We start from the raw sequence: 132,331 nt of genomic DNA, 5'->3' as shown, positions 1-132,331 counted from the left end.
AAATATTATTATTATTTTAATATATTTTATATTTATTTAAATAATTATTTATTATATATATAGAGAATAAGGGTATAAGAGTCTTTTGCCACTTAATGAAAAAAAAATATTTTTTAAAATGTCCTTTTAGTGGTGGTAAAGATGAATAATGGTACCATGAAAGTGGTAAACATGAAATTCCCCTAATAATGTAATCATCATATTATTACATAAATTATATGAAAACAAAGTTAAATAATAGTGATGTGGTATATTAAACATATGGTGTATATTTTATATCTTTAAAAAAAATTCAATTTATGTAAATAATAATAAATATTTCTGTAGTATATTAAAATTTTGTTTTTTCTTTGAAAAGAATTTAAATATTTTAAATTGATATGTTAGATAATATTAATGCTCAAAAATAGTTTATTACTTTTAATAATAAAACAATATATATATATATATAATATCAATTATTTTAAAATTTGTACAGCATTTTGGACCTTTTTATCCACTTTCACCATTCAACATATATTTTAGACCGCTAGATCTGCTTGATCCACTCTTGTTCCGCTCGACCCACTTGATGCACTCTTGTTCCACTCGATTCGCTTGATCTATTAGATCCACAACGCTTGATCCAATTTTTCCATTCAGAGCCCATGTAATAGGAATGTGGGAGGCACGAATGGCATAGTGATTTACTTTTAAAATACTAATATATACTCAATAAAGGCGTATATTTACCCGATAAAGTTTATTTTGGGTGATGTTATTGACTATATATTCTCCGGTGACAAATAACAAATTTTCTAAAATATCTCTTTTTGTATAAAATTCAAATCAAATTTTTTCTCTTCGTCTTTCTTTTTTTTATTTTCATTTTTCTTTCTCCTTTCGAATTTTTTTATTTTTAATAATCAATACTCCTAAAAAGTTACCGATGATGATATTCACTAAAGTAAATTGATTGACACAACATATTTAATGGTCAAGTATAACAATAAGTATTTACATTTTTTTGGTACAAATGTTAAAGTTTTATATCATTTTCAGTTTTTGAGAGAAGATACATTGAAGACAAGAAGCAGAAGAAAAAACACAACAATATGGAGAGAAAGAAGAAGCAACTCCTAAGATCTAAGGGACATTTAACATAATTTAACAATAGAGAAAACTAGCAGAACCAGAAGCAGGAGCTTGACCAAGTGTAGCATTGCCAAACGGGGCCGGTACCTTTGATGATACACGAGACCACGTCTTGGTAATTTTGGCTTTCCTGCAACGCTGCTTCAACTGATTAGTATCAACTCCGGACAGCTTTGCTATGTCAGTCGATGGAAATCCAAGCCTTCGGACCACCACTGGCAGAGGGAAACTTAGAGCTCCAAAAATCACCCACTTCTGCTCTAACTAGAACCTCCAGGAGCAAGCGCCATCAGGATAGTCCCACCATGAACTCAAGTGTCGCACTTATTCAGTTCGACTTCAGAGCGAATGCAAACCACCATAACATAAAAACAAGAAGTCGGGTTTGGCGAGAGAGGCTGCAATTACAATGATGAAGAGGGAGCCAGCACCACATATAAATAGACTAGCCCTGTCGAAGACAGCGACAGCCAACTACGACAAGAGTGAAATTCAAACGCAATACGGAAGGCAGGGACGAGATAGAACGATGCCTACCAATAGGAACAAACAAAACCCAAAGTCCCTGAACCAACAAGATTAAGGCCGGAGAGGGAGACAGAATGTACCATTACCGTGAGGAAGAAAAGTCAGGGAAGGAGAAGCTTTTCCAGCTAGTGACGCCTGAGCATAGACGTCTCCACGCGCTGAGCCCAGCCCTGAAGCTTCACGCGACACTGGTATTTCCGCCTGACACCGCCAAGGGGAATCGACCCAACACACATCCTAACAGCCAAGACTGAAAAATTCCTACCTGAGTTTGGTTGAAGGAATCGCTTCTGTCGAGATACCAAGACAAAGGGGGAGATTCCAACAACACCACTCCACACCGACGATGAACCCAGACGAGATCGAAGCCGGGAGAGACTACACAAACCCACACGCGCCTCTAAGCCGAGGAAGAAGTGAAACCCCAAAACAGATCTGAAAATCGGGTTTCCCTTACAATGCAACCCTAAAAATCCGACCCCCGAATCTTTCCCGTCAAGACAAGCCTCACCGCCACACAAGCTGCCGATAACTGGAAAGGCGACATCTCTGTGGCCACAGATCTGAACCCTAGAACCCGCCGTCACAGCCAGAGTATAAGCATATCGGCAAGCAGACAAGAGAGGATAAGGAGGCAAAGAGGAAAACGAAATGAAAGGGAGGAGGATCGCACGCCACCGCACACCGGAAGCAGCAATTCGACGACTTTACTTTTTTTCTAGAGAGGTGAGAGCGTTTTTAGAGAGAGAGTATGATCTTCACCATAAGTTTTTACATTTTCCTGGTAATGGATTGATTAATTTTCTTTTAAAATTTGATAGATTGATTAGTTACACGCTACTTGTATGTGCTTAATAAGACATGTACTTTAAAAAAAAAAAGTAATAAGACATGTCTTGAATTTAATTCGTTTGTCGATATAAACTTTCTGTACATATAATTTATTAAAATCATTATACTAGCATTTTTGATAAAAAAAGATTTAACTATGAACAATTCTTTAGAACTTTTTAGAAATTTAACAAAACTTTTTATTTTTAGAATCAACCAATTCTACATTATATGTAATGAGGAACGTATAAGGTGACGGAAAAAGCACAGTTCTAATAAAGGCATGCAAAGAGGTTCACGAGATAGGTTAACATGGGCACCAGCCGCACAACTCTATTTCCATTTTCTTTTTTTTTAGCCCTTCGTACCCCCTTTAGTTATTTATGAACCTTTTTTAACCAAATATTATTTATGTGTTATAAAAGTAATAAAAAATTATATCTTTATTCATAACATAGAAGTTTCTTATATAGGAGATTACACAGTCATAGATAAATAAAAAGATTACAAATCATAATCTCTTGGTTATGAGTCATCCACAATCTGGTTCATAACATTCCCTCTTGAATGCCATAATCATTTAGAGCTTGTAATGTGCTTTAATGTTGCCTCATTAAAACCTTACTAGGAAAATCCAATTGGGACAAAACTATGATGAAGGAAAAAGAGTACAACACACATTATTCCCCCTGATTTGGACATTAATGAAGGTCCTTTGGACCTCTCCAATTTTCTGCAATCCGTGGGTGATAAAGATCTTGGGCAGAATATGTTTCGCCCTCGAACATGATAGTTGGTTCTTCTTTACCATCGGTCATGCCACAATCTGATCGAACATATTGAGTCATCGACCTCAAATACACACACACGAAATCTTGGATGATGTTGCTGTGATATGTGTGTACCACCATGTGTAAAACATAACCTGTCTGAAAACAAATCAACAAAACCAAATAACCCCTCTTTGGGCTGGTTAGTATAAAATAAACCAAAATCAAAAGCTTCATCATCGTCCTTCTTATGGACCAATCAGATCAGTGTCTAAAACAAGACTTCTGCATCGTTCATCTCAGGACTAAATGGAATTCTTTACCATCTTCCTTTAGAGTGAATGGATCAGTGTCCAAAACAAATGATCTCACGCCCATGGACTAGATAATGTGTGAGACTGGTCCATATTAAATCTCTTGAGTACTTTTTCTGTATATACTATTTGATGCACAAGGATTTCATTGTTAATGTACTCAAGATGTAATCTCAAACAAAACTTTGTTTTCCAAGATCTTTCATCTCAAACTCTTTCTTGAGATATTCAACTGTTTGGAAAATTGTATCTAGAGGTTCCTAGGATATTCAGATCATATACTTTGATGATTATCAATATTGTTCTCGAGAACTTGTTGTACTTTCAGCTCAATACCCTCTAGTACTTTCATTATCCAGTGGACCATATAAATATGCAGTCTCTACATCAACTTGCTGTAATTCTAATTTTCTCTCTTATATAGCCAGACTTATGAGAAATCTAAAAGTAGTTGCATCCACCACATGGGAGTATGTCTCCTCATAATCTATTACGGGTCTTTGTGAGAATCCTTGTGCAACATCATCTTTATATCTCACGATTTCTATTCCTCACAAGACCCATTTATATCCACTGGTATTAACATCAAATGGCGTCTTAATCATATGGTCAAATACGCCTTTCTTCCTTAAAATATTTAACCCCACGTTTTCATTCAATCCAATATGTTCTATGAGTGTGCACTCTTATATTGACGTGGGTTCATGATTCTCGCTTATATTCAAAAAATTCAATTGCTACCTTGTATGCAAATAAATCATCTTATGTCGACAATCCTTATTGGTTCCATTATATTCCAGACATGAGATAATCGATTGAGATTCATTATTATCAGGACCTTTAATACTTTGCAGCTTGGCGTCCCAAGCTACATTGTTTGGTACCTGTACCTTAGAGCCGGCCGGCCTTATCTCCATGTCTGGGATGGTTTTCTTAGTAACCTCGGATTTGGATTTTGATTATCATTATCTGCACCTTTCTTTTGTTTCCGAGGATTCTTATCTTTTGGAACCTATTTGGTCTACCACGTTTCATACGTTGTCTAGACTCTGTAGCAACTTGACTGTGTCTCTTCTTGGACATCAAATTCGTTGGTGCTTTACAAGCTGGTTTATATATGACTTAGTCATTCTTTTTCGGGTCAGCAAATGTGTCTGGCATTTGATTAGCTAGCTTTGTAAATGTATAATCTTTGGACGTCTATTTCACATTCTTTAGTCCGAGGATCTTGCCAAGACATTGATGGTTGATTCCATTCTATTTCTTTTACCATTCTTTTACCAGCTTTATTATTTTTTCTCCTCCTGGTCTTAAAATAATTTGTACCTGGCCTCAAATATAATCACCCATAGTTGGCTCAAAGTACTTTATTATTGTGGGAGAATCATATCCAACATATATCCCCATCCTCCTTTTGAGGTCCCATCTTAGTTCTCTGTGGTGGAGCAATTAGTACATAGACAACACATCCAAATGTCTTATGATGGGGTATGTCTGGCTCTTGACCCGTTAATAATTGTGATAGGGGATATCTATGCTCACTAAATGGCCTGATGCGTATTAACTTAGGTGCATGTAAATTTCGTGTGGCCCAAGCTGTGAATGGGAGTTTTGACCTCATAAGTTATGGTCTATCAATCAGCTATTTGTGTTTTAAAAGATTTCGGCCAAGCCGTTCTTGGTATGGACATGTATCACAGAATTGTCCACACTTACCCCCCCATGGACATACCATAATCATTTAAACGCTTGGGACATGTATTCACCAGTATTATCTAGACATATAGTCTTTATTTATGAAAAAGGGGCTCGTAGCCGTTTTACTGGTGATGGCCTAATGAGTTTCCCTTGTGTACATGCTACACACGTGAGAATCTTTGGGATAACTCTTCTTATCTTTTAATGTGTGTCTTTTGAATATCAATTTTCGCATCATGTTTGGACCAAGATGGCCAATCCGGTCGTGCCATAAAGTGTATATTTTCGCAGGCTTTTAGCCTCTATCATACTGATCTATTCATAGTCTGGGTCAGTAGAGAATGCAGGTATAGTCTTTAGGACTTATTATGGCCTTGGGCGATTTTATACATATATCTGAAGGAACTCTTTCCTTCCTTCGCCCATTGTTTCAATATGGAAACCATTCATTCTTATATCTTTAAAACTCAATAGGCTGCTCTTGCTCTTAGAGCTAGGTGAATATAAGGCATCATTGATTTCTAGATGCATACCCTTAGGCAATAATATATTAGCCTAGCCATAGTCTTCTTTCAGACTGGCGATACCTGCTTTAGTACTTATATTGGTGTTTTTCAGTGTACTCATATAGAAAAATCATTCATTCATTTAATCTAAGCAGACAATGTAATAGAAATAAATTCAAGGAGATAAAAATCAGAGAAAGCATACAAGCAAAGCAATCACACAAGTTTGATGTCGAAATCAGATTATCAACTTGATTCTTTTAGGCAATCATAAGTCTCATATTCCATAAGATCATCTTGATCATGTTCGAAATTATTTTCACCATCTTTATAGACCAAGTGGGTTTCAGGATTCTTCCCTTTTAGACTCTCTTTGATAGAGGTCACAAAAATGTTTGGGAGTCCTTCATATCTTAGCCCAATGGTTCTCCATTCCACATCTATGGCACACTGATTTTGTCGAGCTTTGTGGATTAAAGGATATACCACGGCCACTGCTTTGACCATGGCTCAAATTGGGTTGATACCCACGGTCTCTGCCATAGTGATTCCCACGGCCAACCAAATGTGTTATAGTGGCCATGGCCATGTCCTTTCCACCCTCTACGGCCATGACCGTGTGGTCTATCATTCTGGACGTGGTTACCTTTTTTTTTTCTTCTGTGGCCTTATTGGTATCAGGTAATGGGGTTAATCCAGAAGGTCTCAATTCATTGTTTCTCATCAGTAATCCATTATTTTACCCAGCTAGCAATAGACTCATCCACAGACTTATAGTCCTGGATTATGGGATTCCTCCAATCAAATAGGGCATTTGATAATAACACCGTCCTTTGGTGATCATATCTCGATTTTTAATTCTATCCAAAGGTCTAGAGAATTTTCTATAGTCAGATACTGATTTTTGAGACTCTTAATAAGATGATGGCTAATAATTAATATTGCTATGTATCAATCTTTCTCATTGGCATTATTGTCTTTTATGATACATTCACCAAGTCTTTTTGACTTTAGGATAATCTTTGTATCCAATGCCCACCGTAAATAATTATCTCCAAGAGATTTAGGGCAGCAAAATCCAGGTTGATTTTCGACATCTCAAATCATATATCACTCAATATTTAGGTATATAATTTTCATGCGGCCTTACTCTTAAAAACAATCAATTCGGATTTCAATCTTATGAGGACAATGAGACTATCATTCTTAAAGGCATTTAATCAATCAATCAATTTCTAGCAAGTCTCAGCAATACTATTTCTATGTGCTCATAATATTATGGTTTATCAAGACTAGCAAAAACGGATTCAATTAATCATGCAATTAGGGTTTAACAATCAATGGATTTTAGCTAGACTAGTAAAAAGATCTATTAATCACTCAATCAGTTTTAAGACTGATTTTAGCAGTACTAGAATATAGATTTCAAGCATGAATTTCAATGAATCAGTTTCAAGGCTGATTTTAGCAATACTAGAATATAGATTTCAAGCATGAATTTCAATGAATCGGTTTCAAGGCTGATTGGTATTTAGCATAAACCATGTGTAAATAATTTATCTAGTATCTGAATTTATCAAACCTCAAAAACATATAATCAGATCAATCAATTTAATCGAACTTAGCATACAATCTTAAACCTCAAGACATTAGATTTTATCATGAATCTATCAACGTAGCATACGGATTCTCAATTCTCAAAGACTTCCAAATCAGATCAATATAACATATCATACGGATTATTTAGGGTTTCTATTTAAAGTAGATCAGATTACAAAACTATGAATCCTAGCAGATGATATTAAACCTCAAGAATCATGCAATCAGATCATTCGGATTTTAAACAAGTAAACCTCAATCAATCTATCAACCTATCGGATTATATAAGCAAAACAAGCTAGCAACCTATCGGATTCAATCACTGTTTTAACAGGCTGGTCGGTTTAAACAATTTTAAATCAGATGAATAATTAACCAAACAGGATGAGAAAATAAATCTATCAATTTAACGGTCAAACAATTCTAGCAACATAACATCAGATTCAATCAGATTTAAAACCTCAATGATCAAAACCGAAAACAGTTTTGATTTCAAAATATTCGATTAGGGTTTTAATATGTGATTTGATAATTATAGTATAATTGATTCTGATACTTATATTATTTAGGGTTTATAGATATAGGGTTAGGGTTTTAACTTGTAAAAACCGATTTTGGGTTTTAATCATGTAGGAACATGATTTAGAGTTTGGGGTATCGAACTTTTAGAGCTTCAATTTACTCAATTATGATTTTTGATCTATTACCCTATGGTTTTGATTCATGAAGATTAGGGTTTTAGGGTTTCATTCTTTATCAATCAATCCATGTTCGATTATGGGTTCTTAGGTTTTGAATTACCTTTTAACCTTAGATGATTGTTGAATCAGACCACCAAAGGAGTTGAGCCGCGAGCTGGACACGAACGGAACGCGAGCTGAAATGGATCGAGTCGCTTCTATCTGGTCGCGGACGTCCTTTGTTGCTTGATCGGGAACGCCTTGATCGTCGGACGCGAGCTGTCTGATGCTGTCGCGAACGAGGAAGAGGTCGTGTTGTGGAGCTGCTCTCGGGTCGCGAACGTCTGAGCTAGGATCAGGAACGCCTTGAGCTGAAGCTCATCGGGGACGCGAGCTGGAACGGATGCGGGAACAAGAGATGCGATCGGGGTTTAGGGTTCGTCGGATCGCCGGCTAGGGTCAGGGTTTTAGGTTTTTTCGATTTGGTTACTAACTTAGGGATTTAGAGTTTCGTGCTGATAACGTGTTATAAAAGTAATGGAAAATTCTATCTTTATTCATTACATAGAGGTTCCTTATATAGGAGATTACACCATCATAGATAAATAGAAAGATTACAAATCATAATCTGTTGGTTATGAGCCATCCACGATCTGGTTCATAACATTATGAACTTTATCATGTTTGTTAAACTGATCAATTAACATGAGAAAGCAAAGATGAAAACCGGTAGTTGTCGAGACACCAAACATCAATTGCATAGATGGTGAGTATAATGAAATTATATCCAACCCACCCATGAAACTTATCAATATTAATTACAAGCCTCTATTTATTAACGTTTGTAAGTATGCATATGTAGTGTACTAAAACCCATAGCTAAAAACCTAAATGAAGAAGACAACAACCGTAGAGTTAACCAAGCGCTTGTGGTCGAGTGGCGCGAGGCGAGTTTGTTGGTCCTAAGGACCGCGGGTTCGATTCTCCCCCTCAGATATGCCCAAGTGTTTGGCCAGGCAATTGGGTATCTAATTCCCATAGTAACAAATGGGCTGCCTCGCGCCGAGGGGTTAGTCCTCTGGGGGTTGAGATCCCTCCAGATTAATCAAAAAAAAAAAAAAAAAAAAACAACCGTAGAGTTTGTGGTCAGGGAAACATTTAAGTAAATAACATGCATGTGTTTGATTTATATATGTCCTAATAAATTATCTAGCTAGGGTTTTATAAATTCTATGGATGGAACAATAAGAACAATAACATAACAATGAAGAAAAGTAGTGGTCCTTTAATTGCACCCTCTGTGTGTTTTCAACTTTGATCCACACCCTTGGTTTCTAGCGTGGGGACTTGTTATCAGCCACCATCAGACTCGATACGATCCACCTTTGCCATATTTTTCCACACTGTATGGTCCAGCCCTTTCAGGTCAATCTTACCGGTTGGTTTAACTTTGTTTGCCAAATTGATTTCACTTGGTTTGGCTAGGTATTTTCTAATATTGACTAAAACCCATCACTATTAAGCCTTATGTACAACATGTACCCATCCTCGAGATACCTAAGCAACAAGATGCAAACAAACAGCCTTAAATTCTCTACAAATATATGGTATCTATACATTAAGCTACTTTGATCGTTTAAAAATAACGGTAGATGTATATAAATCAAGACATGTATTTTTTTTTTTTTTTTTTTTTTTGATGACCGTGGGGTTCCCAGGCGGTAAGCCCAGACTAATCCCCACGAGGCATTCCATCCGGGCACGCACGGTTATAGGCGGGAAGGTGGCCAAGGCGACTCGAATCCAGGACGGGCACTCCAGCCGGAGTTCCAATACCACTAGACCAAGAGCTCTTGGTTTAAATCAAGACATGTATCCTCCTAACATTTTATACAAGTGTCAAAAATATTGTGTCAGTAATTATGTTTAAATTGGGTATAACCATATAATGTATTTAGTTTATTTTTTCATTTAACAATGTTAATTTCAAATTATTTTATGAAAAAAAAGAAAATATCTTATTTATATTATAGTTTGAGAAATGTTCTACCTCACGTTAATTTTATAAATAAAAATTACATAGATACCTTATGAAAATTATTTAAACTAATTCCAATACTAATATATTTTTTTTCAATTCTGATGTTTATTCTAAATTTTTTAACAGCAAAACTTTTAGATACCTTATTTATCTTTCTCTACATAATGTGGTTAAAACAAATTTTCACCTCCATATATATGATATTTTAAAGTTATCATTTCTTATAAATAATTAAGTTTTTATAATTTTAAATTAATTAATAGTTATGCTTGTAGTCAACAAATTCAACTTACTTATTTGAAAATTTTAAATAACAAAATATTTATTGAAAGAAGAAAATTTAATATAGTTTACTATAAATGTATCTTTGATCAAATTAAAAAATTATGGCTAAGCAAATAAACCGAATCCGAAAATCCAAAACAAACCCGACTCGATATAAATGAATTCGGACCGATCTGAAACCGACATAAAACTGAATGGATCTTGTTTTATGGTATTTTGGACTATGAATTTTACCCAAACTAAACCCGAATCCAAAATAGATATCCGAAACCCCCCCTCTCCCCCCCCCCAAAAAAAAAAAAATTCAAAATCTCAAAAAAAAATAACTTATGCCAAACTTGATCTCATCCCTAATATGTATCCAAATCATACTAAGATATTATTGAATACCAAAATAGTTATCTGCTACATTGATAAATAACTCAAATACTTATTCTAATATATATTTATTTTATTTTTTTTGGTCAATATAATGTTATTATGTTGTGACAATTGCAATTGAAGTCCAATTATGAATAAGTTTTCTTTCGAAGTTTAAACAATGTTGTTGTTTCTTTTTAAGTTTTAACAGTGTTTTTAATGTGTATAGAGTTGCTAGTTGTTAACTTTAATTTGTTTACGTTTCATTATGTATGACCCTCATTCGTACAAGGTTTTGGTTTGTCACGAATCATGATTTATCTAATGTTGTCACGTATAGTTCAAGGACGAGTCTTATATTGTTAATAGACGAATTTCTCAAAGTTGTTTTGAAAGACAATAATATGGTTTGAGGAAGCCAAATACACAAATTTATTGAAAAGTTCATAAATATATTGAGTTTAATCTAGTATAAATTAATATTTTTATAACCGATAACCCGATTAATATCTGAAACCAAAACTATTTCGGGTTCAATTGGATTTTGGACATGTAACTAAACTAAAACCAAACCCAGACTAAATCTAAACCGAATCGAACTCAAACTTTTATAATATTTAAATGGGGCTGAAATTCATGAACCCGAAAATCCAAAACTCAAATGAACTGGAACCAAAGCCCGATTGGAACCCGATTGCCCAGCCCTAAAAAAAACTTTAAAACTAATCCTATAACCTCAAATTATGATTGTTTTAATTTGTTTCATATTATAACTAATTTATCATCAAATAAAAAATTAACAATATAGAACTAAAAAGTATGGTTGTCATTTTGACTGGACTAATCAAACATATTCATTTTTGGTTACCATTTCATTCGGATCCCTAACCAATCAATTAACTTTCAAAATGTTATTTGTCTGGTACGTTTAAAAAAGGGTTGATTTGCTTGATAACTATAATGGAAATAAAAATAAAGAATATAGCCATATATATTAGATAATGTACCAAGTAACCATTTTCTTACTGTTTAGTAAGAATATTGTCGAAAATAACCTTTTCTTTTATTAAACAGATTTTATATATATAATAGTGAGGATCTGTCGAAAATAGTATAGTGTTAAAAGATATCGCAGAAGATGATTATCCATTTACTTACCACCGCCTTTGACCAACCGACGTACCATTATTTTATGTATTTCTTGACAGTATAAATATGGTACTTCTCCTTCCTTTGTACGATGAGATAGACAATATAAGATCATAAGATATAAAGGCTTTATCACTCGTCTCTCTCTCATACACGATATATATATATATATATATATTCATAAAATATAACTTTGCTTTTTACTTATTACGCAACACGTTATCAGCACGAAGCTCTGAGCAACTGAAGTTTATCAATCCGAAAGTTCTTAAACCAACCGATGTAATGTTTAAATTTATGTATTTCAATATATTTAATTTATTTAAATTTTATTATTATTTTGGAGTGAGAGGCTGGACCTTTTCCGTTTATTTTTCGGGATGATAGGCGCTGCCTTCCCCGACTGATCGTTATGGTAGGATATGCCTTCACGATCAGAGAAACACGTGGTAGGCTTTGCCTCCGTGAATAAAAATAAAAGGTCAAAAATGGTAGACTAAGTCTCCTCGGACCTTGAAATAAGTAAAAGTCAAAATGGTAGACCATGTCTCCTCGGACTTTGAAAAATGATCAATATGGTAGTCTAAGACTTCTCGGATCATGTGGTAGGCTAAGCCTCCAATTTTATTTATGCTATTTAAATTTCTGCAATTTAAGTTATGCTTTTATTTTATGCCTTTAATTTCTGCATTTAAATTATGTATTTAATTTCCGTCTTTATATATTATTATTCTATGAATACGGTTATCATGTCAAATTTGACAAAGCTCAAAATAAATGCCCTTAATATTACGAGAAATAATTTTAAGACTTGGGCAGTGGGTGCAAAGATGCACCTGAGAGAAAATGAGCTTGGAGAAATCATCGATAAGTTGAAACTATATCGGATGAGAAAAAGATAAAGCCATGATAATTTACACCACTTTAATGATGGTTTATAAGATAAGGTGTATCATGAGAAAATCTAGAAGATTTTGAATAATCAAATCCTTGAAAGAAAGGATTCACAAAATTGTTGGAGTTGATGTAAATCCTCCGTGAGAATTGAAAAGAAAAGAAACTCATGATACTAAACCATCAAGTCGGTCCTTCTTGAAAAGGAAAAGGGTGTGGATGCGGTTGAAACCGCTATCGTGGTCGTGGAAGAGGACGAGGAAGAAGATTCCGTCCCTATGAAAATAATGGAAACTTCCACGAAAAATGAAAGTGGTAGGGTGATAAAAGACAAACAGAAAAGGTTTTCTATAGATACGGCCAGAAAGAAAATTGGGTACGTAGTTGTCGTACGCCAAATATTTAGCCGATCTATATCGAGAATCAAAAAGAAAAAGAGAAAGGAAGTATATTAAACTTCGTCTCTTATGAGCCCGAACCATTTTTCATAGCTTGAATACTCATCTTGATGATTCAGTTTTTCTGGTTGGTCCAGAAAATGAAAATAAAGTATCGATGGGATATGAGAATTATCTTCCTGAATAAGATTTTGAGATTCAGGATGAAGAAAAATATACCTGACAGGTATTGGGTCACCGTCATGACTACTAAAGGTAACAAATATCTTTCCTTTTTCAAATTAAATAAGTATAGTATCTAGTAATATAAACATATTATTGGCTCTAGAATAGCTTATGATAAAAAAGACATGCATAAGAAAAGGATGGCAAAATTATAAATGAGTGGTAAACCTGAAGTTTACTGATATATAGCCATCTCCAATAATGTTATCGACATTATAGTGAAATGTTGAAAAACCAGAAGTTTTTCACATATAGCATGTCAAGAAAATATAGGAAACCATCATGGATGTTGAATCATCAAACAAGTTCATAATATGTGATTTCTTTAAGCAGACCCCAAATTAAGATCTCACTCTAAAGGATTTGAAACATAATTCATCCCAAATGGGAAAACTGAATATGTTATTGGTTCTAGAGTGGGATTCAGTACGAGATTTTAGACATGGAGTGTCATCATCTCGAGGGGGAGAATTAAAGAATCCTAGTAAGTGGAACATTGAAAAAATTATGTTCGCACTCGAAAAAGAACTTGATAAAGTAAATTCAAGTAAGATGATCCCCATGATCGGGTGTAAACATGCAGTTGTGCATGTAATAAAGACATATACAATCCAGAGGGATAAAGTATATGGATAATTAGAAATATGCTCGCAAGTTTGCTAAAAGCATATGATAAGCTGATGGAATGAGATATGTGAAACGGATTACAATGAAAAGTAGGATAATCCATTTACAAAATGTCTGCCAGACATTTTGATGAAATAATGAAATCTCATATTCCAGCTGAAAATGCTCCAATAAGAAAATAGTGTCCTAAACAGACGATATATGAGTCTATGGCACGCTAGAGACGTGATAGACCACTTTGGTTCTAAAGAATCCTCGAAAAGGAGCAAAAATATGAATAGAGGATGAATCTCATGATGAGACCGTTGATATGGTTAATATTACAGTCAGGTACCTGGGTAAATCATCGATGATGATAAAGAGATCTCGATTAACCATATCAGTACGGGTAAAAAGATAGAACCAAAGAGAAAATAGATTGTCGACAATAATGAAAAAGCGCTATATTATATAAAAATAAAGATTATGAATCTACCTCTATGTATGAGGGTAGAGTGAATTGATTGGCCATCAATTCGATATAAAGCTCGTTAGAATAACGAGAGATTTTTGGAACAAAAGTCCAAGGTATATATTTCTCCAGAGAATGAAATGAAAGATGACCTTGAGGTATGAAAAACGGCTTGTTCCGAGGTCACTGGAGAAAATTTAAAATAGATGCAATATATTGAAATGTCTGGCAGGACAAAAACGACTTGAGTTGCATCTTGATATTTTAGAAGTCCCTGGAGAGTTAAAGATGCTCTCGGGAATGTATAAAACTCTGGAAGAGTTAGAACAAGCCGTATATAAGGTATCTTGAACCGGTAACTGGTGATATGTTTACGGCACGATTTGCCGATTGCCATTTTAATGAGGATGAATTTCTAGCGTTAGGAGGAGGAATTTGAGAAATTCCTAAAGAGATTACATGGTGTACATAGTCGTTGTTACACCTTGATCCCCCTACGAATCAAAGAGAGCTGGAAATTCAAGAAAATGTGCATTTGCATAATTTGGCAAACCAGTTACCAGATGTGTTCACAGATACGACATGATATACCCGCTGAAAATGTTCCATCAAGAGTTGATGTTCCTAAAGAACAAAGTGATGGTAACAAAATAAATGAACCTAGGGTTCAGTTAAAGAGGGGGAGACTAGCGGGTTCTAGAGATAAAAATCCCCGAAAGAAATTGGTTGAGAAAAGTTGCAAGGTTCCTGAAGAACCTGATACTGAAAAATGTCTGAAAGAAGACATAAGTGGAAAGGTTCAAAGAGAACCTGATACTGAAAGATGTCTGAAAGAAGGCATAAGTGGAAAGGTTGCAGAAGAACCAGATACTGAAAAATGTCTGAAAGAAGGCATAGATGAAAAGGGTCAAGATGAACCAAATAAAGATGATCCAGATGACGAAAAGGGAACAGAAAAGTATGAGATTTCCACCAACTACACCCTTGATGAAAAAGTTATAAGATAAAAGATGTTGATGGAATGTTCTCCTTTTCTGTCCAAAGAGATCGATCATAAAAGTGATGATCCCAATCCAAGGTCCATTTTGGAATGTTAAAAAGACATGATTGGGAGGAGTGGCAGAAGGCCATTCAAATTGAATTATTCTCCATGAATAAAAGAAATGTCTTTGGACCTATAGTCATAACGCCTGAGAATATAAATCTTGTTGGGTATAAGTGGGTATTCGTGAGAAAAGTAACACGATATAAAACCTGATTAGTTGCCCAAAGATTTTCTCAGAGACCGGGAATTGATTTTGAGAAAATGTATTCTCCGGTAATGGATGCAATTATGTTTAGATTTTTGATGAGCCTAATGGCATCTAAAAATCTTGAAATGCAACTTATAGATGTTTTGACTACATATTTGTATGGATCGTTGGATAACGATATATATATGAAACTCCCTGAGGGATTGAAAATGCCAGGGGCATTGAAAGAAAAATCCAGGGAGATTTGTTTGGTCAAGTTACAGCGATCACTTTACGGATTATAGCAATCCGGACGCATGTGGTACAATCGCTTAAGTGAATATCTTTTGATAAAGGACTCCAATGGTAAATAGATCTCTCGATGTTGAAAGAGATGTTTAAAAGATCCTGGGAAGATCTTATATAAATAAGTACTTTGAAGATGCTAATGGTAATAAAGCATATGTGAGCTTATATATCTTGCGAGTTGTATTTGATTAAATATACTTTTAGACACTAATGTCTTTGCAAGATCCTGCTCATTTCCTATTCATGGAAATTGGAACGGCGTCGAGAATATCCGTTCTCTCCAAGGTATGTTTTAAATTAGGGTTGATGTATTCTAGAAAACCCGAGTTTGGTATGGTTTTGCAGATACATGCTATTTATAAAGTCGAACACAAACTGGATATGGTTTTACAATTGGTAAAACCGCGATTACATAGCGTTCCGAGAAACGATCCTAGGTTTCGACTTCTTCAAAGCATGTCGAGAATATGTGTGGCATCGGTCAATAAGTCACCACATATAAGAATTAAGCGGAATAGTCAACGAGAAAGAGCCGACGAAAACATTTGAAGATAATTCGGCTTGTGTCGCTCAACTCAAATAAGGTTACATTAAGAGTGACAGAACGAAGCATATCCCTCCAAGATTCTTCTCGTACATAAGGAAGCTCAAGAAAAATAAAAAGGTGGACATCAAATATGTACGGTCATGCGACAATCCAGTTGACTTGTTTACAAAAGCTCTTTCGACTACAACATTCCGAAGACACGTATATGGCATCAGAATGCGGCATTTGCGTGATCTGTAAGGAAAAAGCTAAGTCCACTATTCTCAGGAGGAGATTACGGCAGTGTACTCTTTTTCCCTCTTCACGGTTTTTATCCCACAGAGTTTTTCCGTGATTAGATTTTTAACGAGGCACTACGTAATAGAAAATGGATAATCAACGAGGAGTGTTAAAAGATATCGCAGAAGATGATTATCCATTTACTTACCACCGCCTTTGACCAACCGACGTACCATTATTTTATGTATTTCTTCACAGTATAAATATGGTACTTCTCCTTCCTTTGTACGATGAGAAAGACAATATAAGATCATAAGATATAAAGGCTTTATCACTCGTCTCTCTCTCGTACACGATATATATATATATTTACTTCTTACTTATTACACAACATATAGGATATTCATAGAAAACATATAAATACGACTAAAGAATAATCAAGCAAAAAAAAAGATGGGGATGTGATATGAACATCATCTTATATAAACAAAAGATTATTTTCAGCTTTATATAAATATATATTTATTTAAAGCTACTCATCTATTTTAAGAGATATATGTATCTTGAAAAATTTGAGAGAAATATATAAATGTCTTAAAGGATTCAAAGTATGGCATATGCAGAATAGTATATATCTTCTTTTAATGATATAACTAGGCACTGATCCGTCCAAGCTTACGGATATTTTCTTATATTTTTAGAGTATAAAATTTAGAGTTTCTAATAGTCGATATACACATAGAAGAAGGTCAAACTAAACGGATATAATTTCTGAAATTGGATGAGATGGAAAACGGTGTCGATCAGTATACGTTTTTACCAAGGCTGTCATATGTGATTCATTAATTGTGAACCCAACCATTTTTGGGTATTCCGAGCAGAAAATTTGAGATTCTTCGTCGGGGTTCTCTTCGGAAGCGTTCGACATCGTCTTATGGTGATGTAAGAAAATCAAGTCACCACCATCAAAGTTCAAAAAAAATGAGAGGTGGTTCGTCAACAAGTGATGGTTTAATGGGATCCAAAAACTCATCCCACAATCATCTATGAGGACACTCAATTGGAACTGTCGAGGGATTGAGAACGACCTCACAGTTCGACGCCTTACAGAGATGTGTCAGAAGCATCGCCCAGGACTTGTGTTTCTTTCTGAGACGAAGAACAGAAGGATGATGTTGCAAAACATTCAAGCCGACTTAGGATTTGATCATTTGTTTACTGTTGAGCTACTTGGACTCATCGGAAGTTTATCTTTATTTTTTATGGATGAATTTCAAGTTAATGTTTTATTTTCGAATAACCGTACGATTGACATTAAGGCAGTCATAGATGGAATAAAAGTCTATATGACGTTTGTTTATGGGGACCTTTACTAGAACGACGATACTAAGTTTGGGAACGTCTTACGCGTTTCTCAACAACAAGAAATGGACCTTGGTTCATGATAGGAGATTTTAATGAAATCACAGGTCATAATGAGAAAGAAGGAGGGAGACAACGTCCTGATAGTTCATTCCTCCCCTGTAAGCAGATACTTAATGACTGTGGGATGCTAGAGTTTCCTTTCATGGGGGACATGCTCTCTTGTGTAGGGAAGAGAGCAGGAGGAACAAATGTTCGATGTCGCTTAGAAAGAGCAGTAGAAAATTCATATTGGCATGAGAAGTTTTCACACTCGACTGTGAAGTATATGAGGTTATGGGGATCGGACCATCGTCTGATTCTTGCAGACATACTCATAAAGCCAATTGAGAGATCAAAGATCAAAAAAATTCAATTTTGATAAAAGATGGCTGGATAATGAGGAGCTAAGGCAAGTTATTCTTGAGGGATGGAAATCTCCTGATCTTCCTCCCAATGCGACTATTTATAATGGAACATATTTCCAGCTGCAGAAGAGCCTTGAGAAAATGGAGGAAACAACATAATGTTAACTCGGCAAAATTAGTGGAGGAGCTTAAAGAAAAAGTGGAGGGTTTGTACGCAGATGATAACGCTACAACTGAGGAAATTGCAGCAGCGTTGAAGGAACTCTCTAATACTCTTAAAGAAGAAGAAATGTTCTGGAAACAGAAGAGTCGAGTGTTTTGGCTGAGAGAAGGTGACATAAATACAAAAAAAAATTCATGCATTAAAAAAGCAAAGAAGAGCAAGGAATAAAATCACACAGCTCCTAGACGCGAATGGAAATATAGTTGAGGATGAAGAAAGATTAGTAGCCATTGCTACTAGCTACTTTAGGCAGATCTTTGAATCATCAAATCCAGAGGACATTAAAGAAGCACTAGCTCAAGTTCCTACGACAATCACTGGATCAATGAATGACAACCTTACAGCTGCGGTCTCTGAATGGGAGGTCAAATTAGCGATCTTTGCTATGCATCCAAAAAAGGCTCTAGGACCAGATGAGACGACTGCGCTTTTCTATCAGAAATTATGGGATATAGTAAAGGAGGATTTAACTCTTATGGTTAATAAATTCCTTTTTGAGAGGACGGTGGCGAATGGACTGGATGATACAAATATATGTCTCATCCCAAAGACAACAAAGCCTCATTAAAATGGCTCAGTTTAGACCCATTAGCTTGTGCAACGTCAGTTACAAGATAATCTCTAAGGTCTTATCCCAGAGATTAAAGAAAGTGCTACCAGGATTGATATCAGAAACCTAATCAGCTTTTGTTGCTGGGAGACAGATTTCAGACAACATTATGATTGCTCAGGAGATGTTCCACGCTCTGAGAACTAAACCAAGTAGACGCAATAAAAGGATGGCCATCAAGACAGACATGAGCAAAACATATGACAGGATGGAATGGTCTTTTATTGAAGCTGTCATACGCAAGATGAGTTTCTCAAAAAACATGGATCACCTAGATAATGCGTTGTATTACGTCGGTGAAATATAAGGTCCTTATGAATGGAGAGCCAAGAGGAAATATTGTTTCAGGTAGAGGTCTATGCCAAGGAGATCCTTTGCCTCCTTTCATTTTTATTCTATGTACGGAAGCGCTCGTTAGCCTTCTCAATCATGCAGAGAACCAAGGAAAGATAACAGGGACGCGCGTCACACGCGCGTGTCCGTCAGTATCCCACCTTCTCTTTGCAGATGATATCATTTTCTTCTGTAAAGCGGAGCCCCGTGAATGTGAAGAAGTAATGAAAGTAGTCAGAAAATATGGCAAAGCATCAGGTCAATGTATTAACTTTGATAAATCATCCTTACTCTTTGGTAAGCGGATTAATGCAACTATTAGACAAGAGATTAAAGATGCACTTGAAATACAGAACGAAGGAGGAATGAGAACTTACTTAGGTATCCCATAATACATTAGTGGATCCAAGTGCAAACTTTTTGCATTTCTAAAAAATAAGTTGATGCATAGAGTGAATGGATGGACAGGTAGATGGCTCTCAAAAAGAGGGAAGGAAGTGTTGATTAAATATATTTTGCTCGCTCTTCCAACATACGTTATGTCTACTTTTCTTCTCCCATTGGAGATATGTGAAAACCTAATCAGTGCCATTTTCCAATTCTGGTGGAGTTCAAATCCACCAAAAAAGAGGAATACACTGGGCGAAATAGAAAAAAAGTATGTTTACCAAGAGAGGAAGGTGGGATCGGTTTCCGTATGATCCATGAATTCAATCTGGCACTATTGGCAAAACAACTATGGAGACTAGTTCAATTCCCTGATTCTTTGGTTGCCCGGGTCTTGAGGAAAAGATACTATAGATTGAGTTCTCCACTAAGAGCGAACACTGTTAGCAGCCCATCCTATGTGTGGACAAGCATTTCTGCTACAATGAAGTTGTTATTACTGGGATCAGACAGAAGATACATTCAGGTTATGAAGTCAAGGTGTGGGAGGATCCGTGGATTCCAACGACCCCTGCGAGACCAGCTATCCCCCTAGCACCAGTTATGCACCCTAATATGAGAGTCAGCGATCTCATTGACCAGGTATCGAAGGATTGGGATGTTGGTCTATTGGAGAACAATGTCAATCTTGAGGACATACCACTCATAAGGAGTTTGGCCATAAGCTCAACTCATCGTCGGGATACATTATGTTGGAACTACACAAGGAATGGCCAATACACGGTTAAATCTGGATATTGAGTGGCTTTGAATTTATTAAAGACAACGGAAGGAAAGGAATTTTTGGAGCCAAGCATTACTAAGCTCCAAGCCTTTTCTTAGAAGTTAAAGGCGCCTAAGAAGATATATCAACTTATATGGCAATTGTTAACTGGTCATGTGGCAGTAACAAGGAATGTAACAAGACGTAATATGAGGTGTGACAACTACTGGCCAAGATGTGGAGAACTAAAAGAAACTGTAACCCATGCCATATTCAAATGTCCGCCAGCTCTCCAAGTTTGGTCATTATCATCAACTCCAATAAGCCCAGACATATTCCCAGTACCAAGTGTCTACACAAATATGGAATACCTATGCTGGAGGAAAAATAACATTATCGAGCCAAAACGAGATAGGGATCCTTATCCCTGGATAATATGATATATTTGGAAGGCTAGGAACGATAAACTTTTCAGGGGGATAGATATAGATCATTTGGAGCTAGTTCGACATGCAGAAAGTGAATGCCAAGTTTGGTTTGATGCCAACAAAGTGGTACAACCAGTGATACAAGATAACAATACTGACAAACCCCAAGTCATAAGCTTGGGTGATATTTACTTGTTAGATGGATCTTGGATATCCTCTGCTCACTTTAGTGGATGCATATGGGTATGGATGGACAGTGGTGGGAATATTCAACTTATTGGGACAAGAAATTTCACTCAACGCGAATAAGCCTTGCATTCAGAAGTAGAAGCATTTCGATGGGCGATGGAGAATATGCTTCAACATTCAACATGCCAAAGCTTCGGGACCGACTGTAAGGAGCTTATTGCAATGATAAAGGAACCTTAGGCTTGGCCAAGCTTTGCGACGAAATTGGAGAGGATAGAGACGCTACAGATATGCTTCCCGGATTTCAACATCACTCATGTTCCACGAGCGTGCAATCAGATATAAGACTTTTTAGCTAAGACTGCTAGATCATTCCATAAAGAATTACATTTTATTGGTTGTTTTATTCCGGTTTAGTTACACACACCACCTCAGCCTTGAATAATAAAATGGCCTTTTGATGTCAAAAAAAAAAAATCAACCATTTTTATAGCCGTAGGTAGTTAATATTTTAACGAATATATGCACTGATTTAGTAAGTCATAGATATTAAGGAATAAATGATATATGAATTTCTAGAGAGAGTCCATTTAAAAAAAATATGAAATATGAATTTTTAGAAAGGGTCTATTTTAATAAAATAGATTTTTTATATATTACTTAATGTCCCTTAGAATTTCTGATGTGGGATATATATCCCTAATAGCCGTTCTCGAGATGATGGCTCTTATCGGCCAGAAATCTCAGAATTTTAGGACATTTATACTCGGTCGAGCGAGTTTAACACAACTTTTATACTCCGTTTGAAGGGTTAATCACGACCTTTATACCCGGTCAGAAAGGTTAATTTTTAATTTTGATTAGGAGTTTAGGGTATTTAGAATTTGGACTCTGATACCATGTTAGATTCGGGTTTAGTTATGGGCTTCCAACTTAAAACCAAATGGTTTTAAGTTGGAAGCCCATAACTAAACCCGAATATAATATGGTATCTAACATGGTTTTAAGTTGGAAGCGCAATCAGACTGCTGATTTTTTTGCTAAGATTGATAGATTCTTCTATAGGGAGTTACATTTTATTGGTTGTTCTATTCCGGTTTGGTTACCCAGACCACCTCAAGTTTGAATAATAGAATGGTCTTTTTTACGTCAAAAAAAAAATAGATAATTTGATCGAACCATATATATCTATTTTAAAGGATTCAAAGTATGGTGGCATATGCAGAATAATATGTATGCTTTTTTTTTTTGCTTTGATGACCGTGGGGTTCCCAGGCGGTAAGTCCAGACTAATCTCCACAAGGCCTTCCATCCGGGCACGCACGGTTATAGACGGGAAGGTGGCCAAGACGACTCGAACCCAGGGCGGGCACTCCAGCCGGAGTTTCAATACCAATAGACTAAGAGCTCTTGGTTTATGTATGCTTTTAATGATATAAAAATTTGTTCGAATCATATTGGTGAAAGGATATATATAGATCATAACAAATAAGAGGTGGAAAGAATAAATGAATAACAGAAAAAAAAAAGATAAGGGGTTGTGATTAATTAGGGGTATATATTGTAATATTCAATAATATATATAGCATATTCTAGCCATGAATTTGATATGGTTATAGGGTAAATTATAGTTTTTTGATGGTTATACAATATGATTTCTCTTTAAAAACTCTAAATCGGTTATCATTATATATTTTGTGTTTTATTAAAATAACATATATCAGATTATATAATATTTCACAAAAATAAATTTAAAATTTTACAATGAATAACCGAACTGTATATATAATTTTTATTTATTTGAGTGACTTAATTGTAAATTATTATTCAGTTTAAAAAGTTAATGCATTTTTTACCAAAAGAAATATTATTAATGCAATTTAATATATCTAAAATAATAGATATATTTAAAATCACAAAGTTAATTGAAATAACAGTATACATTTATTTATATGATTATCGTCGTTCCTACAAGAACCCTATTTATATGAAGAAACCATGATTGTATGTATAAGAAGTGAAAGCAAAGTGGGACCAATTGAGAAACACAGTCCATGTGAAGAAGTTCCATCAGCTTCTGATTAGATATGGAACTGAAACGAAAGTGAGATAGAGAGAAGACAGAGGAAAAGAACATAACAGAACCTAAACCAAGTTTGTAACTCTACATTCTTCTTCCCTCTCTCTCTCTCCAATAACTACTCTTGCACCAAATAGAATGTAAGAAATTTTTTTTTTTTTGATCAAATATAGAATGTAAGAAACTAAAAGCTCATCTTTATGTATTAGCTTTTGCCATAAAAACAAAACATAAAAATAAAGTAACTCACCTAATCGTTTCTTCTTTTGCTTCTTTGGTTCTAACGTTATATACATATAGATTTGATATTGAAAAAAAAGGAACAGAAAATGGATATGACGGAGCAATAAATGATATGACAGTGAAAGCATGGCTCATTGTAGAAACACTGTTCTCTCCCTGTCTCGGTAAGAAAGATTTGTTAAGTAGCAGTGATGAGAAGCCACCAAGCACTATACTCCAAAATCTCTCTACATACATAAATGCTCGGTATAAAATAGTTATGATAAAAATATCATACATTATTATTCATTTATTTGAATAAGTATCCTCCAAACTAAACCCTAATTTATATTCACGAATAGCTCGTAATTAACGAACTCTGGCGAGTAACAGCATATTGTGGTTGAAGTCTCTTGGATGGTGTATTCGTCGTATGAGTCTCATCGTATTGTATACGTATGTAATGTATACTTTGTGAAAATTTTAAATTTAAAAATTAAGAATTAAAAGAACAAAAAAAAGAGGTAGACAAGTTACACACACACAGGGCTCGAGAAGGGACAAGACTCTGCGGCTTATACCCTTTTTTGGGGGGACTCACTCTTCATATCATTCACTCCCTCTCCTTTTCTCCTCCGCGTCAAATCTGGTTCCCATCCTTCCCCTATTTAATAAATATTCCTATATTCACTATTTATTTATTTCTTACGTAGTACTACGCAGTGCGCCAATGTTACTTTATTAATGTCCAAAACCAATAATTAATGTCCAAAACCAATAATTTTTGGATCACGGTTTAATATGATACATACGACCCGATCAAATTTGATTCAATAGTCTGGTTTAATATATTTTTAATGTATACATTTAAAGATAATATTAATAAATATGATACATAACTAAAATATAAATAAATTTAAAACATAAAACTTATTAATATAACTAGTTTTATGTTTATATGGATGATTTATAGATTTTTTATAGTTTTAGTAGTTTTTATCAGTTTAATAACTCTGAGATCCAATCCGACTACGTGACCGGTTCATGGTAGAACTAATTATTAAATCTAATCCAACTATGTAACCGGTTCATGCTCAAATCCGGTTTAACCATCGGATCGGCCGGGTTTTAAAATCACTGCTATGCACTAAGCAGAAACATCTTAATTTGTTATAACTTAGTTTACAATTACAGTTTTAACAGATTCTGATTAATTCGGTCACAGTCGGCTTAAAGATTTTGAAAACTATAAACAATTTACCAAAGATTTTGATAAAAGAATTTTTTTAAAAAAATTTAAAAGTCTTTTTTATGTAAATTTATTTAAAAGATCTAGAGATCATAGACCAATGCTTGACTGGTCTATGCCACCCTTCATTTCTTTATTGTAAAACGGGCTTTGTAGTAGTATGTTCATACTTGCTGTAACATGTGAATGTGCATCAACTAAGTCTTTAATTTTCTGTCTTGTAATTAAATTAGACGTATGCAATAGGTATTATTCTAACAAATTCCGTATTAAAACTAACACGACCAATTCATAATAATTTAGGGGTTCAATATTCGTTTAAGAGACCAGAGCTCAAATCTTTATAATACGACTTCAGTTAGGTTTGTCATCTTTAACAAAACAAAAAGGTTTGTCAGCATAAACGCATTATATGATAGTATGAATATCTGTAAATCACACGAATTAAAACTTGAATTTGGCCCGGAAACACCTGATTATATATTTAGAAAAATTTACCCTTAAAAGACATATTTTGTGTTTTCAATTACATATTTCGACACTTTAAGTTTGTAAAACACTTTCTCAGATCATTTTGTCTATTCTGCCCTTAAACTATACATTAATCGTGTTTGAATAAATAATGTATCATAAAAATATTTTTTATTTTATTTTGCATTGATAACTCAAAACCTCCGATTCCTCTTTCTCTTAACTTAATATACAACTCAATTATTTTCTTCACCGTTGTCTTCATTCCATAATGTTATTTAGCCTAATCCTGATTTAATCTATCGTCACATTCATCTCTAATCTTTCTCAAATCTCCTCTTGTCAACTTCTTTGTTGAGAACTGTCCGGTTTCTTTGTCTCCTCCACTCACATCGAGCCATCGTTTTTGATATTGTTGTATCTTGGAACCCGCCGCAACCCTAACTGTAATTTTTATCTCCTCCATCTCACATCGAACCCAAACCCGCCGTTTTCGAGATCTGTTTGACTGGTTCACCGACAATTTTCAACATGAAAGGTTTGATTTTTATTCCAAAAGCTATCTTTTTAGATTTGCTCAATTTCTCTTCTACGTCTCAATCCTGGACTTGCTTATACTGAAATTTTCACTACACATTTTTGAGCACTGATCAAAATCAGATTGCGGATCCCCAGATCCCTTGTCCAACATAGAAATCCCATTCCAAAAATTTCTTGCCTCGATTTTACCCATCCACACTTCCACTGACCACAATCACAAAGTTCATGACTCCATCATCCACAAAACACCAAATCACATAAATTATGTCCATACTACTCCTTCGGGTGACTCAATTGTCCACAAATCGAACCATTTTAGCTTTTTTTGTTTCTAAGAATAAACTCTCAACTCTCGTCTTCTTGTTCGCCTCCTTGTTCTTAAATTTGTTGAGAACGGTGAAGAACACTCTACTCCCCATCACCTGTTCACCGTAACCACAAGCACTGCATCCATACTTATCCATCCATAAGTACATGTTCAGTGTCGACAATGCAGCATTTGTCGGTTTGTTGTTTGCCTTATATTCATATCTTCCATGTGTCTAACGAACAAATCCTTTTAGTGTATCTGGTTTTCCGACATGATAGTTTTGTAACTTGTTTTTTGGAATTGTACTTCATGACATCTTTGTTAATTCTTGAATGTGGTTTTTGTGTATCTGGTTTTCTTATTTTGGAGGTGTGTTGGATTTTTGTGGATTAATTACAACAATTTCTCCATTGAGTTTTAGGATGTTCTAGGATGTTGTGGATTGTGTTACAACAACTGGTTGTAGGTGGTTCTCGTGGACACAATCGTATGGATTTGATTAAAATTTATGTTGAAGGATCCACATACAATTAAATATTGTCTATCCATGAAAACTTAGAAGAAGTTTCCACAAAACACCTATCCACGGCTAATAAAATGTCGTCCATAAAAATGTATCCACAAAACATTTCACTCAATATATAAATTCAAATTCTATAAATAAAAAATATTTAAAAACATAGGTATCAAAATAGAAAGAAAAATATATATATATATATATGTTGTTTTATATATTTAAATATTTATTTATACATTCGAATTTAAAATAATGACAACTAATATATGTCAGGAAAATAAAAAGTTGATGACAACTAAAACGGTCAGGATCAACACCAACTCCAATAAAAAAACTTATCAACACCAATTCCAAAAAAAAAAACTTCCACTCAGAAGTTATGAAGTTATTTTTTGTATGGAATATGCGAGGCTTCAATATGCCTCGTAAACATATGGAGGTTCGAAGATAGATTCAGGAAGAAAATTTTTTATTTGGCTGTTTGTTGGAGACATGGTTCAACAGGAAAACAATGGAGATTGTTTGGCTGAGGCTTTACTAGGGTGGGCTTCTATAGCTAACTATGATTACAATCATTTGGGTTGTATTTGGTTATGTTGGTTAAATAAGGTGGCTGTTACTAGGCTACACATCAGTTCTCAGGTCATTACTTGTGCTGTTCAGGTGCCGGAGACAAGAGAGTAGTTTATTTGTTCTGCAGTGTATGCATCGAATTGTTAAGTGGAAAGAAGAAGTTTATGGGATGATTTGCGAGGAACTCAAGCTGCGTACAACCATCTCGATCTGCTTTGGATAGTTATTGGAGACTTTAATGCAACTATGTCCTCACTTGAGCATTCTCGTGGTGGTGTCTCATGATCTTCATAGACAGGAATGAGACCTTTCAGGATACTGTGGGCAATTGTAACCTCACTTATATGGAGTTTACATGAGCATTATTTGCATGGTGGAACAAGCGGGATGAGGATTCTATAGGAAAAAAATTGGATCAAGCTTTGATAAATGCGGGTTTTTCTCAATCCTCTTCGCGATTTAAAGCAGGTGGGATATCCGATCATGCTAGATGTGTGGGTCACTTACCAGGCACCCTCAATGAGACAAGGAAGCCTTTCCGTTTTTCAACTATTTCACCGAGCATGCTGATTTTCTGCCAGTGGTTAAAGGAGTATGAGACTCAACACATGTTATATATCACTCTCGATCAGCTTTGGGAAAGTTCCATGCCAAGTTGAAGCTACTGAAATGTGACCTGAGAATTCTCAACAAAACTCACTATGGGGATTTTACCTAACAAAACCAAGCTTGCGTTTGAGGAAATACGTCGATGTCCGAACCATGTACTTTTGGATCCAAACTCAGCTACATTTGTTGTGGCAGCTGAGGCATCTGATAGGTGGTATAAATTGGCAAGTATTGAGGAAGATTTATTTCGTCAAAAGTATTGTATCAGGTGGTTATGAGCTGGTGATCACAATACATTTTTATTTCATCGGGCTATGCAGACAAGATCCTCTCGAAATACTATTAAGAGTCTGGTTAGTGAGGATGAAGCCATTCTTACAAAGCTCTCTGATATAAAGAAAAAGGCGGTCCTGCATTTTTAGAAATTCCTCCAAATTCAAGATCAAGGTGATGAAGGTGATTCTTATCCCATGTTACTGGAAATGTAAACCTATCGATGCTCCGTAGGCTCTGCTGCAGGTCTTGTAGCTCTTATCGAAGCTGAGTAAATTATATCTGCCCTACAAGCACTGCCTAATGATAATGTTTCAGGGCCAGCCGGATTTACCAAGGAGTTCTTTGTGGCTGCTTGGCCAATTATTGTGGAAGAATTTATCACCCATGTGCGGTCCTTCTTCTTTTTTTGGTTTTATGCCCCCAGGAATCAACAGTACGATCCTCTCCCTCATTCCTAAAACAGAGGAGGTGCATACCATGAAGGATTACCGGCCAATAGCTTGTTGCAACTTGTTGTATATGGCCATCTCCAAATTCATGGCTCTTCATCTCAAAACAATTCTTCCAGAGGCAATTGAATCAAACCAGAGTGCTTTCATCAAAGAGAGGTTGCTGCTGGAGAACGTCCTTCTTGCTTCTGAGCTCGAAAATGGGTACCACAGGACCACGAATTCTAACAGAGTTGCGATTAAATCGATATCTCCGAAGTGTTCAGAACGGTTAAGTGGTCATTAACCACATCTTTCTTGGAGGCAGTGGGTTTTCTAGCGTAGTGTATTCTTTGGATCAGAGTGTGTATCTTTACAACTTCTTTCTCAGTGCCTGTAAATGGTAGCTTGGAAGGATTCTTCAGAAGTGCTAGGGACATTCATCAGGGATGTTCTCTATCACCTTATAAATATGTTATTTTGAACAATGTCTTGTCAAAGATGTTGAACAAGGCAGCAGGAGCACACAGTCTGGCTGTCATCCTCGGTGTTGGGAAGTGAATCTTACACACCTCAGCTTTGCATACGATATACTTGTGTTTACAGATGGCTCTGTCAGATCATTACTGACCGTTATGGATAAATTTGATACCATTTATGGTTTTCACACAAACGCAGTTAAATCTTCCATCTTTGCTACGGGTCATGATGTATCCTCATTTCTTACTAAAACAGCAAGCTTAGGGATCAAGGTTAGGAGCCTACCAGTACGCTATATTGGTATGCCACTTACCATTAAAGCTTTATCGAAACAAGACTATGAGCCATTGATAGATAAGGTGCGAGGAAGAATGTTATCATGGAGGAACAAGTGCTTAACTTATGCTGGTAGATTACAACTGATTAAAATCAATTATCTCAAGTATGATTAACTTCTAGAGTCAAGCTTTCATTCTCCCTATAGCCTATCTATATGAGATTGAGAGCATGTCTAGCGCTTTCTTATGGTCTGGATCTCCTAATCAGACCCATAATGCTAAGGTGGCTTGGGAAGATCTTTGTTGTCTTAGAGAAGAAAGAGGACTTGGCATTCAGAAGATGTGAGATTCATCTAAAGTGTTTGCAATGAGTTTAATATGGAGGATCTTTTCGCACACGAGTTCTCTATGGGTCTCTTGGATTCAACAATATTTTCTGAGACATAATTCTTTTTGGTATGTCAAGGTGGATGGGAAAGGTTTCTGGGTTTGGAGAAAACTCTTGAAGCTGAGAGCACAAGTATACCAGTTTTTGCGATTTGAAGTAAATGATGGTAAGACTACTTTTTCTGGTTTGATGATTGGCCGCGAATGGGGAGGCTTATAGACATCACAGGTGATGTTGGTACATGTTATCTTGGTGTTGCTCGCAATGGTCGGGTATGTGATGCGGCTACGCAAGCTCGTTGGATGGTTAGGGAAAATAGAAGTCGACATTTTCATGAGCTCCATGCTCGTAATCAGAGTGAGCCAGTGCCTGATACCAATTTAGGTGGGGATATTGTGCTCTAGAAGCACTCTGATGATCGTTATAAACCTTGTTTTTTATCAACAAGAACTTGGGACCAAATCAGAGAGAGGAGGGCCACAGTTTTGTGGAGTAAGAGTGTTTAGTTTTCACATGGAGTGCCACGGTTATCTTTTATTGTTTGGTTGGCTGTGAGAAACAGATTGTCAACAGGAGATACGATGGGAGCTTGGGGCATCCAATAGGGTTGTATTTTGTGTGGAGAGCGGGAAGAGACACGAGATCATGTCATCTTTGCTTGTCCCTACTTTTTTACGGTCCGGAATAAGGTGCAAACAGATTGAGGGAATATAACAGACCCAAACTTGATGATCTCCTTGCAGTTTGTGAGCATGAATAATCTCCAAATTTGGACCGGATACTGCAAAAAATAGTGTTTCAGTGTTGCATTTATCATGTATAGAAGGAGAGAAATGAGATGAGACATAAGACTGGATTCCGTACGGTGGATCAAGTTGTTCAGGTCATAGATAACGCAATGCACAATATAATTACATCTCTTCGATACAAGGCTGATCATAAGTATGTTGTACTCATGCAACGATGGTTCAAAGTCTCGGCTTAATACATAGAGGAAAAAATTCTTTTTAGCCTTGTTTATTTTCATTTTAGAGCACTTCCAATAGGAGTTCTATCCATTGGAGTTCTAAACTTACCATATATGTATATGTATATATTGTATATGTGTATGTAGTTGTGGTGTCCATTATTTTGTGGGGGTTCTATCCATTGGAGTTCTAAAACAAAGATTTAAGAGACTTTAGGAGGGGTTCTCCACGAAATAATGGACTCCACAACTACATACACATATACAATATATTACAATATACATATATAGCAAGTTTAGAACTTCAATGGGTAAAATCTCCATTGGAAGTGCTCTTAGGTTTCATTAGTGTCTTGTAAATATGTCTATTCTTTTACTTTAATCAATAAACTAGATTTTAACCCGCGTTTTTAAAGCGCGTGTAGTTTTTACCATTTTAATAAAATTTGATTAAATTTATAATTTTATTAGAAAACAAATAATTTTAAAGTTGTTCTATTTGTGTTTTAAAAAAGTTTTTATATTATAATATTTGATTTTCAAGTAGTGTTTTCATATCCGATCCAGAACCTTGGCTAAACCGATAGATCCGGTGATTTGTGTATTATCCGATTCAAATTTAATTAATAAATTACTTCAAATCTTATAAAACTTGGTAAAAAAACTCAAAATTGTATAAAATCCAAAAATCTATGATTCGCTGAAAACCCAAAAATATATAATAATATTTTTTTGATATTTTTATTAAATAGTTCATAATTTTTAATATTATATAAAATTGAAAAAAACTTGTAATAATTTAGACTTTAATGAAATTTGTATCATGTCATTTGAAGAAAATGAAACAATGGTAATAGAATTTTTTTTATGGATATGACTATTAGTTTCTTTTTTGTTAATAAACTGTGATAAGTTTGTATTATATTTATTTTAGATCTAAAATTTAATTTCATGAAAAGTTTTACGGTATTTTTGAACACTCAAAATTGGCATATCATTATTATGTACAAAACGACATAGTTAATAATGTTTTTTTAATTTTCATGTATATATTCATATTTAATCGTTAAATAATACTATGCATTAAAAATAATATTCAAATTAAATAGAAAGTATAATTTAAATAATAAATAGAATTATTATCATTCACAAAATATGGAAAGCATTAATTATCATAGGGAATATTCTATTGTTAGTTTAAATACGTAATATATATATTAAAATTAAATGTCAGTGTACGATATTGTAAATAACCTGAAAAATTAAGGACGAAATCGTATTAGGAATTCTGCTTTAATAGTATAGATTTTACGTTTCATAAAAAAATAAATTAATACATAGAAAATGTAATGGGAAAAATAAAAAGAGTGAGGTTGGACTAGAAACTCGTGCAGGGGGAGGTCGCGAAAGTCTTATCATCTCTTATGCTAAATTAAATTCCATCAAATTATATGTTCTACACATTATAACCTATATATACACAATTTTTTTATTTATACCAGCAATATACGTTGCCATGATTCATGCATAACTTCACATTTTTATATAATAATATACACACGGGCGTGCGCTGTGCGCATGAATGTTTTGATAACATCCTAATTTTCGTGATAGTCCAAATCTACTCCATACTCCTAGGCTTATCAGTTCCATCAATCTATTCTATAACTTCAAACTCGGTTAACCATTTAACGTGTTAGTTCTGCCTGAAACTATTATTTGGAAATGATGATGTATAATATAATTTGATATTAATAGATTTGTAGCGTAGCAAATAAAAAGAATAAACTTTTTTTTGAGCAAAAAAAAAAAAAAAAAGAATAGACTACGAGAGAGGAAAAGGTCATTGTCTCGCGACTGTATTGTATCGATCACAACCCCATTTAAATTAATTAATCCTGCCTTTATTAACTTTTATTCGATATATTGTGCTATACGAGGGACATATAAAAATCCATAACGCAATTATACGAGGGACATATACTTTTTTTTTTGGTCAAACGAGGGACATACAAATCCATAACGCAAGAGGTAAAACAACCACAGTTTACACCCAAAAAAAACCACAGTATCAGATTGTATAACAATAAATTGATTGATTATTAGCTTTGAATTATTGAGAAAACTTAAATGGAGTTGAAAATAAATCAAGAAGCGGTCCTAGGGCGGCGAGGTGGTGCTTTTAGCCTGTAATCAAACTATTCATTCAATAGTCAATACCCAAAATTGAATTTTGGAAAAAGAATCTAATATCTTGAAATGACTAATTTACCCCTTCCCAATTAGTCAACTCTCCATCCTTTTGGCTAAAAATCCTTTAAATGTCGCCATCTCTAATTAACTTTTATCATCTTATTAACTTTTATTTACATGACTAACATACATACTAGCGTCTCTAGATTTTGATCTAACTTTTATTTACATGACTAACATACACACGCATGATTGTTCGTGCCGTTTTTCTCAGGCAATTCAAGGATTTATGATAATTATAATGGTTAGTTAATTAATTAGGATTCATGATGCTCACGGCACGGGCATAGAGGTGTGTGTTTGTCTATATATATAATAACTGTATGAACATTATATTTATACAAAAACAATACAGATATAGGGCACCGCAATAGAATCGTACGTTTGTTTCGATCAAAAAAAAAAAAAAGAATCGTACGTTTGTCTCTCTACAAGGCAGGGTGTGTTTACGTGGTTTTTTTAATTTTGCAAGTAAAAATAATTTTTTTGTTGAGAAAATATAAATATTAGTAGCATAGTGTTTGACCAAAAAAAATTATTAGCATATACTAGTATAATACATATATGCACAAATGTGTATATCATAGTAATTTTCTTTCCTCGGAAACAATAAACATGGACAAAAGTATCTGCTTTCCAGCTACAAATTAATAACTTTATACGCTAAATTTAAGCCACATAGTGCAATCTGAACCTAAATTGAGTACTACTCTTTTTAAAACACGTGAAAGCACCGTAACCTAATAGTTAAAGTTTAAAGATTTCTACATCCAGGTCTGGGGTTTGAATTCCAGACTATGTAATTTCTTGCAGATTACAGGAAATCCAGATTTCAAGTCCCGGAGGAACCGATTTATTAAACAATTATGAAGACTACGGAAAAAAGACTTACAAGGGATCTTCAATATGGTGCAAGTAAATCTGGTCAGACGTGGATCTTCATAGGACGGCTCAGGTGATGCAGTTAGTCGTAGGTCCTCATAAGTCAGATAGTATTATCGGTTGTCGAATCGTCTATATAATCTTTTTCATATCATAATTGTAATATCTTAATAAATGAACATTAAAAAAAAAAGTCTTTTAAAAGATTATGGGAATTAGTGCGGATAATCCTCACAAATCTAAAATATGTAATGACTTGTTTCAACTGTGACAGATGTTAGTTTAGTATCTCCTATTTGACTCGCCGAATTGAGTTAGATTTTTTTATTACCTTAGTTTCGTGTTGATAAAAAAAAGTAGTGACTTGTTTAATCCACATGTTTATGTTTTTTCTTATCTCACTCACAAAGAAAAAATAACTGATTTGAAGGGTCTGATACAGTTAATCTCACAAATACCAAAAAATACCTATAGACTTTTGACAAGGTTTTTAGTTTTGGCGTCAGTTCTAAGACATGATTAGGAGGTCTAATTATTAGGTCCCGAAATATAGAACTATCTTAGGATAATCAAAAATGGAATTGTACTACCATAATGAATTAGTATCAGTGGTATTGTTCACTCCTTTATTTTAGTTATATGCTGTATTTCATTCATACTAAGAAAAAAAACATATAACAGTCTGCACAATGTAAGAGAAAAGGGGGGTGGGGGGGGGGGGGGGAACAGAAACCGTCCGATTATAAATTGAACGATTAGAGATGAATGTTCTCTCGAGTGTGGCCAGTTGGTAGTGAGAGAGAAAATTAAAAACAATTAAAACAGAAGAAAAAAAAATGTAAAAATTGTTTTTTTTTTTGTAAAATCTGGAAACAAAGAAAGAAGAAGATTTTTTTTCTTTTTGATAAGTAAGGAAAGAAGAAGATGAGAGAGAAGGAGACAGAGAATTAAATTAGAGGTGTATAGGGGAGAGACTGAGAGAGAGAGAGATTATTAAGGTTATGGCGGCGTTGCAGAGCGCGAGAAAGGTGATTAAACATCTCTCTGATCTCTCTTCTTCTTTCCCTTTCTCTCTGTGTGTTTCTTAAATACTCTTTTCCCCCTTTTTTTAAATATTCACTCTTCTCTCGTACCGACAAACGAGCTCTGCCTTTACCTGACCCTTAAAAGCTACTCAACTTCAATACACTCCAAACTCAGAGAATGAATTCTTCTACCTAAACCCTAGTAACCCTCTTACTCTCAATAGTCTCGAAGATCTAGAGGGAGAAAATTAAGAGAGAGAGAGAGAGAGAGAGAGAGAGAGAGAGAGAGAAAGAGAGAGGATCTTTAGAGCGTGGTATAGTATATATGGATAGTGGTCGTGTTGCGAGTGAATGGCCGGGTTTTTCTCGTTAGGCGGTGGAGGAGGAGGCGGAGGGGGAGGAAACAGCCAAGAAGAACACCGGAATCCTCCTCCGCCTGTATCAGAGGCTTGGCTCTGGTACAGAAACCCTAACACAAACGCAAACGCTCCTTCCTCTTCAAACGCTGCTTTAGGCACACTTGAGCTATGGCAAAACCACAATCAGCAAGAAATCATGTTCCAGCATCAACAACATCAACAAAGGTTAGATCTTTACTCCTCAGCTGCTGGTTTAGGAGTCGGACCAAGCAACCATAGTCAATTCGATATCTCCGGCGAAACCTCAAACGCCGCCGCCAGGAGAGCAGTGGCGCTCATGATGATGCGGAGTGGCGGAAGCGGCGGAGGAGGAAACGGTGCCAGCTGTCAAGACTGTGGGAATCAGGCGAAGAAAGACTGTGCTCACGTTAGGTGTCGAACTTGCTGCAAGAGCCGTGGCTTCGACTGTCCTACTCACGTGAGGAGCACGTGGGTTCCTGCCGCAAAACGCCGTGAGAGACAACATCAGCTAGCCACGGTTCAGCCTCAAACGCACCAGCCACGCACGCACCAGCCACGCGGTGACAGCGGCGTACCCAAACGCCAACGTGAGAACTTACCAGCAACTTCTTCTGCTCTTGTCTGCACTCGCATACCTACCCACAACGCTTCAGGTATTATATATATATCAGTGTAATGTTAATTATTTAAGGTCGTGAAATAATGATGCAAGAATCATTTTTATAAAGTTAAGTAACGATTCGGATCAGCCTAAAAGATCCAAATAAAACCCTATTTTGTTTATCAGTTTTATAAAATGAGTTTTTTTATACGTATATCTGTGTGTATATATATATATATATATATTTCATATTTGTGATATAGTTTTGTTTTTGTGAAAGTACTGTTTTGGAGTAAACTCTGACTATTTTAGATTGACAGGAACAAGCTGTTCTCATCGATCTTAAAGTCTGTGTTCTTTCTCTAATTCTCTGCACCTTCTTTTCAGTGGCCTGTATATTCGAAGAATAAATGAATATTAACGTTTTATTATATATAAGTATATAACCAAACATCTGATTAATCTCTGAGAAAACACTGTTACTTTGTCTTTAATAAAAATCTAGGTTTAGAGGTTGGAGATTTCCCGGCGGAGGTGAACTCACCGGCAGTGTTTAGATGCGTGCGAGTGAGCTCAGTGGAAGATGGAGAAGAAGAGCTTGCTTACCAAACAGCCGTAAGCATCGGTGGTCACATCTTTAAAGGCGTTCTCTACGACAAGGGTCCTGGAAGTAGCGGCGGCTACAACGCAATCGCCACGGGTGAGAGCTCTTCTGGTGGCGGAGGAGGACACCAGCTGAATCTCATAACAGCTGGATCTATGACGGTCGCAACGGCTTCTTCCTCCACTCCAAACGCCGGTCGTATAGGCAGCTCCTCCGCGGCGGCTTACAATGATCCATCCTCTCTTTATCCAACTCCGATTAACACTTTCATGCCCGGTACACAGTTCTTTCCTAACCCAAGGTCATGATGTTAATCTGACATAATGCAGAATAACTCTTTTGAATTCTTAGAATAGAATTAGGGTTTTACAAGTCATGAATTGTTGGTTCCATACTACATAAAGATGTTAAAGAGAGGGGGGGGGGGGGAATTAGGAGGAAAGTGGATCTGTTTATGCTTCTTGACACTCAAAGTCGTTGCAATTCTAGGGTTTTAAAAGGGAAATTTAATTCAAATAATATCATCATCTTATTATAATGATTGTGTGAGGATATAGTGTTATTTAAATGTTGCCTGAACGGCTGAATCTTTGTTTCATTAATGTGTATGTTTCTTGATTGCGTAACACGTAACCTTAGAATCCGGAGATAATGTTTCTCATCTTTATGTCACCATTCTGTGTCTTCTTCTAACCAAACCAATAGAAAATTTCGTTATATATGTTGCATATACTAGCTTTATCATTTAATTTCCTCAACCAATGTTTCAGTTATGGCGACTATTATATGGTCTGCGTTGCCCATCCAAAGCATTTAATGATTTCAATTTGTATTATTTAATTGGTTCGTTACTTAATTGACATAAAATAATTGACATGTGATAGAATCAGAGAAGATGACTAGATGGAAATTGTATGTTAGACGAGCGACAGGTAGAGATGTGACATGAGGGTGCGTTCTTATTTCTTAATGTACCTTGTTTAACCCTATTACCCATTCCCCAATCCCGTCCATCGGTCCTTTGATTACTAAAATAGTAAAAAAAAAAAGTTTAAATCTACAATTATTTTTTTAATGTGTGACGGACGTATAAAGTGTTCAATGATAAAATCACTTTGGTTTCAAAAAGTGTTGTTTAATGATCCGAGTGTATTTGTCACACAAATTTCAAAAAAAGAATTTAATTTTATTGGAAAATATATTATTTGTTTTTAGTTAAAATGAACCAATTCTAACCTGTAATTGAATTTCATGAGTTAATTCATTTTGTAAGAGTATAATGTACTATGTTTTTATTCCGTATGAAAATTAAGTAAAGCTATTAATTACTTTGAAAAGGGAAGTTTTTATGCATCTTTATTGTCCATACAAAAATAGCCACGCCCACAAGTTCATGTAATGTAACCCTTAGGGCATCCCTATTAGAGGTTGTAAAAGGGTTCATGGGCTCGGGTTTAGGCCCGAAAAACCAAAAGAAATTTAAAAATGGGTTTATTTCGGCGACCCGGGTCTTAGGAGTGAACCCGTATGATACAGGGTCAAACCACGTGTCAAACCCCCAATGGCCACCACGCCTTTTCGCGTTGACAACGACGAAATTAGGGTTGGGCGTGAGATTATTCATTTTCTCTTCTCTCCCGAAAAACTTTTCTCTCTCGCTCTCGGAGGCGATATCTCGTGCGACGCCTACTGCCGGAGCTTCTCTCATCTAATCGACGACGGACTGTCTCCTCCACGATCTCAGGTCAGAACCGCGTTGATTCATGGTTAAATTGAATCGATTTTTGGGCTCGAAAGCGATTTCTGGGTTCCGAATTCGATTTGGGGGTTCGTTTTATGGTTCTAAAGCGTCAAGTGGGTTCGATTTAGGGTTCGTTTATCGGGGATTCAAAATCGATTTGGGGGTTTCGAGTTAGGGTTTGTAATCGATTTGGGGGTTTCGAGTTAGGGTTCGTAATCGATTTGGGGGTTTGGAGTTAGGGTTCTAAATCGTCTTGGGGGTTTCGATTAATGGTTGTAAAGCGTCATGTGGGTTCGATTTAGGGTTCGTTTATCGGGGATTCGAAATCGATTTGGGGGTTTCGAGTTAGGGTTCTAAATCGATTTGGGGATTTCGTTTCATCATATTGTTTCGTCATTATGTTCTAATCATTTTGTTTTCTGGTACAGATGGATCCCGCAGAAGAGAGAAGAGAGACAAAGAGGCAAAAGGAGTACATCAACATGCTAGGATACGTGGCCGATTCAGAATACGGGATTCCGAGAAGGTGTGCGTGCGGTGGGAGAATGATTGACGAGGTTCGGGGGAACGAGGAGTACGACACTCTTCCTGGGAAGCGCTTCTTCACCTGCAAAAACTACGAGGTATAAGTCTCAATTGCCAAATTTGTATAAATTATGTTGCACAGACGCGATTCTTATTTGTGTTTATGTTGTAAACAAGGCTGATGGGTTACATTATCGTCAGCCTTGGGTGATTGGTGTCCATGAGGAGAACAAACACCTCACTAAGCGGGTGGAGGAGGCTGAGCAGGTGATCAAACGCCTGACTAAGCGGGTGGAGGAGGCTGAGCAGGTGATCACGGGGGTGCCGAATCTCAATAAACAGATTGAGATACTGGAGGTTAGTGAAGTCTACTTTTCACTGTCTCATATTTGAATATTAACGTAGTAAATATTTTGTATAGTTTCATTGATGTGTTCATTTGCTTATTAAGTCACTAACAGTTTCATTGATGTTTTCATGTCTAGGAACATGTCACAATCCTCAGTGGGCAGGTTGATAACCTCACTGTGCAGGTCGCTGACTTGGAGAAGGTCTGCTTCGAATGAAAACCAATGGTAAGAACTAGAACTTAACTAGAACTTAAATTTGGTTGTTATGTGTTGGGTGGTTGCTGTGACTGAACTAGAACTTAAATTTTAAAAAAGCTAGACGAAACTAAACTAAACTAGAACTAGAACTAATTTTTTTTTAAAAGCTAGATGAATCTAAACTGAAGTAGAACTAGAACTAAAAATTTTTAAAAGCTAGACGAAACTAAACTGAAGTAGAACTAGTTCTAACTTAGACTGGAATAGAACTTAATTTCTGTTAAATAACTTTCATTAATTCCGTGTTGGTTGGTTGATGTGATGAATGTTCGCGTTTTTCAACTGATTTGATGTGTAATGAATGCTTTATGTGAACTAGTTGTTGTGTACTTAACTATAATGAATGTTTGGTAGTTAGAGTTTGTTTCATTGTTCTCTCCTGTCAACTTAAAAACTAGTTTAAAAACATAGCAAATCCACTTCTGAAAATACAAACCTACTTTAAAACACAGACCAAAACCAAAATGAATCATTTTTCCCTAAACTCTCCCGGGTTTGTTAACCTATTAAATTCCCAGAGCTGTCAACCAATAGACGTAGAGTCTTCTGAGGTTCCTAGGTTTAGTATCCAGAGATCCGAAGATCCTAAACCGGTGGAAAGGAGAAAGCAGACACCAAAAGAAGACATTCTTCTCATCAGTGCTTGGTTGAACACCAGCAAGGATCCCATAGTGAGTAATGAGCAGAAGGCTGGAGCGTTTTGGAAGAGAATAGAGAAGTATTTCAATTCAATCCCTCAGCTCAGTGGCGTAGCTCCTAGAGAGTGAACTCAATGTAAGCAGAGGTGGGGAAGACTGAATGAGCAGGTGTGCAAGTTTGTGGGAAGCTATGAGGCCGCTTTGAAGGAGCAAGCTAGTGGCCAAAATGAGAATGATGTCATGAAGGCTGCCCATGACATCTTCTTAAATGACTACCAGGCTAAGTTCAGCCTTGAACATGCGTGGAGGGAACTTAGGTTTGATCAGAAATGGAGATCAAACTGTCTGTCCAGAGATGGTGTAAAGGACAAAAGGAAGGAAGCTGCGGGGATGGTGCCTGACGAGGAAGAGGTTAGGCCTCCTGGTGTTAAGGCTTGCAAAACAGTCAAACGCAAGAAGCATGGGAAAGAAACAGCTTTTGATCAACTACACAGCATGCTTGTTGTGAAAGAGAACATAGGCAAACAAAAACTTCTTGATCGTCTCCTTGCCCGAAAAGATACACTCTCTGATATAGAAGTGTCTCTGAAGAACAAACTCGTTTCTGAAATGCTATGATCTGGTCAGTTTTGTAGACAAATTGTTTGCTTTCTCTGTTTATTTGTTTGTTCAGTAGACAATTTTGTAGAGAATTTGGTCAATTGCTTGCTACCTTTACGATCATGTTTAGTTGCTTGTTTAGTTTAGTTGCTTGTGTTCTGTTTAGTTTGCTTTTCACGATTCTGATATAAATTGTTTTCTTCCTTGTTTTGTCTTGCAGGTCACGGGTATACTGCGCTCTTCTGTTTTGGATTTCCAGGTCACGGGTTGTACTGCAGGTCACGGGTTCACGGCAACTTCTTTCTCTCTGTTTGTTTCACGGGAAAGTGTAGACTTTTGTATCTACACTTCTATTTTCAATCACGGGTTATGTAAAAATATGTCGACTTCTTCTTTTTTAAAAACTTGTACTAATGCACTATATCTATATAAACTATGTCTCTCTTTATTTCTCAAATGAAAAACAAACTCAACTTTTTAAAAGTGTCTCTCTACTTCTTCAAACCACTAAAACGAATTGTCTCTCAACTTCTTTTTAAAATTGTCTATCTCTACCTTTATTTTCAACTTCAAAACCAGTCAACTTCTTCTTTTAAAACTTTTTCCAAACCAGTTAACCAAATTTCCAAACCTCTGCCTTTATTTCAAAACCACTTAACCAAATTTCCAAAAAAAAAAAACGATGTCTTCCTCATCGTCTAGTGGCGTAGATGAAATGTTAAACGAAGCTTTCGACGAAATGTTCGACCAGGAAATTGATTCCACCTTCGACTCAATAGTTGATGTTCAAGCCAACAAGCCGAGGAGACGAGCTTATATCGAAAGAGATCGGGAACAAGGTCACAATATACTTTGGAACGACTATTTCAGGGAAAATCCTACATACCCACCGCAAATGTTTAGGCGGCGTTTTCGAATGAATAAGCCGTTGTTCCTTCGCATTGTCGATCACCTAAGTAATGATGTTCCATACTTTAAGCAACGAAGAAATGCTCAGGGAAGGTACGGGCTATTTGGAACTTCAAAAGTGTACAGCAGCTATACGTATGATGGCATATGGTCAATCGGGAGATACATATGATGAATATCTCCGACTTGGTGAGAGTACTGCACTTTTATGTTTGGAAAATTTCACTAATGGGATAATACAATTGTTTGGAGATGAGTATCTAAGGAGACCTACACCGGAAGATCTTCAACGATTACTCGATGTTGGAGAGGTACGCGGGTTTCCAGGGATGATAGGCAGCATCGACTGTATGCATTGGGAGTGGAAAAACTGCCTAACGGCTTGGAGAGGGCAGTACACGCGTGGTTCAGCAAAGCCGACAATTGTCTTCGAGGCTGTGGCATCAGATGATCTTTGGATATGGCACACATTTTTCGGATTACCAGGTACCCTCAATGATATTAATGTTCTTGATCGGTCACTAGTTTTGATGACATTTTACAAGGTTGAGCTCCTAAAGTTAAATTCAAGTTCAACAGCCACAATTATCGTATCCCGTACTACCTTACCGACGGAATCTATCCGAAATGGTCAACATTTATCCAATCCATCCCACTTCCTCAAGGTCCTAAAGCAGAGCTATTTGCTGAACGTCAAGAATCCGTCAGAAAATATGTCGAACGTGCTTTTGGAGTATTGCAATCGAGGTTTGCAATAGTTAAAAACCCAGCTCGACTATGGGACAAGGAAAAGATAGGAAGGATTATGAGAATTTCTATCATACTGCACAATATGATAGTAGAGAACGAACGACACAGATACACTCTGTATGATACATCTGACTTCGTAGCAGGAGAGTCAAGCAGAAGTTCCCAGGTTGATTTCTCGTACTCTACGGACATCCCATCCTATATCAGTAATATGCTTCCCATTCGCAATCAAATTCGGGATCAACAAATACATGATCGTTTAAAAGCTGATTTAGCTGAAAATATATGGCAAAAGTTTGGTAATCTAGATGAATAATATTTGTATGTTCATGAATTCTCATTGTATTGAATAAATATTTTTAAAAAATATTAAAATTAATTTTTTAAATTCCTAAGAACATCATCTTCAGATTCACTAATGGAAGAGCAAAATAGATAAAGGTTCATTACTATTCATGGCTCCACGAGAAATATATTAAAAAAAATCCTATGAACCCTAAGAGAGGGTTCACTAATGGGGATGCTCTTACGTTGATATATACATGTCCTTTTATTGCATGCACAATGTATGTATACACTTCTACACACGATATGTCATACACTCACACAATAATATATATACGTATTACGTATATATGGAGAGAGAGAGAGACATTTCACAATAATTTTGAGTAAGCTTTATATATATATATATATTATATATATATATATATATATATCATGCACCTACTATGGATTGGAATGTCAAATAATCTATATTATAATGATTGAGTTTTTGCTTTCTCCTCAACGCGCCACGTCAACATTTTGTGAGTCCCACTTTTAAAAAGTCTGAAAAAGTGTCAAGTCTATGGCTCGAACCCGGGTTATTGAGATATAAACACCAACATTTATACCAGTAAACTAAAGGATACTTTGTACATTAATGGCCGAAACTAATATATATTTATGAAGGTCGGAAACCCTTGCTTCTTCAGCTTTTTCTGTGGGCCGGGCCTAGGGAAGGAAAATAATATAGATTATTTTTAATTGATTTCCTGATTTTTTGTTGAATAATATTATTTGCAGATTCTGTGATTCATGAGTTTATTCCCACCGGACGTCCTAATCATTACATGCCATCTTTGAAAGCCGGTTCCATTGTGTAAGTCGATCGTATTGAGGTTGATAGGTGCTCAAGCATGTAAAAGATAACTGATCATGCATTCCTCATTCGTTTCATCTCACCAACTATTATTGATGAAGTCATCACAGATGCTCCTAAGATCAATCTCCAGTCATAATTAGATTGTTTGACAATTTCCAAGTGATTGCGAACACAAACCTAGAACTCCCAGGTATATTATCATATTGCATCTGAGTTTATATTATGTTTCGATATCATAACTAATATTTAAACTCGCAGATGTGGTTGGGCAAATCCGTTCTGTCCAGGGCTCTGACCTTACCAAAGAAACAACCCGAGTCGTTATCCGTCTCCTCATTGATCCGTAAGAAACAATCAACACACAATTCCCTTTATATTATTATCTATATTGTGCTAACATCAATAATCAAAAATATTTTCTACCCAAAATATGTGGTCGTCTATTTATATCCTTTACTTATCAAACTAATTTACACAAACCTTTATTTTACAGCTTAAAAGAAACCACAACATCCCAAACAATCAAAACACCAAAAATTATAATTCCAAAAAGGACAAATCATTAATGATCACCTCTCTTTTTTATCTAATCTTAGAAATAAACTTCAAAACAAATATACCAAATCAATCACCTCAACTAAAACTCAACGAGACATACATCGAGTTAGCTAAACAAATACAAACTACACGGCCAACTATTTAACAATTTACAAACTTACTTTCGCAAAGAAGAATACGAAGACGACAACCAAGATCAGTGAAATTACCTAAACAAAAAAGTAGAGTAGATTACGAACTCTGATAAATACAACTAACAATGATTTTTGTTTACATATTACCCATCAAATAAAAGAGAAACAAACACAACCAAACCAGAAGATACAAGATAAAATCCCGACAGACACAAAAGCGGCAACAACATCTCCACCTGCTCACTCCTCTTGTCTTATAAAAACAGCTTACATGTCCAATGTCAACAGGTCAATGTTATTGTCTTCTTATGAGAAATACATAAATTCGTTTAAAACTCATTAATGCCCAAATACTCAGAACTGTCACTCATTTTATAGTTATTTCTACAATTCATGTATTTGTTTTAAAAGTTCAGTAAGAGCAACAAGTTTAAAAATAAAAAAGAAACATATAACAAACATAATAAGGATAATAAAAATTATTAATTAATACACAAAACTTACACAACTAAACTGGAGAAAAAAATATTCAGAAAGAAAATGTACTCTCAACAACTTTAATATAATTTATGTACTCTTAATAGTACAAGAAACAAATTAAAAATACAAACAAACAATAAGTCTCAGTGACACAGCAAACAACACCACAAACTATATCAATCACATTACTAATACAGTTTAGTACTTCATAAATGGAGAACAATGCATACACAATTCATCATCACAACTCCAACCCTATAACAATAAAAAGACTTGAAAAACAACTCAAAACGCAAAATTCACAACTACAATAACCCTAACAAATATTGAGATGAAACAAAAACTTTGTCCACAACCCCGCGCTTGCGCGGAGGCAATGCCCCTAGTATTTATTATGGGGAAGAATGGGATTTGTAAGAAAAGGATTATCGCCACTTACGAGAGGGGGTTTTAAGTGGTGTGACTCATTTTTTGTGTTAAAAACGGTAATAGAAGAGATGAAATAAAGATCGACTTTGGTATATTTTTTGCACTGTTCGCGGGTCTGACTGGCACGTGGCGGTCTGCGATTGGTGCGCATTTTAATTTTTTTTTTTTAATCAGCCCAAAAAAAAAATATTAATAATTTTGAGCCTATAAAAACGTGCAGGTGATAATCATGGTCTAACCTCATCTTGTTTTTTATGACTTTGGTCTAGTTTTGTAGAGTTGGTGAAGCTAAATCCCCAATGCAATTCGGATTGCGTGATCGACCGATTTGGTCCATTCTGAAATAGTGCTGCCATCCTTTCGGCCAACTCGTTCCGACTTTTCCTCCGTGCCATATCCCACTTTTTTTTATATCCAACAAATTATACATATGTATAGTACATATACAGTCCTTGTTAGGAAATTCGCTAGGCGCTACGCCTATGGTACATTAGGACCTAGCGATTTATTAAAAAAACAGAAAAAATCGGGGACTACGCAAAAAAGATTTTTTATACTTTTATATGTATAATACCATATTTATATGTATAATACAAAATATTCTTGGTATTGAAATTATAGATTTGTAAATACATACCAAATTTTTTCACAACAATACAATTATGTTATTTACAATTCAAATTTAGTAGTACAAAATATAAAAACAAATCACATATAGGAGAAAAAAAGTTGTTGGAACACTTCCATAACTGAAATAATGGGATCAAATACTTAACAATAAATACTTTATCGGGATCAATATGCAAATTTACATGAAACAATTGTCACGTGTTACGTAGCTACTGACACCACACGCTTCAACCATAACTTTATGACTAGAGTCACCTTCTTCTTTTTCTGTATTTTCTAGTGATTTTATTTTGACTGAATCTTGTTCTTATGTTAAAACACATAAACCTAATTACGGGCAAAGAAAAAAAGCTTTTGTTTCAGGCCAGTCCTTTCACCAAAAATGCTTTGTCAGCCTCCGTTAACTATCACTGCTTATGAAACGAAGATTCACCGTGGAATAACCGATTTTAACCAAGCGATTTTGTCCATTACGCGGCCGAGTTTTATAAATCTACACAGTCCATGCTCGTTACTCGGCTCACCGCGTAATGCAATCGAAGTGGCCCATTTCGCCACGGTGCCTAACCGAATCACGTGTAATCGGCCGATTAAACGTCTCCGCGGCCGAGTTTTAGAACAATTATACTGATCCACGCGTATATAATATTTTAAATAATGGTTTTATATGTATAGTCCATGTCATGTCATGTATTCGGAAAATATTAATATTCTTTCTGTTTCATAATATAAATATTTTTAAAACTTTTTAAAATATAAATAATTTAATTTTTTAATTTAATTTTTTTATTTACTGAAAATTAATTATGTATGCTTTTTTATAATAAATTGAATTTTTAAACAGTAACAAGTTTTTAATATTAGTATTTTTAATTAAAACTACTTTTTTTTTTTGAACACGTAATTAAAATAGATGGACTATTATTTTTTGAAGAAATTCCAAGGCCTAAATTCTAAAATTTATTATAGTCCAGACATTTATTTATCCTAAAACGACAGGTTTCACCCTACATAAAATAAAATCAAGATCGAGGTGAGTCAACTGGATTTCACTGACCCAAAAACAGACGACATGTGTTGCACCGAATTGACATTTGCATAATCATCATCATCTTAATTTTGAGAGACTTACGTAAAAGGACACATTGTGAGTTTTGTTTACTCTATAAGACACAAAGCAATTTTGACACACTTTTTCGTGCCAGCTATCTTTATTGAGATAGAAATGACCTTGGCTATTACTAAAGAGAAAGATGCTTATTTTAAGGAAGCAAACCGAAAAAGAACCAGTTACCTTGTAATTGCAATAAAAGATAAAGCAATAAAACAAAAAGTTAGATATATGAGTTTATGAGAATATATCGTGGACGTCAGATCATTTTGAAGAAAGCACATCCAACGATCCGAAGATGTGTTGATTTGTGGACGTTTGTGGACGAGTTTTTGTGGACGAATTCTTTTGGACAAGGTTTCTCGTAGACAATTTGTGGATACTATATATGTGGACAAACAAATTGGTGGACATGAAAATGTTACAAAATTTTCTGTGGATACCGTATCTACCACCACCTTCTCCTCCTCATGTCTTCCACCTCATATTCACATCCACCACCACAACATCCACCAACACGGCATCCACCACCACTTCCTACTCCTCGCATCTTCCACCTCCGTATCCACATCCACCACAACAGTATCCACAGCCACGGCATCACCACCACATCCTCCTCCTCACGTCTTCCACCTCCGTATCAACATCCACCACCATAGCATCCACCATCACGGCATCCATAATCACCACCAGCTCTTCATCCTCACGTCTCCACCTCTGTATCCACAACCACCACAACGACATCCACCACCACCTCCTCCTCTCGAGTAGCCACCTCCACCACTTTTTTTACCCTCATGAACCAAGATAAAAAATCAGACAAGAAATTAACTTTTCATATATGAATCTGTTAGATATATTTATGAAATTAGGAACAGAGAGTCATGATTGAGAATGGATTGGAGTTTCTGAATTCATGGTGTGACTCACCAATGGTCGAGTATGAAGAGCTGGCGGAAAAGTTTCAGATCGAACAAAAGCTAGAGGTGGAGACAGAAAGCTTGAACAAAGTGACGGTTCCGACGCTTCACCAAAGACGCCACGATGGAGATGTCGAATTTGAGAAAGTGGATTAGGGTTCAGATCGATCTGTGGTTTTAGTAGAAGTTGGTGAAGAGCCAAAATTAGGGTTCATGTCTGGGGGGTAATCGATTTTTGAAAAGGGGATTTGTCTTACAAAAGTGAAAAAGATTTCATTATATTTCGAATTTTTTTATTTTCCTCACTAGTTTTCTAATCGTTATAATGAAGATGAGAAAATCGGTTGGTTCAGTTTCTTGGTTTTACGATCTAGTTAGACACTTATCCAATAGTTACTCTTTACATAGATAAGGGGTAGTTATGACAATTTACTAAGAGAAAGTGTCTACTTGGGCCAAAGTGTCTATGAGAGTAATTCATAATTTGAAATGTGTCTCTGAGAGTAAATTTCTCCTTAATTTTTTTTTCCTTAGCTCGACATTGATTTCCAAGATATGATGCATATTTACTATGACGGACATTTTATCCGTTAAATTTGATTCAATTCATTATTCGTTTCGATTCGATCCGAAAATTTCGGATATCCGTAAACTTTCGAAGAAAAGCAAATACTAAAAATCAATATCCGTTAAAATTGAAGCAAATCACAAATATTAAATTTTTGGGAAGCGGATATCCGATCCGATCCGATAATATATAAATACATATAAATATATGTATATCTTGATTATATTTAAAGTTTTTAATGTATAAAATTAAATAATTATTATTCTAATATATAATTTGATAAATTCTATTCACATTATTACTAATATAAAAGTATTACATAAAAGGAAGATAAAACATTTATGAAAATTATAATTTGTTTCTTAAGTTTTGTGTTATTATAATTGTTAACTAAGTTCAAAATTTTTACAAAATATGTAGATTTACCTTCTTTTAATTTTTATCATATATATCATGCAAAAAATTATTTTACAAAACAAATTTGTATAAACTTTTTAAGGTTATTTGTATAGATCAAAACATATAAGATATCCGTAAGTATTCGTAAATATCCGCAAATATCTATTTATTTTTTGGATATCCATTTTTTCGAATATCCGTATTTTTCTGAAGCAGAGCAAATCGTAAAATTAGATATCCGTGACATACGAAGCAAATCACAAATACCTTCGAAAACCCGGATATCCGATCCGTGCCCAGACCTACATATAACTACGATTTACGAACGCTAAGGTCCCCAACACTATTTTAAACAGTACATTTTATTAGAGCAACTCCAACCATGTAAGGGAATTTCTAAGCAAATAAATAGTGTTTTTTTTAAAATAAAATGAATGGTGTTAGAATCGATCCTTGCAGAAGAGAGGTTTAGAATTTCAAAAAAAAAAAAAAAAAAGAAGAAGAAGAGAGGTTTAGAACCCTTTTAAAATCTTACGAACATGACACATTTCACTTTGTAGTTGATCAACATTACTATTAACAAAATAAAATCATCTACACTTTAAACTTTAGATATATACTTTATATCATATTAAAAATATTTTTACATTTTTTATATCTTAAAATAAATTATCTATATGTAACAAGATCCATTATTCATAGATTAAAATTATATAGTAATACTAATTTACATTGAAATGATTGAAGTTTAATACAATAATATAGTATAATATGTTTTTAATTAATATAATAGTACTAAAAACTATAAATTAAAAAATTAAAAAATGTTACTAAGATTTGAGATATAAAAATAATTATGTGTAATTATTAATTTTTTCTCTATGTATAGCCTTTATATTTAGATTATCACATCTCATAACATTGTGTATCTCTTTCTTTTCGTTTTTTAGGTTTTGTTTTTATAAGTTGTTGTAATTTATGTTTGTTTGTGTTATTTAAAATATTATAACTCTTTTATTATATTTTAGTTTAAGATAAATTTTTAAAATATTTGTCCTAAACTAAATTGCTAAATAAAATAAAATAAAAATATTATTATAATGATAAGAAACTTAATGGATATCTTACCATTGGAACTGAAAAATTTAGTATAGTTTCTTAACTTAATTTTTACTTAAAATAATAATATTATATTAGTAAGATACTTAGTGAGTATCTTACCATTAAGGTTTCTCTTAGAGGTAGACATGACTCAAATATTTAGGTTTTTGTAAGTATTCGTTATCTGATATGTTTCGTCCGAATAATTAATTATCCGATTTGCTCCTCTATGCATTGACATGGATATTTGATGTCCATATATTTATTTCTTTTATATTTTTAGTTGGATATTTGATTCGATCCTTACAAATGAAATAAAAATAAAAAGAATAAAAAAATAAAAAATATAAATAGTAATATTTTATTTAAAATTTTTTTTTTTTTAAAACTCTAATAACTAAAATAATCAATTTAGTAATAAAATATTGTAAAATTTGCAAAATATATTATAATTATATGTATATATTGCAAAGTATTTAAATATATGTATATATATGTATATAACAGATCATATAGGACATATGTTCCTAAAAATTTTAGTATTTGTTAATTATTTTGTTTATTACAGATATTGCATATTAGTATTTGTTTTGCTTCGTAAAATTATGGATATTCAAATTTCGGTTCGAATAAAAAAAGATAACAAGTTGAATCAGAATTTACATATATTTTGGCTACATTTTATTAGCATCCCAAACCAACATTACAATAAACCATTTTGATTTGCGAGAGAAAAATGATTAAAATTGAGAAGGTATTAAATTATAGTAAATTAATGCATTTACTCATAGATTCAACTCACAAAGTCACAGACACTCACGGATTTGAACAATCAAAGAAAGTGAAGCAAGAAAACCAACACAACTCACTGATCACTGACTCACTGTCGAACCTTTTTAAACTACTTCTGTTATACAACAATTTTAACATTTAGTAAAAAAAAAACATGTTAGCCCAACTTAATTAACAATAAACTAAATAAAAGACTTACACAAACAGAATGTGAACCAAATACTCACTGATTTTCTTCAAATTTAGCCAGAATCAGTTCAAAGGACAAACCAAACGATTGTATATGACATATAATTTGACGAATATATTTTTATTTAGATTTTTTTATTGTTTATATGAAAATAATATTTATAATTTTTTGAGAATAATAATTTTATAAAAATTTACTATTGTTTATTGAACGTTTATTAACAAATATATAAAAATCATATCGTTAGATAATTATAATTTACATTTGAAATTCCGTATTTGTAAATAATTTTAATTAAAAAACATCGATATAGTTAAATGTTTATATTAAGAATTTTTAACGTTAAAAACCTTTCACCTAAGTTTTATTTTGGGTAAAAACCCCTAAACTAAGTATTTAGTGAAATAACCCCCAAATTAACGTTATTTAATGATTATACCCTCTGTCTATAGTGTCGGTCATAATTACCAATACTATCGGTAAATCTTTAGTTTAGGGATTTTTACATGAAATAAACATAGTTGAGGGGTTTTACCATTAAAGATCTAAAAATGTTTAAAAAAATTCAAAATTATAAAAATATAATAACATTAACTGAAATTAGTAACTTAAGAAATTTCAAAATTAGCATTTTTAAAAAATTAATGCAAATAGATGAGTTTGACTTGTTTTAAAATCAACATTTTCAATGTATAAATTGAAAATGTAAAAGACCAGAAAATTTAATAAAAATGATCTAAAGATTTACTAGTAGTAGTAGTTCTTTTGACCGACACTAGAAATAAACTAATTATCTAAAAAAATTAGTAACTAACATTTTCAAAACTAGCACTTTAAATAAATTATGTGAATCGATAAAATATATTTATTTAAAAATTCATATTATATGAGGGAGCTAAAACTTGCAATAATAATTTTAATGTGAATAGAGTAAGGTTTAGTCAGACTAAGCTATATTTACATTAAAATTTTAATTGCGGGTGTTAGCTCCCACATATAATATGAATTTTAAAATAAATATATCTCATCTATGCAACATTATTTATTTGAAGTACTCATTTTGAAAATGTTTGTTACAATGTTTAATAATTAGTTTATCTCTAGTGTCGGCAAATTAAAGAACCACTACTATCGGCAAGTCTTTATATAATTTTTATTATATTTTCTGTTTTTTATTTATTTTAATTTATACATAAATGTTTATTTCAAAATAAATCACACTCATCTATTTGAATAAACTTTTAAAATGCTAATTTTGAAAATTTAAGTTACCGATTGTTAGATTTATATTTTTACATATTTTTGAATTTTTAAGATCTTTAAAAACTTCTCAACTATGTTTATTTAATATAAAAACCCATAAACTAAAAATTTACCGGTAGTAGTGGTAATTATGATCGGCATTGTAAACAGAAGGTTTAATTCACTAAATACTTAGTTTCGGGGTTTTAATTTTTTTCTTGAAGAGTTTTAACGTTAAAAATCATTATATTAACATTGACTAACATTGCTATTTCATAAGTTACCTAACTTACCTTCATCAATTAATAATAAAATTTGAATTAGTTTATGAAAGTATAATGTTATTTATATTGTAATTATGTATAATAAAAACTATAAAAATATGTTATTATAATTTTATTCAGGGCATTTAAAAATGGACCAGCACTGAATATAGCTTGACCATAAGAACTAAACAGAAACAAGAAATTGCAAGTAGATAGAATCAAAACTGAAATACAACCATATATATAACCTATGTGTTTGTTACTATAATTCTAAAACTAAAACCAAACTTCAAAAGTAAGCATCGGCCACTAAAAAATTATCAACTTAAATTCTCACAAGTTGTATTTAGTTAACGATGTTTCAAAAGTGTTTTTCAAAAAGAAATTAGTTAAATATCTTATATATTAAAACAGAAGTTACAACCTCGATTCATGTGCCATTTTAAAAAAATGGACTCAATGGACCTATTCTTAGAAAGTCATGTTACATTTAATCTCTAATCTTATCATTTAAATTTTGGGCGTACCAAAAATTTTATTGGGCTATCAATAATTGGATTTAGAGAATAAATGATCCATTAGATTTATAGATAGTATAAATGAAATAGATATAATTTAATGTTGTAATACTATGCCTCCATATGTTAAATATTTAAATATTTGTCGATGTTAACTTTTAAAATTATAAAGATTTTTTTTTTAAAATAACAAAAATCATATTATCTAACAATGATTAATCTTTACTACCTTAAACCAATGAAAACAAATTTTAAACTATATAGTTTTTTAAAAAAATTAAACAAAAACTAAATGTTTAACTATTTACTCGATAATATAAATCTATGAAGCGAAAAGTTTAATTTTTTAAAAACTTTCTAAATTTGTGAAATGTTACAATATTTTTGAATATGACAATAAAACAATATTTTACTAATATTTATATATATAGTTACGATTTTAATAATGAAATAATAATCCGAAAATATATATATAGAAGAAGATACAAATACATGTGAAAGTTTAAAAACAATCTATTCAATAAAAAATATACCGTAAACTTATTATGTTTTAAAAATTGATAGACGCATATTATAATATATTCCAATTTAGAATTGAATACAAAATATTTATATAAAAAAAAATATAAAAATAAAAAAAAAAATATATAAAAAAATATAAAAATAAATGAAAACAAAAATCCGCACGATTGCGCGGATCGAGATCTAGTTAATATTATTTTCACATTGTAAAAGGTCCGCTTTAAGAAACTCTCAATAATTGATGCCTAAATAATATGCGAAAAAAAATAAGAACAAAAAAAACTTATCATGTTTAATTTCCTTCACTAGACGTTAGTCGTTACCACCATTTAGCATCGCGTTACATGGGGTATAATTTGTATAGACAAAACATGAGACACAAAGAAAGACCATAAACTAAAATTAGACAGCAAGACAATACTGAATGTCCTATGCATGTCCGACTCTGTTGGATCTTTGATTCAGTCTTCTCTCTTCACAACCTCTCTTTTCTTCTATTTTTACTTCCTTCAACTCCCATTTTACTCCTTCATTTGTTTTCTCTTCTCTCCACAAACATAAAAAATGGCGTTTGGAAAGGGACGTGGAAACAAACGCTCTTCTTCGACGTCTTATGCGTCGACCATTACAATGGTCGTCTTTGTGGCTCTATGTGTCATCGGTGTCTGGATGCTTTCTTCCAACTCCATTATTCCACCACAGATATCACAAGCCAACACAAGAACGGTTATATCAGAGACGGAAAGGGCTGATGTGTCTGCCTCTTCAAACGGTAACGATGAACCCGAACCAACAAGACAAGAGTCTGATGAGCATCCAACGTATGAGGACAATCCGGGAAAGCTTCCAGACGACGCCATAAAGTCTGAATACGAACAGCAAAAGTCAGCTAAAGAGAAGAATGAAAAGACGAGCTCAAAGGCAAGAGACGAGGTACAAAGAGAGACTCAAAGCCAAGAGATACAACAGGACAATAATAAGATTCCTGAAGAGAAAGAAAAAGACAACAAGATGATGCAAGAGAGTGATGAGGGTCAGGTAAAACAAGTGGTCAAGGAGTTTGAGAAGGAACAGAAAGAACAACGCGACGAGGACTCTGGTGCTCAATCAGGTAACAACAAAGGAACACAAGAGCAAGAGCAAGAGCAAGGACAAGGAAAAGAGTTTCCGGACGTGGAACAAGGAAAGAAAGATCAGGATTCCAACGCAGAGGTGACATACACAGATAAGACCAAAGAAGAACAACCTATGGAGACGGAGCAGGGTGGTACATCAGAGAACTCAAAGAATGAAGAAAACGGACAGCAACAACAACAACAAGACGATCAAAACTCAGGTAAGGAGGAAAATATGGAGAACAATACAACTAGTGAAGAAAACGAAAAGGAGCAGAAGAGCACAAAGGATGAGAACGGACAACAAGACGAACATAACACAACAGAAGACGAAAGCGGAAGCAAAGAAGAACAAAGCACAACAAAGGAAGACAATGTGGAGCAACAACAAGAAGAGCAAAAAGAAGAGAAAAGACAAGAGAGTTCAGAAGCAAGCGGGTTCGGTTCTGGAATACCAAAAGAATCAGCAGAATCACAAAAATCATGGAAGAGTCAAGCAACAGAATCTAAGGACGAGAAACAAAGACAGACGACAGAATCAAATACCATAGAGAGTATAATGGTTGGAAAGGCATGGGAGTTGTGCAATGCAACTGCTGGTTATGATTATATACCATGCCTAGACAACGAAGCAGCTATAAAGAAACTAACAAGTAGAAGACATTTTGAGCACCGAGAGAGGCATTGCCCAGAAGACCCACCAACTTGTCTTGTCTCCCTCCCAGATGGGTATAAGGAGTCCATCAAGTGGCCAGAAAGCAGAGATAAGGTAAAAGATTTGATCCAAATAATATTTTTTTTAAGTTACAAAAAAAAAAAAAAAAGAAAATTTTTTTCTTGAGGTGAAATGATGGATAAAAGTTGACTTGCATGTGATCTAGTAGATATGGTACCACAATGTCCCACACACAAAGCTAGCAGAGGTGAAAGGTCATCAGAACTGGGTGAAGGTTACTGGTGAGTTCTTAACGTTTCCTGGAGGTGGAACACAGTTCATCCACGGAGCTCTCCACTATATCGATTTCCTTCAGCAGGTGAACGCACTCAATACTGCACCAAATATAAATATATAAAGTTGAGAAATACTTTAGGATACATTAAAATATCTGTTTGTTCAAAAATAGCACACAAAAATGAAAGCCAAAATATCATAACTTGAAATTTAAAAAAGAAAATATCTATCTATATAAAGAAATGTTCGTCTCTCTCCCGTGAAGCCACGTCATCAAGTCGTGCGTTATGGGAGTGATACGTGTCCCATTTTATATTTGGAACCAAAATAAATGAATGCAGTCAGGGGTAATCGAACCCAGCACCTCTAGCACTAGTAATTTCTCTTAGAACCACTAGGCTGAAGTCACTTTTTATAAATATGTGGCCGCGAAAATACTTATTATCGTGTCGGCTGGAAGCCCATGCTTCTTCTGCTTGTGGCCAGGGCCGACACTGAACTGACGTCAAGATGAAGATCGTGAAGTTAAAAACTTTACTCCAAACAGTTTTGCAATGTTTTCAACCTTTATAACTTGATGCATATAATATATATCAAAATACATTTGTTGTACACGTTTTTATTAGTTTTGCTTTTAAAAGAAGATATTTACAGTTATAGTTTTGTGCCAGTGAAGTAATTGTTGAAAAACCTCTATACATATGTCATTTTAAAATAACACCCAACTTCTATATATAGTCAATACATATGTCCATGTTATATTATAGACTAAATATTTTCTCTTTTAAAAATATAGAAAACAGTTTTTTTAGTTTACAAGCAAATGTTGTAGAGCAAGTATGCATTATACAAAATAATATATATCTAAAATCCATACGCAAAAACATAAAAGTTGTTATAGGCCTCTTTCTGACACATGCACACTCCACTATGAATAAGAATTAAAAAGAAAAAACAGTATTGTCATCAAACTTTATCACAAATCCACATTTGTACATCTATAATTATGAGTTGGACAATTAGTTAATTTGATACAATATCAAAGCAAGAATAATCGAAAAACAACTATACCACCGCATACTAATAAGTAACACATAACAGATAACCAAATTTTTGAATCTTAAAACAAATTTCAACTCGAACATTTAGTGAATATCAAATTAACTAATATTCCGCCCGTAGGGCGGGCCGACCCTAGTTTATTTTATATTTGAGTTTTAGTTTATCGATTATGGTTTAATAGTATTTAGGACTAAAGTTAAGTAAGAGTTCATGATTTGGAGTAATTTGGTTACATTTCAATTAATAAAGTTTGAGGGTTTTTCTTTTCTAATGCTATTTTTTTTGTCACAACTTTTTTGGTGCTATCTATGTGATTTGTCCTATAAAGTTTTTGTAAATCTATTGCCTCTTTTTCTCCTATTGGCAGGCTTTGAAAAATATTGCTTGGGGTAAACGTACTAGAGTTGTATTAGATGTTGGATGTGGAGTGGCGAGCTTTGGTGGTTTCTTATTTGAAAGAGATGTTATAGCCATGTCGCTTGCACCAAAAGATGAACATGAGGCTCAGGTTCAGTTTGCTCTTGAAAGGAAGATTCCAGCCATCTCTGCGGTGATGGGCTCTAAGAGATTACCCTTTCCGAGTAGAGTGTTTGACCTTATCCACTGCGCACGTTGCAGAGTCCCTTGGCACAATGAAGGTGGTATGCTTCTTCTAGAACTGAATCGGATGCTTCGCCCTGGAGGTTATTTTGTCTGGTCAGCAACACCAGTATACCAGAAGCTCGAAGAAGATGTTCAAATCTGGAAAGGTATGGTTTGAACTAAAAAGTGTTCTCGTTTCTTTGTTTGTTTCAATGATGCTGACATGTTTTTGAGTTATGTAGAGATGTCTGCGCTGACAAAATCCATGTGTTGGGAACTTGTGACAATCAACAAGGATAAACTCAATGGTATTGGTGCTGCCATCTACCAGAAACCTACCACGAATGAATGTTATGAGAAACGAAAGCGAAACAGGCCTCCCATGTGCAAAAATAATGATGATGCAAATGCAGCCTGGTATGACTATTTCCATATATGAATAAATAGCGTAAATTTAAAAGTAAATAATGAAAAACCTATAAATCTTCAATAGAGCAAAGAAAATTAAAGCTCAAATGATAATTTCAGGTACGTACCGCTACAAGCATGCATGCATAAAGCTCCCACCAATGTGGTCGAGAGAGGGAGCAAGTGGCCTGTGAACTGGCCACGTAGGCTTCAAACACCTCCTTACTGGCTAAACAGCTCTCAAATGGGGATCTATGGGAAACCAGCTCCTCGAGACTTCACTACAGATTATGAACATTGGAAGCACGTTGTTAGCAAAGTATACATGAACGAGATAGGGATCAGCTGGTCTAATGTGAGGAATGTAATGGACATGCGAGCTGTCTACGGAGGGTAAGCATCAACGAGAAAAACTAAAAGAGATGAAAGAGATAGGACTCAATCACTAAAACTGAAGCTTTTTAAAAAAACATTTCAAACGTACGACAGGTTTGCAGCAGCTCTAAAGGACTTGCAAGTGTGGGTCATGAACGTAGTAAACATTAACTCACCAGATACATTACCGATAATCTACGAGAGAGGCTTGTTCGGAATATATCATGACTGGTGTGAATCTTTTAGCACATACCCTCGGAGTTATGATCTCTTGCATGCAGATCATCTCTTCTCCAAGTTGAGACCAAGGTACTACAAGCTTAAGCCTTTTCCACACCTTTTGGCTATTTCCATCAGCAATCCTGACAAATTCTATTTTGAAGGTGCAATCTTGTTCCAGTAATGGCAGAAGTGGATAGAATAGTAAGACCAGGAGGTAAACTAATAGTCCGTGATGAAGCCAATGTGATAAGAGAGATAGAGAACATGTTGAAGTCATTGCACTGGGATGTTCATCTAACCTTCTCTAAGCACCAAGAAGGAATATTAAGTGCACAAAAAGGATTCTGGAGACCAGATACTTCTCCCTGAAATATTAAGAAGATAATATTTATGAAATCTGCAACTGGAGCAGCATTATATAATATACATTTATTTATAAGGCCAAAAATCATTTCATGTTTCTAGAATTTGATTAAAAATTTGTTAACTATAAGCAATAGTTGTTTATATTCTTGAACTATAGACTAATTAGAACATATTTTCAGTTCATACTTGCTATGTATTTGACATGGTTATACTTTTCTTATGTAACTCCTATGACTATGAGTCACGTGAGTTTTTCAAGATTAGCCCATCTTTTCAATTCAAACCCAAAACCAATCTCTTTCTTTTTGTCATTACTATTCATCAATGAATTTTCTATACTATCCCTATATTTTTTGGATTATTTTCTAAATTGTCATTATTATTTAATTTTTTTTATTAATTTCGAAATTCACAAAAACCAAATACACCCACACCATTTCTTCTTATTTACAATAATGTCATTATCATCAATTTTTCCAACCATCATGAACCACCATTTTTGATCTCTTAAAGCTCTAGAATTCAATTTTTAACCATTTTTTTCTCATTCTAAACCAACAAATCATCATTTCCTCTCATGTCCTCTACATTTCCATCTAAAAAACACATAACTTTCATTTTCATAAGCACAAACTTCATATTTTCGAGTTTCTTCATTAGTGAATTGTCAAAGGCGGTTCTTTTTGTTCATATTTGGAGTTTGGATGGTTGAGAAGGTTGGAAACGAGCTTTACACCAGAAAACATAACTATTTACATGGTTTTCGTCATTATATACTTAGAACTTATTGCAAAAATTTGTGACTAGTTTTACTCTTGAAACTTCTTAGGAATTTTGTATAGATTTTCTTCTTCTCACATGTGTGTTAGTTATTGTTTTAGATTATGGTAGACTTTAGTTGAAGTCTACACTAACGGAAAATTTTCATATCTAAAAGTGTACATTTAGAAAATTTGAAAATACTTTGTTCTAGAAAATATGGCAAAATAGTTTTTTTTTGTCAACTTTGTACCAAAGCAAAAACATAAAGTATGAATCTATAAATTTAGTTCAATAAAAACACAAAAATATCCTATAATGAATATATGTAAAACTTACATTTTTGGGAAGATGATTTTAAAATTTTAGAAGAGAATACTTGCAAAATAAGATAAAATTATGAAAAACAAATAAAAATTAAAATCATATTTGAGTAAACTTCTAATGAAATATGATTAACAATCAAGGCTAGTAGACTTCAAGTGAAGTCTCACAGCCCTGGCTTTTAAGTAGACTTCATTTGAAGTCTACTCTATCAAAAAGAAATTAGATCTGAAAATATATACATTGAAAATATGAAATAAGTTTAAATCTAAAAAACTTTTTAAAATATAATTTAATATAAAAAATAGTAATAAACTAAAGACATAGAATTTGAATATGTAACTTTTTAAATATAAATATTAGAACACATATTTAAAATCTATAGATGTAAACCTTACACTTTTGGGAGGAGAAGAGAACATCAACGGAAGAAAATACCTGCAAAATAAGATAAAATTATTAAAAAACATAGAAAAAAATAAAGTTATATTTTTGTAGACTTCCAATGAAGTCTGCTTAAATTTTGTGGTTTAATAAACTTCATATGAAGTCTACTAGCTTTAGATTATAAAGAAGTCAGCATTGTCTGATAATTTTCAGATCTGAAAAAATCTATATATTTTGAAATGTGAAAATCATTTTAAATCTGAAAATACTTTACAAAATAGAATTTATAAGATAAATTGTAGCAAATTAATGCACATACTTGATCTATAAATTTATTTGAATATAAACATATAAATACACATTTAAAATCTATTAATCTAAAATTTACATTTTTAGAGGAGAAGATGAAATCCATGAGTGATAATACCTACAAAAAAAGAGATAATATTGTGAGAAATAAATAACATAAAAATACACATTTAAAATCTATAGATCTAAAACTTACATTTTTAAAGAAGAAGATGAAAACCATGAATCATAACACCTAAAATGACAAGAGAAAGACTTGAGAGAATTTTAGAGTGAAAGAAGAGAAATGAGAGAGTTTTAGAAAGAAGGGAGAGAATTTTAGAGAGAAGAGAGAGTTCTAGAGAGAAGTGGAGAGTTTTAAAAACTTGTGAAGCCATTTTAGAGAGAGATTGTATAAATTTCCTTTATATAGCTAGACAAAAAAAAATTGAACAAAAAAAAAAGCTAGACAAAAATGTAACTAGGTTAAACATTTACGACACTGTAGACTTCTTTTGAAGTCAACTAAAATTAAAATTTTGGAGTAGATTTTACTGTAGCATAGCAGACCTTTTTAGAAGCCTACTATAATAATTTCATTATTATTGTTTATTCTTTATTGTTTTAATAATTTTAATATATGATTTACTAAATTTATTTCTTTATTTTTAATAGATATAGTATATGATTTCACATTTTTACTCTTAAGGAACTCAACTTAGTTTAAATATAATGATTTTTTGTAAACAAAATTGAAAAATGTAGACTGAAAAAGACGTCTCCAAATAGACTTTATTGTAGGTTTACGAAACCCTAAACCACAAATCTCAAACCCTAAATATTTTGCTTTATAATAAAAAGTCTTAATTACTGTATCAAATATCAAATTGTTCAATTAAATAATTTTTTTTATTTATTTACTTCATATTGATCATTATATTGATGATTAATTAAAAATATCAAAATAATTATTTTTATACATTTTTAAAATTAAATTATTAGATCAAATTACGATGTAAACTACAGAATAAGTCTACACAATAGACTTCAGGAGGTCTACATATATGTAGACTTTTTTCTATTACGTGTAAACTTACTAAGGACAAAATTGTGAAATACATATCTATTTTTTTGTTTGGTCATAAAGGTTACATAGTACTTTTACCACCCCTTTAGGTTGGTTTTGTATTTGACTGAAAGTAGGGTACACTTTTAGGTTTGACATGAATATTTGGGTTGGTTTTAGCAATTTTCTCATGAATTATTCACTAGTAACATAACTGTTTTCGGCACTCGTAAAAACGTAAACAATACTTCTTTCGTTTCATATTAAGTCGTTTTAGTTTTTAAATTTTTTTTCCATTACAAATGTAGTTTTACATTTCAATGCACATATTAAATAAAATTTCTAGCTTTTATCCTTATTTTTAAGGGAACAAAAATCAAACAAAACAGTGTATTAAATATGAGTAAAACAGAAAATTACTAAATTTATAAATCTGTGTGCAAGAACCTTAAACGACACTTATTATAAAATGGAGAAAGATGAATCAGAAATTTTTTCATACACGATAGAGTTATTCATTATATTAATGAAAACATACTTTCAGATAAAATATTTTAGAAAAATAGATTTCGGAGAGATAATTTATTATGCTTTTTTCATACGATAATACTAGACCAAAGATGAAATACATGATCGGATACAAAAGCTGGCGAAAAATCTAAAAACCTCATAGACTAAATTCTAAAAGAAAAAAAAAACTAAAACCCACATTGGAACCCCTTATCGAAAGCTGAAATTTGAAACTAAAGCTAAACTTAACAGAGATTTTAGAAATAGAAAACTGGCCTTTATACCCTAAATCGTGACCATAGATTGTCAAGTGCCCGCTGCTTTCAACCAACCAATTCAAGAATATCAAGTCATGTGGTTTAATGTGTCTTCTTAGATCATAAAATATAGTTTTTAACTTTCATGGGATTTAAAATTTCAACTTTCACTTAAAATTCAAATTTGATATTATGTAAATTTGACCAAGTTTTTTAAAGAAGTCTTATCCCTTAGTTTTAGTAATATTTTACTAAGTTTTTGTTTTGTTGTGTATTGTTAGAATGATTAAAATGTTTCTTGGTATATTGTATCAATAACTTCAATAAGATTAAGTACTTTTGGCAGAACATGAACATATTTACCAAATTCTTTTCATTAAAATCTATTCAAGTTAAAAAAGAAATTTACAACTAAAAGAGTACACATACAAATCATAAAACAGACCATAAACAAAACTATTACATATCATTCCTCGACATACATAAGCTTGGAATCCACTTGAAGTCAACCCAAGAAGTCTTCTGATAGTCTTCTGAGAAGTTTTCCAAAGTCTGATTCAAATTTGAAAAAAATCTGCATATTCAAAAACATTCAAATGACTTCAAAATAGAGAAAAACTTCAAAAAATATTTATGCTTAAATAATAAACAAAACAACCACATCAGGTTGAATCTATGATTTTTTAGAATCTAATATATAAAGCACACAAAAATACATAACCAAAATCTGTACCACTAAATAGCAACAAAAACTTAATTAAACATATGATCCACTAAAGTGTTTATTATACACAAAACTAAACACATATGAGTCAAATTTAAAACATTTCTTTTAAAAAAAAATTAGATTCCAAAATCTAACCATAAAAATTTAAACAATACTAGCTGACAAAACAAAAACAATTGTTATATTACGAATCTCTAAACCAAAGTCTATCATGACTCAATCTACATTCACTCACCTATGTTGAAAATAATTCAATTTTAGTAAATCTAAATTTACATCACTTAAAAATATCTATAATTACGTGATTTAGATTTTTTTTCCTATCATAATATACTTAATAAAATTTATAAATTCTTTTTAAGATATAGTACAAATATACTTAATAAAATTTATAAATTCTTTTTAAAATATAGTACATGAGAAAACTTAATTTCTGGAAAACTTTTGGAAGACTTCACATTAGGCGGGAAACCTAAATTTCTAAATTAATTATTAGGCGGCAAACCTAAATTCTACTAAAATTTAAGTGAGAAATAGTAGACTTTGTTGTGAAGTCTTCTAGTGCATTATATGTTAGAAGATTTCTTGGGAAGTCTTCTAAACCTATAATCAAATAACTAACTAAATCACCAAAAATACTTTATTAAACTTATAATATCAACTTAAAAAAATGTTTAATGTACACGAACCCTAAACCAAAGACTATCATGACTCAATCTACATTCACTCATCTATGTTAAAAACAAATCAATTTAAGTAAATATAAATTTACATCATGTAGAAATTTTTATAATTACATGATTTCAATTTTTTCCCCATCAAAATACTTTTTAGAAAATTTATACATTATTTTAAATATTTAATACATGAGAAGACTTCCCGAGAATTCTTGTTCGAGAAGACTTCACTAGCCATAGAGAAGACTTCATGGGGTTATATTCGTAAAAGTGCATACATGTTTTTTGTTTGGTCATAAGGGGGCTAGTTGTAATTTCACTAGCCTTTTGGATAATTTTTACATTTGATTCAATTTGGGGTATACTTTTTCATTTCAAATCGAGTTTTGAGTCATTTGTGCCAAATTCACATTATGTATTAACATTTTCCGATGGAATAGCATCCGTCGGAAATCGGTCATAATTTTTTTTTTTAGGCATTTACAAAAAAATTGGCGCTTTCTTTTCCCGGGTAAGTTTTTAGATTACCAACAGATTATCGAAGGATTACCGATTCAGCAAGATCCTAAACCCGATTCGTCGGAAATCCATCCGAAATTCCCGACGGATTCCCGATGGATTCTCAACGAATTCCCAATGGATTCCTGACGATTTGGAGTTTAAAGTTACCAAATACAAAAAAAAAATATCAACAATATCCGTATGCATTAGAATAGTGATTTAATGAGGTACACCTTCAGAATCACTTGTAAAATAGATTTGAAAATACTTTGGAAAATTCTCAAAATCTTTCATGTAAGTATATGCTATGTTAACATTCAAGTTGATTCATATGATCTAATTTATGTAAATTTGGTGATATTCGTTTATTGAGCATATGTTATTATCATATGGACTTTTAAAGTTTATTATAATACTCATGGATCTTTAATGAATCGGATTTTTAGGTATTTTACACTTAATTTTAAACACCAATCCCTAAATCCATTAGTAATTCGTTGGGAATTTAATAAATATTTATTTAAACTACCAACGGATTTAAAAAAAAATTACTTAAATCCGTCTGGAATCAGTCGGGAATTTCCGACGGATTACTAACAAGAATTTTTAAATAAATATTTATTTAAATCCCTCAGGAAATTCTGACAGATTACCGACAAAATTAATAAAAATAAATATTTACTTAAATCCATCGGTTATTCATCGGAAATTCCTGATGGATTTCTGAAGAATTTGAAACCGTTGGGAATTTTCGACTAATTTTTGACGGTTGTTTATTCCGTCCATATTTGGTCAGAAATCCTCCGAAATTTTTGATGGATTTTTCCTTCGGAAATTCCGTCGAGAATCTCTATGTTTTCTCGTAGTGTTATTAATCAATTTAAATGTATTAAAATATTTAGAGAGCTTAATAAATCAGTTATAAGATTGACAAACTAATGTGTAAGGATTTATAAATTAGTTTTAAAACCTTATAAATTGATTATAAGTGTTTTAAACAATGCATATGTGATAATAAAACTCTTATAAGTTGTCTATTTGTCAAATGTAGCTGAAGAGCGTTGAAGAAACTTCACTGGATAAACCTGCAATAACTAAACTTGTAACTGCCCTATCCCTAAGATTTTACTTTCAACCTTAACTATTTCACTTTCCGTACGATAAAAAAATTATTTAAAACCATCGTCTTACATAAACCAAACTTAAACGCGTAAGCCGAGTAACCAAACATAAGTCTTAGAAATCGAAGTAAAAGTACTGGAAGATAAAGAAAACCCAAACCGCTGGCACCATATGGACTCCTACTCCTGCTCTCTCTCGGCTATACCTAAAAAGAGAGGGGTGAGTAGTGATTACTCAGAGAGTGTAGGTTCAAGGAACCCACAAACTCAGATCAGGAAAAGTAAACAATCATCACAATTACAAGTTAATAAGATCTATTATGCAGTGAACAAGCTAGACTCTAAGGACCTATGGCACGCTTACGGACGTCCCTCCTTGTGATGGCCCATCCCACGAGATTTTACGTTAACAACTGTCTCGAGGCTACCTACGCAACTTCCCAGCCGCAGCCATTTGGACCCTTTCGACACTATCTGTGCGGCGGTACTTGCAGCCACATCTGCCACAACTCAGCATGACTCGATCATCACGTCATTCATCATTACACATTAACTAATTACATACAAGATGCCATCCGTTCTCGGTGTGTCAATCATCACGCCATTCATCATTACACATTAATTCATAATTAGATCATCATTAACTCATAATTAGCTCATCATAACCTCATCATTAACTTATCATTAGCTCATCATCATTACTCATCATTAACACATCATCGTCATTAACACATCATTAGCTCATCTTATCCAGGTGATTTTCATCACATTATCATACATCACAACATCACAATCAACCTAGATCTAGCACACATCACATCATCACATCAAATCCTAGATCCGATCAACAAGGGACTAGTATCCCCACGGATTTCTCTACATGAGAGAAGTTCACGACCGGGTCCTCACCTTAGTTTGTTTGTTGACGTGGATCTGGATCTAGAGAAGTTAAAAGGAAGCCATCAAACCTACGGATATGTGTTCTCAATCACAAAAGAGACAAGGTGGGGATTTAGGTTTCATATCTGTCATATCCATGACTAAAGGAGGGTAGAATATAATCCTTACCTTATGGATGAGATTGCATGTGGTTACAAACAGCAGACTAGAGAAGACGGCGGCTAGGGTTTTGTGGACTTCGACTCGAGCTACATGTGCAACGCCCAGCGGCGAGAGGCGAGTGGTCTGCGAGGGTGGTCGGTGTTAATCAGAGGCGATGGTGGGGCTTTGTTATGGAAGGGCTACGCTTGTTGTCTCTCTTGTGGGTTTAACCTAAGGGGCCCCACCTTTTACAAGGAATATAAGGGGAGTTAACTAGAGTTTCCCCCTCTTGGACCTCTAGAAGTTGGGTTTCCTCTTGGCCCGGGCCCAGGATGTTACAAATCTAAACCAAGCTCCATGTCGAAGATGAGGATACTTGTTCCAAGGGAGCAGTGGTACAAAGTGTACTTATGAAGTAAGATAAACAAGGACTTTTAACATAGTATGAGTGACTTTTAATATTTTACATACTGGCAACAGAAAAGTTGCAGATATTGCAAGAATGGAGATGGCTGCGACGAGGCAATTTCGAGCTTGGCTGCCGCTAACATGAAGAAAAAAGATTCTTCAGGTAAATAGACTAAGAAGATTTAAACATTAGTATAGACAAGTTTCAACTATGGTTTCTCTTAGGTAGTGAGAAGCTTATTACCACAACTGTAAGGTAGATGATATATCATGGCTTTTACAGGTTTTGACCATAGTATAAGTCTAGTTTTAGAGTCTATATTATATGTTTCGAGTCTTTTTTAAAGTTTTTGCAGGTTTCGGTGCATTTTTTGAGAATTTTGGAGATTTTAGAGCTATTTGTAGCCATCAGAGTTGTGATGCTGAAAACTGCAAGTCGGATTTGACTATTGAAGATGGTATCGGTCAACACTCGTGGAGATCAAGTGATATCACTCAAATTATCCTAAGGATTGATTTTTACTCTCTCAAATAAGAGGTTCAGTTTTAGTAATTAGGGATCGAATCCACAAAGAGCGAGGACACACAATAGATCTAAAGCAGTTATGATTAAGCTAGGCTAACAGTTTAAAAGCAATAAATAACAAAAGCAAGGTGAACAAGCAATTTTCAGTTGATTGATTTGAGGATGTAAACAATTGAGAGGAATGGATAAATCTAGGGTTTCAGGTAATCATGATTATAATGATATAGAATACTTACGTTGGCAATCCTAGAACTCGAAGTCTAATGCAAAAGGTATCCAGATTCCGCTGTGAATCAATTCTATTGACTAAGTCCAATATCTCAGTTGTCGCTTGTTGATACGGATCAAGCGTCGATCGATGCTATTGACTTAGTATCGATCAATGCTTCCTTAGGCAAGTGTTAGCGAGTTGATCGATAGGTTCACTAGTCTTAACTAAATCAGATGTCACATGTTTCTAGCAATTCTAGCTCAAGAGAATCTATTCTGGTGCAGAACCTACCGTCGTAGTTGTCCACAATCCTAATATTAGGGTTCTACTTAGCTACTTTATAACACAAGAATTACAAGCAATTCCTTGAAAGATATCTACCACCTTAGAAATTCTATAGTTGGGGGTAATCCTTCATAACCTTAATTAAACCCCAAATCTTATAGGTGATTTACTCAGACATAATCAAGCAAGACATGACAATAATCTGAATAAACTGCATAAATAGAATAAGCTAAAAAAATTGGAGTTCCAATACAAATCTACGAAGGAGTCTTGGATCTTCTTTTCAAACTACTAAAAACTCTAAACTGTGTGGTATGAAAATAAGAAAGCGTATGTTGCCCATAACAATGGCAGATCACATAAATATTAGGTTAAAGTCAGCCATGGGTAATTCTATAAATATGTTGAATTTTGGGCTTCAAGTCGGTCATAAACAAGCGGCCCGCTTCTGCGCTTCTCTGCTGATCGACGACAAGTGGTATTTTTCGATCACGGTTGACTCTGAATGTTGAGTCTGGCTGGTCCCATGAACAGCTACGAGTTTCTACTGTCTTTATCTCCAAAATGCTCCAAAATCACCACATTACTCCAAAACGTACATGAACATGTAAATACTCTAAAAAGACTCCAAAATATAATAAATAGATTCCAAAACAGTTATATACCATGGCTAAAATCTGGTAAAATCCAAGGTATATCATCAAGCAAACCAACACGAGTCTAATGATGTTTCAAGAAATTACACTTTCGCCTATAAGTTTCTTTATTTGCAAAAAAATCCATGAATGTGTTTTTACCTATATTATGTTTGCTTAGGAATTTGTTTAGCCTACGCTTAATTTACTTTTAGAGATTTTGGAGAGAAAGATTAGCACTCATTCAGTGGTTGATTTAGAACTCCAATATTTCTATCTTTATCTTAATGTAATTTATTCAGTCTTTCATTATGTTTTCTTTGATCATGTCTGAGTAATCACCTTGTTTGATTTAGGGATTTCTAGGGTTTGCGATGAATTGTTAAGTTGATAGAGTAACTAACTCATTCATATGGTTATCCATTGATTTCTTCATCACTGGTTGTTCTTAATGTTGAATTATAGAGTAACTAACTAGAATCCTGATCATACGATAATTGATTAGATGCGACAACATGAATGATTACTTGAAGCTATTTTTGATGAACTAAATAACTAATCTCAAATAGATTTGGTTTATGAATTTAGTGAACTTATCATATTGTTCTTAATTTTTGTCTTAACTTATTAAATTCACAAAGAGGTTTGAAATTCTAGGATCTAGACATGGATTAGTCTCTGCAACGAAATATGGTTGATTAATTATTGTGAATCTGAGTTCGAGAACTATTGTTCATAAACCTGTAGCATTCAATTACTTGCAATTCTTACTTACATGTTTTATTCCCTATATTTTGTGTTTTTCCCATTGGCTTTACAAGCCGGTTTACTGCATTCTTTATTGTTTTTAATATTAATCTAGTTTAATATGAAACTCATTGTCTATTGTGTGAAATATTGAGTCTATGAGGATTCAAACCCTAAGTACTGCACTGCACCTCTGATATTGCAGCAGAGTAGCTTAAGGGTAAATTTGAGCATATCAAATTTTGGCACAGTTGCCAAGGATTCTCATCACCATTAGACTAGATGTAAATCTTGTCTAGGTTTTTATTTTAATTTACTTACTTTCTTTTCTTGTATTTCCGGTTTATGCATCGCAAATACCATAAGCAGTAAGGAAAAAGAGCTTTTTGGATATGTCCAACCATAAGCTGTCTGAGTTGGAACGTATGAACAATAAGTCAAAGAAACTAGTGTCGAACGACACCCCTCAAGCATTGAACGGCACCAGTCGAGCAAAAGCATCGAATGACACCCCTCTGGTGTCGAACGACACCCTAATCAAACAAGCATATATGGTTAATCTGATTGTGCTAGTGGCTGATGCACAAGGGGTGCTACGAGACCAAGAGGGTCTTTTTTATAATGTAGATGGGTAGAGGGTTGATGATGTTGGGAATGTAATGCCTAGTGAAATTGTTGTTGTTGAGAAATACAGCAAATGTAGGAAATGCTACAATAGTTTGACAGAGAACACTTGCAGACTACAACATGTCTTGTCAATTTTATGCTAACAAGTCTGCTATTCATATCTTTTTCTGTTCCAGATGAATGACTTTGAACCAAAACCCGTCTACTTCACTCTTTTGAGACAACATCTCTTTCATGGTCTTCCTCATGAAAATCTCATGGACCATCTTGAGGTTTGAAGACTTGGCATCTAGCATCAAGTGCAATGGAGTCTCTGTAGACTATATTTTCTGGAAGCTATTCGACTACTCTATGTATGGAGATGTAGCTTAGTGGCTCAACCAGTTGTAACCAGGATATTTGAACATATGGAATGACATCAAAAACGCGTTTCTGAACAACTTATTTTATGATGCGAGATATGAAGATATGAGAAACAAAATCTTCATTTTCTGTTGAGGCATTAAAGACTCTTGGATCAGATTCAGATCTTACTAGAGGGACTGTCCGCACCATGGTTTGCAGAAGTGCAGTTGTGGGTATCTTTTTTAGTGGAATCGATTGGATGCTGCAAGTGAAATGAACTTTAAAACTATAAATACAAAAGAAACAACAAAAATCACTGAAAACTTGGTGTCTAACAACAACACCGAGAATTCTGAAATCATTGTAAAACCACATTGTACCAACCACCTTAACTTTATTCGAATCAGTCAAAAGATAGAGAAAAAATCAAAAACCAAACACGGGCACAACGAACAACCTCTTCAACTCTTACATCGCACACCGCCATTAGATCGTTGATCCTGATAACAATACCACAACACCCAACCGAAAGTCTCCTCTTCTGCAAATCTAGACGAACAACTCTTCATATCTAAAAATCATAACAGAGAAAGACCAAACGATATAGATATCAAAAAAAAGAAGAAGACAAGGAGTATACATTTCCGATAGAAATGAGATAAATCAATCAAGCACAATGAAAAGAGACCAGAAGCAAAAAAAAAAAAAAAAAAAAAGTTCTGGAGAAAAAAAAGAAAGTAATGGAAGCCGCTTAGAAGTGAACTTTTTAAATACAAATATTTATGATTTACAGAAAAAGTTATTATTATTATTGTGTTGTAACAGAAAAAAAAAAACAAATAAGTGTTGAAAAAACAGAAAAAAATTAAAATGCTAACGGGCTTGTTGAGACGTCAAATTTAGATAGCCCAGCCCAACAAAAGAAACTCTTTTCTCTTCGTTGAAACATGTTTTCGTATTGGGAAACGGAAAACGGAGCCGTATTGTGTCGGATCATCTTTAGTTCTCTACCATCCATCCCCCCAGTAGCGCTTTGAAATTTACAAAAATATCTTAACGCTGCACATATGGTATTATATGCATACTTTTATGAGTAGAGAGGGCCCTGGGCACTAGTATCGTGATATCATCATATTCAATGCTTTTACCAAACTCAAACCTCTTCTTGTAGTTCACACCACCACTTCATCTCTTTCTCTCTTCCTTCACCGACATCTCCTCCAAAATTCTCCCTCACTCTCAGGTATTCCTATTTCTTCTCGAATTCTCAGAGGGTTTACTCCTCGCCACATTGCTTTTAAATTGACATGGAAAGGAGGAACCTTTCTGTTCGTTTTCTTTTTGTCTCGCGTCTCTTGTGTGTTCTACAGTTTCTGGGTTTCTTTTTTTGTTAGGAAATGGAAAGTGTTGAACTTTCGCTGAAGAACAATAACCGGAAGGAGAAACCCGACGATTTCTCAGTCGACGATTTGCTTGACTTCTCAAACGACGACGTTTTCGTTGAGGATGAAACTAAACTGAAGTCAGCAGGAGTCTCTGCTTCCTTGAATGACGAAATTACCCTTAACCGGAGCAACGAATTATCCACCGCCTGTGAAGATTTTGGCAGCGAGCTCGCCGTACCGGTAATTATTCCGTTTTGTCTCCTCGGATATTTCTCCCAAATTGCATCTAATTTCTAATTAAATTTTTCTCTGTTAAGACGGATGATTTAGCGGAACTCGAATGGCTATCCAATTTCGTAGAGGACTCGTATTCGGCTCCGACGAAGAAACCGGTTTGGTTAACCGGTGACGGGAAACACCCTGTAGCACCGGTTAACGAGGGTTTGTGCTTCAGAGCACCTCTTCCCGTTAAAATCAGAACCAAACGAGCCAGAACCGGAGTCAATGTCTGGTCTCTTGGTTCGTCGTCGTTAACCGACTCATCTCCTAGTTCGTCGTCCTCGTCCAATCCGTCAAGTCCTCTATGGCTCTCCGGCGCTGAGTTTCTTGATGAGAAAGCGGTGAAAAGACAGAAGAAGGTTTTGGAAAACGGTGGTCAGACGCAGACGCGGCGGTGTACCCATTGTGGCGTTCAGAAAACGCCGCAGTGGAGAGCAGGACCATTGGGAGCGAAGACGCTGTGCAATGCGTGTGGTGTGCGTTTCAAGTCGGGTCGGTTATTGCCCGAATATAGACCCGCTTGTAGCCCAACTTTCTCGAGTGAGTTGCATTCCAACCACCACCGTAAAGTCATTGAGATGCGTCAGAAAAAGGAGATGTCCACCGATGTTGATGAATCCGGTTTGAACCGGACGGTTCAGGCTGTGCAGAGTTTTTGAAGAAGTAGAGAAGATTTGTGATCCGACCCGACCCGGTTAAGTTTTAGCGTTAACTTCTCTGAAATACTCTTATTTTCAAAAAATATTACCTCTCGTCTGTCGTAGTCGCAGTAGTTTTTTTTCTTGGGTTTTTAGTAACTGGTCAGGTTTTAAGACTTTAACTCATATCCCTATATATTATTCGTTTCGCGTTAAATTTGTGTTTTTTTTTTTGTTTTTGCTTCGTTCAACGTTAAAATCTACTTTAACCTACTTTTGAAAATGTGAATGTGAGTACGTAACCGTTACACTCAGTCATGGGGATATATATTCCAAAGCCCATTATCTTCTGCATTATTTAAATTGGATACAACGTCATGATCGTAACCAGGTGTGGTTCCTTGTCAAGTTATAAATGTATGCACTATAATTAATGAAAATGCAGATACAAATACAATTTGTTTTCACTTATTATTGGTAATTATCAAAGTCTATAAATAGAAGATAAATAGTTTGTAAGTAAAATGAGGAAAGCCAAATTACGGGGAGGCTTTGATTTTAGTAGGGTTGGCAAGGATTTGCCTAAGTAATAAGTTAATAACTAATTAATTAAATAACTGGTTATTATTTACAAATATTAAAGTTGATTTTATGATGGATTAATATAAACCCACTAATCAAAGTCGTTGGTGAAAAAAGAGAGGAAATTAAACTCGTTAATAAAATAGCTTGTGTTATTTGTCACAGACAGTCGTTGTGCACTTGTGCTCAACACCTCCGATTACAGCATCTTGTGTAGTCAACGTCATGCCAGGAAAATGTTTAAAACATCTAATTTATTTGAATATTTTTCATATTAATATAATTTACTCTTATAAGTTTATTTGCAACTGAAAAAATCACACGTGTTGGTATGCCCAAAGAAACATATTACTATAAGTTTAAAAGTTTCAATACACCATTTTGAAAACTCTTAACTATGCATTTCGCAAAAAAAATTTCTTTGCTGCAAATTGCTGTTGTTGAATGTAAATAGCCATCACTTTCTCTCTTTTGACGTAGCATAAACTTAAAAACTGAAACTGCCAAATTAACAAACTGGACACACTCTCTCATTGACTGCTACTTGAATGCGACTTTATGACGTGCAATATAGCCAATGTTTGGACCCTATAGTATAATAATATTCGTTGAACATATCTCTTGAGATTAATTAGCACGAATTACCACCGCTCGCATCACTAAAATTGTAACATGTTTAATGTTCACTAAGTTTTATAAAATTGGGAGTTACTCGCGCGCCGACTGGTTTTAATTGGCTAAGCTTTTTAGTCTCGGCCTAAAAATCAAAATAGTTTCATGAATATCATGAAGAAAACTATACCAATTAAAATGTTAATATATAAACTTTACTAACAAACTACTAAATAGTTATTGAAAAACCAAATTATTAAAAAGAAAGTCATATGTTTCAAGCATGGAAGTAAATGCTCGAATTGCATGCATGCAACAGATTTGAAACTACAGGAACATGTTTAAACGAAAATACAAATTTCCTAATGATATCTCTTCCACTCTCAATAAAATTCACTTTAGTTTATGAACCAAATTGCTTTAGTATTGGTTTTGTTCTTCGCTTGGTGATCACTGATCAGGACTAACATTGCTTTAGTTTTAAAGTTGATAAACTAATTAGTAAAGCTAAGAGATAATTATTGAAACTTAAAAAGAATGAAAAACCAAAAGAGAGGCGTGGGGGGTAGTCACGTGATGAGCATTTCTCCACCCGACTCAACCACTTTCACACACTCCAGTTCTAGCTTTTACGTTGTTATGGTTCATTGGTTAGTTCCATTATCATTTAAGTTTCCTAAAAGAAAAGTTAGTCCTAACAATTTTCACATAAAGTTGTATATTCTTGTTGAGTAGGGTTTTAAAAGTTACAAAGATAGATAGATAAAGAGATCCCATAGATAAATTGTTTCCGCTACGTTCTTCTCGAGTCGTGTGCCAAAAGATTGTAAGGAGATCCTTTGACCCAACAATACATGTGAGTTTGCCATTATTTCCTTCGGTTAGCTTGACGCTTCTTCTATTGAATAGAAGACATATATTGCGAGAATCTTGCATGGTGTTTATTAATTAAGTCCTTTACAAATAAAAAGAAAAATGAAGTAGTAATCAACACAACACCCAAACTCCCCTAATTTGTAGACTTTCGGGTAAGCCAAAGGCTTTTGGTTACGTTTTTGAACTTCACCTTTGAACCGCACCTTGGCGTTATCCATGCGGCTAGGACACGGTGCCGGGGTTAATTTAATTCCACCCCTCTCCATTCAAAACCTTTATATAGAAAAAGGCAGTAGTAAATAACTAGTACAGTAACAACACCACATGCTCATGCCTTTCTCTTGAGGCTACTTTCTTTCAACATCGCATCTCTAGCCGTTGAATTGATCTAAAACTAGTTTATTTCCAAGGGTAAGTTATTATCGTCTTGCAATGCTATGTCGTCAGGGGATATCCAATAAAGACTAGTAGCCACACTATCTTATGAGCCTAAAGCTGAGCATAAGCTTAAGCATAAAATAAATTTTGTGTGGCCTGCTGGGTTAAATGAAGTAGAGCCCTCTCACTAAGGAGGGAAGTGGCTATGGATATCTATGATTGGCGTCTGGTTCGCAATCTTAAGAACACTTTTCACATACAAAATAACAATGTATGCTATACTATACTCTATTCATATAGGTGAAAGAAACATAAGCATATATACATTGTTCGCAAATCTCATAGATTGGTTAAACTTTTTCTTTCTTTTTGTCATATAAAGGAAATCAAATTACATTAAACATAGGAATAATTCACAAAGATGGAGAGATCAGACCAAGATTTCATCCTTGACTTGAAAAAAAAAACAGCAAAGATGATTGGGAGTTGGTCAGCTATGGAAGTTACATAACGATGCGGAGGACGGCAAGACCAACGGCTGAGATGGAGACAAGTGTACCGATACAATACTTGATCACCTCGTACTTGGCCGCTTCCAGTTGCGCTCTCAAAGTGTGGATCTCCTGAAAGATAGAAAACATAAACACTTCTGCTGCATATGAATACAGTAAAGACTAGAGATGAGATACTGACACGATCAAGCTTGTTTGTGAGGTTAGAGGTTTCGGCATTTTGATTTGTTAGCTCATCTCTTATCCTCCTGCGTCATCATAAAACCATATCAAGATCATATAGCCAAAAAAGATGCTAATGAAGTAGGCGGGGTGGGTTTCTCTGACCCTTTTTCAAGATTAAGGTCCAACCGTTGTCCTGCAGTGACTTTATCTATCTCATGCCTGCAATGTAATTGCTTTAGTCACTTCACACTTGAGTCTATAACAAACCAAAGCCCTATAAAAAGAAAAAAAGACCAGACCTTATATCAGTGCGGATTCGCTCAATGTCATTGCGGAGTTTCTCATTCTCGTGTTGCAGCAGAGAGAAATGGTGGTCCTATTACATGAAACCAGCTTTGGTTTTCAACAATCTTTAGGAACAAACCATCACTATAAAAAAAGTGTACTTATTGGCTCTATCATGGGCATTTGAAGTGTAGTCTCTAATAAATTCTGTTAAAAAAGTGAATACATAGCTTACCAGTGAACTATTAATTTCACTTTTGAACTTGGATAAGTTTGATTCCTGAGTCATTTCAGCCTTACCATAAAAGCAAGAAGATCAAAGTTAGAAGCTATATTATAAGTGGTGTCTTGAGTCTTTCAAGGTGAAACTTACTTTCTGCATCTCTCCCTTGCAAACAACCAACTGAGAAACAACTCCCAAGCTATCATTCAGAACTTCAGTTATAGCACCTGTTATTGCCTCGGCTTGCTTTGAAGGTAGTCCTTGTGCTTCTAAGCTCCTAACCTGACAAATCACATAACTATACATATACATCTCTGAACTATAACTCTTTAAGACAATATCTAAAACATAGCAACCATTCTATTGTCTCATTTACCGAAAGCAGCAAAGTTAGACAAATTGTGATGAATCAATCAAAGACAGTAGTTGAAAGCAATGAGACAGAGAAAACAATAATCATCTTAAAGATGCAGCAATGCAGAAACCCTTTAGGCAATTAAAAATGGCAGGACAAGAAAGTGGGTTGTTATTGTTTACCAAGGCGAGTGTATCGACGAGATGTAAACGTTTGCCATTGGTTTTGACAAGTTGAGAAATGAGCCTGGCGTGGGATTGTCTGAACATAGATGATGATGAACGAATGTCGTGGTGATCGAACAGAGTCCTGTCAAATGTAGGTTGTGGACAAGTGATTGATCTGAGAGTCGACAGATTTACACCTGAACTCGTACCAAGTCGCGCTAACCGGAGATAACTCGCGTACGCGGCCATGAGATTAAAAACTCCAAAAGAAGTGATAAGCAAATTGGAACGCTAAGATTTAATTGACCACAAGTTTAGATCCGTGAAGAGGGGACAAAAACAAGTAACTTCCCAATCGGGTAAAGCATGCAAAATGAAAAGAGAAGGAGATGGTCAAAAGAGGTTCTTATGGATATTCTCTGTCTTTTTCTTTCTCTTTTTAATCTCTGGTTTTTCTTCGCATTGAGATCGCTAAGACGTCTCCGCACCATTAAAAGAAACTGACGGACGACGATAGAATAGATAGAGAAAGCGTCAGTCAACCTTTTCTCTTTCTTTCTTTCCATAACTGGCACGTTTCCCTAACAACTCAGGCTGTAACTGGATGTTAATAAAAAGAATAACTGGAATTACATGAATGATAATCAGTGGAATTCAATGGAATGAAATTAATATTCCATTTGTTTCAAAACTATTTTGACGTGGAATGGTTTTTCAAAAGAATGTTGATATTTTTTTTGAAATGGAAAAGAATAATATGGAATGAGATGGAATAGTCATTCCTTCTTTTCATTGCAACTGGTGAATATTTTATGGAATGAGAAGGAATTAAGTATTCAAAAAGTTTTTATTCCAAAAAAATGCATTCCAGTTGCACCCTCAAATCATGGTTTATTTGGATTTCCACTGTACCCCACAGTGGCGAAGCTAGATATTAACTTTACACTAGAGTATTTTTTACCTGCGCGCCTGCACGGATGTATATTTTTTAAAAATATGTTGATATTTATTTTTCATGTAATTATTAGGGTTTGACAAAATGAATCAGAGGAACATAACCGATACCGATCCAAAAATATAGTACCAAACCTAAACATAAATTGATTAAATATTCAAATTATTCAAAATTTTATTATTTACAGAACCGAATCTGATCCGAACCGAAGTATTTGGGTACCTAAATTTATCTAAAAATAGATTTATATATTTATATATATTAATTATTTTTTAGATTTAACGTATATAAAACATCAAGAAATATACTTTTAAATTGGTTTAAATACTTAAAAATATATATAGATAGTCAAAAGTAAATATCTGAAATAGTTAAAGTATATTTAAATCACCAAAAATACTTAAAATAATTATTTATTCTGTATCCAAAATTTTAAATCAAGCCAATTGATATGTTAAGCTTAGGTATTCTTACATATGTTATTCAAATTTATAGGTAATATATTATTTTATTTATAGATTTTGAGAAATTTAAAATATACAATGATTTAAAACTTTTAAAATAATTTAAATGGGTTATCCAAACCCAAACCCAAACCCGAAAAGATCTGAATCGAACTCAAACCAAAATTTAGAAACATCCTAATAGGACTGAAATCTTTGACCCCGAAAACCCAAAAAGCAAACCGATCAAAACCAAACCCGTATGGGTACCTGAAAGCCCATCCCTAGTCATTATTATATATCGTATATTGTCATCATATAATTAATCGTATTTTATACGTACCATCATCTAAGTAATCATATAATTAATAATATTTTATACGTTCCATCATATAAATAATTACATATATTATATTTTTAAAACTTAATATGAAATATAAAAACCATAATTTGAGTTGGTATTTCAAATTGGGTTTTTTATTGTATTTTTCTTATATATATTGACAATATTTTTTATAATGGTTATTGAAAAATAGTTTTGTAAAAATCCATTTTTGAATATATGTATATTTTTGAATCAATTTTTGATATAAATAAACTTTGAATTATTATTTTGATTTGAAATATGTATATAAAGTTTAAATTTTGTTTTATGGTTAGTTTAGAAAAAAAAGTTTTAGACAATTAGATTGACTCATTTGCGTATATTTTAAAACTGGCCCAGATAGATAGTTTCTTATAATACGATGGACTTTCAATTTTTCTTAATAACATAAGCCCATTACTTTTTTTTTAAATACTACTATCCTTGTTTCCAAACAAAATTAATTTTTTTAAAAGACTACAATCTATGTTTCCAAACACTCTAATTTTTTTTAATAGTTCTATTCAAGTCTCTAGACACTCTAATTTTGTACTTGAATTTTAATAATATAGATGTGTCATTTATTTATATTATATTAACTAAAAAGGTATGTGTGGGGCTTGAACACAAGACATGGGGTATAAAGGAAGATTTTTACCAAATCACCAGATTCATAGATGAGGAATTTGCCAAAAGTAACCCACAACTTGATTTTAACCCCAAACTTATACCCAAACTTGAATCAAATGCAAAACTAACCTAAAAATCTTGTGAAATTATAGCCCAGCCCCTTGTGACCAAACAAAAAAGCCATTTTACGAATATAGCCCCAATAAGTCGCCTGAGTCGTCTGAGATGTTAGAAGTAGTCTGGACGACTTCAAAGTAAGTCTTCTGGTGTAGCTGATCTTAAAAATAATTTATAATTTTTTTAAAAAATATTTTGATAAGCAAAAAATAAAAATCATGTAATTATAAACAGTTTTAAGTGATATAAATTAAAATATAATAAAATTGAATTGTTTTCAAGATAGATGAGTGTAGGTAGTGAATCATGGTATTCTTTGGTCTAGGGTTTGGAAACATATGTTGTAGTATTGTATGTATTCTTAGGGTTGGATGTTGGAAAGCTTGAATGCTTTTTTGAAAAATTAAATTTTTACCTATAGGTGTTTATTTTTGTGTATAGTAAACACTTTTGAAGTTTAATTTGATTTTATGAAATGTTTAGTTAGTTAATTAAGTTTAGGGGTTATGTTTATGGTCTAGACGACTTACATTTCAGTCGTCTGGTGAAGAAATTAAAACAGACGACTTATATGTAAGTCGTCCAAATATTCCCGCCTAAATTTTTTTTAAAAATTATTTTCCCCCTTAAATAATTTAAACCAGACGACTTACAAGTAAGTCGTCTGAGAAGTCTTCTATTTTAGTTTTCCACTAAAAATATTTTAATTTCCCGCTAAAAATATTAAAGTCGTCTGAATAAAAAAATATTTAACCTAATTGGATTTTTTTGTCTTCCTATATAAAGAAAAAAAATACACATTCTCTCTACTCCTCTCAAATGACAGCAAAAAAATGTAATGTTCATCATTCTAAAACTCTTCAACCTCTCTCTAATCTCTTTGACTTGAAAACACCAAACTTTTATATGAATTTTTCAGTTTTGTCTCATGTCTTTCTTACTAATCTATCTTTTTTTGCAGGTTTTTAATCAGATGGTACTCATCTTCCACTCATTTAATGGTAGATCTATTAATTTTATATATGTATTTTTGTGTGTTCTATAAAGGTAGATTTATCTAATCTTCCACTCATTTTCTCTGTTTTTAAGCCATATGAACGTTTTTGGATATGCAAGTTTTCAGGTCTGGATTTGATATGCAGGTTTTTCAGATCTGGAAGACTTCTGGGATGACTTACCTGTTAGTCGTCTAAAAATAATGCAATAGACGACTTCCAGGAAGTCTTTCAGACGACTTCCATTTCAGTCGTCTGGACTTCCATTTCAGTCGTCTGGACTTCCTGGAAGTCGTCTGGACTTCCTGGAAAGACGACTTCCTGGAAGTCTTCTAATGAAGTCTCCCTTTCATAATAGATCTGAGCGTTTTGGTAAGTTTTTATGTTTGATTTTTCTTCATTTGGTAACTTGTTGTTGTATAAAGTTCTTACTTTTTTCCCAAACTAAACTCTCCAAACCCACTCTAATCACTTTGACTTGAAAACACCAAACTTTATATGATTTTTTCAGTTTTGTCTCATGTCTTTCTTACTAATCTATCTTTTTTGCAGGTTTTTAATCAGATGGTACTCATTTTTCGCGAATTTAAAGGTAGATCTATTAATTTTAGATATGTATTTTTGTGTGTTCTATAAAGGTAGATTTATATAATCTTCCAATCATTTTTTTATGTTTTTAAGCCATTTGAACGTTTTTGGATATGCAGGTTTTTCAGATCTGGATTTGATATGCAGGTTTTTCAGATCTGGAAAACTTCTGGGACGACTTAAATGTTAGTCGTCTAAAATATAATGCACTAGACGACTTCCAGGAAGTCTTCCAAACGACTTCCATTTCAGTCGTCTGGACTTCCTGGAAGTCGTCTGGACTTCTTGGAAGTCGTCTGGACTTCCCGGAAGTCTTCTGACGAAGTCTTCTTCCATATCAAGTGGAGTACAAGCTTGTCTTTGTAGAGGAATGATCTATAATAGTTTTGTTTGTGGTGTGTTTTGTGATTTGCATGTTTACTCGTTTAGTTGTGAATTTTTTGTAAAATCAGTAATAATATTTTCCAAGATGTAATACATGTGCTAACAATGTGTTTACACATTTACAAATCAATGAATAATAGACTTCAATAGCCTTTTTCTTATCTTTGGATTTCTTATATGCAATAATAAACTCCAATGGCTTTTTTTTCTTCTTAATAAACAAGAATGTTGGTAGCTTCATATTGATACAACATCTTAAGAAACATTTTAATCCTTCTTCCAACTCATAACAATAATCATCATTAGTGTCTATAACAATAATACTTAAGAGATGGAAACAAACAATAGTAACTTGTCAAAGCATATCATATTTTTTATAAGTCTGTGTTGAAAAACTTAGTCAAATTTAGTAAAACTAAGGGATAAAACATATTTTGAAAATATGAGTTTTAAATATCTCGAAGTTACTTATCACTCTTAAAAATACAAGTTATTCAAAAACTAGCGTAGAATACTTAAAAACTAGTGTAGAAGACTTCTACGGAAGTCTTCTCGGATCAGTTAGAAACTTTAATTAACGTGAATGTTGGTAACCTCATAAATATCACCAATTAAGTTATAAATTTCATTCAGTACCCCACATATTCATTATAAACATGATTAACAAGAAAATGTTAAAAAGTGTTTATAGTTTTAGAGAAAATGTAAGTTTATTAAACATTGACGCAGACAACATCCACGTAGGTCGTCTAGTAGACTTCCAGAGAAGTCGCCCATTTAGGTCGACGCTGATGACTTCAATCTATGTCTTCTGGACGACTAAAATATAAGTCGTCTGGTCAACGCAAAGGTTATTTTTGCAATTGACTTTGAAATCTGTTATCTGAGACGACTAAAAAATAAGTCGTCTACTTTTGTTTGGTTAAAAAAAAACTCCAAAAAGCTAGATGACTTACATTTCAGTCGTCATAGGTTAGTTTTGCATTTGACTGGATTATTTGACAAGTTTGACTTTCCTGGACGACTTACATTTCAGTCGTCTGGTGAAAAATTGAAATATCAATAATTTATTAAAACTCGAAGACTTACAATTAAGTCGTCATAGGTTAGTTTTGCAATTGAAAAATAAAACTTCAATATTTAATTATATATAGACAACTTACAATTCAGTCGTCTGAGTATAATTAAATATTGAAGTTTTTTTTTTCAATTGCAAAACTAACCTACGACATGTAAGTCGTCAGGTTTTAATAAAATATTGATATTTCAATTTTCCACCAGACGACTGAAATGTAAGTCATCCAGGAAAGTCAAACTTGTAAAATAATCCAGTCAATTGCAAAACTAACCTATGACGACTTACATGTAAGTCGTCTAGGTTCTTTGGAGATTTTTTTGTAACCAAACAAAAGCAGACGACTTATATTTCAATCGTCTCAGAAAACAGATTTCAAAGTCAACTGCAAAAATAACCTCTGCATTGACCAGACGACTTCCGGGTAAGTCGTCTACAGCGTAAGTCGTCTGGGTGAACAGATCTGAAAAAAACTCGATTTCATACCTTAAATTGGTGAGATAACTTTCTTAGCACACATAAGGCTTCTCCAAAGACACATAATCTCAAACGAAAGTGACCCCCCCAGAATCGTTAGCTTCTATGACTCTATGAACCATAAAAAATGTAGAATCAAAATCTTGGATTTTTTTAGCTTAATGTGGAGAGAAAGTAAGAGAGATGTTGTGTTTAGTTCATAAGAATGGAGAAATAAGAAGGGTAAATCGATTTTGGGAGCATTAAGAGCTTTAAATTGGTTGTTCATGGTGGTTAGGGTATTGATGACAATGACAATCTTGTAATTACTTGAAGATGATGAGGGCGAGAGAGTAAAAATGTCATTTTCAAAAAAAAAAATAAAAAAATTAATGACATTTTCGTGAATTATATGAACTTGTGGGGGTGAATAAGGCAAAACTAATTTCCAAAAAAAAAAGAGGTTAGTTTTGTGTTTGACTTTGAGTTGTAGGTCAATTTTTCAAAAAGCCCGAAAATAGATATGTTATAAGCAAGTTAAGTTTTATAATTTTCAGATGACCCCCTGTGGCTCCGCCACTGGTACCCCATGTGCTGATTATCTCTAAATTCTTCAACTTGGCCATGTTAATCAACTATAAATCTTTGTAAATTTGACTGTTAAGAAGGCCATGTTCGTTTGGTTGTCGCCAGCATCAGCGACCAGCGACCAGCGGCTGCGACTTGATGTCCCGGATAATTTTTCATTTCCATGTCACGCGGTTGATTGCACCGGTTGCTGTTGGATTGTTCGTTTCCATGTCGTGCAGCGGTTATCGCTGAGTTGTTCGTTTCAGTGTCGCCTACGACCAGATCTTTGCATTTAAATTATTTATTTAATTTTTTCACAAAAATATGATTATAGTTATTTAATTTTTTTACTCAATTTTTATTTTTAATATGAGGCCTGAGAGATGGTGAAGAGAGGCGTGAGAGAGTTTTAGGATCAAGGATATTGTTTTGTGATTTTGAAGATAGATCGAGGGTGTTTTTGTCTTTTGAAAGCTTTTTTTATTGCAGGTTTTTGGTGGAAATGCTGAATTTCTCGCGGTCAAAATTTTTAAGCAACAACGTTTAGACGCTGGAACAGGTCACTGACGCTAGCGACCGCGAAACGAACATGGCCTTAATCAAATTTGGATATCTTTTAGATAATCAAATTGAAGCTTTGTAAATTTGACTGTTAAAAGGTGAACCCGCTGTCCGAAACACAAGAAACATATCAAATTCAAACCCTAATTTTGAGTGAAGATGATTTCCGGCAACGATTAATGCGATATCCGGTGATATTTGTTTCAGTGATTAGGCCGAATTTGCTTTCTTATCACCGGGGATCGCCTTTATCATAGCCGAAAATCGTCATCACTCAAAGTTAGGGTTTGAATTTGGCGAGTTATTCATGTTCAATGCAAGGATATTTAATATAAAACAAATATGAGTCGTTTATGGCTGGTTTTTTTAGTCACTAATTTGCCAAATCAACGATTAGTTATGGAATAAAATCACGCGTTAGGTATTAGACTTGCTGGTTTCAAATGGTTGCGGATTTAAATGCTCACTTTACCAAAGAACTGAGAACTTTTGAGTTGGTGTTCATACTTTCAAATTTCTTTAACCGTCAAGGAAAATAAGTATATACATAAGAAAAAAGTTTCTTAGCAATCACTCTGCCTCGACCCCTTTCACGTAGGGGTCAAAGAAATCATTAATCAAATTTTAGAAAAACAAAATCTAGAAAATAGAATTCAGAATTTAGAAACAAAGAAAATCTAAAATTTAAAGTCACCATTTGTGTTTTTCGAAAAACTTAAATCTACTGCAAAATAAAAAATCAAAATTTAAAAATTAAAATTAAAAAACTCAAATCCAAAAGCTAAAATTCAAAAACTAAAATCCAAAAACGTGAAATCAAAAACCAAAATCTAAAAACTACAAAAAAAAAAAAACAATCGGGCCTGATGATGAACGATTTGGAAAAGATGATTGTCGTCAGTTAGTGTAAGTGAGAATGAGATGTGCAGCTAATATTTTATTTTTATTTATTTTTGAACGAATATGATGAAATATGATTAAAAAGGGTTAATCGTCGCCAATCTCCGTTCTGGATCCTGCTTCACAAGGTCATGCTATGTCTCGATATGAACCAATTCATATTCTATCGACTTTGCTTGACTCAACACCCATTGATCAAGTTTCTCGATTTACTTGGAAATTGGATTGCATATACATAGCAATACCAAAAATCAAGTTTATAACTATAATAATTCTTTGGATATGATATTCTTTATATAATATGTATAAAGACAAAAAATGCCTTTTATCCCATTGTTTCATTTTTACTCTCACTTACATCGTTGATCTCATTCTTCTGAAACTATTTTATCTTTTCTAAAATTTATATTGATCTTTGTTTTCTTTTTTTTCATCTCATGATCATTTACAAGTTTTATGAAATTCTTGGAAAGTGATACTTCGCATGCCATGCAATCATCTGATCCAACAACTGTGTCTGATCACTTTTCTTCATATCTTTGTTTGGGTTTACAATTTTACTAATTTTAATATATGTGGATTGAGAAACAGAGGATGCGTAGAACTATTGGGAAGATGAACAGTACACGTTGCATTGTACTATTCCATTTGATAAACATAAAATAGTACAACACAACATGTATTGTTGCATCATCTCCTCGTCTTGTCCTCCTCCTCCTCTTCCATCACCATCAGTTACTATAAAAGATCCCACATGTAACATCGCTACGTTCAATTGTTTCATCACCACCACCATCGCCACCCGTAATCTCTTTACCTCTTCCCAACATATCTTTTTCTCCTCTTCCACCTTTTGAGGTAGTTCTTCTCCTCCATCATTCATGGCAACAACCTTCAATCCTTCTGCAAATTTTATTTTGTCATAAGTTTCATGATTCTGAATATTCACCTTTCACACTCATATTTAGTATTTTTTTGTTTTATTCTATTTGAAAAATAGAATAGAACAATCATTTTACGATCTCTTTTTTCAAGTTTAAGAAAAATGCTCAAAAACTTTTATATATATAAGACTATAACTTTCTTTCTCTTTGTGTTTCATCCTTTTTTTCTCTTCATCTTCTTTTTCATCTCTCTTTTCTTTCGCTTTCTCTTATTCTTCCTCTTCGTGATGTACTATTGGTGTAGATATATTGTTCATTCATATCTATTTAATAGATATAGTATAGTTTAATATAACATTCCCAAGCTATCACACTAACTTTGACCACTCAATTAATTAGGTATTATGGACATACACAGAAATAAAAAGCTTATGTGTTTGTGTCGAGTATTCCATACTATATCATAATCATATATATTATAGTCACATAATGGATGAAATTCAACCTCTTAACTAAATTAGTTATTTATATGACTACTAGGGCCGGCCCCTACGCGTGGGACGTGATGCTTTTTTGTTCAAAATATACTTTCTTTTGCAACCATTTTTTTGTTTGTTCGCTATGACTTCGATGGTTTTTTCAATCGAAAAACCCTTTTGAAGTGATATTGAGATTAAGGGTGGGCATTTCGGTTTAACTACATGTTCGGTTTGCGTTAGGTTTGGTTTGGGTTATTTGGGTCTAAGAAAACTTGAACCAAAATCAACCCAAATTAATATAGTTTGGTTTATGCTCGGTTTGGTTAGGTTTTGATTTCTGTTCGGTTTTAGTTTTGTTTGGTTTGTTTTTGGTTGGGTTTAATTGGTTTTATTTGTATTTTCAGTTCAACCGAGTTGATTTTTCTAGTTTTATTCTAGTTCAGTTAAAAAATATGATTTTTAAAAACATAAATAAATCACCATTTGATACTACACTACAAGAAAACACATACTTAGCGAGGAAATTTAACGAAGAAAAACAATCCTCGTAAATTTACGTCGATTTTACGAGGAACTTACGTGGAAAACTAAAGTCATCGTTATTTCCTCGTAACGTAACGACAAAAGTGTTTCGTCGTAAAGTAGATGTAATTTAACGAGTATTTTACGAGGAAAAACAATTTCCTCGTAAATACGACGTAAACTTTGCGTGTTATTTACGAGGAAATAGTTTACGTGTATTTAGCGAGGAAATTTTGAATCCACCAAGTTAGCTTCCTTCCATACCCTCGGATGAGAGATTCAGGTATAAATTGGTTAGCAGTGATCAAAGTTACACCTCGAGGACGAATCATCAGTGGAGAAAAACCACCATTGCAAGAAGAACAGATAAATGAAGTCGAGGAACCTGAACAAGAAATTGATGACATCCTTCTCATTGATCCGCATAATCACGAGTACGAAGATCTTACCGATGATGCCACAGACGAAGCTGTTGAAGACGAGTTTAATGAAAATGATGATGTTTCTAGTGATGACGAGAATGTCGATGTATCTGATTGATGTATTTGTTTTATGAATAAGATGAGGGAGTTTGTTTTATGAATAAGATAATGTGGGGTTTGTTTTATGAATAAGGTAATGTGGGAGTTTGTTTTATGAATAAGCAAATGTGGGAATTGATGTTTGGAATAGAAATAAAGATGGGGTTTGGAATATATGAAGTAGAAAATAAGGAATATGGGGTTTGGGGTTTGGGGTTTCGGATTCTAGAGATTTAAACATAACACTCGTTAATTCCACGTAAGCCAACGAGGAAATAACGACGAAATATTAAAATAAAGAACGCATGCTCGTTAATTCCACGTAAGCACAAATCTTCGTAAAGACCACATATAAGAAATCGTCGTAAATTCCACGTAGGCAGAAATCGTCGTAAAGACCACGTATAAGAAATCGTCGTAAATTCCACGTAGGCAGAAATCGTCGTAAATACCTCGTAAGCTAACGAGGAAATAACGACGAAATTTAAAAATAAAGATGGAGTTTGGAATATATGAAAATAAGGAATATGGAGTTTGGGGTTTGGAATATGGAGTTTGGGGTTTGGGGTTTAGAGGTTTCGGGGTTTGAGGTTTGGGGTTTGGGGTTTGAGGTTTGGGGTTTGGGGTTTGGGGTTTGGGGTTTGGGGTTTGGAGGTTTCGGGGTTTGAGGTTTGGGGTTTAGGGTTTCAGGTTTGAGGTTTGGGGTTTGGAGGTTTCGGATTTTAGGGATTTAAACATAATACTCGTTAATTCCACGTAAGCACAAATCGTCGTAAAGACCACGTATAAGAAATCGTCGTAAATTCCACATAGGCAGAAATCGTCGTAAAGACCCCGTATAAGAAATCGTCGTAAAGACCCCGTATAAGAAATCGTCGTAAATACCTCGTAAGCCAACGAGGAAATAACGACGAAATTTAAAAATAAAGATGGAGTTTGGAATATATGAAAATAAGGAATATGGAGTTTGGGGTTTGGAATATGGGGTTTGGGGTTTGGGGTTTGGGGTTTGGAGGTTTCGGGGTTTGAGGTTTGGGGTTTGGGGTTTCAGGTTTGGGGTTTGGGGTTTGGGGTTTGGAGGTTTCGGATTTTAGGGATTTAAACATAATACTCGTTAATTCCACGTAAGCACAAATCGTCGTAAAGACCACGTATAAGAAATCGTCGTAAATTCCACGTAGGCAGAAATCGTCGTAAATACCTCGTAAGCTAACGAGGAAATAACGACGAAATTTAAAAATAAAGATGGAGTTTGGAATATATGAAAATAAGGAATATGGAGTTTGGGGTTTGGAATATGGGGTTTGGGGTTTGGAGGTTTCGGGGTTTGAGGTTTGGGGTTTGGGGTTTCAGGTTTGGGATTTGGTGTTTGGGGTTTGGGGTTTGGGGTTTGGAGGTTTCGGGGTTTGAAGTCTGGGGTTTGGGGTTTGGGGTTTGGGGTTTGGGGTTTGGGGTTTGGGGTTTGGGGTTTGAGGTTTGGAGGTTTCGGATTTTAGGGATTTAAACACGTAAGAAGAAATCGTCGTAAAGACCACGTTGGATGAAATCGTCGTAAATACCTTGTAAAAGGATTTAAACATAACACTCGTTAATTCCACGTAAGCAGAAATCGTCGTAAATACCTCGTAGTGTAAAAACTAGAAAAAAAGGGAAAAGGATAAAAAATACCAGATTAACATGTGGCAAGACTTCCAGCAATTATAATACGTAAGTCTCGCCCACATGAATTTTAATATCTTATCATTTTCCTATTTTTTTCAAATATTTATAATTTGAATAGGATTTTACTCAGGAATGTGATTTCAGATAGGATGTGATTTGGGAGTTTGTGTGTGGTTTGAGAATGAGAGTTGTGGGTATATTTATAGGAAAGCAAGGCTCGTTAATTCCACGTAAGCAAAATCGTCGTTAATACCTTGTATATAAAAACACGGGCCTTTGCGATTCCTCGTAATTTCCTCGTATTGAAAAACACGGGCCTTTGTAACTGCTCGCTATTTCGTCGTAATTTTACGACGAATTTGCGACGATATGTAATCTTATATATACCCCCGAGCGCTCACTCTTTCTTTCCTCTCTACTGCCTCTCCACCTCCTCTCCATTTCGTAGCAATGGTAAGTCTCTCTAATTCCTCTCTAATTTGGTTAGTTTAGGATAGATTAGGTGGTTAGTATAGGGAATTTAGATAGGTTTACGGATTTTATGTTATTTAGTGTTCATTAGGTGGATAATGTTGGGAAATATACTATTGATGTTAATTTTAAAAATTTAATTGGGCCTTGGGGATCACTGAGAGGGTGAGGAAGAAGTTTAACGCGAAGGCGAAAGTTCGCTTGTTGGACACGGTCTCCAACTGGAAGGGTGACTGGATCGTGAAGGGGTATGAGCGTGGCAAACCCGCTGAGCTCACCACGGATGTGTGGGATGGCCTCATCCGTTATTGGCGCCTTCCTGATTCCATTAGAATCGTCCAGGCTTGCTCTAACTCCCGTAACACGGTCGATGAGCACGGAAACGGGCCGATGCTTCACACTACGGGCCAAAAACCCCACGCCTGTGTCCGTTTGGAAATGGTAATTAAATATTTATTAAATAAATTTTTTAATATATATATTTTTATTCTAACTTTCTTAAATGTTTTTTAGGCCAAAGAGACGAGACATCTCCCGTCTCTTATGGAACTTTACGAGAGGACCCACAAGAACAAGGCGGACGTATTTGTAGATGGCAAGCCGAGCAAATCTACAACGACGTGGTTGCTCGGGTTGAAGACCGCCAGACTCAGCTGACCCAGCAGTCTACCGACGGATTACCCGTCACCTTATCCACACTTGAAGTGGATAAGATTTACGAGGAGGTAAATTTTCAAAAATTTTAATTTTTTATTATTCATTTAATATAACTTTAAATTTTTACTAACAATATTTATTTTTTGTTTTTAAGGTTGTCCCTAAAAAAAAGGGACGGACGTTGGGAATTGGTTCCGTCAACAATGTTCCGAGAGCGACATCGTTTTATGGTCAGCGACGGGATGATGAAGTCACTGAGCTGCGTAGAGAGTCCGCTCAGCTGCGTAACAAAATCTCGTATGGATGGAGTCGAGGGCTTCTTGGACGTTATAGCGGCCACAAATCCGGAATGGGAGTCTATGTTGAAGAACATGCGACAACAACATCCCATTCGAGGCGAGTCATCCGACGTACATAACGAGGCGGATGTTACGAGGAGGAGTGATGAATTCTACCAGGCGATGAACGATCCTTAGTTTTTTTTTTCCGGTTGTTGTATTATAAATTCAAAACTTATTTATATATAAAATATTTTCATATTGATTTATTTTTATTTTAAATTTTAATTTTATTAATAAATTAAATAATTTTAGTTATTTTTTAATTATATTTTTAAATTCTGTAAAATAATAAAAATGAAGTAAATTCGTAGCTAAGGTACGACCTATTTACGTGGAAACCTTACGAGGAAATAACGAGAAATAATAAACGAGTATTTTACGAGAAAACATTTACGAGGAAAGATAAACGAGTATTTTACGAGGAAAAACTTTCAAGGTATTTACGTGTAGTTTACGATGAACTTGTTTCGAGGTATTTACGAGGAAATATAGCGACCTCCTTACGTGGAATGTTGACGTGGTCTTTACGACGAAATGATCTACTTCGTCTTTACGACGAAATATATTCCTCGCTACGTTACGACGAATTAGCGAGGAAATATGTGTTACGACAGATGAGTAACGAGCAAACGTGGTTCCTCGCTAATTCGTCGTAAAGCCTCTTTTACGACGAACTCACGAGGAAAACCGCACTCGTTAAGATTATGTTTTCTTGTAGTGCTATATCATTATTTAATTCATATTTAAAATGTAAAATCAAACATCACAATAAATACGTAAAAAGTGTAATTCAATAATTTTATATTATTATCTTCAAACCTAATATAAATATAATAAAATAAATTTTCCGTTTTGATGTTAATATATGAAATTCATATTCTTCTATTTTATTTTTAGTTGTGTTTATTCTTTTCATTTAAAAGTAAAATGTATAAAACTATGGTTAACTATTTTAAATCTTAATATTATTAGTATATTTAATTAATCTAATTAAAAAATACTTCGGTTTTTTGGCTTGGTTCGGTTTAGAACCTAACCGAACCATTTAGGTTGATAAAATCTTGAACCAAATGGGATAGACATATGCTTTGGTTTGGTTTGGATCGGTTTTGGTTCGTTTGGGTCGGGTTTGTTTGGTTTGGTTTTTTTTTTGCCTACCCCTAATTGAGATGTTAGTATCATTGATTCTTAGGCATCAAGTACTATCCGGCTTATGTTTGTTGATTTTTCCTGTTCCTAGTTTTATCTTGCTCTTGTCCTTTCGATAATTGTTGCGTTATTACTGGTTTTGTGTACGTATTGTAAATTTTGTTTAGGTCATGTTTTCATTTGGTTTGTTGAAATTTTGTTGGACCATATTACAGTATTTGGTATATATATATTTCGTCCATTGCTCATTTTGGTTTGATACCAAAATTGAAACAATTTCTCTTGAATATTAATTTATGGGGATAAAATTTCTTTCGCGCTAGATAAAGATAAAGAAAGTGCTTCCTCTTCGTCTTTAAATTTACAAAAAAAGTGGCTTGGTGGTTGAAGCTTTTGCTTGAAGCTCTACAATAGTAATGATTTTTGTGGAAACTAAGATTTACATATGTTAAACTCTGTTGGTAGGCCAGTTTTGCTGACATATATACTCTGGTATGCCAGTTTTGCTGACATATATACTCTTGTTGGGGATAAGGCTTTGCTAAATGTTGTTCTCAGTCTAGGAGTTCTACAGCAGGTTAGAAATTTTGGAGTTATATGGTTTAATGCAAGTCACTGTTCTTGTTTCTATAGCAGGTTAGAAATTGAACTCATGCTTCGTTTACATTACAGTCATGTACTACATCTACACAAGCGATGCTGCATGTCGAGAGAGCTAACTTAGATTCCTTTTGAGAATAGGCAGAAACACATTTCGCCTTGGTCCTGCATTTTTACGGGTTACGTAAGTTTGTATTTGTTTAGAAGTTTACATAATCTTGTATCTTATTTGGTCTCTGTTCAATGAGATTAACACTAATTAACATTAAGCTTCTTCACAAGATTACAAACACTTTTGTTTTCTAATAAAAATTGAAACACTGAATTTCTTACCTAAAGAGAGGGTAACGACGATTCTGATAGTTGGAGTTGATTCTAAACAGTTCTTGTATATGGTCAGAGACTATATATGCAGCTAGCGTCTTTCCACCAAGAAGCTTCAACCTGTCACATGAAGCCTTTTCTTAGCTTCTTCCAATGCAGTCTTCAGCTCTTTTATGTCTTGTCTCCGTGAGCTTGTGTAGCCGTCTGTCCAGCTCATAAGGGCACTCCTTTTAATTTGTCTCACACTAACAGTTCTATCAGAGAAGACAACATGTTCAGAGACTATAAAAGCGGTGTCTTTCCACAAAGAAGCTTCAGCCTTCTATTACACGAAGCCTTTTCCTAGCGTCTTCCAATGCAGTATGCAGCTCTTTTCAGTATCAACAAACGGATCTGAAAGTTATATCCTACAGAAGTTAGAATAAAGATCTGGATAGAAAAGTTTTAAGATACCTGAGATTAAATTATCTCCCGAACAGTGAAAATAACAATTTGGATATAAAAAGTTGAAAGTTCTGAGAAAATTAAAGCATGATTTGATTCTAAAATCCGAAGACCATGAGTCTACACAAAGGCTTTAAATTTAAACTAAGAATGATCAAGCACATGTAAAAAAATAAACTTAATCAACAAACCGATTCAGAATTATCTCTAATAGGCTATTCTTTCAGCACCCCCATGGTTATGTTTTCACCTTCAATCATCCCCGTGGTTATGTTTTCATGTTTAGAGATTTGATATCTTCAATAGGTGTCATCTTCTTATCATGAGTATCTACTTTGAAAGAAAGAAGCACAATTAGACATGTCCCTTTGTAAAATGTTTGCCTAAAAGAGTAATTAATTTACCCTGTCCGAGAGCCTATCAACCTCCCTCGTGCCTGATTGAATTGCAGCAATTGCCTTATCTATCTCTCGTCACACTCTCTGTCACTTGTTCCATGGCTTCCATCTCACTCTTTCCGTCACTTGCTCCATCTCAACGCCGCTTGTTCATTGTTATGCACCTTTGCTGCGTTGTTCTCCGCCGCTTTCTTCGGAGAGTGCTGCGTTTTTCTCCGCCGCTTGCTCCATCGCCTTCCATCTCTCTCTCTAGTCACATGCCACTCACGTACTCCGCCGTTTGTTTTATATTAGAAACTCGAAAGAGAATTGACCAACTGTGAGAAAATATACCAATGAAGAACAAATGCAAGATCTAAAAAGAAGGCTTACTGCGATTTTGTTTTACGAACGATCTTATAAGTCTCAATTCTTCATCTTCTCGGTTCCAGATTTTGCTTGACATTCCTCTCCCGGAACTGTAACCTAACCTCAGCGGTGGATGAATATCTACCCAACTTCAAATCACAAAGATGAATTTTCGAGTTAGCTATTTCTCAGAAAATAAGTTTACTTTGTTGGTTCAACAGATCGAGAAGATGGTTTTGAGAGGAAGAAAGCTAGCCTTTTTATACCTATGGATCACCGCCTCGCAGATGATAACTTCACATTAAAGCATAGATCGTGGCTAAAGGAGTTAAGAAGATGTTTAGTGCGATGAATATGTAAGTGATTTAATTTCAGTTGATGGAGAAGGAGTTCAAAGGACGCAATCGAAACCGTACAAAGGAAATCGTCACGCCGACTACAACATCTCAAGCTTTCGGAAGAGTAGAAAGAACACGATGAACCCGAGGCGTAGGTCAGTAACTCTTGGGCTTGGTTATATGAAAGAACACAAAGCCCACACACATAACACGGCCCACTTCCATGTTGCTTCTGTTAATGTGCAGCGCTTCATTTAAAAGACACGTGTCAGCAAAGAAATCTTCGACTTATCTAGCTGGCATCCTACGTGGCGGAAGCAGGAGGGAGCAAAACACTATTAGCCCACTCCTCCCAATAAAAAACATTCAATCAACCCTTCGCATCCCACAGTAACAGACGGAGACTCCAGCTATAAATCTCCGAACTCCCAACGATGAACAACACAACTTCTCCCAAATCAAGAAGAATATTCTCTGCTACTTACAAACTCCTATGGTGAATTCCTTCATCCTTCTTTCAGATCTGAAAGTTGGTTGCTCTAACACGGAGGATGTCCGTTTGCTGAGGTTTTGGGAGAATGTCAAGAAAGGTGGAGAGTGTGGACATGCTCCTTCTTGGTGAGAAGGTAACACCGACGACCTAATCAGTTACTTATGACTGCTACGTACGTATTCCACAGCCCAATTGTGTGAATTAATTGTTTATTCTTGTCAAACAGTCTACGCTTATCAAGGAACCATCAGAGCCAACCACCTCACCATGTTTTGACATCGTTTCAGTGGCCATGACGAAGAAGTCTTCAGTTTCCACAGTGACATGTAAAGTTTAAAGCTTTTTAAAAGAAAAAAAAAACAGATCATGAATGCTTAATAAAAAAGTCACATCTGAATGTGAAGGTGATAAGAGGTTTCGCTATGACAAAGAGAGAATTCAGTCAAGAAGATAAAGCAACTATAGACGCCATTGTTAACCAGAGGTAAAAGAACGTGCAATAGTTTCTTCTTCATTCAACAACTATGTTTTTCTACAAGCTAATTCTCCGGAATTCCTGTCACGTTGCAGCTCTTATGCTTTGTCGATTGTTTTAGTCAGTGTTGTAGATAGGCCATTGGCAGACGTAAGGAAGTTCAATGATATGATCCCAAAGCCTGATTTCAGTAACTTTCAGGTATCATCTCATTTCCAGTTTTAGCTCCATTTGTATACTTTTTCTTCGATCTTGATCTGATCTCTGCAAAGTTCGTGAATTTTACAGAGATCATGAAAAGAAATTCATCAGAGTTAGCCAAAGAAACGGCATTTGCACTTCCTGCTCTGAACTACAGGTTTTGTGATGCTCCTGTTGCTATTAGTTTCACTGAGCAAACATGAGGGACACTGATGCGGTCCCTCTTCAGAACTAAGAGATTGTGTAAACAAGAACACAATAAGAGTTTCCTTTAGGCAAATGCAATCTGCCTTTTATTTCTTTTTGGCTTTTCTTATATAGAAACAAAGGAACTACACGTTCCAACAAAACAGGAAGGAAATGGGAAATGGAAAAGTGCACGTGTCTTACTCTGGTCCTATATGTTAGGAACAGAATGGACTAAGTATTATTTGCTGAAACAAAAACAAATGGAAATTAGAAACAGAGACTCAATCGTGGTAACGTGGATTTGGTCTCCTTTCTCTACTTGACTTTCTCCCGCCAACTCTAACGTCTTGTACGTCATCTTCCTCATCAATACTCCCTTGCTGAAGTTGAAGCTTGTCCTCAAGCTTCTGCACAAATTCTGGAAAGCTTGCTTTTATCTGCTCAGAAGATTCCCAAGTTGCCTCATCTGCGTGTAAGCCACTCCATCGAACAAGAATTTCCTTCGTGTTGTCTCGTATGTTCACACGTTCTTGCAAGACTGCTTCGGGGTGTAACTTCAGGACGACGTTGTCACGCATGGGTGGTAGCTCGCCTATGACTGGGCTGTCGCTTCCTTTCCATGGTTTGAGTAAGGAAACATGAAAGACTGGGTGAATTTTTGTACCTTCAGGAAGTGTTAAACGGTAAGCCACAGCGCCGATACGTGATTCAATTTGAAAAGGACCATAGAAACGATGTGAGAGTTTCTGTGAACTGCGTCGAAATAATGTCTTCTGTCTGTACGGCTGAATCCTTAGCAGAACCCAATCTCCCACTTCGAACTGAACGTCACGTCTCTTGGAATCGGCCAGCTGCTTCATCCTATTGTTTGCTGTAGCCAGATGGTGTTTAAGCTCCACTAGAAGCTCATCACGAGAGGCCAATTGCTCATTTAACTCTCCAATCAAAGCGGAGCCAACCTCATAGGCTGGCATTGGTGGTGGTTGACGTCCATATAAAGCGTGGAAAGGAGTCATACCTGTGGATGAGTGGAATGTTGTGTTGTACCAGAACTCCGCCCAGGGAATGAAGGAGCTCCATTTCTTCGGGTGGTGGTGCACAAAACACCTGAGAAACTGTTCGATACATCGATTTACGACCTCGGTCTGTCCGTCAGATTGGGGATGGTATGCCGTAGACATACACAGCTGTGTTCCCGAGAGTTTCCAGAATTCTTTCCAAAACGAACTTATGAAAATGGGATCACGATCACTTACGATTGATCGTGGAACACCATGGTGCTTCATGACATTGTTCACAAACTTGGCAGCCACTGTTCTCGCAGTATATGGGTGTGAAAGCGGAATCAAATGAGCCGACTTTGTCAAACGATCAACTACCACCATCAGTGACGTGTGTCCTTCTGATCTTGGCAATCCGTCGATGAAGTCCATGGAGACATCCTCCCAAACTTGTGATGGAACCGGTAAAGGCTGCAAGAGTCCTGGTGGTGAAAGAGAAGAATACTTTGCCTTCTGGCAAACTTCACACGCGGCTACGTACTCACGAACGGTGCGATGCATCGCAGGCCAATAGTATTGGTGCGAAAGTCGATGGTATGTACGAAGTACCCCTGAATGGCCTCCCATTGGCGTGTCATGATGTTCCCTGAGGAGTTGTTTAACGAGAGGAGATGATGGTGGCACAACTACCCGGTTGTGATAGCAAATCAGACCATCCTTCCATGCGTATGGGCTTCCTGGATTTGATGTAGCGAGTTTGCCAATCCGTTGCAGATATGGATCAGTCTCAAGTAAGGATCTTATCTCATCCCATAAGGAGGAGTGCGGAACAAAGATGGCGTTAAGGGTGGGGCTCCCTTGAACTCGAGAAAGTGCGTCTGCTGCACAGTTGGAGCGTCCTGGTTTATAAGTGATCTCGTAATCATACCCGACGAGCTTTCCCATCCATTTTTGTTGCTCTGGTGTGAGTATATGCTGCTCCAGCAAATAGCGCAAGCTCCGTTGGTCAGTTTGGATGACAAAGCGACGTCCAATGAGGTAAGGACGCCATGTTCTGATCGCAATGACAATTGCCAGCATTTCCCTTGCATACGTCTACCAGGACTGCTTCGAGACACCCAAAGTTCTGCTCATGAATGCGATTGGTTGATCATTCTGTGATAGAACAGCTCCAATTCCTTCTCCTGATGCATCAGTTTGGATCACAAAAGGCAATGAGAAATTTGGAAGCGCCAAGGTTGGGGTAGAGGTAAGCGCTTGTTTCAGTTCTGTGAATGATTTGGTTGCTTCTTCTGTCCACGCGAATTGACCTTTGCGCAACAGGTTTGTCAGTGGACGAGCTATCAAACCGTAGTTGCGGACGAATTTCCTATAGTAACCGGTAAGACCAAGGAAGCCTCGCAGTTCCGTGATCGTAGTTGGCGTGGGCCAGTCAAGAATCGCCGAGATTTTCTGCCTATCCACTTTCACTCCTTCATCTGAGATGATATGGCCAAGATACTCCAACTCCCTTTGACCGAAGGCACACTTTTTGTATTTCACCGCCAGTTTGTGTTGACGCAAGATGTGAAAAACGTGTCGGACATGTTGCAAGTGTTCCTGCCATGAGCTGCTGTATATTAGTATATCATCAAAAAAAACGAGTACCGACTTTCGTAGCAGTGGCCGGAAGACTTCGTTCATAAGAGCTTGGAAGGTGGAAGGCGCGTTACAGAGCCCGAAGGGCATAACCAAGTACTCGTAATGCCCGTTATGCGTACGAAACGCAGTCTTGTGGATATCTGATGGGTGCATTCGAACTTGGTGATAACCCGCGGTCAGGTCCAGCTTTGTGAAGATCGTCGCTCCATGTAGCTCATCGAGCATATCTTCAACAGTTGGAATTGGAAATCTGTCTTTGATTGTTGCAGAATTCAGTGCGCGATAGTCAGTGCAGAACCGCCAAGATCCGTCTTTTTTCTTGACTAATAAAACTGGTGAAGAAAAGGGGCTTGCGCTCGGTCTGATGATACCCGATGATAGCATCTCTTGGACCTGACGCTCGATTTCATCCTTCTGGTAGTATGCGTACCGGTAAGGCCGAACATTGATTGGATCTGTACCTTCCTTCAGCGTGATTCGATGTTCTATACGACGTTTTGGTGGCAGTTGAGTCGGTGGCTGGAATAGATCGTCGAACTCCGAGACAAGATGCTGGATCTCGTCGGAAATAGGTGGGTCATGCTCATTGGACTGAGCTACAGTAATGGCAAAAATAACCTGTCCACGACGGGTCTCTCTTGTGACCGTTTCATGTGGAGTAGCCAGCAACTTTGTTGATTGCAGCCCATGGAGAGTGACCACTTTGTCGGCCCATGAAAATTCCATAGTTTGTGCTTTCCAATCACAAAGAGTTGGGCCTAGACTCTCCAGCCATTGCATACCCATTACTAAATCCAAGCCCACCAAGGTTAGTGCGTATAGTGAAAGTCTCGCCACCCATGGTGATACAGACGCCGTCGAACTTGCGAGAACAAATCAATGGAGATCCATTGGCCACGCGAACAGTGAAAGGAGATGTTGCTGTAGGCAGTAGCTTCAATTCCCGAGCAACTTTGTCGCTGATGAAATTGTGGGTAGAACCACTATCGATCAAAGCCACCAGTTTATGCTTCTGAATCGAAGCGTGGATTCGCAGAGTACGGGTCGAATCCCAACCGGCAAGAGCGTACATCGTAATTTCAGGTTTCTGTTCTTCTACTGTCTCCTCGTCTCCAGATTCATCATCTGATTCACGTTCTCCTTCCATTAAGAATAGTTGAGGTTGCTTGCATCGGTGGCCAGGTGTGTACCGTTCATCACAGCTGAAGCAAAGACCAAGACTTCTCTTCCGCTTAAGCTCCTCCCAACTTAGTTTCTTTGGTGTCTGATCTGATGTGTCGCGTGGTGGAAAATTCCGAGGAGGAAAATTACGTGTCTGTGGTTTGGTTTGTGCCGCTCCTCTCCTTTGTCGCTGGAGCTGGCCGTCCATCAGACGTGCGTAATTGATCACCTCCTTAAGTGTTTTTGGTCGAAACATACGGATCCCATCCGCAATTGATGTGTTAAGGCCACCCATGAATGTCCCGACTAAGGCTTGTTGCGACCAGCCTCTGACCTTGTTCTGCAGACGTTCAAATTCCTGTTGGTAGTCGCTTAAGGTGCCGGTTTGGCAAACTCTTGATAAGGCCTCGTGGAAGTCTTCCCCGTCAGTAGGTCCAAATCTGGCCCACAACTCCTCTTCGAATACCATCCATGTGATTGGTATTTGATCTTCACGGAGAGCTTTGGAGATTGCCTGCCACCATTCGTTGGCAACCCCATCGAGATGGTAAGAACTGAAACTGACTTGTTGTTCCAGTGGCATCCCTTGGTAGTCGAAGTACTGCTTAACCTTGCTCACCCACTCAGTTGGGTCTCCTCCTCCAAATCTCGGAAATTTCAGTTTCACATGACGGTGGTTTGGAGCGAGAGGTGCCGTTGCGAAGGGGTTGACCTGTTCTTCTCGCTGATGTATCGGATTCTGCTGATGGTGTCTTTCAGGTCGTGGACTATTACGCAAGACGTTGGAGTCACCCTGATCACGGTTACCAGCCATTATGTCCATCAAGCGATTGAACTTCTCATCGACATCTCCCTTCATGTCCATCATAGCCATCGTTAGCTTCTGCATTTCGTCTTGCATCATTCCGCAGCTTGTCTCCAATCCCTCAAGCCGATCTTTAGTGGTCGCCATGGGCCCGACAGTTACGTCTGTAGCCGCAACTTGCTTCCCTTTTCGTTTAGATCGTCGTAGAGTAATGGTGATGTGTTTGTGAAAGAAAAAGAAAAAAAAAAAAAATTTAGAACAAAGTGCTCTGATACCACGTTGATGCGGTCCCTCTTCAGAACTAAGAGATTGTGTAAACAAGAACACAATAAGAGTTTCCTTTAGGCAAATGCAATCTGCCTTTTATTTCTTTTTGGCTTTTCTTATATAGAAACAAAGGAACTACACATTCCAACAAAACAGGAAGGAAATGGGAAATGGAAAAGTGCACGTGTCTTACTCTGGTCCTATATGTTAGGAACAGAATGGACTAAGTATTATTTGCTGAAACAAAAACAAATGGAAATTAGAAACAGAGACTCAATCGTGGTAACGTGGATTTGGTCTCCTTTCTCTACTTGACTTTCTCCCGCCAACTCTAACGTCTTGTACGTCATCTTCCTCATCAGACACATTCTCTCTGAAGCCAAACTTCATGGCCAACTCACATCAGGTATTATCTCCTTGACGAACATGGGCCTTTATATTAAACTTCGACAAAAAAAAAAAATCAGTCTCTTTCCTTTCGGAGAAAACGTTCTGTTACAAAAACAAGACATCTTCTCTAAATCAACGAATCGATTCATTGTCATTCTTTAACGCCACAGTTTCATTATTTTTTTTGTTACTATTTACAAAACTTTCTCTTTGGGTTTTTTTTTGTCCTGCTACTTCCATTGTACCGCTTCTACTCTGATCAGTTTTGTGTGGATGTTCCATCTCTATCTCTAAGTATTTGTCTTCAGTATGATGATGATCTAATAATGGTTTCTCTAGCTGATTACAGACGCCGAAGAAAGAAAAAGATCCCACAACCATCGTCTGTGTTTGTTTTTTCTAGTTTTGAAAAGCTAATTCAATGGTTTTGGATAGTTAAAATTGTCTTTTGCATCAAATACTGGTTCTTTTCTATAGGTTTGAATATTACTGGTTCTTTTCTATAGGTTTGTATATCAATTAAGAGTTATTTGTAATCTTTTATAAAAGCCTAACGTTTTCAACTTTTTTCTTGCTAAGCTTTTATGGTGTACTTAGTTTTTGAGAAAAAGCTTTTAATTTAACTCGCTGGTCCGGTAACATATTAGTATCTTGCATCATTCTGGCTTGTGAGTTGTGACTAAATATTGTTACTTTCGAATCGTTTGGACAAAGATGTTGTACTAGGAAATTATGAAGCTTTTGGTCTCATGGTTTTTCATTCAAAAGAAGACCGTACGAGCTACTCCGTTGTGGGGGCTGTACGGTATGGTCAAGCGGCACAAATATCTTACAGAGTTCACCTTAACAAATAACTAAGTTTTACGAATCCAAAATCTTATTTATAAATTCTTTTGGCATCAAGTAATCACGTGCATACAATACCAACTATATATCACTACGTTTCCCATACCTCACCCATCACAAAACATCAACAAATGAATTCAAATCATCCATTATTAATAATAGAAAAACTTCGTCAAATTTCCAAAGCGATGTCATTACCCATCCTGGCTAATCACGAAGATATAGAAATTATTGTGATATACATAAAATAATTTATCAAACATGAATGTATAAAAGATTACTTCTTGTGTACCCTTTGTTATTTACTTTTCCAATAACTCGCTAGACTTTGAAATATCGTACACTTTGCTCTTATCAAATTTTTGAATAAAAACTGTGAAATAATAAATAGATCAAACTTTCTGGTATAGAATTAATAAAAATTGAAATATAATAATAAAATCTACTCCAAATATAAAATTGAAATATATAATAATAAAATCTACATTTTAAACAAACATAAAGGTAAATGCCAAATTAATAAATATACAATATCCTAAAATATGAACACGTAAATGGAACATCTCCATCCTCATTCCATTACTTACTCCAAAAATAGAGTAGGAAATGAAATATGTACAAAAAATAAAAATTTACTCCATTTATTGTTACTAACCCTATCAAATGGATCAAAAATAAATTTTGAATTCATCAGAAAATAAAATATATGAACTCGGCGCGCAGCGCCAGAACACCACTAGTCTCCAATAAAAGAATCCTTTTGGTCAGTAAATGAGTTTTGTGTCTGGTTGCGTCACTCACTCAGAACCGTAAAAGACCGTATCGTTTCTTTAGTATCATTAATGATTTATTCTTTATATATATCATAAAGTTTTTTTTGCGCATATATATATATATATATATAATCGATTTTCGTTTATATATATTGTTCTTTTTTGATTAGCGAAAATCGATTATAAACTTTTTTCAATATGTTTGGTATGGCAGTAGATTTTCGATATATTGGTATTAATTATATGGTAATAAAAATATCGTTTAAATAGAAAATGAATCAAGATAGTGTAAATTAAGAGTATCATGACCAAGAACATGTTTTCTTAATTTGAGTTTCTTGGGGTTTGATTGGTCGAAGCTATGGTTTTATATTTTTTTCTATAAGATTTATGATTTAGTTTTTTAGCTGTGAATTTCAAATTTTTTTGTTGTAGATTTTTCGAAATAACTGAAAAAAAAAATTCTAGAGATATTGTTTTCTAGAGCTAATATATTTATTTCTTTTTATAATGTTTTGACTATAGATTCAATTTTGAAAAACTAAATCATGATTGTTTCAAAAAAAAATGTATAAATAGAAATGGATGTCCACAGATTCCACAGCCTCTTCCAATCACACTCTTTAACTCTTACATCTAGTGCACAGGCCTGCTAGTTGCAGTTTGCGTATGGATCCTCTTAACGTTATCTTATTCAAAAAATACCATAATGTTACCATTTTGAATTATCAATTTCTACTAAATTCTTCCACGTTTATTAACACAACATTTTAATTATATAACAGACTGACCCCAATAGATAAAATGACAGCGTTTGGAGGAGATAAACATGTTACCTTGGACCTTTTCTACGGCGGAATCTCCATCATATATCAACATTAGGGTCTTTGAGTCGGATCTTTAGATCCGGCGTTTGTGGCCGTGGAATCCTCTACGTGGGTGACTTCTTTTTCGTTGGTGACTGGAGGCAGATAAAGGTCTGGGCTTTGACACCCTAGGCACGTGAAGCTTCCGGGAACCTGAGTGGTCAGCAGAGGTAGGCGGTTATGCTGCTCGTGCTTCTTTCCCACAGCCATTACTCTTTTCTTGCATTGTTTATGCTTGGTTGTACTTAATTTTATCACCTGCAACCTAGGTTCACCGTCTCTCCAATGGTCGGAGTTTGTGCTTTTCCGATGCCCCAGTTTAGATAGAATTCATCTATATGATTTAATTAAAAATAAGAAAAAAAATCAAAGATATTAGGTCACTTTTACACTTACTAATTAGTAATTACACATATAACAGTTTCCACTACTAGCACATTTTTGCTTATTCAAACACTTTTTCTTTCCAACCTCTTAACTCAGGTGAACAAACCAACCTATAAAATTTAAATCTAAATAATGTCTAAATAAATAACAAAATTTACATTAACAAAAATTACGTTTGTCGCCAAATAAGGGATTGAATGGGAAACGCTCGGGAATGAATATGCTTCTACCAATTAACTCGTCTTGCCTTTAGAATTAGATACTTGTCAAACAAGTTGCACCTATATAAAGATTGGGAAAATGGTCATAAAAATCTTGAACTTTCAAATTTTGGCCGTTTAAAGCACAAACTTTTTACGGGACAGTTTAAAATACTAAGTTTTCGTTGACTTTGACTTTAAATCACAAACTTTCATTGACTAAGCCATATTAAGCATGTCCTTAAGTGAGTTAACAGAAACATAAACGCTGTTAATTAAACCGTGTTAGCTAATGTCAAGTTAAACTACGTAGTTTAGTTTTATTCTATTTATTTAGTTTGTCTGATGAAAAAAATAGCCTACGTCTTAAGCAATGAATTTTTGGCAACAATTTGATTGATAATGAACATTGACATGCCGAAACAAAATGAATAAAATACCATAAACTAAACCATGTCAAAATGCATATAAAACTAGTCATTACATGATCTGAGAATGAGTTCAACAAAAAGTAATAAACCAAGAGTCAAAACACAGTCACTACATACTAGAACACATCTCAATTTTATGATTCAATCCATGATCTTCAACCTTGTGATCCAAGTCCTACTGAAACACTTTGTCCTTGTGCTTGTGATCCTTGTGCATGTGATTGTAAAAGTTCTCCCTAACTCAAAAGTAAAAGAAAATGTATGACACTAACAAAACTGAAATGTATCAAATAAACTGAAAAATTTCAACTACATACAAACCTGGTTCTTTGGTCGTCCTCTTGGCCTCTTTGGTTGACTCTCAACACTTGGATTTTTACAACCTTGCTTATTGTGTCCATCTTCCTTGTAGTTTGAATATGTCATCACTCTCTTCCGGCGTGTCAACATGGTTTTACTTGATCCAGATTCATTCCTTCCTTTCCTTCTAGCATAATTACTTGGCCTTCCCGGATTGCCTCTTCTCCATGGTGGTGGCAAGACAGCTAGCCTATTCAATCAAGGCCATAACATCATCCCTTGTACAGGTTTTATACCATCTTTATATGTTTCTCGCCACTTCCGTGTTGTGTAATACTCATTCACATAAGCTTCAACCTTTTCTTTTTTACCTATTATAACACTTGCGGCATGAGCACAAGGGATTCCAACCATCTGCCACTTTCTGCAACTACAAGTGTTCTCATTCATATCAACCACATAGTTAACACTATTGTGCTCTACCTCATACAAATTATTTCTGGCCATGTATCAGATGCAATGCTGTGACCCATTTATTGCCTTTTCTATCTCACAATGTGCTCTTTTTGTGAACCTTGTCTTAAACCTTCCAGCAATAATGGATCTCTTCGCGTTACGTACCATACACTATCTCCTAATATCTTCTAGCAAATCTAGTAAAGGTTTTCTCCTTGCTTCCCTAATAGTTCGATTAAAAGACTCACTGAGATTATTGAGATTGTCATTGCAGTATGTCCCAATCCTAAAAAACGCTATAGACCATGACTCAGGATTGGTGTTTTGCAGAGAATTATAAGCATGAACAAGTGATAATTTCTGCCTTGAGCACGCGGTCGCCTATGTGGGTTAGGATCATATGGATACCATTGTATAATCCTTTTTTTTATTTATGTTTCGCAGAAGCATAACTGGGGCACCAACTTTCAGAGTGAATTTGTGCGAAGGCAACCCTGAGAATTCCAAGGAATTAAGATACTCAACAGCGTATAATGTATCATTTTGATCTGATTGAGTGTCCGATATCTCAAAGCTGTCAGAGCTGAAGTAACCTCTTGACACCCCGTCGGTATGCGAGATGGTATAAGCATTTATTTCATCGACGGTTTCATTTTTTTATCAGTGTAGGAGGTCTCGGAAGTTGTCATTTTGTTGACTTTTCCATATGTGGCATCAACAACTTCTTTTAATGGGTCAACATGACTCTGGCGAATCAATGATCTATCGACATTTATCATTTGTTCATGGTAGTCTTCACACTCATATCCCGATTCTAGTTGTTGATGACCTTCTCCGACCTGAAGGAGCCAATCAGAGAACTCTTTTTCTTCCTGATTGACTCTCATATTTGTTTTTAAAGTGAACTTGTGGCAGCTATCCCATAGGTATGAGTGACTTATTGAAGCTAAGACAGTATCAGGTCTGTTATCTTGTGGAATCACAGGTAGTATTTGTCTAAAATCATCTCCTAATAGAACTGTCTTGCCGCCAAAAGTATGATACTTTGCGGAAGGATTTTTCCTAGACATTATGTCTTTCAACGTTTTGTCAAGTGCCTCAAAAGCATGCTTATGTGTCATAGGTGTTTCGTCCCAAATTATAAGATCTGTTTTCTTGATTAGCTCAGCCAGCATTGTTCCTGGTTTGATGTTGCAAAGCTTATCTTTGGTAGCAACAATGCGGCTATTCGTGAAGAGGCAACCGACAGAACTATTTGTTTTCTTGATCGAATCCTGAATATAATGGTTTTGTATAAGAATGTTTTCCATGTGCCACATGCGCCATATACAAAGAATAGCTTCCCATCCATTTTATCAACATAGTCTAAGACTGATTCGTAAATCGCCCGTTGATTAGCATTAAGTTTGTTGAATTGCATGTCATGTCTTAGTGTTTCCTCGGCAACATCGTAATCCAGTTCTTGGTTCAACAAATTGTTTCCCAGTTCTTTTAGCAAAACATGTTTGATTTTTGGCATCTCTTTAATATCACTCAATGAGCGGTCATGCATGCACATCAACTTTTCCACTTCAATTAACGTGTATTGCTAAAGGTTCTCACCATCCAACTCCAGATTTGTATGACCTAAGATTCTCCGCCTCTTGTGAAGTATGTCCTCGCTCATTGATCTCCATGAGTTTTCCCATAGGTTCTTAGGACTCGTAACAAAGCAGTTGTTTAGGAACGTGACAAACATATCGCGGAGTTGGTATGGGGTAGCCCATCTAGCACCCACTGGCATATTCTCGTGCCATTCAACATCATTGTCCAAATAGCCGTGTGCGTAGCAAACTGATTTGAAGTCAGGATATTTCACCTCATTGTATGTTTTGAGCTCGTCATAACTTCTAGGACCCTTGATCTTATTTATGAGGATCCTTAGATAGTAACGATCACCTGCTAATGGATGAACAGCTACGATTCTCCCAATGGTTTTGCCTTTCTTACGTTCAGTCCACACTTTAGTATTGTTGTTCCATACGAAATATTCTGGTATTTGCACATACGTTAATGTTCGTGCAAACTCTGACCTTCTGCATAAAACCATCCATTCAGTGAACATTGTCTTCTCGATACTTGGCTTGCGGATTACTCAGCCAAGGTTATAAGTTTCTTTAACCGTGATATTCTGTTTGCCTTCTAAGTGAATGATAAGCTTCTCAATTGATGGCTTTCTTTTATGTATGTGGAATACGAACGTCCACCACATAGACTCACAAGCTGATAAATAGCGAGCATCGATGTAGTCTTGGATCTCATTGCGTTGTCTAATGACTATCTCCTTTGATTTGCCAGAGGCCATTGGGTCAGATGTAGTTGCCGTATTTCCTTTCTCAATAACAGATGTTGCTCTGTTAACACCCTTGGTTATGTACTTGAATAAGTACTTTACTGCGCTTGTACGATTACACCATTCAACATTAATATGAGCTTCGTACTTCTTCAGAAGCTTAATGTTATGAGGTACAACAAATGTGTTGTCTAGGATTGCCCCATCCTTTACCGCATATGCATTGTCGTTTCGGCGCTGATTATATAATACATATCCTGAATTGTCAATCGAAGTGTTGTCATTATACGGCCGATGATACTTTTTCGTGCACACATTATTTTCCATACATGGTGACTTCGGATTAATGAGACCACATGGACCATGGATCATGTGTTTTGTGACTAAATTGTAAGCATATGGGTCTTCTTCTTTGTTTAGGAGCTCGGCTGAAATTATCTCATCTACTTCTTGTGCACTTGGTGTTCTGGATGAGTTTCCCAACCACAATAATATATGTGCATGAGGGAGACCTATTTTTTGAACCTCTATTCTGTGGAGAGCTGCTGTATATGGCTTGAAGAAAGTTCCTTTTTTGAAATCCTTGAGTAGCTGCTCTAACTTCATTTTAAAGACCCGACATTCAATGTCTAGTCTATCATTGGGAGAATCTCCACCATATTTTCCAAGATGCTCTTTAATCTCTCTCCAGTTAGTATTGGCAGTCATTGTGATAAACAAATCTGGATTGCCAAATTCTCTGCAAATAGCCATCGCATCATGGTATTTCTCAACTACGTACCGGAGTCCACCGGTGAAACTTGGCGGCAATATAAACTTCTGACCAATAATTTTAGCATCAGTGTCACCTTTGCTTACAGCATCAAGGACATTACTATAGAGCTCGACTCTCAGGACATCTTGATTATTCCTCGCCCACCTTAGTCGATCTTCTTCAATTGCCGTATAAGCGTCCCCAGCAAATTGATGGAGGAGACGACCTCCTTTAATCAATGTCATCCCTTGATTAAGACGTGTCTGGATTTGAGAAGCGTAGTATTGGCGTATGGTTAGGAGTTGTCTTGTTCTTGAAGTGCATGTCTCAAGATGTAGTGGGATCTCTGGGTGAAAGCCATACTCACCATATGGAAACAAAAGAGGATATTGTAAGCTCATGTATAGAGGGTGGTCATCACGTATCTGCTGCAAAGTGTCAGATTGAAATTGGACCACTATATCCCCTACGATAAGGCCTGCCACCTCACTCGTACTCGGAAGATCATATTCTTTCCCCTTCCCTTTATCTGGGAGCAACCTAATAGCAAACTCTGTCCTGACGCTTTCGTAGTGGTCACGTGCCCATCGAAAAATCTTAGCTAAAAAATTATTCTCGTCAATCATCTCGATGCGGCGCTTTAAGGTTGTCTCATCGAGATTGCCTTCTGTTGAGGTTTGCCCCATTGCATTTAAGTGGTTTCTAACTTCGTTGCCTGTATCAAATATATAAAGCTGGAGATATTCTGGGAGACGACCTTGTTGCGGTATAACCGAGCCAATTCTATGGTGGGTTTGGCCTTTGATCTGTATAGTGTAAGGACCAGGCGCATACACCACACTATAATCAATTTTTATTCCAACGGATGTAAAAGCCAGTACAGAATTATAGACTCTGATAGTATCTCGAAACCACCTAGATTGAAGAAGTTATTATAACAGGGCTGGGGGTTGATTGATCGGTGGAAGCCTGATTTGGCCATGGTTACAGCAAATTGTGAACGTTGGTTCACCTGTTTTGCGGTCCGTACCGGTGCTTTCTGAAGTCGACATTAACGCATCACATTTTGAGCATGCTATGATTGGGGTTTCTTCGGTTTGTGATGTCGAACCTTTATCTGAATAGATATTTGTTAAGAATTGTTAAATCCTAATTTATTTAATATTTTAGAAATTTGCCAGTGTTTTAAATTTGATAACTGCTATTGTTATTTGCAAATGTATATATTCTACAGAAATTATAGGGTTTAAGTAGTATGCATCTTTCTTCTTTGCTTGAGTGTGACGCACTACATTTGTTCGTGGTGGAGCATCTGAATCTATGAATAAACAATGTATATTACAATTAAAAATATATTAAATCTAAGTGGATTTTGTTAGCTATGTTGCTTACCTTGTGACCGTGCTGAAGTTCGTTTAGATAGCAGGATGACCTTTCTCATATTACGTGCATTTTTTTGCTTGACTATTGAGCTAAAAGTTATTAGTTTAAGAAGATATAACGTAAGATATACACATTACAATATTGTTTCTTACTGTAAGAGTCGCAGTTATCGCAGCCATCTGTTTGATTAATTTTGAAAACTCAGTTTGTTTGATGAATAAGTATTGATTAAAGTATAATATTATAATCCATATAAACTTACAGTCATAATATTTTAGTTTGAATGTTGGTCATATTGTTAATCAGATAAACTGGAAATATACATTATTTAAGTACTATGATGAGAAAAGTTTAATCTTAATAATTTTTTTTTTGAGAGTAAGGACACACCTTTCGATTTCGTACGTGATCCACATGGACAGCCTCGTTTCCTTTTTTATGTGTGTCCGCCTGAAATATTTGTATGGTGAAAATCAATTAACTGTTTATTTTAAATTAGCAAAAAAAATTAATAGCTAACTGTACATTGTTGTCTTAATGTAGTTTGTGATTTGATGTATAGTATTAATTTAATTTGATATTTTTTATGGTCATGTGATACATGTATTTATATATACAATCTAAATATATGTATTTCTAAATAGATCTATATAAATGCTAATGAAACATGGGATTTTAAATATAGTAACAATTATTTGAAATTGGATTATAATTATTCATGTTCTAACTAAAATATGTTTGAAATAAATATCATAATTTGATCAGGTTTCAACCATGTTATATATGTTTAAATAGTTGAGAACAACCTATAGATTGTAATAAGATACATGTTTTTTTCAGTACGAATTGATTGAGTACTATTATTATTTTTTTTGGAAAATTGTAATAGTTCTTACTAATAATTAATCTATAAAGAAATGTGCATACTACTTAAACCTAATATATATATATATATATATAGGTGACTTGTTTGAAAAAATTGAGATTAGGTGGATGTGTTGTCACCTATATGGCTTAGTGATGTGAAATATATAATTTCCTTGAAAATTTGTTAGTGCTATTGGAATTATTTAGGGGTGTTCAATCTGGTAAAAACGAATCAACTAAAACCGAACCGAATCGAGATAGAGAAAGTGGTTTGAATCTGGTAATACCGAATATACCGAATAGATGTCATTTTTAAAAAGCCGCGATATATAGATATGGTTTGGTATATAAACCGTTCAAACGGAATAAACCGATCAATTAAAATTTATTAGTATAAGTATATGTAAATTATGTAATATAATTAATAATATATACCAGATTTATTTTTTTGATATGATCCTCATATTTAAATGTTTATCTTAGTAATTTAATATTTTATTTTAAGTTCAATTTTTTTTATCAAATCTAATTTTTTTTATCTTTTTGTTTAACAGTATTATGGATTACTAATATTTCTTATTTTTATTCCTTAAGACTATTACTAATAACCGATCAATTAAAATATAATATTATAGTTATATGTAAATTATATAATATAATTAAAAATATATACCTGATTTATTTTTTTGATATGATCCTCATATTTAAATGTTTGTTTTAGTAATTTAATATTTTATTTTAAGTTCAATTTTTTTTTAATCAAATAAAAAAACATAATTTTTATTTTTTTGTTTAATAGTATTATGGATTACTAATATCTAAAAATACGGATTCTTGGTGAGTGCTGACCAGTGGCGGAGTCATAAATTATTTTTGATGGGGGCAAAGACATCAAACTAAAATATTTAGAATGGGGACATATAGAGTAGTTCTAATAATTTACACTAAATTTTCTAATTTTGTTGGGTTCAATAGCCTCCACCTTACTCTATGTGGCTCAGCGACGGGTGCTGACTAAGAATTTGTATCTGACCAATCACATTTGCTTATGTCCATGTAATTCATATGGAACAGAGCAATCACATTTGTTTTGATCTTTACTGAATATAGATTACATCAACCGACACAAAGACAATACGATATGTAGGCTTATACACAATAGCTAATGAGTTTATTTTGATCCATTCGGTTGGTTCTCTTTCATTAAAGTTGACGTTGTGACGGAAAAGACTAAGTGCAACAGATGTTTGTTTAGTAGTTTATCTAAACCAAATTAAATTATTGTTTAATAAAAGTGTCTAGGGATAGGCATGAATCGAATCACTAAACAAAACTAATTTATGATATATTTTTGATTGTATATTCCAATACCTTAATCAAAAAGAATCGGAAACCCATGAAAAAAATATAAAAAAATTTGGACGCATAAAATATATTCTTTTTTTTTTTTGTAGAGAAAGATGCAGGAGATTTACCTGCGGGTTCTATGGGTTGGTCAGAGGGCGGGGGATCCATTCCGGTGATACGCTGATCCTTGCAAACAATCTACTATCATTTTGGTAAATGTATTAGCTTTTCTAAATGTTGAGTAATGAATGTATTAAACTTACACAGTTTGTGGAGGATAGTCTTGCAGAGATGCAGAGGTGTGCCTATACTGGTAACAAAAAGGCATTAACCTTAAGCTCTCCACATAATTTACAAAAATTAGGGTCTCAAATCTCTAAGAAAATCCTTGAATTTTTTTAAACTTATGTTTCCTACTTGAACTCAAAACCAAAAAATTACAAAAAAATAGTTTTTTTAAAAAAAAATTATATAAAAGAAAATAACCTTTTAGTTGTTCAAGTTCAAGTTTTTTAGTTAATTTTGTTTTCTCAAATTTGTTTCTACCAAAAAATTGTATTTCTATTTAAAATAAGTTATTTGTTAAATTTAGTTGTGTGAATGTTGATGGTTAGCATACTTTATCCTATTTTAACATATATAAATTAGAATGCCCTTTGTTTTTTTTTTCCTTATAATTTTAAGATATTGAACATATCTTAAAAAAGAAAATGCTTTATAAAAAATCACTTAAATACTATAATCATTTTAATGTTATTTTATTTTATTTTTCTTTAGTGTTTTATATTATATTACAATATAATTAATATTTTGCTTATAAATAATTTTTATAGTGAAAATCTAATGCTAAGTCATCGTATTTGCCTCGGGCCCCTGAGAGGGTTGGCACGGCACTGCAGAGATGGCAGATAATCACTACAAGAAAACAGCGGTATTCTGACGGACATTCTGACGGAAAATGAAATCCTCGGAATATCCCGAGAAATTTCCGAGGAAATTCCGAGGAAACACAAAATTGGGTTTCCTCGGAATTTCCTCGGAATATACCGACGGAATTCCGAGGAAATATCAATCCGTCGGAATATTCTGAGGAAATTCCGAGGAAAAATGGGTTCCTCGGAAAAAACCGATGAATTCCGAGGAAATATTATAGCCGTTGGAGAGCCGTTGGGAGATTTTACAAAATTCCGAGGAAATTCCGACGAACTAGCCTTTTCCGTCGGAATTCCGTCGGAATTTCCTCGGGCTGTCGGTAGGATTTCAACTATAAATACAAGCACCCCTCTTCCTCTTCATTCACTCCATATCTTCATCCTCCCTCTTACTCTCTTTACACACGAATTTGATTCATAAAAAAAATCTCTTCTTCAAATTATTTTCGTTCTTGGATCGATCGACCTCATTTGGATCCGAACACGAGATTGCTTACGGAAGAATACCAACGAGGTATAACCGAATTCATGGGGTTAGTTCACCGACAACCGGAAGCAAAAACAGGTATGTTAAGATGTCCTTGCTCTAATTGTAAAAATAGAAAGGTTATTAAAGAGTGGGATGTTTGGACTCATCTATATTTGAGTGGGTTTACACGAAGTTACAAAATTTGGTATCATCATGGGGAAACTGATTATGAACATGGTAGTACTAGCGAACCTCAGCCAGCGGTTAGATTAGAAGAACCAATTAGAACGGATGTAGATTATGGTGTAGGTACTGAGCAGATGGTAAATGATCATTTTAGAGGGGAAGATTTACCCAATGCACAAGCTAGGAGATTTTATGATATGTTGGATGCTGGAAAGCAACCATTGTACGAAGGTTGCAGAGATGGTCATTCAGCTTTATCATCTGCTACAAGATTGATGGGCATTAAAACAGATTATAATTTGGCTGAAGACTGTGTGGATGCGATTGCTGATTTTGTAAAAGGTATTCTACCCGAGGATAATGTAGCTCCTGGTTCATACTACGAGGTTCAGAAACTCGTAGCTGGTCTTGGTTTATCGTATCAGGTAATAGATGTATGCAGCGACAACTGCATGATTTATTGGAGGGCGGATGAACAGCGGGTTACATGCAAATTTTGTGGAAAGCCTCGTTATAAAGATACGAGTGGAAGAGTTCCAGTGCCATATAAAAGGATGTGGTATTTACCTTTGACGGAAAGGTTGCAGAGGTTGTATCTGTCTGAACGCACAGCGCAACCAATGAGATGGCATGCGGAGCACTCAACAGATGGTGAGATCAGACATCCTTCAGATGCAAAAGCGTGGAAGCATTTCCAATCAAAGTATCCCGACTTTGCGTATGAGAGAAGAAATGTCTACCTTGGATTATGTACTGATGGTTTCAGTCCGTTTGGCAAGAGTGGAAGACAGTATTCTCTATGGCCCGTCATTCTTACACCATACAACCTACCCCCAAACTTGTGCTTGCGACGAGAGTTTTTGTTTCTCTCGATTCTCGTTCCCGGACCAGAGCATCCTAAGAGATCACTTGATGTGTTTCTTCAGCCACTAATATATGAGTTGCAACAACTATGGGCTCAAGGTGCTGAAACATACGATGTTTCGTGTAAAGAAAACTTTCAAATGCGGGCAGTACTAATGTGGACAATAAGTGATTTTCCAGCATATGGTATGTTGTCTGGATGGACAACGCATGGAAGGCTATCATGTCCATATTGTCAAGATAACACTGATGCTTTCCAACTAAAACACGGAAGGAAAACGTGTTGGTTTGACTGTCACAGGAGATTCCTACCACCTGATCATCCATATCGTAGGAGTAGGAATTTGTTTACGAAGAACAAGAGGGTGTTTGACAGTCCACCTCCGGAAATTTGTGGGAAAGATTTGAAGATACAACTAAGAGATTTTGGTGCAGAAAGGACGCCAGACGTCGGTGGACATGAGCGTTTTCCGGTAGATGCTGTTGGAGAACTACATAACTGGCACAAAAAAGTATTTTTTGGGATCTGCCATACTGGGAGGATCATCTGCTAAGGCATAATTTAGATGTCATGCATATTGAGAAGAACTTTTTTGACAATCTCATGAACACGATCCTTAATGTTCAAGGTAAAACAAAGGATAATTTGAAGTCAAGACTGGATTTAGTCGATATATGTGCTCGTTCAGAACTTCATGTTGATGAGAATGGTAGGGCTCCTTTTCCCATATACCGACTTGATGCAGCGGGAAAAGATGCGTTCTTTGATTGGATTTCAAACGATGTGGAATTTCCAGACGGTTACGCATCAAATTTGCGTAACTGTATCGACAGAAAGGAAGGAAAGTTTACTGGCTTGAAAAGCCACGATTGCCATGTAATGATGCAGCGCCTCCTTCCGTTCGCCTTCAAGGAACTATTACCACGAAATGTTCATGAAGCAATTGCAGGGATAAGTGGTTTCTTCCGCGATTTATGCACGAGATCAGTGACTCTTGAAGGTATTGAAAATTTGAAGACTAACATAGCCGTGATTCAGTGCAACCTTGAGAAGATATTTCCTCCCTCATTTTTTGATGTTATGGAGCATCTTGTTATTCACCTGGCAAGAGAATTGGAACTTGGTGGTCCTGTGCAGTATAGATGGATGTATCTGTATGAGCGGTATATGTTCCATTTGAAGAAGATGGTGAAAAATTTAAGTAGGGTGGAAGGTTCTATAGTCGCACAGATGATCAATGAAGAAACTTCAAACTTTGCCGAGTACTACTTTCCAGCAGAAGTTCAGACCAAAAACAGAAGACCTGCTCGGCATGATGATAGAGGCGAACGGGCAACATATCATGTTACGGTTCCAGACATTTTCACAGACGTTGGACGACTTAGCGGAAAACCAAAGGACCGTCGACTTACTGAGCAGGAGCGCAGTCATTTGCAAACATATTTGCTCACCAACTGCGAAGACGTTCTTCAATATGAGAGGTAAATAAATGAGCTTACAAATTTTTATTTTAACAAGTTGAAATTTAAATCTTAATTAATTACATTATTGTCATCATATACAGGATTTTCATGGCAGAAAAGCGGTTCGAGTATAGATACGCCACAGAGGACGAACTAGAAGAAATGAAGCAGAGAGAATTTACTGGATGGATGTTTACTTATGTGAGTGCTTTAAACAAATTAAAATATATTTTATCACATATTTATACTAATTCACATTTATTGATATAACATATATATATGTGCTATTAATAGGTGTCTGCTGGTTTGGCCAGAGGTGAAACATTTGACGATTGGATACGTGAGATGGTCGTTGGACCAAACTTTGTTGTGAAGTCATATCCGAGATTTTGTACTCGAGGATATGCATTCACAACTCAGAAGAGGAGACGTTCGAGTACGACTTATGATGCTGGCGTTTGTTCTGCATCAGGAGATGATGTATACTACGGACACATACATGAGATTTTGGAAATCAAGTATTTGGGCATGGTTGGATTGCGCTGTACTGTTTTCTATTGTGATTGGCACGACAACACTCCAGATCGAGGTGTGAGAACAGATGCATTTGGTGTTACATCAGTAAATTCGAGGCGAAAGCTGCAATATTATGATCCTTTCATTCTTGCTTCTCAGGCCGATCAGGTAATTAAATGTTAATTATTCAGAATGATTCATCATCATGTGTATTAATTTATAATTTTTCTAAATGTTACAGGTTTGTTATATCAAGTACCCCCGGGTAAGGAACAGAGATGATCCATGGGTTACTGTTACAAGACTCAACCCGAGAGGCCGAGTTCAGGGAAGTTCTGAGCTGGAAGACCCACTACAACCAAGCACATCCGGCAACTTAAGTGCAGCAGAAGATTTAGCTGGAGTTGGCCTTGTTGTCGATTTAACCGACTTTGGAGAGGAAGCCGTCGTTCACGTAGAGGATGAACCAGTGATTGGAGAGTTTCACCAAGATCCAGATTCAGATTCATCTGGTGATGATGACTCGGAAACAGACTACCATTGATTTTTTTTTTTTTTTTTTAAGAAATACCGAGGAAATTCCGAGGAACACTTGATATAACCTCTTTCCTCGGATATTAGTTATTTGGTTTATCTAGCAAGGCAAAGCTGAATACGAATTAAAAACTACTCAAAACACAACCAAATAAAACGAAGAAACCATGTAAAAGAAATACGAACTCATAATTAAGAAAAAAAAAAACTAAGTTCAAAATTAACAGAAAATAAGACCATAAAACGTGTAAATAGAAAAGAAAATAAAATAGCGCGGTCGTAAATCAAATGGCAATACTGGCCGGTGATAGCTCATACTCCTCGTCTCCTGCTCCAGATGTTCCTGCATCGTTGGGTCTCTTGGACCTCTTTCTTACCCTGTGTGTACCACTCGAACCCGAACCAGAGCTGGATGGAGAGTTGTCCCGATGAACTACATCATCCTTTTGGCAACGACACGGCCTGATACGTGAAATGGCAGCCCAGATCTTGTGTAGCATGTCGTTGTTTGTCTTTATGCTCTGATCTCTCCAATGTTGTTGCTGGCGCGAAGTGGCGTTCGGTGGAAGCTCTTGCAGCTTGTACTGGCTGGAGTCTGATGGGAGTAGCTGATGGGGTTGTGAATCATCTGGAATGGCTTGTGCAGCCTCATCTTCTCCTTCTTCATCAACCACGGCCTTGCCTTTGGTCTGATATTTTGGCGTGAAGAAGGATGGCTTGTCTACTAGTGCGGTAGCAGGGGGTAGGAACTCAACTGCAGCCTCTGAAAGTAGAGCAGTCAGGCCGATCTGAGGCAGGTGGCAGTAGAGTGTTTTCTTCGCTCGGTCCTGGAATACGTAGACGTAAGGACCATCCCGATCGATCCTCGAGTGGGGACCAGCTATGAACTCCTTACTTACAAGATTTTTGACATCCAGGTAGTTCCAAGCAATGTTGTTCGATCTGTCCAGTGCTACCTGCTGGTTCTCGCAGTCTACACCCACATGTCTAAGGATCCGAGTAATCACTGCACCAAATCCACATGCATTGCTCTTGGATTTGGTTACTTTCCCCTTGTATCCTGCTAAGTTTGCGGCCAGCACCGCTCCCATGTTGAAGGCAGTAGCAGGTGGGAATGTAGAGTTTCCAAATGCCGGTAGCAAATGCCTCACACCTTGGTACAGGAGGCACAACTCCCATTGCGTGACTGATGCGGCTGTGGTTGTCCCGTATAGCAATGAGCCAATGAGGCGTGTGGCATATCTCAGTACTGGGCTCCGGATAAGTGACTCCTTTGCCTGAGAAGATCTATAAACCCCTGTGCCAATCGTTTCCCAGAAGTTCAACAGCTCTGAAGTCCAATAAAGACCAGATGTCCTCTCCCCTGCACTCAATCCAAATAGTCCGCAGAGGTCTGTGAAAGATACCTCATAGTATACTTTCTGCACTACGAATGCCAGAAAACCTTCCTGATGGCTATCATCGGGACGGCTGACGTATGCGGATGCTATGAACTGGCGTACCAACTCCGGATAAGTGGGTTCGTTGAGGTTGCATAGTTGGCCTAGACCCATGTTCTGGAACAGCCCTTCAATGTCTGCTTTGATTCCCAATATTGTCATCGTCTCAGGACATGCTAGTTGTGTAGCCGGAACGGCTACCTTCTTCATGTTGTTGTAGTGGGTGGTATCAGACTTATCCCACTTCTTTGGCCTTTGCTTCTCTCGCTGAGACGAACCCTCTTCTTGTGTGTTCTTCTTTGCTGATGTTTTCGTGCGCTTCATTCTCTACAAAATAGAATCATTGCTCTCAACATGGTTATAATCAATTAAGAACTCAAAGCAACATGAAAATGAAAGGCGAAATCGAGTTGTGATAAAAAAAAACCAAATTGAAAAAAATTCTCAATCCCTAAATCATCTCAAATCCTGTTCCAAACTCGTTGATCACAGACAATTGTGTTCTATTCCATGTTTAAACATCTGTTTCATGCATATTTGATCAAGGAATCAACACGGAAATAAGAAATTCACAAAACCCAAAAAATTGCTCAAGAACACGATTTCAGAATGTGGAGATTCGCGGAGTATACCTGTCTTAGGGTGAAAACGAGTGTAGGAATCAGGTAGAGCTCGAAAAATCAAGGGGAATAGAGCCCAAAATTGTTCAAATCGGATGATTATAGAGAGAGAAAGGGGGGGGGGGCGAATTATAGGGGAAATCGGAGGGGATGAGAGTTCTGAGGTTTAGATCCAAAAAAGGTCGGGTTTTGCCTTATAATTCTGTTTCCCGCACACGCATCGATCGATGCGTTTTTGAACAAATACGGATCGATCGATCACATTCTTACGCTTTGGTCCATCTTAGTGATCGATCGATCCGTTTTTGGACATATATACATCGATCGATCCGTTTATAAAAAAACTTACAAGATTTTCCGAGGACATTCCGAGGAACATTTGAGATTCTCCATCGATCGATGGGATAATCTCATCGATCGATCACATTCTTACGGTCCGGTCCATCTTAGTGATCGATCGATGCGTTTTTGGACATATATCCATCGATCGATTCGTTTATAAAAAAACTTACAAGATTTTCCGAGGACATTCCGAGGAACATTTGAGATTCTCGATCGATCGATGGGATAATCTCATCGATCGATCACATTCTTACGGTCCGGTGCATCTTAGTGATCGATCGATGCGTTTTTGGACATATATCCATCGATCGATCCGTTTATAAAAAAACTTACAAGATTTTCCGAGGACATTCCGAGGAACACTTGAGATTCTCGATCGATCGATTGGATAATCTCATCGATCGATCACATTCTTACGGTTCGGTCCATCTTAGTGATCGATCGATGCTTTTTTGGATATATATACATCGATCGATCCGTTTATAAAAAAAAAATTGACGTATTGAAACCCCAAACACTAGATCCTCGGAATTTCCTCGTAATATTCCGAGGAATTCCGAGGAAAAGAGGGTTTCCTCGGAGTTCCCTCGGAATAATCCGAGGAAATTCCGAGGAAATAGGGTTTTTAAACCGAAAACAACGTTTTGCGGTTTGAATAACACCTATATAACCCTTATTAAGTGTCTTACGTTCATTATGAAGTCAAATATTTGTTCCTTACCGTATAATTAACACTTTTCCGATTGTATGAACGAAATCCCACAACATAAGAGAAACACTTATACCTTTTAATGAACGGTAAAGGGAATACTTTCAATTAGTTTTGAAATTTGTTATTTCATGGTTTATGCTCATCTATACAAAGAATCCTCAATGGTATGCATTACAATTGTATAAGAAATGAAATACGGCAAAAAAAATTGATGTTTTGAAACCCCAAACACTAGTTCCTCGGTATTTCCTCGGAATATTCCGAGGAAATTCCGACGGATATTTTACTATCCGTCGGAATTTCCTCGGAATATTTTCATTTTACCGGGCAAATATTTCGCGAAAATTGAAATTAGAATTCCGACGGAATTCCGACGGATAATGTCCGTCGGACCCTAGGTTTTATAACCACGAGCCCCTTCTTCTTCCCCATTTCTCTCTTCTTCCTCTGCGCGACTCCTCTCTTCTCTCCGGCGATTTCCCCCTGAAATCCGACGATATCTCCGGCGATCTCCCCCTTCTCTTACACAAATCATGTAAGGACCCTATCCCACTCTCTTAGGTTCTATTTGTTAGGTTTTTGTGTAGTTTTGATAGATTTTTGTTAGGGTGATTGGTTAGGATTGTGATTTGGTTGTATAATAGGTTTAGAATTATGATTTGGTTGAATAATTTGTTTTGTTGAATTGATTTAGAATTTTTTTATAATTTTTTTATTTTTTTGTATTTATAAAATCGATTTTTGTATATAAAATTGATTTTTGTATTTTACAAATCGATTTTTCTATATAAATTCGATTTTTTGGATTTTACAAAAAAAAATTTGTATATAAATTCGATTTTTTGGATTTTACAAAACATTTTAAATATCTATAAAACTTTTTTTGTGATTAAAAACTATTATTTGGGATTTAAAAATATTTTTAATATATATATATATTATTAAAACTATTTTTTGTAATTATTAAACTATTTTTATTTATTAAAACTATTTTTTTATTAGAACTATTTTTATATATTTATTAAATATTTTTAATATATATAAATCTTTTTTTGTGATTAAATTATTTGGGATTTTTTTTTTAAAAAATTAATTTCTATATTTCTCTATTTATTAAATATATTTTTTTAATTTACAGGTCTCATGATGATCAGACCCGGCCTCGACAGCGTCGTGGTCGTGGTGGTACGGGGAGCCAGTCTCGGGATTCCAGCCATTTTCAGGATTTCCCTTCGCCCCACAGCTCCAACCATACATCTCCCTCTGCTGCACCCGCTCCTGCTCCTCTCGCTCCCGCTGCTGCATCCGCTCCTGTTCCTCCGGGTCCTCCGGGAGTGATGCGTGTTGCGGAGTTGGTTCAACAGCCCGGTCGTGACCATCTTCCGTATCTCACTCCGTATCCACATGGACGGGGTCAAACATGGTAATTAAACATTTTTTTTTCTTTAAATTTGGATTCATTATTAACCGTTTATTCTTTTTATTAGGTTCAACCGATCCGGGAACGGGATCAGCGCATGGATCAACCGTATGATGTACTCGGCCCTCGACAGTGGACATCCGACTTTCACTCACTTCCCTACCGACAAGCAGGTTCTGTGGTTTCGTCAGTTTGCGGTAAGTATTCTAATTTTTTACTTATATTTTTAATCTTTAATATAAATTTTCTACTAATTGTGTTTTTTTTTTCAGCAAGAGTTCAACTGGAATTCCGATGAGACGCTCTTTATCTATCACCACTTCGTTCATAAAGTTATGGACAACTATGAGAAGCAGATCCACGAGTGGAAGAAGAAGTGGGAAATCAATAAGGTTCGATTTAATTTATTAAACAACTTTTTAATTTATTAAACTATTTTTTAATTTATTAAACTATTTTCTTTTTTTTTTATTAAAAGGTCCCAAAGTCGATGAACGACACAGTCTGGAAGAAGTTGTGTGCGCATTGGGATAAGGAAGAGACGAAAGAAACTTCTTCCACCAACCGCAGGAGCGACCGTAAAGGGAAGGGCATCTACAAGCATAACTTGGGTGCTCAATCTATTGCCACTCTGGGAGATCGCATGGTAAGTTCAACCGCTTTTTCTTCAATTATTTGAGTTTCAGAATTTTAATTTATTGTGCATTTCTTCTAATTTCTAATGTTTCTTTAATTATGTTTTTTTTCAAGGCGGAAGAAAATGATGGCGAGCCGGTTGATGATCTCGCCCTAATGAGGAGGGCGTATACCAACAAGAAGACCGGCCAGATTGATGACGGTCTTGTGAGGGACGTGGTCGACCTGGTCCAAACTCAGGTGGTAGACGAAGTGTCTCAGCTTCAAACCGAGGATGACGCTTCGACGGCTTCGACCAACTTGTCCCGGTTTCGAATCAACGAAATCGTTGAATCCGTAAGTTCTTTTTTTATAAAAGTTCAATTCATTTATTTCTTGGTTTAAATTTGTAAATTTGGCTATTTTCTATTCAGTCGGTTCCAAAGAAGAAGGGACGTTTGGTCGGTTTGGGTCGTCGCACCCGGTCGGTTCCTCCTTCTTCTGCACCACCGCCCTTTGTTGATCCAGAAGTACTTACGGCTCAGTTGAAGGACAAAGATGATCGTATATCTTTGTTGGAGACCCAGATGGCGGCTCAACAGGCGGGCTATGAGGCACAGAGGAGGCTGAACCAGCAAATGATGGAGATGATGCAGAGGATGTACCCGAACGAGGTGTTCCCGGACGTGCAAGACCCGTAGTTTTTTTTTTTCCAAAAACTCGGAATGTTTTATTTTTATTTGTGAAACTTTGAATATTAATTAATATGATTTCAATTTTAATTTTAATTTCATATTTTCGAATTTAAATTTCAGAAATTTTATTTTTTAAAAAATATTAATAGTTTTTACATTCCGAGGAAATTAATTATATTTTTTACTCGATCGATCGATGCGTTTTTGGACATAAATCCATCGATCGATCTGTTTACAAAAAAACGTTCGAAATATACCGAGGGACCTGTTCCTCGGAATATACCGAGGAACTGTTCCCTCGGTATATACCGAGGGACATTTCCCTCGGAATATACCGAGGGACATGTTCCTCGGAATATTTCGAGGAATATGTCCGTCGGTATATTCCTATCAATCGATGTATATATGTCCAAAAACGCATCGATCGATGAACGTCCGAGGAAATATCCCGACGAAGTTCTCCCTCGGTATATTCCAAGGACATTTCCGACAAACTAGTGATCCTCGGAATTTCCTCGGAAGTTTGTTTCCTCGGAATTCCGTCGGAAAATTCCGAGGGATTTCCGAGGAAAGAAGAAATTCCGAGGAATTATTTCCGACGACTTGTTTCGTCGGTATGTCGTCGGAATAACGATATTCCGACGAAATTCCGATGATTTTTTCCCTCAGAATCCTTACTGTTTTCTTGTAGTGAATGTTTCTTCAGCTTATGCAAGAGAAAGATGAGTTTTTGTGAGGGTTGGATTTTTTTTTCTAGAAAGGAGATACTCAAAGATTGTTAAGGTTGGTTTAAAGAATTATACTACCTTCCTTTTCTGATGTAGAATTTTCGTAGATAATTCATAATGATTCCGTATAAAACTACTTATCAAATATCTTAAGAAGATTTGTGAGTTTAGATTTTTTTTTTGTTTTAAAAAGACAGTAAACATATTGTGCTTGGTTTTAACTTTTAAAACAGCTTCATGGGTTAGGGAGAGAATTCATGGATTGCTTAACTATGACGCTGTGAAATGACAACCTGTATGCGGCTGCTCCTTGTACTGGAGAGCAAAGCCATTGTAATCCTCGGAACTCTTTATTATGATTAGGTTTGGTGCAAGCCGGCCATGGGCACAAGCAGTAGAAGCAATAGCTTCTGGCTGCCGATTAATATGTAATATGTCGTCCATAATTTTTTTAAATGTGTCTTTACTCCAGTGGTAGAGTAGCCCTCGTATATGTTCCTGAACCAGGGTTTGAACTCTCCTACAAACATATTTTTTTTTATTTTCGGTCATTTCCCATTTTTGGCTCCTAGCATTTAGACATGCATTGTATATGTTGAACGAAGATAGAATGAAGCTATTATTGAGAAAGATGACTGGTAATAACGTTTTCATTTAGACAATAATACCATATCAAAACAACATTTTCATTTAGACAATAACATCATACCAAAAACATAACTGTCATTGAGATTACAACCGTTTGATAGAGGATTCAGATACAAGTTACTTGACAACAATATCATATATTAGTCACATTCGTGAAAGAGTGATGGACCTTACAAAAAATAACTTGGCTGCTAAACTCATTCAGCCTTCTACGTCCCATTGGTCCACTTGTGTCAACTGCTAATCCATAGATAGGGAGACCTCTTCCAACAACAGGTTCTTCGTCTCCTGGTAACAAAGGAACCTCTTTTTGAAGCACCAAGAGTTGATATATGAGGTTTGGAAAAATCAGGTTTGTGTCCCAGTCTGTTTTGCGGGTCATCTCGATCACTTGGTCATACACAAGATGACCAAAGTTAATCTTGTTACGATTGGCAACAGCATATAGAAGGTGGAGTCGGTTTTTGATCATTGAATCAGAGTCAGGACCTGGAAGCCAATTCAACTCACAAACACGGTATATATCTTGGAAGAGATTGAGCAAAGCATTGAGATTGAATCCCGTCCATCCGGAGCATTGGCCTCCAGTGAGGTGTGAGATGGCCTGTTTCAGATCAACTTCTTTCCACTCAAAAGAGTGTTCGACAGATGGGGTCATCATCAATCGGTTGATCACCGAAGGGTAAACTGAAATACATACCCCCGAATAAGAGCACCCTCATCGTTGAAGGGTTTGTTTGAGATAAACTCTTTCACAACACTAGGACAGAATGGATGCACATGCATCACTGTGTAAGACCATCCTATGCTATCGATAATCCTGAACACATAATCTAAAACAGGATCCTTAGGATGTAAAGAACCCTGAACTACAAAGCCTCGGAGACAAAAATAACGATACCCGATAGCGGCTTCCTCATTATGATGACGGCGAGAATATCCTCAGATGTTCGGAACGGTATTGGCGAATAACAGTCGGCTTCTTTGGAGACGACCGTCGAACGATATGAACGGAACTTGAGATCGGAAGTGATAGTGCTCTCCGAATGAATAATCGACCTCACTGAACCTCCGACGTCTAGATCGATCAGTAGAAGAACAACTTTGTTCAGTCATGGCGGATGAGATTCGATGAGAAGACAATAGAGAGATAGAAGAGGAAGAGTCTCGAGTTTCCCTCGTTAAAAGGATGAAGAAACACTCAAACTTTCTGAATTGACGTTATTGACAATTTCCAGTGGCTTCCGGCTCCTGATTATATGTAATAAGTCGGGCATAAATTTTCAAAGTGTGTCTTTACTCTAGTGGTAGAGTAGCCCTCGCATATGCTCCTGGACCAGGGTTTGAACTTCCCACCAACGTATTTCTAATTTTCGGCTATTTTCCATTTTTGGACCGGAAGAGCTAAGCGATATTGTAAACAAAAAAAAATATCTAATGTACGTAAAGGTTTAATGTTGTAGTTGTAATATATAATAACCTTAAAAAAATCAGAACATGAAAAAAGTTCTGGAAATGACGGTTTAATAGCCGAAAATTATTTTTAAAGCGGTGACGAATATAGAGAGAATTATTGTTGAGACTTCCGCTCAAAGGCTAGATGACCACTTCATGAGTAATTACTAACTTTGTTTTTCCGGATGAAGCTTTGTATGAGATCAATAGTGCTGTCACAGTAAAAGCGAGTAGCCGGTGTTGAGGCGAGTATCAGTTTTCCTGTAGTCATGTAAGAATGAAAAGGTTGACAATGTGAATCAGACTTAATGATATCATAGTATTTTTTGTTTAATACGTTTATCATGTTCTTATCAAACCGAAAAGTCGGTGTAGAACTCAAACTAAACCAATAATCTATTTAACCGGATATAAGACAACTCGAAGTGTAAATTCTATGCTGTCTAATAATTGAACACTGTATAGTTCTAGCCCTAAACAGAGCAGACACATTGTCCATTAACGTCAAGCGGACCATTTTTGATCTGCAGAAATATGTGAATATATATAAGTTGTCCTTCCCTAAATTTTAAATAAAGGGTTTGGTTTAATGTATCTTTCGGTACCTGTTTAGTACTAGACCAATTACGACTTCTGTTGTTGCCCTCGCATTTTTGATATTGCTACCTTGAAACATTCTTATTTGTCCAACCACATCTGAGATAATGGTTGTATTGAATGTCAAGTTTTTTTTTTAAGAAGTAACCAAAATAAGTGGCCGTTTACCTGGTAAGTAATTGGTAGCAGTGGCTAGGTTGATCAACTGTTTGTATAGGAGGGGATGGAATGTGTTGAGAGGCATCATCAGGATTTCTTCCTTGTTGATGTGGTGATTTGAATAATGTATTGCTGAGTAGTGAGCCTGTATCGATTAGTTTTTTCTAGGAGTGAAAAATACTGAATTTGATATATCTCGTTTTCTTGCAGCACCTGAGCTGTTTCTTCTGAAAGTGTCTTATCAAGCTTTCCTTCATATGCCTCGCCCTATTGGTCATAATATATGATATAATCATTTGTGTTGGGATTTTACTTGTTTTGATATAGTAATAGAGTTATCATATACCCTTGATGTCAATACAAAGGAATGATGTACCAAGAAACTGGTTTTTATTTTTGTGATTGAAAGTCCTCCGCATACACAAATACGAACCAATTTTGGTGACATTGTCAACTCCTTTCCTCTGATAAGATAAGAGGAAACTCATTATTTATATGGGGAATAATTAGAGATTATGAGATCACCCAATTTGATATTAGATGTGACTACAACAATTATCATCCAAATAAGTCATATGCCGAGAAGACTCTATGCTGCGTTTCTTTCTCATTTTTTAAAAACATCAGTAACAATAACCTCATGAAACTCCTAGTTTTTTTGCTTAAACCAAAAGCTAACTAAATAAGTCTCTATCTGTTGTTAGACAACTGGAATTTATTAATGAGATAAAGCTTCAAACATAACATCCTCTTTAGTATATTTGTATCATTCGCTAGAAACCCAGAGTAAGCTTCAGGCCAATAACATCATATAAAATTAACGATTCACATGTATTAAGAAACCCAGAGTAAGCTTATATGTCGAATACAAATTTTATTTTAACAATACCTGTTTGCTGAGCAGGGAAGAGTCGGAGAGAAGCTTTTGGGTTGAGGAAAGTGTTGGAGATTTACGGCTTAATATAATTAGATGGATTGAGTGGTCCTTTTTCCAATCAGCGATTATTGCTTATACGTAACTGCGGAAAATTTCCTAAAGAGGAATATCCTCAACATAGAGAATTATCCATTTGAAAATGTTTTTACTTCATTAATTAAATTCCCTATTTTTTTGCTTGTTTTTTTTTCAGTTGCATTTATGAAATATCCTAAAACGAATAAAATTCTCTAATTTTTTAGTTGTCTTTTCAGTTACATTAATGAAATATGTTTAAATGAATTTAAACTTCATATTTTATTGTTTGTCTTTTTCAGTTACCTTAATGAAATATCTTTAAATAAATTTGGACATAATGTTATTTAATCAACCGAAAAAAACTCATGAGTTATCCTTACGTGCATAATTTTAATAATGGAGATTTAAAAAAACGTGCATCATTAAAATGCTACCTAAAACATGCATCACTAATATATAACATGCATCAATAAAACTAGAATTTGACTCACACAATTGTACGGATATTATTTTCAGTTGATTAAATTTAAAAATAACTATTTCTTCAAAACATATTTAAGAATGACTATGATTTTAAAAATTATATGGTATTATTTGCTCATAACTCATTTTTTCATTTGCTAAATTGTCAGAAAGAAAATTTTAGCATAATATAACTCAGTTGTCATTTGCTAAATTTATAGTTTTTATTTATAATTTTTATTATTTAATTATAATATTTTCATTTTATATTTGAAAGATAAAATAAATTTTCTTTCAAACAATATTTTTTTAATGTATTTTTTAAAAAATAATCAATTTAAACTGTTATTATCATTGAATATAACTATTTTTATCATAATTTGAATTTTTGTTTACATCAAAACTTATAAAATGATAAATTAAACTTAGGATAATATTTATTTAAAATGTAATTTTCAAAATTTTCAAACAAATTCTAAAAATATTTTTTAAATATTTTGTTATAATTTTTAAAAAAATATTGAGTTGCATTTCAAATAAAAAGGTAAAGATATTAAAAATATTCTAATTAAAATATGTAAAATTTAATATAGTTTTAAGGAAATGGTCAAAATAAAAAAAAAACACATAAAAAATCATGATTTTTGTTAACTGGGCGGATCATTATTTATATGATATCACACACGAAAGAAAAATTTATGTTTTACAATTCCCCTAGACTATATTTGCGAAGTGATTTTGCCACATGTCCTTTATACAATCAATTTCACAAAACAAATATGACATGACTACTAAAATTGATGACATGTCTTATAGCTTAATATGACATGGAAAATTGTATTTAACGTACATTTATGTTTTTGGTAAACTTTTTAAAACATGGTAATAACTCATATACTACATTTAATGTCAATTTATATTTTTGAAATTTATTTTAGAATATGGTAATAACTTATAAATCATCATTAAAATATATATATTCAAATATGACATTATAAATTTCAAAATATAATTTAGTTATATATTTTTTAATTATACAATTTTATTTACATTTTTTACGATCCCCTAGACTATATTTGCGAAGTAATTTTCCCACATGTCCTCATTATAATCAATTTAACAAAACAAATTTGACATGACTACTGAAATTGATGACATGACTTCCAAAAAAATATGACATGAATAATTTTATTTAATATTGATTTATATTTTTGATAAACTTATTAGAATATGATAATAATTCATATATTACATTGAATATTGATATTTCTTTTTGGTAAATTTTTTTTTAAATATGGTAATAGCTCATACATCATCTATTCCCGTAAACTATATTTCCGAAGTGATTTTGCTTCATGTCCTTTATAAAATTAATTTCACAAAACAAATATGACATGTCTACTGAAATTGATGACATGTCTTATAGCTTAATATGACATGGACAATTACATTTAATGTTCATTTATATTTTTGGTAAACTTTTTAAAATATGGTAATAACTCATATACTACATTTAATGTCAATTTATATTTTTGAAATTTATTTTAGAATATGGTAATAACTCATAAATCATCATTAAAATAAATATATTCAAATATGGCATTATAAATTTTGAAATATAATTTAGGTATATATTTTTTTAATTATAAAATTTTATTTACATTGTTTACGATACCCTAGACTATATTTGCGAAGTGATTTTGCCACATGTCCTCTTTATAATCAATTTAACAAAACAAATATGACATGACTACTGAAATTGATGACATGGCTTCCAGAAAAATATGACATGAATAATTTCACTTACTGTTGTTTTATATTTTGACAAACTTATTAAAATATAGTAACAATTCATATATTAAATTCACCTTTGATATTTCTTTTTGGTAAACTTTTTTAAAATATGGTAATAGCTCATACATCATCTATAAAATAAATATATTCAAATATAACATTTCAAATTTTGAAATATTATTATTTTGTATAATTATACAATTTATATTATTAAAGCTTTAAAAAATTTCTACAACTTTAAAAAAAATTAAATATCTAATCGTAAGATCGTTAAATTTTATAAATATTGTTTAGGGTAAATTTTTGATAATTATACAATTTTATATCATTTTTATTAGTTTGATACAAATTGATTAAATATATATCAAATCTATATTAAATATTAGTAAAAAATAGTAAAATCTATAATATTTAATAAAATTTATTTTTAAATATAAGTTAGATTTAAAAAAGTTCTTTACCGCACATGGTGCAGGAAAACACCTAGTATCTAATTAACTCTATATACTCATTTTTTATATTTTTTTAAATGATATCACACATTCGTAAAAAAATAGATAGTTTAAGATGCAAAAAAAAATATTTACTTAATGAATATAATATGAACGAATATAACAAATACGTCATTTAATAAAATAAATAATTAAAAACTGAAAATTCATACCCGCGCTGGTGCGCTGATCAGAGTCTAGTCTTTATTATTTGGGTAGTCGATTTTATAAGATTATCTCGTTTTTTTTTTATAAAATCTATAAATATCTACATTTTTATTAAGTAATGGTGAGGTAGATATGATCCACATCAACAAAGGTCATGGCTGCACCTTAGAGAGTTTAGACCCCCTGTTCCAATGAGCTCGTGTAATCAAGATCCATGACCTAATAGATGTATAATCAAACTCGTATAGCCAGTGTGTGATATGATCCACATCAACAAAGGTCATGGGACGCCATCAAGAGATGGATAAAGGACTGCAATGTCTGAGGCATATATATATATATATGGCATCACCGAATGCAAAAGAGAGATCGATGATCATGTGTATGAGTCCATGAGTATATTCTGGCCGATGAGCCATAATTTGATAAAATTGTAAAGCTCCTTGCAGCAATGATCAATGACCACATCATGATCTTGGACACTCATGGAACGAGTTGTGGACATGTATAAACAATGTCTATAATTCAAACATGGATCGATCCGTATGGTCGATGGTAGTGAGAAGAAGAAACTCACACCATCCGTACTTTATCATCATCACGGATCATAATAGCCAAAGGGAGTATCCGTGAACTTATGAAGTTGAAGTCTATGACTCAGCATGGATCAATTAAATTAAGAGTATGATGATAATAGAAAGATCAATGGACAAAGGCATTGGTACATGTCCGAGTGGTACACATCCGTGTAGTAAGACACCGGATCATAGTCTCATAACCTGAGATCATTAATTCACATTATCATGCTCGGAATATTGTCCATGAGTATGCTTAGTTTGTCCGACCAAAGCATAAGAACAGTCGATGGTAGACGATCACGTCTAGACATGGACACGTTTTGCAAAAGATCCATGCATACATGATTTGCAAAAGATTCGAGGACAATGTGGTTCACATTTATCAGCTCATCTATTTCAATAAGACACACGATGTCAAAGGACATGAGAAAGGACGTAAGAGGTCGAAGTGGTCTAATCACGGTACAAAAATAAAACTGGCCGATTCCTCACCTGCATGTTCAGGACAGTTCACGCATCTGATGCGTAGACTAAAGAAATTCCACTGAGCTTCACATCAGGGGGAGTAGTGCGTGTTGTACTCTTTTTCTTTCATCATGGTTTTGTCCCACTGGGTTTTCCTGATAAGATTTTAATGAGGCAACATAAAGCGCATTACAATTCCTGAATGGTTATGGCATCCAAGGGAGAGTGTTATAAATCAATTGGTGGATGTCCATAACTGGCCCGGTCTATAACCGGCCCATACAGAGAGAGACAGCCCAACTATAGAGAGAGAGAGAGAGTTGGCCACAGCAAGGAGAGAGAGAGAGAGAGAGAGAGAGAGAGGGCTTGGAGAAAAAGGAAACCGTCTTTCATTTTACTTGTAATTGTTATCTTTTCATTATTATGTATTAATAATTTTCCTAATCCTAGTGAGTTTAGGTTTTTGATACTTTCTTTTTTACTTATCTTGTTATCCCTATATAAGGGAACACTTATTCATTAATGAAACAGAGAAATATTCAGACCTAAAACCTTCATTTTACAACATTTTCAAACATTTTTTTAGGATTAAAAAAAAGAAAATTTCTAAAATAATTACTACTAAATATTTTTTAATAATATTTTTACTATTAAATAATTTTTAAAATTAGTTTTTATCAAAATTAGTTTTTATTATCTTATTATATGTACTTTAATTATTATATATGTAAACACATGTCAAAATATTATAAGGAAAACTATTATGAAATAGTCTTTTGGAATTATCTTCTGATTAGGATTTAAAAAAAAAAAAGTTACTATTAAATAATTTTTTAATTACTTTTTAATAAAATTCATTTTTGTTAATATCTTAATATATATATATATATATTTTCAATTATGAGATAGATTAACACATGTACATTCTTAAACGAAAAGCTAACTAAATAAGTCTCTATCTGTTGTTAGACAACTGGAATCTATTAATGAGATAAAGCTTCAAACATAACATACTCTTTAGTATATTTGTATCATACGCTAGAAACCCAGAGTAAGCTTCAGGCCAATAACATCATATAAAATTAACGATTCGCATGTATTAAGAAACCCAGAGTAAGCTTATCTGTCGAATACAAATTTTATTTTAACAATACCTGTTTGCCGAGCAGGGAAGAGTCGGAGAGAAGCTTTTGGGTTGAGAAAAGTGTTGGAGATTTAGGGCTTAATATAATTAGATGGGTTGAGTGGTCCTTTTTCCAATCAGCGATTATCGCATATACGTAACTGTAAAAAATTTCCTAAAGTGGAATATCCTGAACATCTTTATTATTTGGATAGTCGATTTTATAAGATTATGTCGTTTGTTTTTAAAAAAAAAAATCTATAAATATCTACATTTTTATTAAGTAATGGTGAGGTAGATATTCTTGTACATTATAGTTAATAAAAAATGGATATGTATTAATCAAGTATTTTTTTATTAAATAATAAGATCTAGAAGTCCATAAGATATTCAACCATAAAAACCAAAAAGTTATTAAAAAACCCCACACAAGTGAAACTGGCAATGATTGTAGAATCGATAAAAAGAAAAAAAAAAAAAACAAAAACCGTAGCTAGGAAAACATGATATGGTTTATGCTAATGAGAAACTCCAACTTATATTTCTGTGTCACGACACGTGGGACAGCTCAGGTTATGGCGAATCCACTCCACGATGCATAGGTGATGATACTTGTGGCTGCACCGTAGAGAGTTTACACCCCCTGTTCCAATGAGTTTGTCTTGGCAGATGGTGCACACTTTATCAGCTTCCTCCGGAATAGGTTCTCTTCTTGAGTTACATTGGTCATTCAATGCTACGTCGAGGTTGATCATTTTGGTCGCTTTA

At 34.9% G+C, this 132,331-nt stretch overlaps 7 protein-coding genes and 1 long non-coding RNA gene across 11 annotated transcripts; 4 read left to right on the top strand and 4 right to left on the bottom strand.

The window, feature by feature from the left end:
* Positions 1-34,764: 34,764 nt before the first annotated feature.
* Positions 34,765-42,837, top strand: LOC106373366 (protein SHI RELATED SEQUENCE 1-like). The gene is made up of 6 exons (XM_013813547.3): positions 34,765-36,080; positions 36,534-36,908; positions 38,802-38,996; positions 39,076-39,255; positions 39,384-39,473; positions 40,965-42,837. Exons 1-3 carry the CDS (start codon positions 35,399-35,401, stop codon positions 38,924-38,926), a joined length of 1,182 nt encoding a protein of 393 aa, XP_013669001.2. The 5' UTR covers positions 34,765-35,398; the 3' UTR covers positions 38,927-38,996; positions 39,076-39,255; positions 39,384-39,473; positions 40,965-42,837.
* On the top strand, positions 39,971-40,762 carry LOC106373367 (glutathione S-transferase T3-like). The gene is made up of 2 exons (XM_013813548.1): positions 39,971-40,255; positions 40,313-40,762. The coding sequence occupies exons 1-2, from the start codon at positions 39,971-39,973 to the stop codon at positions 40,760-40,762; spliced, it is 735 nt and encodes a 244-aa protein (XP_013669002.1).
* Positions 42,838-53,683: 10,846 nt separating the features above from the next.
* Positions 53,684-58,925, top strand: LOC106374580 (probable methyltransferase PMT27). Its single transcript, XM_013814577.3, has 7 exons — positions 53,684-55,294; positions 55,410-55,559; positions 56,907-57,288; positions 57,364-57,538; positions 57,650-57,922; positions 58,019-58,213; positions 58,288-58,925. Exons 1-7 carry the CDS (start codon positions 53,975-53,977, stop codon positions 58,493-58,495), a joined length of 2,703 nt encoding a protein of 900 aa, XP_013670031.2. The 5' UTR covers positions 53,684-53,974; the 3' UTR covers positions 58,496-58,925.
* A 12,010-nt stretch (positions 58,926-70,935) lies between these two features.
* LOC106376356 (GATA transcription factor 6) lies at positions 70,936-72,453 on the top strand. Its single transcript, XM_013816422.3, has 3 exons — positions 70,936-71,177; positions 71,329-71,559; positions 71,637-72,453. Exons 2-3 carry the CDS (start codon positions 71,332-71,334, stop codon positions 72,255-72,257), a joined length of 849 nt encoding a protein of 282 aa, XP_013671876.2. The 5' UTR covers positions 70,936-71,177; positions 71,329-71,331; the 3' UTR covers positions 72,258-72,453.
* A 2,543-nt stretch (positions 72,454-74,996) lies between these two features.
* LOC106374581 (protein FMP32, mitochondrial-like) lies at positions 74,997-76,959 on the bottom strand. Its single transcript, XM_013814578.3, has 7 exons — positions 76,407-76,959; positions 76,020-76,151; positions 75,882-75,941; positions 75,661-75,737; positions 75,524-75,580; positions 75,378-75,444; positions 74,997-75,307 (listed from the first exon to the last, which is right to left on the bottom strand). The coding sequence occupies exons 1-7, from the start codon at positions 76,638-76,640 to the stop codon at positions 75,188-75,190; spliced, it is 747 nt and encodes a 248-aa protein (XP_013670032.1). The 5' UTR covers positions 76,641-76,959; the 3' UTR covers positions 74,997-75,187.
* Positions 76,960-91,716: 14,757 nt separating this feature from the next.
* Positions 91,717-93,770, bottom strand: LOC106376357. 4 transcript variants are annotated; one of them, XR_001275483.3, is made up of 5 exons: positions 93,496-93,769; positions 92,888-93,378; positions 92,734-92,813; positions 92,049-92,432; positions 91,717-91,880 (listed from the first exon to the last, which is right to left on the bottom strand). It is a non-coding gene; the product is annotated as an uncharacterized LOC106376357 (long non-coding RNA). The 4 variants fall into 4 exon arrangements; XR_001275484.3 differs by lacking the exon at positions 91,717-91,880 and having other exon boundaries at positions 91,960-92,432; positions 93,496-93,548; positions 93,646-93,770; XR_001275485.3 differs by lacking the exon at positions 91,717-91,880 and having other exon boundaries at positions 91,960-92,432; positions 92,888-93,178; positions 93,254-93,378; positions 93,496-93,730.
* Positions 93,771-105,081: 11,311 nt separating this feature from the next.
* Positions 105,082-106,538, bottom strand: LOC111201720. Its single transcript, XM_022694010.2, has 3 exons — positions 106,052-106,538; positions 105,780-105,970; positions 105,082-105,723 (listed from the first exon to the last, which is right to left on the bottom strand). Exons 1-3 carry the CDS (start codon positions 106,536-106,538, stop codon positions 105,082-105,084), a joined length of 1,320 nt encoding a protein of 439 aa, XP_022549731.2.
* A 45-nt stretch (positions 106,539-106,583) lies between these two features.
* On the bottom strand, positions 106,584-108,221 carry LOC106373369. Its single transcript, XM_013813551.1, has one exon. The coding sequence runs from the start codon at positions 108,219-108,221 to the stop codon at positions 106,584-106,586; it is 1,638 nt and encodes a 545-aa protein (XP_013669005.1).
* Positions 108,222-132,331: the final 24,110 nt, after the last annotated feature.

Source organism: Brassica napus, chromosome C1, assembly GCF_020379485.1.
Source record: "Brassica napus cultivar Da-Ae chromosome C1, Da-Ae, whole genome shotgun sequence".
Lineage (NCBI taxonomy): Eukaryota > Viridiplantae > Streptophyta > Magnoliopsida > Brassicales > Brassicaceae > Brassica > Brassica napus.
This window is presented reverse-complemented; position numbering and strand designations above follow the sequence as displayed.

Excerpts from the sequence above, each read along its gene's own strand:
- LOC106373366 (XM_013813547.3), top strand. The coding sequence starts at position 35,399 with ATGGCCGGGTTTTTCTCGTTAGGCGGTGGAGGAGGAGGCGGAGGGGGA. Across the intron at positions 36,081-36,533 it reads ACCTACCCACAACGCTTCAG|GTTTAGAGGTTGGAGATTTC; the intron begins GTATTATATATA and ends ATAAAAATCTAG. Across the intron at positions 36,909-38,801 it reads GATTAACACTTTCATGCCCG|ATGGATCCCGCAGAAGAGAG; the intron begins GTACACAGTTCT and ends TTTCTGGTACAG.
- LOC106373367 (XM_013813548.1), top strand. The coding sequence starts at position 39,971 with ATGAATCATTTTTCCCTAAACTCTCCCGGGTTTGTTAACCTATTAAAT. Across the intron at positions 40,256-40,312 it reads CAATCCCTCAGCTCAGTGGC|GTGTGCAAGTTTGTGGGAAG; the intron begins GTAGCTCCTAGA and ends CTGAATGAGCAG.
- LOC106374580 (XM_013814577.3), top strand. The coding sequence starts at position 53,975 with ATGGCGTTTGGAAAGGGACGTGGAAACAAACGCTCTTCTTCGACGTCT. Across the intron at positions 55,295-55,409 it reads GGCCAGAAAGCAGAGATAAG|ATATGGTACCACAATGTCCC; the intron begins GTAAAAGATTTG and ends GTGATCTAGTAG. Across the intron at positions 55,560-56,906 it reads ATATCGATTTCCTTCAGCAG|GCTTTGAAAAATATTGCTTG; the intron begins GTGAACGCACTC and ends TCCTATTGGCAG.
- LOC106376356 (XM_013816422.3), top strand. The coding sequence starts at position 71,332 with ATGGAAAGTGTTGAACTTTCGCTGAAGAACAATAACCGGAAGGAGAAA. Across the intron at positions 71,560-71,636 it reads GCAGCGAGCTCGCCGTACCG|ACGGATGATTTAGCGGAACT; the intron begins GTAATTATTCCG and ends TTCTCTGTTAAG.
- LOC106374581 (XM_013814578.3), bottom strand. The coding sequence starts at position 76,640 with ATGGCCGCGTACGCGAGTTATCTCCGGTTAGCGCGACTTGGTACGAGT. Across the intron at positions 75,942-76,019 it reads GCAAGGGAGAGATGCAGAAA|GCTGAAATGACTCAGGAATC; the intron begins GTAAGTTTCACC and ends TTTTATGGTAAG. Across the intron at positions 75,308-75,377 it reads TCACAAACAAGCTTGATCGT|GAGATCCACACTTTGAGAGC; the intron begins GTCAGTATCTCA and ends TCTATCTTTCAG.
- LOC111201720 (XM_022694010.2), bottom strand. The coding sequence starts at position 106,538 with ATGGTTTTATGCAGAAGGTCAGAGTTTGCACGAACATTAACGTATGTG. Across the intron at positions 105,971-106,051 it reads TACAAATCTGGAGTTGGATG|AGATGCCAAAAATCAAACAT; the intron begins GTGAGAACCTTT and ends GTGATATTAAAG. Across the intron at positions 105,724-105,779 it reads TGGATGGGAAGCTATTCTTT|GATTCGATCAAGAAAACAAA; the intron begins GTATATGGCGCA and ends CATTATATTCAG.
- LOC106373369 (XM_013813551.1), bottom strand. The coding sequence starts at position 108,221 with ATGGGGCAAACCTCAACAGAAGGCAATCTCGATGAGACAACCTTAAAG.